The 144,179-nt window shown below is 43.5% G+C and overlaps 1 long non-coding RNA gene across 2 annotated transcripts; it reads right to left on the bottom strand.

Moving 5' to 3' along the window:
* Positions 1-46,323: 46,323 nt before the first annotated feature.
* On the bottom strand, positions 46,324-118,444 carry LOC137373868 (uncharacterized). Of its 2 annotated transcripts, XR_010975724.1 has the most exons (5): positions 118,280-118,444; positions 113,288-113,367; positions 53,131-53,356; positions 50,457-50,593; positions 46,324-46,642 (listed from the first exon to the last, which is right to left on the bottom strand). It is a non-coding gene; the product is annotated as an uncharacterized lncRNA (long non-coding RNA). The 2 variants fall into 2 exon arrangements; XR_010975723.1 differs by having other exon boundaries at positions 46,324-50,593.
* Between the last annotated feature and the right edge of the window lie 25,735 nt (positions 118,445-144,179).

The raw sequence follows: 144,179 nt of genomic DNA on the forward strand, positions 1-144,179 counted from the left end.
TTACATGGCTCTGCATGGGTGGTATTTATCACAGGACAAGACCTGTGTGGTAGCTTCCAGGCCACTCTGCGTTCGCACACTCATGCAGCATAGCAGGAGCACTGGCTGTCACCCTCACTGATATTCAGTTAAGTTTATTTTTACAGACATACATTTCCAATAACAATCTGCTGCAGCTTCTTTGACGATTGCTGGTTAGGCCGGACGTGGATCTGGTTTCCCTGAAGGCAGTCTGCTCGGTACCACAGGGGGCCTCAAACAGGCGTTACACCCCTTATTTGCATATGCAAAGAGACTAATGCCTGTTTCTGGCACAAGCCCAGGTGCCTTTTTTTTTTTACCTACACCAGTATTATAGCCGGTGCACTACCTTTATAGCAAGCACACTTCTTGCCTGCCATTTTGGTGCCTTAGGCACACATTTAGTGCCTGAAAAACAGGTGTGAGCCATCAGATTTCTGAGCCACAATCTCAGTGCTATTTAACAAGCTTCTTAATAATTCTCATACCAAGAGACCATTACAATTGATAATCATCTAAAATCATTGCAGTTTTCAGAACTATTTAAATAATTTTTGCACTTTTTATTAGGAGTACTCGCACAATAGATGATTGGCTTTGATTTCTAAGTTCACTTACTTTAACTTTTGCATTTTAAGTTGGATACAAATAGGAGAATTCTTATGGTAGTATTGGTTTCCTGGTAATCTACTGCTTGGAAATCTAATACCAGTTGGATAAACTGTGCTTACTATGCTGAGTGTGTTATGTCTCTGGGTGGTGTTTATGTGTGTGTTTCTTCTTTGGAGCAAGGGAAGATAACTGACAGAAACAGTCTTTTTCCTTGAAATGACCTGGGTTGTGTTATGTCCTTCCCTCCACCTGCTGAAGTGTTCATGGATGGCCACTGCTGAGAACGTCTAACTCAAAGAAGCAGGAATGCCCATCAATTCTCAGAAACTATAACATCAACATATCATTAATTAACTGACAAAAAGGTGATAATTTGACATGAGACACAAGTTGTCAAGAAACAATCAGGAGAATTCTTCATCATGAAAACCCGACCTCAAAAATTGCTTTAAAGAAGTGCATGTCGTTAAGCTCAATTTCAAGTGGCAATAAAGCTGCTTTCTGTATTAAAACAAAGTGTAGAGATTATGTGAGAATTTTGGTTTACGACAGGTACACATAACGGGTGAGTTTCCACAAGGAAGTTTGTCATGTATTTACTTGGACTTTGGTGGAAGAGCTGCAGGATCCCAGGAAAAACTTCCTTCTGGCTTTCCATGGATGTTCTGCTGAAGTTACAGCAGACAAGATGGAGAATTCCTGTGGAAATTCATCCCCATACTGTTTTTTATTTGATGGTTACTTTTTGATTGTGTACACTTTTAAGGGTAAAAGCCTTGTAAATTAGTTCTCTTGAAGTCCAATTATCTTTTAGAAGGAGAAGTTGGAGTTGATATGAGGTGGAGCCTGTGAGAGTGCTGTGAAAGGCATTTGAGAAATCTAGTTTAGAGGTAACAAAAGAATGGATAAGGTTCAGTGGTGGGGAAGTGAGATGGAGGGAAAGGAAACAGACCATGTTGCAGAAGTGAAATTATGTGGTTTTAACATTTGTTTGGATACAAGGTTTAAAGCTCAGCCCCAACTTGAAAAGAACACTTTGATTGCACACCGTCTGATTCAACCAGATTGAGCAGCCAGGCAGGATAAGGGAGTCAGGAGCAAGGGTACAACATTTTTAGCAACAACTGATTACGACGACTTTGGTTTTCCCAATGTTTAACTGGAGAAAGTTCTAGCTCATTAATGACTTGCTGTCAGACTGGTGGTCTGACAGCACAGGGCTGATTGTTGGATCAAAAGTGGTGGAGCAGAAGTACAGTTGGATGTCAACAGCATGCATAGGATTTTAAAACTATAGCCCAATGTGTCTGTGCCAGCTCTTTGAAACAGCTATCCACTAAGTCCCAATCCTGTGACCATTCCTCATACCCTTTTAAAATTGACTTTGACTGCTGTTAATAGCTCCAGGTTCATAAGATCATAAGATCATAAGAACTAGGAGCAGGAGTAGGCCGTCCGGCCCCTCGAGCCTGCTCCGCCATTCAATAAGATCATGGCTGATCTTTTCGTGGATTCAGATCCACTTACCTGCGCTCCCACCATATCCCTTAATTCCTTTATTGTTCAAAAAGATATCTACCTTAGCTTTAAAGACGTTTACTGAAGAAGCGTCAACTACTTCACTGGGCAAGGAATTTCATAGATTAACAACCCTCTGGGTGAAGAAGTTCCTTCTTAATTCAGTCCTAAATCTGCTCCCTCTAATCTTGAGGCTATGCCCTCTTGTCCTAGCTTCACCTGCCAGTGGAAACATCCTCTCTACTTGTATCTTATCTATTCCCTTCATGATTTTATATGTTTCTATAAGATCCCCCCTCATTCTTCTGAACGCCAATGAATATAATCCCAATCTACTCAGTCTCTCCTCATAAGCCAACCCCCTCAACTCCGGAATCAACCTAGTGACCATCCTCACTACCCTCTCCAGTGCCAGTATATCCTTTCTCAAGCAAGGAGACCAAAACTGCACACAGTACTCCAGGTGCGGCCTCACCAGTACCTTATACAGCTGCAACATAACCTCTCTGCTTTTAAACTCAATTCCTTTAGCAATGAAGGACAAAATTCCATTTGCCTTCCTAATTACTTGCTGTACCTGCAGACCAACCTTCTGTGATTCATGCACAAGGACACCTAGGTCCCTCTGCATAGCAGCATGCTGCAACTTTTTACCATTCAAGTAATAATCCTTTTTACTGTTACTCCTACCGAAATGAATGACTTCACATTTATTAACATTGTATTCCATCTGCCAGACCTTTGCCCACTCACTCAATGTATCTATGTTCCTCTGCAAAGTTTCACAGTCATCTGCACACTTTGCTCTGCCACTCATCTTAGTGTCATCTGTAAACTTTGACACCCTACACGTGGTCCCCAACTCCAAATCATCTATATAAATTGTAAATAATTGCAGTCCCAACACCAATCCCTGAGGCACACCACTATTGACTGATTGCCAACCAGAATAGCACTCATTTATCCCCACTCTCTGCTTCCTGTTAGTCAACCAATCCTCTATCCATGCTAATACTTTACCCCTAACGCCATGCATCCTTATCTTATGCAGCAGCCTCTTGTGCGGCACCTTGTCGAAGACCTTTTGGAAATCTAGGTACATCACATCCACTGAGTCCCCATTGTCCACCTTACTCGTAATGTCATCATAGAATTCCAAAAGATTTGTCAAGCACGACCTGCCCTTCATGAACCCATGCTGCGTCTGCCCAATGGGACAATTTCTATCGAGATGCCCTATTTCTTCCTTGATAATAGACTCAAGCATCTTCCCCACTACAGAGGTTAAGCTAATCGGTCTATAATTCCCCATCTTTTGTCTACCTCCTTTTTTAAACAGTGGCGTCACATCTGCTGTTTTCCAATCAACTGGGACTACCCCAGAGTCCAGTGAATTTTGGAAAATTACCGTCAGTGTATCTGCTATTTCTCCCGCCATCTCTTTTAGTACCCTGGGATGCATTCCATCAGGGCCAGGAGACTTATCAATCCTTAGCTCCATTAGCTTGCCCAACACTACCTCTTCTGTAATAATGATTATTCCCAGGTCCTCACCTACGTTCGTCTCTTTGTCAATTACTGGCATGTTATTAATGTCCTCCACTGAGAAGACCGATACAAAATACCTGTTCAATGCCTTGGCCATTTCATTATATCCCATAACTAAATTCCCCTTCTCATCCTCTAAAGGACCAACGTTTACTTCAGCCACTCTTTTTCGTTTTATATATTTATAGAAACTTTTGCTATCTGTCTTTATATTCTGTGCTACTTTTTTCTCATGTTCTATCTTACTTTTCTTTATAGCTCTTTTTGTAGCTTTTGAAGTTTTCCCAATCTTCTAGTTTCATGCTGCTTTTGGCCACTTTGTATGCCTTCTTTTTCAATTTGATAGCCTCTCTTATTTCCTTAGACACCCATGGCAGATTACCCCTTTTCTTCCAGTCCTTCCTTTTCACTGGAATATACTTTTGCTGAACACTTTGAAAAATTGCTTTGAAAGTCCTCCACTGCTCGTCAACTGTCCCACCGTAAAATCTTTGTTTCCAGTCCACTTTAGCCAAGTCCTCCCTCATTCTATTGTATTTAGAATTAGAACATTACAGCGCAGTACAGGCCCTTCGGCCCTCGATGTTGCGCCGACCTGTGAAACCATCTGACCTACACTATTCCATTTTCATCCATATGTCTATCCAATGACCACTTAAATGCCCTAAGTGGTCATTGTAGTCCCCCTTGTTCAAGCACAGGACCCTGGTATTGGATTTTATCTTCACACTCTCCATCTGTATTCTAAATTCAACCATACTGTGATCACTCCTTCCAAGAGGATCCCTAACCATGAGGTCATTAATTATTCCTGTCTCATTACACAGTACTAGATCTAGGATAGCTTGCTCCCTCGTCGGTTCCATTACATACTGTTCAAGAAAACTATCATGGATACACTCAACGAATTCCTCCTCAAGGCTACCCTGACTGAGCTGGTTCGACCAATCTACATGTAGATTAAAATCCCCCATGATAATTGCCGTACCATTTTTACAGGCATTAAACATTACAGGTTAAACATCAAAACCTGCTTTAGACCCCACATTACCAACATATGTATATCCTTCCTTTACCCACTCCTGTCTACTATCTTCTTGGTTATATTCCAGCACTCCCCAATTATTCACTGTGTAGAATCGATCTACTATATATGTTGAATATCCATCACTAGGGACATATTCTGCTCCCAGGCTTCTGCCAACATCTTTTTAAGCAGTCACTAAGAGGTGTGCAAAATTGACCTGGGGAGCTGAATTTTAAACTCGTCGGACGGGAGGTGTCCACTGACCAAAAAGTCGGTGGCGATCCTGCCTCCACTTGGCCTGGGGATCCAGTCCGGATTTTACGGTCCCCAGTCCTTCAATAGATCTGAGGTGGGACTTCCACCTCATTGAGGCAGGAAGTCCCAACTAATGCAGCTGCTGGCCAATCAGTGGGCCGGCACCTCTTAGTCCCAGAAGAGCCATCTGGAGCGATGGCCATTGCTGGGACTGCAGCCCAGCTTCACGAAGAAGAGGAAGGACGGCCCAAGGAAAAGGTAAGTTTTAGAGGCCTCGTCAGGGGTGATCAGTCAGGCCCCGGCGAGGCAAGGGTGGTCGATTGGGGGGGTGAGGGGCGTGCTGGACGTTGGGGGTGGTTTAGGCATTAGGGGCGGACATCCGTTGGGCACAGGGTGCCTGACCTGGAGGACTTCCCCCACCCCCCCCAGGCTGTCAGAGAGCCACTTGCTTTTATCAGACGGCTTTTCTCAGGCCTGGGCCGCCCGACTGGCCAAGGGTAAAATCCCCGTGGCGGCCGGCAAAGGCCCTCAAGTGGCCATTAACTGGCCACTTAAGGGCCTTGATTGGCCTGGGGCGAGCAGACTGTTTCCCGCTGCTGCCATGCTAAAAATGGCAGCGGAGGCAGGAGCGGAGCGGGTCGGGAAGGGCTCCCAAGCCTCCCACTCCATTTTGCGTCAACCCCCTGCCACCATCCCACACTTTGGGGGTGTAAAATTCCGGCTAGGGTAATCTGTTTGACAATTTTCACTAACACAAACAAAAACAATAAGTGCTGGAAATATTCAGCAGGTCTGGCAGCATCTGTGGAGAGAGAAACGAAGTTAACGTTTCAGGGCAGTGACCCTTCATCAGAACTAGGAAAGGTTAGAAAAGAATTAGGTTTTAAGTAAGTGAAGGGGAGGGGGATGGGGGAGAGAACAAAGGAAAAAGTGTTTGATTGGACAGGAGAGATTAAATAACAAAGCTGTCCTGGGACAAAGGCAAAGCATGTGTTAATGCTTGTGGTGAAAGACAAAGTATTAGTCCAGATAGAGTGTAAATGGCAGAATAATGAGCAGCTCTGACTACATGAAAAGCAGGCACATGGTTAAAAAATAAGATATTAAAAAATGGCCAGTCATGCTCTGAAGTTATTGAACTCAATGTTCAGTCCGCAAGGCTGTAGAGTGCCTAGTCGAAAGATCAGGTGCTGCTCCTCGAGCTTGCATTGATGTTCACTGGAACACTGGATTAGGCCAAAGACAGAAATGTTGGCATGAGAGCAGCGGGGAATGTTGAAATGGCAAGCAACCAGAAGCTTGGGGTCATGCTTTCGGAATGAGCGGAGGTGTTCCGCAAAGCGGTCACCCAATCTGTGTTTGGTTTTCCCAATGTAGAGGAGACTGCATTGTGAGCAGCGAATAGAGTCATAGAGTTATACGGCACAAACAGGCCCTTCAGCCCATTGTGTCTGTGTCGGCCATACAGCACCCAACTATTCTAATCCCATATTCCTGCACTTGGCCCATAGCCCTGTATGCAATGGCTTTTCAAGTGCTCATCTATATACTTCTTAAATGTTGTGAGGGTTCCTGCCTCCACCACCTCTTTTGGCAGTGCATTCCAGATTCCAACCACCCTCTGGGTGAAAAAATGTTTTCTCAAATCCCCCCTAAACCTCCTGCCCCTTTCCCTAAATCTATGCCCCCTGGTTCTCGACCCCTCCGCTAAGGGAAAAAGTTTCCTCCTATCGAACCTGTCAATGCTGCTCATAATTTTGTATACCTCAATCATGTCCCCCCTCAGCCTTCTCTGCTCCAAGGAAAACAACCCTAGCCTTTTCAGTCTCTCTTCATAGCTGAAATGCTCCAGCCCAGGTAACATCCTGGTGAATCTCCTCTGCACCCTCTCCAGTGCAATCACATCCTTCCTATAGTGTGGTGACTAGAACTGTACACAGTACTCCAGCTGTGGCCTAATGAGCAATTTATATCGCTCCATCATAACCTCCCTGCTCTTGTATTCTATGCCTCGGCTAATAAAGGCAAGTATCCCATATGCCTTCCTAACCACCTGTGCTGCTGCCTTCAGCGATCTATGGACAAGTACACCCAGGTCCTTCTGACTTTCTGTACTTCCTAGGGTCCTACCATCCATTGTGTATTCCCTTGCCTTGTTAGTCCTCCCAAAATGCATTACCTCACACTTTTCAGGGTTAAATTCCATTTGCCACTGCTCCGCCCATCTTACCAGCCCATCTATATCTCCCTGTAATCTAAGGATTTCCTCCTCACTATTTACAACACCACCAATTTTCGTGTCACCTGCCAACTTATTGATCATACCTCCTATATTCATGTCTAAATCATTAATGTACACTACAAACAGCAAGAGTCCCAGCACCAATCCCTGCGGTACACCACTGGTCACAGGCTTCCAATCGCAAAAACAACCCTCAACCATCACCCTCTGCCTCCTGCCACTAAGCTAATTTTGGATCCAATTTGCCAAATTGCCCTGGATCCCATGGGCTCTTACCTTCTTGACCAATCTCCCATGCGGGACCTTATCAAAAGCCTTACTGAAATCCATGTATAGTACATCTATTGCTTTACCCTCATCAACACATCTCGTCATCTCATCAAAAAATTCAATCCGCTTAGTTAGACACGATCTCCCCCTGACAAAGCCATGCTGACTATCCCTGATTAATCCCTGCCTCTCCAAGTGGAGATTAATCCTGTCCCTCAGAATTGTTTCCAATATTTTCCCAACCACTGATGTTAGACTCACCGGCCTGTAATTACCTGGTTTATCCCTACTACCCTTCTTGAATAATGGTACCACATTCGCTGTCTTCCAGTCCTCTGATAACTCTCCTGTGGCCAGAGAGGATTTGAAAATTTGTGTCAAAGCCCCTGCTATCTCCTCCCTTGCCTCATATAACAGCCTGGGATACATCGCATCTTGGCCTGGGGATTTATCCACTTTTAAGCCCGCTAAAACATCTAATACTTCCTCCCTTTCAATGCTAATATGTTCGAGGATATCGCAATCCCGCTCCCTGATCTCTACACCTACATCGTCCTTCTCCATAGTGAACACAGATGAAAAGTAATCATTTAAAACCTCACCTATGTCCTCCGGCTCCACACACATTGCCATGTTGTTCCCTAATGGGCCCTACTCTTTCCCTGGTTATCCTCTTACCCTTAATATACATATAAAACGCCTTAGGATTTTCCTTTATCTTGCCCGCCAGTGTTTTTTCATGCCCCCTCTTCGCTCTCCCAATTTAATTTATTAAGTGCCACCCTTCACTTTCTATACTCCTCTAGTGCCTCCACTGTTTTCAGTGCTTGGGATCTGCCGTAAGCCTCTTTTTTTTTCCTGATCCAACCTTCTATATCCCTTAAATCTTACAGAGTCATGGTCACTATCCCCGAAAAGCTCCCCCACTGACACCTCTACCACTTTACCGGCTTCATTCCCTAGGATTAGGTCCAGTACTGCTCCTTCCCTTGTAGGACTTTCTACATACTGGCTCAAAAAGCTCTCCTGTATGCATTTTAAGAATTCCGCCCCTTTTAAGGCTTTTGCACTTACACCTATTACACCTCCTGCGATTGCATGGGAAGGTGCCGTGGGAAGGGGGCGAGGTGTCAGTGTAATGGAGGAGTGGATCAGTGTGTTGCAGAGGGAAGATCCCTTCAGACTGCTGACAGGGGAGGGGAGGGTAAGATACGTTTGGTGGTGGAATCACGCTGGAGGTGGCGGAAATGGCGAAGGATGACCATCTGAATGTGGAGGCTGGTGGAAATGCTTCCTCAACTGAGGATTCCCCCCCACTGTGGCTGACAGGGCCTTCAGCTGTGTCCAGCCCATTTCTCGTACTTCAGCCCTCATGCCTTCCCCTCCCAGAAGTGCAACAGGGTTCCCCTTGTCCTCACTTTCCACCCCACCAGCCTTCACCTCCAGAGGATCATCCTCTACCATTTCTGACACCTCCAGCAGGTGGTGTAATACCTGCCCATTTACCTCCTCTCTCCTCACTATCCAAGGCCCGAAACACCCCTTTTAGGTGAAGCAGCAATTTACTTGTACTTCTTTCAATTTAGTATACTGTATTCACTGCTCACAATGCAGTCTCCTTTACACAGGGGAGACCAAACGCAGATTGGGTGACCACTTTGCTGAACTCCTCCGCTCAGTCTGACAGCATGACCCCGAGCTTCCAGTTGCTTGCCATTTCAACACTCCCCCCTGCTCTCATGCCAACATTTCTGTCTTTAGCCTGCTCCAGTGTTCCAGTGAACATCAATGTAAGTTTGAGGAGCAGCACCTGATCTTTCGACTAGGCACTCTACAGCCTTGCAGACCGAACATTGAGTTCAAGAACTTGAGTATGACTGGCCATTTTTTTATATCCTATTTTTAAACTATGTGCCTGCTTTTCATGTAGTCAGAGCTGCTCGTTATTCTGCTATTGACAGTCTCTCTGGAATAATGCTTTGTCTTTCACCACAAGCATTAATACACGCTTTGCCTTTGTCCCAGGACAGCTTTGTTATTTAATCTCTCCTGTCCTATCAAACACCTTCCCCTTTGTTTTCTCCCCACCCCCCTCCCCTTCACTTGCTTAAAACCTAATTCTTTTCTAAACATTGCCAGTTCTGATGAAAGGTCACAGACCTGAAACGTTAACTCTGTTTCTCTCTCCACAGATGCTGCCTGACCTGCTGAGTATTTCCATCAATTTTTGTTTTTGTTTCAGATTTCCAGCATCTGCAGTATTTTGCTTTTAAATTATTATGGCAATTTTCACTCCCTCTCTTTCTGGGGAACTACCTAGTTCTTGCTCAATGTCTCACCCTGACAACTTCAAGATTAGAAAATCACTATGTGGGTAATAGTGAGTGCCATTCTGTGTCCAGTCACTCGAGTCTTGCAAGAGTACACTAGCATTCTGTTCAACAGTATTACCCTGGTTCAGTATATTTAATTAGTTTTTCCAAAAAAAGACTTATCTTCCCCTTTTACTTAAGAATGCATGAGCTACTTAATTGATACCATACTCCTATCTGATAAAGTGAGGTGACTAAATGTTATGTTAAAAATATAGTTGAAATGAATTTCAAAATATGCTATTATGTGGACATTTAATAGCCATCACTGTTGAGCAAAATCATGGCTAAACAAAGAAGCATTTGTTATAGGTGAAAAACTGCAAGTTGTACCTATATTATGTCACATTAATTACTATGGACAGATTTCACTTGAGCATCGTGCAGTACGTATATTAACACTCATTTTTAAGCCAAACAAAGAAGCAATGTTACAGCTTTCACAAACTGAACACATATCCTTCTAGTTTTGAAGATAAATTAAAAGTTACGTTTTCCAGCAGTTAAACTTCTGGCACCTAAGGTGGTGATCACATGTCCCCCCCAAAGAAGTCAAATTGGTCAGTTTACATTTGAATTGTTCCTTTTGGCGATCTTAACACCATATACCAGTCAGCAATGTGAAAAAGATTGTTATAAAGGTCAGAAAACTTTATTTAATAAAGCTCCGGGGATGATTGACATGATGGTTACGTTCAATGTTTGGACATCATTACAACAGGATGATTGTGTTTGAACCAAACCGAAATTCTGGAGCAAAGCTACAGTCCTGAGCAGTCATGAGGAGCTCATGGTTTGTCATTCATTGACACAGCAGCTGGGGACAAAAATATGAGGTCATAAGGAAAAATACCTTAATTAGATGTTATGTACCTAAAAATAATCACACAGAACCCTTAATTAATGTATTTGAACCACTTTCAAGTTCTGCAGGCAGTTTTATAACTGAATAGGAGCAGAGGTCCTATAAGCATGATATTTGAGAACAGGCTTGAAACACAACCTGTGGATTCACTTTTATTGGCTTCACCATATTTCTTTTCTGTCATTCATTGCTTATTATACACAAGTAATTGAATTGCACTCTTCCTCTAGCAAATAACTACAAAAGATGTTTTGTGTGATGTGACCTAAAAGTATAAATGCATATTTTTGTATTTTGTAATAATTTTACTAAGTCTGAGAAACGTGAGGCAGTATCCATTTTGTTTTGCATTTGTGTAGAATATCCAATTAAACTGAACTGCAGCGTTAGCTTCTGTTGATGAATTGACTTAATTGTTACTAAACACGGGCAGAACAACTGGCAGTTTATAATCATCTTCCCCACACTTCTTGCCAATGTTTTCCTATACAGTAAAGAGTTGTGCTAACAGAGGGTTTAGGTGACACTTGAACTAGACTATGAAAGGTTTCTCAGCTTTTCATCCCAGCATGATAATTAGATTACGATTGATGCTTCAAAGATAGGAAAACCATATTTAGAAAGCTCCACTTTGCCTTTGACATCATAAAATGTCGCTCCCACCGCTAAGTATAATGAAAAAAATAATTAGAAAACTAGACAAGCAAAATGGTCTTAACTTCAAAGCATAGCTACAGCATATATGCAAAGTATCAAACAAATGCTTTGTACTCAGAAGTAGATCAGTTTGCAAAATGAGAGCTTAAAATTAACATTGAACTGTTTTGTCAGAAACCAGCAATGGCGGTTGCCTCGGCCTCTTCAGTTACATCTAGGAAGTAAATAACTAGGTTTTACACAACCATATAACTATAGGGTATGACAGTAGAAAAAAAAAGGCCGATTTATTTAGTCTTTTGCCTTTAGCATTAATGCAAGTCACAGCAATAATCAACAGCATCGGAGAAAACACAAGCTTTACAAAGGAGTTGGATTTCAGGGATCAGGTGGTGAGGACAGGAGTGCTAGATGCACCTCACTGAACTGTTGTTCATCCTCCACACTTTTGAACAATGGGAGAACGTTCAATAATTCGAACCCGACTCACAGATAAAATCTTGAAGTGTCATATCTCAGCTGATAGTGCTGTTTGGGATTTCCAAGGAAGTAAGATTACAGTTGTAGCATTAATTAAACTGGATAAAATGTATGACTGAGATAAGGAAACCCGATAAGAATCTCTTGCCCTTTAGCACGCTTGCCTTCTATCATAACATGTTCAATCTGCTAATAAAAAGGCTGAGCACTGAGAACAGTATTGATTTGATGGTACAAGTACCTCAGATTTTTGATTAACGTTCAGCTTGACTGTGAAGAAGCAATTGGATTCTCTATACAGTAGTTGTGCTCTTGATAATCTGTCCATTATTGACTTGGAACATAAGTCAGGCCTTTGACTAATAAGCTATATAAGCAACTGTAGGACAGGCAGCCCTGTTTCTCTCCCATTAATCAGCAGAAACTTCACACGCTGCGAGAGTCCCGAGAGACACTTCTGGCTTGGAAAAAGATCCTCCCTCCTCACTTCTAATCAGTCCGTCCCATCTGTAATGGCTTTAGCAAATTGTTAATGACATAAAGTGACAGTCGAAGGGCTCTTTGGTCTGTCAGGATTGAGTTTCTTTGAGCTCTAAAACAAACTACTACACATTGGCCTCAAAGCTTCAGGAAAATGATCTGGATTACTGAGGAATGAATTTGATATGTCAGCAATGGCAATCTTAAAGTGAAAAGAAAGGCTTTTCACTGTTTTCTTTCAGATTTTAATGGGGAACATGGAGATAAATGTGAATGACTCACAAACCCACATACTACCACCATTTGCACTCAGAATATCGCCATGATTATAATTCTGTTATAAGATAACACATACAACAACATAGTGTGTTAGTAATATTAATTAATCCTTTATGTTGACCTAATCAAACACGTAGGTTTCACCCACTACAGTGTCTGAAACAAAAAAAAGAGTTGATGTACCTCTTTGTATTTGAATGTGTTTATCCTGTAATCTGAAATTAAGCATTACAGAGATGGAAGTCCTCAGGGTTCTGCTGGCCTCTCGGCTGTGCCAGGCCTCAGCTATTTCACAGAGGTTCCAACTTTACCTGTACATGGTGGTTCTTCCACCCGTCTCTTATATGGTAAGTTATGTTGGGGGGGGGGGGGTGGCGGTGGTGGGGAGGCATTAGAGAGGTCGATGGGGGCTCATCAAGCAGGGGCGGCCCATGCCGCTGGGGAGCCCACTGTGGGGCACAGGGTAACCAATCAAGATGGACTCTCCCTGAGCTCACAGGGAGGCCAACAGATTTTTACTTGACTGTCTCCCCTTAAGGACCTCAATTGGCCTAAGGGCAGGCAGGCCACCCACCACCTCCCCCGCTGTTGGTAAAATACCAGCGGAGGCAGGTCAATGATGGGTGCGCCACCCCTCCCAATTTTGCACAACCCTGCCTCCCATCCCGCTCTGGAGGTGGTGGTGGGGGTGGGGGTTAAATTCTGGCCTTTTTTTCAGCCTGTTCTTGTCCCACAGAACTGATTTCTTTATGTCTTGACTAATTTTTTTCTGTTTATCCAGTCTGTTCCTACGTACATCCATGACTCTTCGGATGCCTTCGCCACTTTAACAATTTCCAGTTTCCTGGCCCTAGCCTTCACCTTTTCACCCAATCTCTCCACACCTCCATCCCCCACCAGGACTTCTTTCTTGAACAAAGGCCCAATCAGTCCCCATCCACCACTCTCCTCCATCTGGCTGAGCTGGTTCTCACATTTTCCTTTGACTCCACTCACTTCTTCCAAATGAAAGGTATTGCTGTCGGTATCCACATGGGTCCTAACTATGCCTGCCTTTTCGTGGGATATGTGGAACATTCATTGTTCCAGTCCTACTCAAGTCCCCTCTAATGTACCAGTGAAACAGTTGATAATGACTATCGGTGCCATATCCTGCACTCACCAGGAACTGGAAAACTTCATCAACTTTGCTTCAAATTTCCACCCTTCCCTCACCTTCACGTGGTCCATCTCAAACTCTTCCCTTCCCTGATTTATGTGAGGATAGGCTGACGACCAATATTCACTATAGGCCCACTGACTCTCAGCTACCTAGACTTTACTTCCTCACACCCCAGTTCCCGCGAGGACTTTTTTATTTATTTATTTATTTGGAGATACAGCACTGAAACAGGCCCTTCGGCCCACCGAGTCTGTGCCGACCAACAACCACCCATTTGTACTAACCCTACAGTAATCCCATATTCCCTACCACCTACCTACACTAGGGGCAATTTACAATAGCCAATTTGCCTATCACCTGCAAGTCTTTGGCTGTGGGAGGAAACCGGAGCACCCGGAGGAAACCCACGCAAACACAGGGAGAACTTACAAACTCTGCACAGGCAGTACCCAGAATTGAACCCAGGTCCCTGGAGCTGTGAGGCTGCAGTGCTAACCACAGACCCACTGTGCCGCCATTTGATTCCATTGATTCCATTCTCCCAGTTTCTCCATCTCCATTGCGCCTGCTCTGATGATGCCACCCTCTATACTAGCGTTTCTGATATATCTTCCTTTTTCCTCAACCAAGGATTGTTTCCCCCCCCCCACCCCCGCCCAAATGTGGTCTACAGGGCCCTTGATCATGTGCATTCCATTTCTTGCATTTCCGCTCTCACTTCTTCCCCTCCCTCCAGAACCAGATAGGGTTCCCCTTCCACTCCACCGGCCTCCACATTCAACTGATCATCCTTTGCCATTTCCAGTCCACCACTCTAGTGTGATGCCACCACCAAACTCATGTTCCCCTGCCGTTCCTTTTAGCATTCCAAATGAAACTGTTTCCAAACAACCACCCCACCCCCAACATGTTGGTCTACTCCTCTATCACCCCAACATCCCATCCCCTTCCACCACACATTCCCAAGCAAGCACAGGAGATGCAACATCTGCCCTTTTACCTCCTCCCTTCCCACCTTCCAGGGCCCCAGACACTCCTTCCAGATGAAGCAGGATTACTTGTACTTCTTTCAATTTAAAATACTGCATTTGCTGCTCATGATGTGATCTCTTCTACATTTGGAAGATCAAATGCAGATTGGTGAATGCTTTGTAGAACACCTCTGTTTACTTCAGAAGCATGACCCAGAGCTTTTGATCTCTTGTCAATTTAATTCTTCACCCCATTCCCGTTCTGACCCCTCTGTCCTCAGCACCTACCCTGTTCCAATGAAGCTCAACGTAAACTCGAGGAACAGCAGCTTATCTTTCAATTAGGCACTTCACAGATTTGCGGACTCAACATTGAGTTCAATCATATCAGATCATAATCGCTGCCCGTTCTTTTGGATGGCAGCTGTTGATAATTCTGTTTTTCCCATTTACATCTCCTCTAGACTCATTTATCGTTCCTTTACTTGTCCCATTACCAACTCTTTTTTCCTTGCACCATCATCCCTTTTGTCATTTAATCTCTCCTGCCTTCCACCCTACCACAGACCTTCCCTTTTGTTCATTCCCCCTCCCCCCACCCCCCACCCGCCCCATTTCTCTGCCTCTGTACTTGCTTAAAATTTGTTACATTTTCAACTTTTGCCAGTTCTGATGAAAGGTCATTGACGTGAAACATTAACTCGGTTTTTCTCTCCAGTATTCTGCCAGTAACTCCATATCTCGCATTACTGCAACATACTCCTCAGTTCCTGCAGCCATACTGGTGCCAAACGTCGTGTCCTGCACTCCTTTGGACCCCACCAGAAAGGCCGAGAGGGGGGTTTTGACGACTGGGCAACTCTCAACCTCCATAAATTTGCCCAGGCATGCGCCATGGAGAGGTCACTCCATAGTTGCCTCACAGCGACTGAAACAACACGGAAGGCAGCAGTTACGGGTTATAAGTCCAGAAGAGACTTAGTAGTTGGCAGGAAAAAAGACAGAGGCGCAAGGGGAGAGCCAACTGTGCAACAGCCCCAACAAACAAATTTCTCTGCAGCACCTGTGGAAGAGCCTGTCACTCCAGAATTGGCCTTTATAGCCACTCCAGGCGCTGCTTCACAAACCACTGACCACCTCCAGGCGCGTATCCATTGTCTCTCGAGATAAGGAGGCCCAAAAGAAAGAACTCCTCTAATGCAGTACAACTGCCTAGGAAAAACCCCAAAATGCCTTCCTCCACTCGAACATTCTTGAACCCACTCCTCTTTCACTTAACCTCTTACAGTTCATGCAGACTCCTTTACTGCAACCCTAACCATAATTTACATATCACATTGAAGGAGACGTTGGCATTTAATGCCCAATAGGGAATCAGCAACAAAAGGGGCAACCCACCTGTAGATTCCTGGCCCCCATGAGCAGACGGCCTTGAGCATTCTGACCATCCACAGTTTATTTTTACAGATGGTGCTGAGGCCAGTAGGAGATTGCCAATGCCAAGCAGTCGCACCCGAGCAGTCTATAGTATTATTGCAGACACTTAACTTTCCACCTACTTTTCCATCTTGCCTTGATCCCAAGGGACACATGTTCATATCTTCTCACCCTTGGCTATCCTTCCCTATGGATGCACTGTGCTATTTGGGGGCCTCCAGTGGCAGAAGAGATCTCGGTGCAAGGGGAAGATGTGAACCGGAGTCAATCCTTAGTAATGGAGCAGAAAATGCTGGTTCTTGAGGATGGGGAGGAGAGCAGACAGCAAGCTATGGCATAGATCCAGTAAACTGATTCCACCCTGTCTACCTCATTCCCAATCTCTCCCAATTTGTCATCTGTGGAAGTTACTTCCTCTCTCCAAGACAGAAGCCCACGGAGTTCCACCCAGGGAAATGTGACACTTCCTGAACCTCACTTGCACTTCCAGCTCTGAGGTGGGAATGGATGTGCTCTCTTCACAGCAGTGGCTGAGGTAAAGCCTATGGCTTCACAATTTTGAGACTGGGTCTTCACACCACTTCTTGCCAGTCATGTGAAATGGTATGGTCAATGTGTTTTCAAAGGATTGGTTCTGTAAATTGTACCCATTCATAATTCTCAATCTGATGTTTTCCTATTGAGCCAGAAGCAAAGGCCAAGAAGTGGACTTCTCTGTTGTTATCGCTGGGATCAATTCCAATTGGATAGATTGATTGCTTTGCAGCTTTGATCTGCATCTGGAATGGATATGGCATTCTAAAAACATGTGTGACAATTGAAAGAAGCTGACAATGCCGTAGGAGCCAGTTCATAGAATCATAATATCATAGAATGGTTATAGCACAGAAGGAGACAATTTGTCCTGTCGTGTTTGTGGCGTCTTTCTGTAACAGTAACTCAGCTAGTCCCATTGCCCTGCCTTTTCCCCCTCGCCCTGCAAATGTTCTCTCTTCAAGTGTTCATCTAAATCCATTTGAAAGCCACCCTCCCAGGCAGTGCATTTCAAATCCAAACCATTCGCTGCATAAAAACATTCTCCTCATGTTGCCTTTGGATCTTTTGCCATTCACCTTAAATCAGTACTCAACCCTTCCACCAATGGGAACAGTCTCTCTATATCTACTCTGTCTAGACTCCTCATGATTTTGAACACCTCTATCAAAACTCCTCACAACCTTCTCTTCTCCAGGGAGAACAACCCCAGCTTCTTTCTCCAATCTATCCACATAACTGAAGTCCCTTATCCCTGCAACCATTCTCGTAAATCTTTTCTGCATCCTCTCTAAAGTCTTCACATCCTTCGTGAAATGTGGTGCCCAGAATTGGGCACAATACTCCAATTGAGGCTGAACCAGTGTTTTATACAGCTTTATCATAACTTCCTTGGATTTGTACTCTATGCCTTTATTTATAAAGCCCAAGATCCCATGTGCATTTTCGCACTCTCAATCTGCGCTGCCACCTTCGACGATTTGTGCACATATACCCTCAGGTCTCTCTGTTCCTGCACCCCCTTTGGAATTGTACCCTTTATTTTATACAGCCTTTTCTCATTCCTCTTACCAAAATGAATTACTTTGCATTTCTCTGCATTAAATTTTATCTGCCACATGACTGTTCATTTCACCAGCCTGTCTATGGCTGCTTGAAATCTGTCACTGTCCTCCTCTTCCAAGTTTTGTGTCATATGCAAATTTTGAAATTGTGCGCTGCACACCCAAGTCTAGATCATCAATATTGATCAAGGGGGGAGTTTTATGCTCTCCCCGTGGTGGGTTTCGACCCGGGCAGAGCATAAAATCAGGTGGGATGGTGGGGAGGGGTTCCCGCCACCATCCCACCTCCGCCAAAATTTAGTTCAGGGTGGGAAGGCCTGTGAACGACCTTCCTGCCCCACCACCAATTGAGGACCTTAACTGGGCAATTAACCAATTAAGGGCCTTTTCCGACCACAACTGCAATTAGCCATGTGGCTGGCAGCCCTGTCACCGCACAGGAAGCATGGCACGAAAAACCGTGCAGGTTGCTTCCTAGTTCTGGGGTAGGGTGTAGAAGAAACAGAGAGAGAGAGAGAGAGAGACAGAGAGAGAGAGACAGAGAGAGAGACAGAGAGAGAGACAGAGAGACAACACTGAAACATGCCCTTCAGCCCACCAAGTCTGTGCCGACCAACAACCACCCATTTATACTGAGCACAGCTGCCGATACTTTAATCTCCGATCCTGCTGTCTTCACAGTCCAGAGTGTCTGCAGCCACGGCATGCGGTAAGTCCATTGAGGTGAAGAAGGAGCTGCGGGACCCTAGGGAAGTCTTGAGAAAAGGTGCCCCGATCACCCAAAAAATCCACGAACGGCCCCTCCGGCCGCAACTTCAAAGCGCCCGCGGGAGATGGCTCGGAGAGCATCTGCAACGCACTGTCGGCAATGCTGCATGCCTTTATTTAAACCACTGCAAAAAAAAACCCCCATAGCGAATGTAATCACCTCGAAGTCTGCCAAAAGATGCTTCACCTCCCAAAGGACGTGGATGAGCTTTCCGGACGTCGATGGTGGGCACTGAGGAAATGGCTTATTACCTGCACCAGATTCCACCCCCCTCCCCCCCACTTTACCCCCCTTCCACCCCCCCCCCACCCCCGTCCCCTTCCCTGCTCCACCCTCTCAGCTCACCCCCTCACAACCCCATCCCAGCCCGCCCCCCACTCGCACCATCTTCACCCCGCACCCCCTTCCCCTGCACCCCCCCCCCACCCCCTCCCTCTACCCCTCCCCCTTGCATCCCCTCCTCCCACCGGCACCATCCTACACCTGTGTAGGGGCCCCAACAACCCCACTGCCTTGTGGGCGTCTCGGGAGAGACCAAGGCTAAGGGAGTAAACCCTAACAGAAAATCCGGAGCGGAACCCCGTAGGCGGTCATGTGTCACCTTTGGCATGTTTCCGGCAGTTCCTGCAGCCATACTGGTGCCAAACGTCGTGTCCTGCACTCCTTTGGACCCCACCAGAAAGGCCGAGAGGGGGGTTTTGACGACTGGGCAACTCTCAACCTCCATAAATTTGCCCAGGCATGCGCCATGGAGAGGTCACTCCATAGTTGCCTCACAGCGACTGAAACAACACGGAAGGCAGCAGTTACGGGTTATAAGTCCAGATAAATTGGCGTAGAAACTGGGCGCCACGGGTTGCCTTTGTCGGTGGGAGAGGTCATTGCACCTCACTGGACAGCTACCGCCCGCCTCAAACCGGGCAGCCCCCGGTCAATAAGGTTCTGTCCCGCCACAGTCTGCCTGCTTCAATGGGTGCTTGGAGCTCAGGGTCATTGCCCGAAAGGTGGACTGATACACCGCACCAAACAACATGAAAAAAGGAAAGAAGGTACCAGCCCTTCGCTTTGCAAGCTGGAACGTCAGAACTATGTGTCCTGGCCTGTCGGAAGACCTTACACAAATCAACGATTCTCGGAAGACCGCCATCATTAACAACGAGCTCAGTAGACTCAATGTGGACATTGCAGCACTTCAGGAGACTCGCCTCCCCGCGAGTGGCTCTCTAGCAGAGCAAGACTACACCTTCTTCTGGCAGGGCAGGGATCCTGAAGAACCAAGACAGCATGGAGTGGGCTTTGCCATCAGAAACTCCTTGCTCAGCATGATAGAGCCTCCCTCAAATGGCTCGGAACGCATACTGTCCATCCGACTGCTCACCACCTCTGGTCCAGTACACCTACTCAGCATCTATGCTCCAACACTCTGTTCCGCACCTGAAGCTAAAGACCAGTTCTATGAACAACTCCATAACATCATTAGCAGCATCCCCAACACCGAACACCTATTCCTGCTGGGGGACTTTAATGCCAGGGTTGGGGCCGACCATGACTCATGGCCCTCCTGCCTTGGGCGCTATGGCGTTGGAAGGATGAATGAGAATGGGCAGAGACTGCTTGAGTTGTGTACCTATCATAACCTCTGCATCACCAACTCGTTCTTTCACACTAAACCCTGTCACCAGGTTTCATGGAGGCACCCAAGATCACGTCGTTGGCACCAGCTAGACCTCATTGTCACAAGGCGAGCCGCCTTAAACAGTGTTCAAATCACACGCAGCTTCCACAGTGCGGACTGCGACACCGACCACTCCCTGGTGTGCAGCAAGGTTAGACTCAGACCAAAGAAGTTGCATCATTCCAAGCAGAAGGGCCACCCGCGCATCAACACGAGCAGAATTTCTCACCCACAGCTGTTACAAAAATTTCTAAATTCACTTGTAACAGCCCTTCAAAACACTCCCACAGGGGATGCTGAGACCAAGTGGGCCCACATCAGAGACACCATCTATGAGTCAGCTTTGACCACCTACGGCAAAAGTGCGAAGAGAAATGCAGACTGGTTTCAATCTCATAATGAAGAGCTGGAACCTGTCATAGCCGCTAAGCGCATTGCACTTTTGAACTACAAGAAAGCCCCCAGCGATTTAACATCCGCAGCACTTAAAGCAGCCAGAAGTACTGCACAAAGAACAGCTAGGCGTTGCGCAAACGACTACTGGCAACACCTATGCAGTCATATTCAGCTGGCCTCAGACACCGGAAACATCAGAGGAATGTATGATGGCATGAAGAGAGCTCTTGGGCCAACCATCAAGAAGATCACCCCCCTCAAATCTAAATCGGGGGACATAATCACTGACCAACGCAAACAGATGGACCGCTGGGTTGAGCACTACCTAGAACTGTACTCCAGGGAGAATGCTGTCACTGAGACTGCCCTCAATGCAGCCCAGCCTCTACCAGTCGTGGATGAGCTGGACATACAGCCAACCAAATCGGAACTCAGTGATGCCATTGATTCCCTAGCCAGCGGTAAAGCCCCTGGGAAGGACAGCATTACCCCTGAAATAATCAAGAGTGCCAAGCCTGCTATACTCTCAGCACTACATGAACTGCTATGCCTGTGCTGGGACGAGGGAGCAGTACCCCAGGACATGCGCGATGCCAATATCATCACCCTCTATAAAAACAAAGGTGACCGCGGTGACTGCAACAACTACCGTGGAATCTCCCTGCTCAGCATAGTGGGGAAAGTCTTTGCTCGAGTCGCTCTGAACAGGCTCCAGAAGCTGGCCGAGCGCGTCTACCCTGAGGCACAGTGTGGCTTTCGTGCAGAGAGATCGACTATTGACATGCTGTTCTCCCTTCGTCAGATACAGGAGAAATGCCGTGAACAACAGATGCCCCTCTACATTGCTTTCATTGATCTCACCAAAGCCTTTGACCTCGTCAGCAGACGTGGTCTCTTCAGACTACTAGAAAAGATCGGATGTCCACCAAAGCTACTAAGTATCATCACCTCATTCCATGACAATATGAAAGGCACAATTCAACATGGTGGCTCCTCATCAGAGCCCTTTCCTATCCTGAGTGGTGTGAAACAGGGCTGTGTTCTCGCACCCACACTTTTTGGGATTTTCTTCTCCCTGCTGCTTTCACATGCGTTCAAATCCTCTGAAGAAGGAATTTTCCTCCACACAAGATCAGGGGGCAGGTTGTTCAACCTTGCCCGTCTAAGAGCGAAGTCCAAAGTACGGAAAGTCCTCATCAGAGAACTCCTCTTTGCTGACGATGCTGCTTTAACATCTCACACTGAAGAATGCCTGCAGAGTCTCATCGACAGGTTTGCGTCTGCCTGCAATGAATTTGGCCTAACCATCAGCCTCAAGAAAACGAACATCATGGGGCAGGATGTCAGAAATGCTCCATCCATCAATATTGGCGACCACGCTCTGGAAGTGGTTCAAGAGTTCACCTACCTAGGCTCAACTATCACCAGTAACCTGTCTCTAGATGCAGAAATCAACAAGCGCATGGGTAAGGCTTCCACTGCTATGTCCAGACTGGCCAAGAGAGTGTGGGAAAATGGCGCACTGACACGGAACACAAAAGTCCGAGTGTATCAGGCCTGTGTCCTCAGTACCTTGCTCTACGGCAGCGAGGCCTGGACAACGTATGCCAGCCAAGAGCGACGTCTCAATTCATTCCATCTTCGCTGCCTTCGGAGAATACTTGGCATCAGGTGGCAGGACTATATCTCCAACACAGAAGTCCTTGAAGCGGCCAACACCCCCAGCTTATACACACTACTGAGTCAGCGGCGCTTGAGATGGCTTGGCCATGTGAGCCGCATGGAAGATGGCAGGATCCCCAAAGACACATTGTACAGCGAGCTCGCCACTGGTATCAGACCCACTGGCCGTCCATGTCTCCGTTATAAAGACGTCTGCAAACGCGACATGAAATCGTGTGACATTGATCACAAGTCGTGGGAGTCAGTTGCCAGCATTCGCCAGAGCTGGCGGGCAGCCATAAAGACAGGGCTAAATTGTGGCGAGTCGAAGAGACTTAGTAGTTGGCGGGAAAAAAGACAGAGGCGCAAGGGGAGAGCCAACTGTGCAACAGCCCCAACAAACAAATTTCTCTGCAGCACCTGTGGAAGAGCCTGTCACTCCAGAATTGGCCTTTATAGCCACTCCAGGCGCTGCTTCACAAACCACTGACCACCTCCAGGCGCGTATCCATTGTCTCTCGAGATAAGGAGGCCCAAAAAAAAGAATATTCCCTACCATTTTCCTACCACCTACCTACACTAGGGGCAACTTACAATGGCCAATTTACCTATCAACCTGCATAGTCTTTGGCTATGGGAGGAAACCGGAGCACCCGGCAGAAACCCACGCAGTCACAGGGAGAACTTGCAAACTCCACGCAGGCAGTACCCAGAACTGAACCCGGGTCACTAGAGCTGTGAGGCTGCGGTACTAACCACTGCACCACTGTGCCGCCCAATTTTATTATTTATAAAAACTTTCCCATCACTGAGGTTAGACTACCTGGCTTCTCGCTGCTGAGTTTATCCTTGCCCCCTTTTTTTGAACAAGGGTGTAACATTTGCAGTTCTCCAGTCCTCTGGCACCACCCTATATCTAAGGAGGATTGGAAGATTATGGCCACTGCTTCTGCAATTTCTTCCCTTACATCCCTCACTATTCTCAGATGCATCTGATCTGGTTCCAGTGACTTATTAACTTTAAGTACAGCCAAGCTTGCTAATACCTCCTCTTTATCAAATTTTAGCCAGTCCGGTGTCTCAATTATCTCTTCATTCACTGTGACTTCAGTAGCATCTTTTTCTGCTTTAGGGTAAAATCCATTGCACTCGGTACCAATTTTAAAGCAAAGTGACCTTGGTAAGGAATTAAATTATAGCAAGTTTCAAAATGAGGCCTGATACACAGTAGAGTTGTGGAAAGTCACCTGACCTCCATGGCATCAATTTCTTAAACGATTAGCACACCAGGTGGTTTGACTTCATGAAATGATGGTAATTCCTCTTTGTACGTGGAGTTTCAGCAGATGAGGCAGAATGCAAATTCAAACCATGATTTGTTAATATGAATCACCAGTCTCAGGGAGAGCATCATTGGACTGCATCAATTGATAGGAAGGAAGCATGGTAGCATACACATTTTAGAGAGGGAATGCACTTGCACCAAGCTCACACATATTATGGGATTCAAAGAAAAGTGCACAAAGTCCAGGGCTGGGGTACCAACTTAACTTCTTGGTCAAAACAATGAATGGAATGAGGATAAATAAAAAAAGGAGAACAATTTTATCAAGGAGTAAAAGGAAACAGATATGTTTGAAAGGCGATAATGCTAGCACTGCCATTGTTGCTGTCGTAATATCAATTGCAGTTGTGATATAAGTTGTGACTAAAAATATATAAGAACTTGTATATATAGGAATCTTTGCTATAAAAGAGTCTTATTAATTTTCGAACAGTTATGTCATCTCAAATAATGCAGCATTATTTGATTCATTATACTTTTGTAAATAATATGTATATGGTAAAGATGTTTGATTTAAAACAGATATGCATCAAGATAGTAAAGTTCCTTTAAAAACTTGCTTGTCCCTCATAGCATAATGCAGTGAGGAAATTGTAGGTGAACTGTATTTCTGACCTGTTATTCCTCAGCATAATGCAGGCAGGTCTTACATTTATTGCCAGTGACAATTCTGTAAATAAATTGAGAAGTGTCACATACTTAGCACCTAATATAACAAATCTCAGTTCTAAGAGACCCATCCATCACTGACGGATTGAGATGGATTTTTCAGAGAAACAATGTGTGTGTGAACCCGTGGGGGAGGAAGATTTTCAATGCACTTGGTGACATTATTTGATATATGTGGGCTCTTTATCAATCAGCTAAACTAATGAACACCAACATAACTACAGTACATAAACTATTGTATGAAAAATGAGATTAAATCTGACTAAAATGGTCAAATATGACTGTTCACTCCTATTATATATACTGTCTATGTCACCCCTGGGTGAATGGGACCACTTTGCAGTTTCCCCAGCATATGTTTAGATGTGTGAGTCATTCCCTCCTTGTGAAGGCAGGTCACTGGCCTAACATTCCCTAGTCTTCTAAATGATTGTCGGTTTCTCAGACAATGACCACTCTATCAACTGGAGACTGGTTGCTGCTTTTGGACCAAGCAATTTTTAATTTGTTTTGATCCACAGCCAGCTATGTTGTATTATCTCCAGGTAATTGCTCAAAGAAAACCCCCTCATGAATTGCTTCTTTGCTTTGAAGTCTCTGTCGAGTGTTTGTTAAAACCTAGCAAATACTTAACAAAAACTGAAAAGGAAAATCCACAATGGGTGTGTAGGCAGATTGATAGCACTGACACCATTATAAAGGAGTAGACATGTTCTGAGATGTAATTCTGCCTTCTGTTATCCCAGAACATCCTCTCCATGTTTTCCTGACATTATACAGGAGACATAAGGCTTGCAGAGGACTTCTGTAAGTACAGGTCAAAACATTTCTTTTTAAATATGAAAGTGACCTAAATTAAAAACTTATAATTTATGTTTTTTACTCTTTGAGCTACCTCATCCTTTAATAACACCAACATTTTGAAAATATTTTAACAGTTATCAATGTTTATAAAATAACTTTTGAAATATATTACAGCCCTGAAATTACACCATGACACACTCTAACCCCTTTATTTTAATCTGGTTTCCATCGCTACTAAAATTGTGGGGATACAAATTTTAAACAACCATGTATCGCACAGGATTTGCATTTGCTACAAACTAATTTATTTCTCGTAATGTAACTAAGGGGCAAACAAGGCCCAATTCTGTTTGAAGGTGATGCAAGTTTAGAGGACACGAGCATAATTGGACCAAGGCAGAGGAAGGTGAGGGGGATTCGTGGGGTGGGGGGAGAGATGAGGAGGAAGGAGTGAAGAAGGGTGATACAGGGAGGAAGGCAGAAGAGGGAAAAGGAGTGTGGCAGGAAGGGGAAGGAGAGAGGAGGGGGAAAAGGGCGAGAAAAAAGGGTTGCAATAAGCATAATATAAGACTTACATTTATACAACGCCTTTCACAACTATTGGACTTTCAAAGCACTTTACTGCCAATGAAGTACTTCTTGAGTGTAGTCACAGATGTAATGTAGGAAATGCAGCAGCCAATTTGCACACTGCTACCTCCAACAAACAGCAATGTGATAATGAGCAGATAATCTCTTTTTGTGATGCTGATTGAAGGATAAGTATTGGCTAGGACACCAGGGATAACTCCCCTGCTCCTCTTCAAAATAGTGCCATGGGATCTTTTACATCCATCTGAGAGGACAGACAGGACCTTGGTTTAAGGTGTCATCCAAAAGCCAGCACCTCCAACAATGCAGCACTCCCTCAGTACTGCACTGAACTGTCAGCCTAGATTTTTTGTGCTCAAGTGGGACTTGAACCCATAACTTCTGATTCAGAGGTAAGAATACTACCAATTGAACCATGGCTGATACATGGAGAAAAGAGAACAGGGAAGCTTGTGAGGGAGAGTGTTGTTTGATTGCCTTTAAGCGTGACGTCCCTTTAAGATATTAGTATGCTAATGAGCTGAGTACCAGGATGCAGTCGTCACTACAAGCCTTAGTCACTCTGCAACTGTAACACCCAGAGTAAGGTTCTGTAAATAGTTAACTCTGTACTGTATATCAGAGTATAGCTGTAAATAAACCTATTTGAGATTTTCAACCAACTGGATTCCATGCATCTCATTTATTTTGCATCAGCCAACATCAAAGAACTCATTACAGAGAGGACAGAAAGGAGCAGGGAGGATGTCGTGTTTTGTGAGGGGAAAGGCTTTTGGGCAGAATCAGAAATCTATCTTGTGGGGGGCATTCCATAGAGTGCCTCGAAAGGGAGGGAGAATACAGCTCCATTTAAAAAATGTTTCTTGTCAATACTCAGGCTTTGATTTGTTTGGAAAAACCAAAGGCCTGCATTTTAACAAAATAACAAGTTCCAAGTTCAATCACCTAATAGGTCCTGACCACAATAGTTTGAGAAGCGTGTATTTTTAAAAAAGAATTATTAAGTTCAATGCAAGGCCTACCAATACTGTTCCCTGATCTTGAAGACATCACAGTATATAACAATTAATCAGTCATCCAACTTGACCTTGGTCTCCTGCAAGCTAAGCTGTCACATGAAGTGAGTTTACAAGACCAGTTACACGCAAAATTCCATTTGAATGCTGTCACTTACTCGATGATTTTACAATATAAGAAAGGAAGACTTGCATTTATATAGTGTCTTTCATGACCACCGTATATCCCAAAGTGCTTTAAAGCCAATGAAGTACTTTTGAAATGTAGTCACTGTTGTAATGTAGGAAACACAGCAGCCAATTGTGCACAGCAAGCTCCCACAAACAGCAATGTGATAATGACCAGGTATTCTGTTTCTGTCATGCAGATTGAGGGATAAATATTGGGAAGGACACTGGGGATAACTCCCCTGCCCTTCTTCAAAGTAGTACAATGGGTTCTTTTGTGTCCATTCAAGAGGCAGATAGGGCCTTGGTTTAACATCACATCTGAAAGTCAGCACCACCAGCAGAGCAGCACTCCCTCATACTGCACTGGAGAGTCAGCCTTAATCTTTGTGCTCAAGTCCTGGAGTAGGACTTGAACCTGAACCTTTTGACTGAGAGGCAAGAGTGTTAGCAACTGACCACAGCTGCCATCCCATTGGGCAATCGTGTCATGTAGCTAAATTTTATGTTGAATTAAAAAAGCATACTTATGACTACATTAACCACTCTTTCTAATCCTGTGGGTGAAGATCCATTGAATCACAAGGGGTAAAGCATTTCAACTGTTGGTGAAATTTCCTTACATACAGAGCTGAACCTGATTATGGTTCACTGCAGTAATTGGGTGGGCGACAGGTGTTGCGATTGCAATGCCTGCCTGATTGGAGCCATCAGAGGCCTGAGCCATCCTGGTTGTTGGGCCTCAGTAACATGCGATGGGAAAGCTCCAAATGCTCCAAATGGGTGCTCCAAGGGAGCCCGCTGGTTGTGGAGGGTGGGCCAGCTGATAGTATAAGACTGGGTTGGGTGATGGTGGGAAGGTTGGTGCGGGGGAAACAGAAAGATAGAAATCCAGGAGCTGAATAGGTGGAACGGATTGCAGGGAACTGGAGTATTTATGTGGGACCAGAGGAACACACTTGTTCAGCCTGGCCCCACAAAAATTAAGTAAAAACATTTGAGCCAAGTTTGCAGCAAACTGCAGCAGTCCCTTGAAGGGTGCCAGTTCGGTTGCGCTCTACTAGGGACCGATGGACAGGGCGTTGGTCCATGAATATCATCCTACAATGGGTTTAGGATGCTAACTTAAATATTTAATGAAGCTTTCCACATGTTTTAGGAGGGACATTGGCCATGCATTTTGAGGTCCACTTGAAAATTTAATTAAGTGGGTAGGTGGCAAGAGGGTGGGACTGTTCTAAACCAAAAAAAAATAGTTAACCACCATCCCATTTTCCAGCATAAACAGGATCGTAGACATATGAAAATCAGTCACCTTTCATGCAAGTGATGTATGCTACCAGTCACACTTTCAATCATTCCAAAACAGGATTAATGCTTCAATAATTTACTATGTGCCAGCTCCAATTGCTGGTACATCATAGACAACAGCAACACAGCTCAATAATACTTGGTAATCTTAGGAAACTAAAATAATACAGTTCTGTGGGGCTATAGTTTAAAGCAATACAATGGGAACAGAGAAATTCCAAAACAGTTGTGCTTCACTCTGCTGGAAGGGTATGTGCAAACTATGTAATGGTTTTTTTGTGATGCAATGACATGGTTTAAAACAAATTACAGCACTTCATGTGTTTGGAAAACAAGAAAAGTTGGCCAAAATTGTTTAATGAATACTGCATCTTCTAAAACCAAGTCATTGAAGTAGGTGTATGATCACTAGACTGAGTCTCAGCATGAAAATAACTCCTTCCAAGTTCCCATGAACATGTTTCCTTAACTGTATAAAGTACTTCTAAATACTTCTTGTTCAGTCTTGATAAAAACAAAGTGCCAAGTGGGCCAAACATCAATGCTTGGCAAATGCTGCAATTCAGATTCTGGCACTATGACAAACAGAGGATAAAGACTCAGTAGGACACAACATGGTGGCAATGGTTCTGAAGAAAAGAAAGAATAGATTTGCTGAATCTTGACCATCTGCTGTTTGTTTAGTTCACAGTGAAGGTCAAATTACTTCTGATCATGCAGCCCTCAGTCCAATGACTACAAGTATGAGCAGAATCAATAAGTACATCAATAAGTCTGGATCCCTTTATCACATGATATGCAATAGTTCAATATCACAGAACAACTTGCTTACTATAAATTAAGTTGAGGCCAGGCAGCATATCAGTGTAAATTTTTGGTTAGTTATTGGTCCCAATCTGTTCAAGTTACAATATTTCAACTGAAATATTCCTCCACAACTAAAGATATTCCATTCATCTTTGACCATAGTTGTAAAAACATTTATATGATGTTATGCATGACGACATGAAGTGTATAACATCAAAATTGTTCAATCCTAAATTAAAAATGTATCATGAATGGTATCTACTTACATGAAAAGTCAGTACCAGATAGTTAACTTATGAAATTGAACTAAAATTGTTGTGTTTAATTTAGTTTTAATTGTACTCCTCATAAAAGCTTACTTTATTGTTCTCAATTTTGTAATCCCAACAAATTCTTAGTGCACCTAAGCAGAAAGGGCAGGTTGTGCTGAATTTCCTGATATAAGGCTCGCCCCACCTCTTTAAATAAGTTGCAGACATCAGGAAATTTTGCCCTGAGGATGTGACATGCAATAAACCCGGCTGCAGAGTGCAATATCCAGCAAGCCAGCAGGTCTTAAATAACTGCAGCTTGCCATAAACGGGGAAGTTGCAGTGGTGACAGAAAAGTGGACTAAATTGTTCATAATGTTACAGTGGAGACATGTGGCCAACACTGCCCCTTTAATGCTGAGGTGTTGGAGGTCCTGCTGGAGGTGTTGTTTCAAAGGAGGTGGTGCTGTTTGTGGCTGGAGGTTACCCCTCAGTTGCCAGACTCACGAAATAGTGTGACTGACTGAATCAGTGCAGTCACCCTCCTCTTTTAGAACTGGCGACAGACGAGAAAGGAATTTGTGGAAGTTGCTATGTGCAAATTGGCTGCCACATTTCCTACATAAAAGCAGTGACTACATTTCACAAATATGTTATAGTCTGGAAAGAGCTTTGGGCATCCTGAGATTGTGAAAGGAGCGATATATATATATATATATATATATATATATATATGCAAGTCTTTTCATTTAACCATTTTGAATAATCCACCAGGTAAAGCAATGAAACCAAAGACTTAGGGGTGTTCAAACTGCTTTTGGATATTTGGCACAATCAGTGTAAGCACTAAAGGGACATTTTAGTTGATAGGCTGAATTCAGCTGGCATCTGACCATAGAATGTTATTCACATTGTGCACCTCTTGGCTTTACCTGCCGTTTGATGTCCTAAATGTTTTTGTCTTATTTGGTAATGGGGGAGATTTCCAAGGTTGCACTGCCGAAGGAAAGCCACACATGTTGGAAAATGAACAGAAAATTATGGGCAATAGACCTGCAATTCCTTGACATGTACTGGCAGCTGATAAGGCTCTCGTCAGTAGTCAAACTTGGAAAATTGACTGTAATAAGTTGACATGGGCAGAATAAGCTTTAATTAGTAAGAATTGTTTGCTCAAATCCTCATTCTGTCTTCATTCCTATTTTTATATTTTTAAGCTTATACTTTTAAGCCAATACCTTTATTTTAAACAAAGACTAACTGGAAAAACCTTTTTTCTTGCATTGCTTCTTTATCCCTTATGGTTCCAACTCTCTATCATGGAATGTGAGAAAGTTCAAAAAACAATTGGCTTCAGTACACATTTTTTCAGACAATTGAAAGCCCCAGCACTAAAGGATTAACATAGCCATATCACCAATGTGATAAGTGAATCTTTGATGTATAAAAAGGTGCAAACAGGAGAGGGCTGCCAATAAATGTTACTCATTGGTGACCTCCAAAAGTTGTGTGCGCTCATGCAAAGAAATTTATTCTTGGTTAACTTACTGCTGGAGGTAAATTAAATCATAGAATCATACAGCAACAAAAGAGACTGCTCAGCCTTTCGAGTTTGTGTCAGCTCTTTGAAAGAGCTATCGAATTAGGCCCACTTTCCTCCTCTTTCCCCATAGCCCTGCAAATTTCTCTTTTTCAAGTACATATCCAATTCCCTTTTGAAAGTCACTACTGAATCTGCTTTCATCACCTTTTCAGGCACTACATTCTGAATTATAACAGCTCACTGTGCAAAAATGTTTCTCCTTATCTCTCTACTAGATTTTTTGCCAATTATCTTAAATCTGTGACCTCTAGTTACGACCCTCCTGCCATTAGAAACAGTTTCACCCTATCAACGCTATCAAAACCCTTTATAATTTTGAACATCTATATTAACTCTCACCTTATGGAGAACAATCCCAGCTATTCCAGTCTCTCCACATAACTGAGGTCCCTGGTACCTTTCTGGTAAATCTCACTGTATCTTCTCCAAGGCCTTGACAGCCTTCCTAACGTGTGGTGTTCAGAATTGGACATGATACTCGAACTGAGGTCTAACCAGCATTTGATAAAGGTTTACTGTAACTTCCTTCCCTTTGTTCTCTATGCCACTATTTATAAAGTCAAGAATCCTATATTCTTTTTTAACATCTTGATTGACTTGTCCTGCTACCATTAATCTACTGATCTCTGGAGCTGCGGCTTTCCCCTGTAAATGCTGAACTGTAAGCAATTACCACTGGACATTGTATTTAAAAGACTAATGCTGTAGGTCGAATCAGCATACTTATGCTGAATGTTCTCATTGAGTTAATTTTCAAAAGGATAAATTGTTTCAATAAAGGATAAAAGAATTGTATGAAATAAAGTTTGCCATAATTACTTACAATATACTTTTTCAAAGGTTCAATTACACACTGGTTGTTGCTTTTGCAAGAATATGATCTCAGCTTCTCAAAATAAAACATTAGGGTAAATGTTCTGGCCCAGACAATTGGGCAATGCCACTGGGCATTCCGCTGATGTGCTTCAAGAACAGCTGGCAGTGCCAGACTTCTGCAGTCAACCTACTTGTACATTCAGTGTGAGTCTCTCATCTGAGTTCAGCCCTTTGCCAGGGGTTAGTTTCGTGGGGTTGTAGGAATGGGAAGTACAGTGCAGTTGCAGCTCTGAAAGGGGGTTGCAGATCCAAGTTAAAGTCAGACTGGTTTCTTTCAGCAGGAAGAAAAGGTGAAGCATGGTGGCCACATCACTGGCTTCAATAATGCTCTGGCCTGTGGGGAAGTCTGTGATCTGGGAAAATAATAGGGCCCTCTCATTCTGCTGTAGGTTTTCCCATGGGGGAAATTAAAAAAGGTTCTTGGTTTAACAGACAACACTTCAGTGGCTTGCTTGATGCATCTGTGCACTGCATATTAATATTGTTAACATCCTCTGTGATAGCATGGATTGAACCTAAGTCATAACAGTTCAGGGCTGTGGTAACCATGATTATTGCTGATAGTGTCAATCCTATGGTGGAGGTTGTCTTCAGATTGGATTCTAAAAAACAGCACAAATTTATCACTAGCTGCCTGATCAAGCATAGCCTGCAAAGATAGTTATCCTTAGACACTTTCGGGCAGTGGTGCCCAGATATGTACAGGTGGCTGCATAGGTAAGGGTGGTAGAAGCTGTCTGCCTCCAGTTCAAGCCTCTAATATGGTGGCAATGGCTTCAAAATGGTTAGAGCGCACACAGTGAACTCTCTGAACAGTTTCACTAGTGACAGAGCTGAAGAGGCTTTGAAAAGGTCAGTTTAAGATTATTTTTGTGGGGTCACGAGTAGCAGGAGTGTTCTTCTGAGTCCCACAGAAATAATCTGGAGCTCTGCAGGCCCAGGCTCTTCACACAAGGATCACGATGCCACAACCGCGCCCCCCGCCCACCACCCCCACCCCCCCTGAATGTAATGTAAGGGTGAGGGCTTGCCTTGGTACCCAAAAACACCTCGAGAGTTGTATGCCTTGTTCAAACGAGCATGCAAGGAGAAGTCCTACTCTCACGAATGATTTTAGGGATTCTACTAGTACAATGTTTGAGCAGTCATTTTATACAGTTTACAGGAGGTTTACTTGACAAGCTGTTTCTTTAATTACATCATCTCCCATCTACTGTCTTCCCTAATCTCATTTTTCCTTGATCATCCTTCCTTGATCATATTATTCACCTTGTCAACCTCTGGATTAGGTTATTCATGTGATTCCCTTTGTCTTCCCCCTGACCTCGTCTACATCTTGATTAGATTATTCATCTGGTTCTCTATGTCTCACAGACAAGCTTTTCTCAAGTTTTAGCATCTTTGGTTTTACGCCAAGTATCCCATGATCCCCAAACGCCAACCTCCCCTTACAGTACCTTGCCACTGGGTTGCTCGATATTGCTCTGGCCTAAAGCCAGCAAGTTGCATTGGCAAGATTGCTTGGTGCTGCAGCTCTCTGGTTTAGTTTAAATGAGGCCGAAGCTCCAGGGCCTTCATTGCAGGAAAGGATACGTGGCCGGTTCATTTCACTGGTTAGTCCACCCAAAAGTTAAAGCTGACCCCAAATAATGGGCAATACCTATAAACATTCATATATTCCAATTTTGAACTAAGGTATTAAAAATCTTGAAACAATCCAGCACAAAAGACCCCCGCAATCAGAAATGCATCAGTAAAAAAATCAAAAGAAAAATGACACCTATCTAAAATCCTACCTTAACAAAAGATACAAAGATTCTGATATTAATGTGAAGGTGGATTCCAAGCCAGGGGTTGGGGACGTTTCAGTGTGGGGGGTTGGGGGGGAGGTGGGGTTGGGTGCGTGGTGGGTGGAATTGCATGGATAAAACCTGGAAATCAGATTTTCCAATCTCAGCTCAATTGAGGTAATAAATTTTGTTTTGCATCTCCAGGCTGTGTAGCGAGTTGTGTGAACCTGCATAATGCGACAATGAGAAAGGGACAATGTAAAAATGGAATTTGCAGGAGCCAGGAGATGTTTAGGATGGATGCACAGGCAGCAAGGGCAACACCCAACTTTAGTGATGCCTTGCTGGAAATACTGCTGTGTGCAGTTGGGAGAAGGAGGGGTATAATTTTCCCCAGTAACAGGAGGAAGAAACCTGCGGCTGTCACCAGGAAAGTGTGGTTGGAGGTAGTTGAGGAGGTGAGCAGCATGAGTATGGGTGCAATGTAGGAAGCAGTTTAGTGACCTCACTAGGTCAGGAAAAGTGAATAAATTTGCTTATTTAACTACATTCTGTGCTTACCCACACCCCAACCAACAGCCTTACCCTCTGTCTTACTAGGTGTTCTCCATCATGTCATTCCTCACACCCACTCAACTTTCAGCAGCACCCAGACTTCACTGTCTATGCATTTCATCACCTCCCCATTCAACCAGCCACCATTGACACTCAACCCAATCCTTATGAAATGTGATTTGCACATCTGCGTCCCTCTCAATCAGAGATGGAAAGATAGGGAGCTCACAGGTAGCTGGTGACTGAATAACAAATATCCCTGCCACATAAATGGTGTCTTCATTTCATCAATGACTGAACTATGAGAAGATTAAGTATCGTGATTGTCAAGATTGTAACTATGTCACGACTGGATCATATTCCTTTCTTTTGTCTTCCAAGGCCTTCACTCATACAGCATGCATTGCAGGATATCTATGAGGACGATTCCTCAGAGGAGCTCATTCTTTCTGAGGGTGAACCATTACAGGACATACAGCTAAGCACCAGTGGAGATACTTGCACTTCAGTGGGTCCGCTTAGACAGTTAGATAGGTTTGTTCTTTGTTATTTACACAGAGGGTGGTGAGTGCCTGGAACTTGCTGCCAGGGGAGGTGGTGGAAGCAGATACGATAGCGATGTTTAAGAGACATCTTGACAAATATATGAATAGGAAGGGAATAGAGGGATATGGGCCCCGGAAGTGCAGAAGGTATTAGTTTCGGCAGGCATCAAGATCGGCGCAGGCTTGGAGGGCCGAATGGCCTGTTCCTGTGCTGTACTGTTCTTTGTTATCCCCTGGTGATTCACAGCTTATATGTGAGTATGAGCAGACTCTGCTGGCGGGGCAGCTATGGAGAGTCTGCATCAGGGGGCGTAATCCTCCCCAAGCTCTGCTCAGCTGGATATACCTGCTGAACCCTGGGGACTATCATTGTGAAGGAAAATGTTAGAGGTGCATCAGCAACTTAGCCAGATGCTGACAGATGTGCCACACACTCCCCATAGAGAGGATAGAGGTGTCCAACTTGATCACTACTGGATTGGTAGCGCAAGAATTGCAAGAATATCTGCCATGGAGACAATGGTCACCTCCATGGAGCTTCAAGCATGGCTCTCAAATGAGTCCACGCAGGCCATGACCGTGGCTTTAAAGACTTTGGATGCTAACATATCTGCCGCCTTAAACAGGGTGACAGATACCTTATCAGTGGCCTTACAACGCGTCACTGATCTTCATCAATTTGGTTTGCAGCAGAGTGATATGAGTGATATGGCTCTGGCTAAGGAGAGGATTGAAAGAGGATATGGAAGTGGGATCTGCACTCAAAATGCTCCCATTTCTCACCCGTTTCCTCCCAGCAGCTACTACCTAACATGTTGACTCATCTCCCAATGGCTGGGTCTACTCCTGCATAGATGCAAGTGGAGCAATCTTTGGCAGGACCCTCATGGGATCCAAAATTCAGAGGACGTTGGCCAAGAGTATCTCAGCAGTCAGGGCAGGGATAATGCTGTTAATCAATAAACTTTATGGGTCATTACTAAAAAAATGGAAACTTAACAACCTAACATTTTGTCAAATGTCCATGTGCATAACTTTAATGAATTACAATAGCTTTCTCCAATGCTTCCTATCACTTCAACATGGTGCATCCTGTGTGGCTTCAGCAGAAGTACAGGCTAAGTTGTTCAGTTTCATTTTTTTATAACAATGCATAAAATTTACTGATTAGCACCATTTCCACGTCCTGCCCATTTTTGCGTCCCATGTGTTAACTCGTCCTTTCACTTGTTTCATGATGAATGCCAGTATATGATGGGAGCCACTAGGCACGTGCATGGTTGAAAGATTGTTTACAGCAAGGGGGTTGTGATGGGGCAAAGGATTTCATATTTTACTTTTTCGTGTCACTATAACTGAACCTTTGAGCTATTAAGGCATCCCTGGTATCCCAGGCAGCAATGTATGTGGTTAGCTGGCATTGCTGCTGTGGATGATCACCCATCTTCCTCTTGTGATGTTTTGTCAAAACCATCCAGGGCACTTGCCATCCTGCTGGTGTCTGTTCGATAGCTCCATACTTCTTCAAAATCTGTATGGTGACAAGAACTCTCTGCAAAACATTATCAGAGAGAACTGACAAAACAGCTGTGAGAATTGAGCCTTTATGGAGTGCAGGCAATCTGATGTTGATGGATCCCCGTGATGTACACCTGGAAGTTGTCTCCTTTTTACTGGTCAGTTTCTCAGGAAATCCATTCTGGAGGTGTTAAATCTGAAGGAAAATTAGAGTCTTGTCAAAAGGGTCTCATATGCATGCAATTATCACCTTAAATGATATCTGAATTGCCCACCTGCCTACACAAATGATCACACCAACTCTGGCAAGCAGGTTACTTACTCGCAGTCAAATGCAATCCAGTGCAACCCGGGTGTTGGCGTGTTGGAGGGATTCTTTTTTCTGCAATATAACTACACACCCTATCTCAACCCATCCATTCTTGCCATTAAAATTACCTCCAAAGTATTCGTTACCCATTTTATATGGTTATATAAATGGAATGGAATGGAATGGAATTTCCCCAGGAGAAATTTGGGAAATCATGATTAGCCTCATTTAAATTCAATTTTCACCTATTTCTATATTAATATTAAACTGGCCCATTTTGGGAATGCATATTAGGAAATGGTGGGCCTCTGACCAAGAGTTTCTCACCATTAAAACTAGTAGACAAAAAGTCATGGGCTCAGGTTTCACAATTTCCTAATATACACTTGGGGTCTGTGCCAGGAGCATTGACATGAATACTCTGCCCTTAAGTGATGCATAATTTGGGCAAAGATCCAGTATATGGAAGTCAGCCCTGGTTCCTTGGCCCTGTCTTGTGCTCGTTGAACGATGCTATTAGTTGGAAAATGTACCCTATTATCTTTGTAATGCTTATATAGTGGAGTGACTATTGAAATTCAAAATTAAGCAGGTACTCTGTCCTGCAGTTTCATATTTGTTGCAAGCAGATTTACAAAGTACTTCACTTTCTAAATATCTATTTGAATGCAGCATCAGAGATATAAAAGGTAATGTTTAACCACGTTATATTGGGAATTCTGAAGAACATTTAATTGATTTCCAGAAGTCAGCATGGCTTAATGTGATTAGTGTGTATACAGATGTTCAAGCCTTATAATTTTCTAATTTTTTATTAGGCTTTGTGAAACCCAGTTTTTGGGACTCAGCTTTTTGTTACTGGTAAATCTCTCATGACATTTCCCAAGGTGTGTATTATAACAATGGGACTGTTTATGCCATGTTGGGATTACATCAGGAACATTGATTGACAGAGACTGATTCAGACTAATTCCATTTCCACAGAATTGTATTCTGTCACTCTTAACGTTGCATAGGGCATCAAATCCCACAATTTTGGTCAAAATATAAAGTCAAGAGAGGTTTTGGGAGCGGTTGAAGCCTGCAAATAAAAACTTTTAAGAAGGTATCAAAAGCACAACAAAATTCAATTGATACATTTAATCATGTCATTGTGAAATATGTATTTTTTGATTTGCTTTCTGAAAGTCTTTTGCATAATATTTCCGAAATTACAACAGTGACTAAACTTCAAACGTACTTCATTGGTTGTAAAGTGCTTTGGATGTCCTGTGGCCATGAAAGCCACTATGTTTCTTTTAATTAATTTAAGTGGTTCATTAACAAATTGTGAGATTGAATAGTTTTTCAATGATGACATGTTGATATATGATTTCCCCATTATAAAACGTTGAGAGGGTTTTTCTATTGTCACATGTTCACTGATTGTTTTTTGCTTCTTGACTGATAGCACAAAAGTGTGATCCAGGAAGTAAGCTTAATGTGTACAGGAAGTAAAGGATTTTTAATAAGGTAAATAGATTCTCTAAAAAAAAATTCTAATTATTAAATGTAACGTCATGTTCCAAACTTGCCACTTTACTTGGATAGTACAAATGTACACTTTAATTAAAATTATTTACAAATAAAAGTAAAATCAGTTCTATTAAATAACGAAAGAAATCTTAAAAATTGTAGCAAGAACAAATGAAAACTCAGTTCAAAGAGTATTGAAGCACTCCCACAAATTAAATTTGGTCTATCCTGCTTCCAGAGTGTTAGCAAGATGGAATCAGGCATAGAGATTATAAAATAGGAGAAGAGCTAGTTGAGATGATGAAAATAGGTCTGTGTGAAAGTTGATCTTATTCTATTATAATCAGGGTGTAAATGAGCTGAAATGCTAGCTCATTTGACCACCCTGAGGGGCTCAACTAAATATCACACTTAACTGGCATGTGAACTCATCTGAGAAATCATCAAAACAAAGCTGAGTACTAAACTTGGTCTCATTATGCTCAGCAACGTGCTTGAAAGGGAGCTGAGATTTGACATATCTAGCCACCCCACAGAGGATAAATGGGAGTGTGTTGACCTAGCAAGTGAACTCAGGTGAGACAGCAGCCAAATAAACCTATATGTGAAAAGAGGTTAGTCCTTTAGAAGAGCACATTTTCTTCACATGCATATAGCATGGCACAACATCTGCCGGAAATAACCCATGAGTTTTACCCCTGGTGTCCTGTGTTGCTGGTGTAACTTATAGAATATTTGAACATTCTGCAGCATCAAATGGGGCCAAACGACATTATCACATAAACTCATCTTAGGAAGCGTCACAGAAAATACAAGTAATTCATTTGGTCTCATTCAAATGAGAGATGTACCTGCCAGAGATTTACTAAATACCTGCTGAAAATTAAATTTGACCAAGAACAGGGAACAGACTGTTTGCTTCAATAAAGCTTGCTATCTTAAACACTCCCTTCTGCATGCTAAGTAAGGTAAGGAAGTATTAGGTAAGTACAAAGTCATGTAACTTCTAAAGCTACATTAATAACTATGGCCTCACTCAGTTTTGACATTTTGACTTATTACTTCCTAAATTAAAACTTTGTTTAAACAGCATCGATTCCACTATTTTTGCTATTCTTATGAGCAATTCTATTACCCGTGTCTTTACTTCAAACTTTCTATCTCAATCCTAACACCTCCTTTATATTTTCCTCTTAATCTATACTTAGGTTAGTCATGCATACTTTAAAAATTTTCTTCAACTGAGTATGTTCCCCTTTCTCTCATGATGTTGTGTTGTTCATCAGTATCCCTATTGTTGAAAATAATCAAATTGAAGAGACATGCAATGCGAGGAAGAGTACCATGAGCACCTGCAGTGTTACAATATCGTATCAACATGAAGGACAAATCACCAAGCGTGCCTGAGCAGACAAGAGACTATTTTCAATAATACAATTAAACAAATAGTTTATTAAACACGAGAAACCTTAAAACAACCAATCTTTTTATTCTGTCACAGTATGTGAGCATTGATGGCAAGCCCAGCATTTGTTGCCCAATCCCTAATTGCTCTAGAGAAGGTGGTGGTGAGCTGCCTTCTTGAACCGCTGCAGTCCATGTGGGGTAGGTACACCCACAATGCTGTTTGGAAGGGAGCTCCAGGATTTTGACCCAGCGATAGTAAAGGAACGGCATATAGTTCCAAGTCAGGATGGTGTGTGACTTGGAGGAGAATTTGCAAATGGTGGTGCTCCCATGAGTCTTCTGCCCTTGTCCTTCGAGGTGGTAGAGATCGTGGGTTTGCTGTTGAAGGAGACTTGGCGAGTTGCTGCAGTGCATCTTGCAGATAGTACATACTGCTGCCACTGTGCACCACTGGTGGAGTGTGTGAATGTTTAAGGTGATGGTCGGGGTGCCGATCAAGCAAGCTGCTTTATCCTCGTGTCGAGCTTCTTGAGTGTTGTTGGAGCTGCATTCCTCCAGGTGAGTGAAGAGTATTCCATCACATTCCTGACTATATTACTAGAAGAGTGTAATGTGGAGATAGCAGACTGCACGTTGCATGTCAGATTAAACTTAGTGACAAAAGAGCCCTACCCTGGCATGCTTGGAAACTACATTCAACATAACTGGAAGAAATACAAATTAACCCTGACCATGTAGAATGGTGTAAATGCCCCATTATAAAATAATTAACTATGGTTGTAAACCTGTATAAAAATTCTAAACTATATTGAATAATGTACAGTATAGTGACCATCCAAGGAGCAAAAAGACTTCCCAAGACCTTTCTTTGTGCCACAACATTTATTCTACATTTTTAGCAATTTGTAGTTTAAAATGAAAGTACCAGCATTTTTGAAGGTGGGATTCTGGAACAAGTTGGCTGAAATTTTATCTGGGCAACACTGGTCTCAATGTCCAGCAAAAGCGACACCGAGAAGCCCGAGTAGCTTCTTCTGTGGGAGGCTCGCCGAATCAAGTGCCAATTAGGCACTTAGCTCGACAGCGGCGGCCCTTCCATGGGATCAAGGTCCCTGGTGACTGAAGTCCTGCCCTCTGAGAGCTGCTGGACAATCGGAGGTCAGCAGCTCTTTAACTGAGCATCGCCACACCGGATGCGATGGCTGCTGCTGGTGCAGCACCCACCCAAGGTCGAGGAGCAGCGTTGGACCCAGACTACAGGTAGGTCAAGGCAGGAGTGGTCTCACAGTGTGGGGAAGGTGGTGTAGTGGGAGTGGGGTTGGCAGCAATGGCAGGGGGTGGCTCTTGATGTCTGGTCCCTCATTCAGGCGCAAAGTACCTTTTAAAGAGGGACCCCCTCCCCGCCCCATGCCCCCCCAAGAGCCAGTAAGCAGCCTGCATGGTTATTCCTGCTGTCCTTCGCGTGCGATGACAGGGCCGCCTACTGGTCGGCTAATTGTGGCGGCGATGCGATGAGGCCCATCACCTCATTCCATGACAATATGAAACGCACAATTCAGCATATCGGTGCCTCATCAGACGCCTTTCCTATCCTGAGTGGTGTGAAACAGGGCTGTGTTCTCGCACCCACACTGTTTGGGATTTTCTTCTCCCTGCTGCTCTCACGTGCGTTCAAGTCTTCAGAAGAAGGAATTTTCCTCCATACAAGATCAGATGGCAGGTTGTTCAACATTGCCCGTCTAAGAGCGAAGACCAAAGTATGGAAAGTCCTCATCAGGGAACTCCTCTTTGCTGACGATGCTGCTTTAACATCTCACACTGAAGACTGTCTGCAGAGACTCAACGACAGGATTGCGGCTGCCTGCAATGAATTTGGCCGAACCCCATCAGCCTCAAGAAAATGAACATCATGGGACAGGATGTCAGAAATGCTCCATCCATCAATATCGGCGACCACGCTGTGGAAATGGTTCAAGAGTTCACCTACCTAGGCTCAACTATCACCAGTAACCTGTCTCTCAATGCAGAAATCAACAAATGCATGGTAAAGGCTTCCACTGCTATGTCCAGACTGGCCAAGAGAGTGTGGGAAAATGGCGCACTGACACGGAACACAAAAGTCCGAGTGTATCAAGCTTGTGTCCTTAGTACCTTGCTCTACGGCAGCGAGGCCTGGACAACGTATGTCAGCCAAGAGCGACGTCTCAATTCATTCCATCTTCACTGCCTCCGAAGAATCCTTGGCATCACCAAGGTGGCAGGACCCTATCTCCAACACAGAAGTCCTCGAGGCGGCCAACATCCCCAGCATATACACCCTACTGAGCCAGCGGCGCTAGAGATGGCTTGGCCATGTGAGCCACATGGAAGATGGCAGGATCCCCAAGGACACATTGTACAGCGAGCTCGTCACTGGTATCAGACCCACCGGCCGTCCATGTCTCTGCTTTAAAGACATCTGCAAATGCAACATGAAGTCCTGTGACATTGATCACAAGTCGTGGGAGTCAGTTGCCAGTGATGGCCAGAGCTGGCAGGCAGCCATAAAGGCGGGGCTAAAGTGTGGCGAGTCGAAGAGACTTAGCAGTTGGCAGGAAAAAAGACAGAAGCGCAAGGGGAGAGCCAACTGTGTAACAGCCCCGACAACCAATTTTATCTGCAGCACCTGTGGAAGAGTCTGTCACTCTAGAATTGGCCTTTATAGCCACTCCAGGCGCCGCTTCACAAACCACTGACCACCTCCAGGCGCTTACCCATTGTCTTTCGAGACAAGGAGGCCAAAGAAGAAGAAGAAGAAATTGCCTGGTTAAGGGCCTCAATTGGCACCGGGACAAGAACGCTGTTCACAGGCCTTCCCTTCCCGGACTTATTTTTGGCAGAGGCGGAAATGTGGCGTGGTCCCCCCACTGCCACCATCCCACCCAATTATCTGCTCTCCCTGCCTCCAAATCTGCTGTTGGGGAGAGCATAAAATTCCCCCCGTTGTGTTTCTGCTGGATTTCCTCCCTGTACAGAAGTGCTGAAGTGTCCATCATAATCTGGGGCTATCTGTGTGTGTGTGCTTGATGTTGCTGCTCATTGCCACTCGTTCAAAAGAAAATGACAGGTGTTGGAGCCTCCAAAAATAATGACTCATGCTCCCATTGCACCAAAGGTAATTACCAATGAGTTAAAAGAGACATACCTGTTGCCTGCATCAGCTGAGATGTCACATGTCAGAACAGCATGTGATGAAACTTCCAGGAAAGTCTCCAACCAGAGTTGGCAACTCAAGGATCCACAGCACTCCTGAACCACCACCCCTGACCACCCCTGACTAACCAATGTCTCCCTGCCTCACAATTGACCTCTGCTTTACCAGTGAGCAGACTGGAGATGCTTGGTAGATTGCCAAACATTAAAATATTAATTGGGCCTTGGACCTACCTGTTTAGGTGCAGAGATTGCTCCCTGTGCCCAGTTTGCGCCAGCCTGTGGTGCTAACAAATTTCTATCCTATGATTCTAAGCTTCATAAACAATTGCTACTTCACAACTTTATTGTCTGACTGCTTCGTTGATAATTGGCAGGTGCGTTATCTCACCTTCCTTGTCAGGTCATTGAATTTTTTCCAGCATTGATCTGTAGTGATGGGAATGAGAGAAGTGGTACTCAGTGCCACTGCTACTACCACATTCCTCCTTGTCATGTGAGAGAAGTGTAATATGGGAATTGCACTCATTCAATGCCACATAACACACAATTGAGCTGACCCCATGGTTTGTGTTGGGGCCATCACTGGAGACCAATGTCAGGTGGAAGTACCGCCCCGGGGGCTTAACACTGTCATAAATGGCCCCATGGAATTTTCTACCCGCTGGAAGACTGTGGTTTCTTTCTTTCCAAAACTTCTATAACTTCCTGATTTATGGGCAAGCTATTCTGTAAATTTCAGGTTAGAGGGAAATGAATAAGCATGGATACAAAACCAACGCTGTAATTCAGCAGTCACGTTAGGGATCAGACTGTACAGGGTCAAACTTGCAACCCCGACAGGACGTGAGATTCTCATGGTGAAAAGCAGCTCTATGGAACTATTCCTAGAACACTGAGGAAAACTCCCTATTTCCCTTATGGCCAGTCCACCCTTGACACTGCATTAAAGACTAGTTGCAAGACTTGAATTTCATACTGCTTAAAGTCCACCAAACTGCCTTCAGAACATTTTAATTTAATTTTGTATCCTTAAAATATCATCATAGAGCATCTTTTCCAGTGTTAAAAATCACAGAAGCATAGAATGGTTACAGCACAGAAGGAGACCATTCGACTCTTTGCGTCTGTGCCAGCTTTCTGCAACAGCAACTCAGCTAGTCCCATCCCCCGCCTTCTCCTTGTAGCCCTGCAAATTTTTTCTGTTCAGATAATTGTCCAATTCCCTTTTGAAAGCCATGATTGAATCTGCCTCTACCACACTCTCAGGCAGTACATTCCAGATCCTAACCACCCACTGCGTAAAAAAGTTTTTCCTCATGTCGTCTTTGGTTCTTTTGCCATTCACCTTAAATTGGTGTCCTATGGTTCTCGACCCTTCCGCCAATGGGAACAGTTTCTCCCTATCTACTCTGTCCAGACCCTTCATGATTTTGAACACCTCTATCAAATCTTCACTCAACTTTCTCTTGAACAGCCCAATCTATCCACATAACTGAAGTCCCTCATCTCTGTAACCATTCTCGTAAATCTTTTCTGCACCCTCTCTAATGCCTTCATCTCCTTCCAAAAGTGTAGTGCCCAGAATTAGACACAATACTTCAGTTGAGGCCAAACCAGTGTTTCATAATAGCTCCCCATAACTTCCTTGCTTTTGTATCTATGTATCCATATATAAAGCCCAGGATCCTGTATGCTTTATTGACCGCTTTCTCAACCTGCGCTGCCATCTTCAATGATTTGTGCACATAGACCCCATGTCCCATTGCTCCTGCACCCCCTGCTATGTAATTGGTATTCAAACCTCAGTGATATCTGAAAAGCTCTTTCCTCACTGGTAAGGCATGATGCAGAAGTTAGCAGTGTGCCAGCTCCTCACGTCACTATTCAGGTACCTGCCGTATGTTTGGCCCTTTAGTTACAAACCACTGAGTTAGTTAGTTGATGAGCACATATTTCAAATAAAGAAGACAACTCTTGATCAGCATGTGCACAGAGTAACTTTGCAGTGCTCTATTGCAGCTAGCAGCATGATTTGCAACTATCTCTATGCCTGACATCAATATAACACATCCACTTCCAATCTAATTCAATTGAATACCACACAGCAGAGTACTTTAGAAGAATTGGGTAGCTGAAATGTTTTTAGAATCAATTTTCTTCTTCCCTCTTATCATGAAGGCTTTATTTGTTGCTGTAATTGTTTCACGAGTGCTGGTTGATGTATCGCCAAAGTGGTCAGTACTTCACTTGTGAGTCCAGACAGCTGAGTATTGATACAGAGTACTTGAGAGAGTGAAACCTGATCCAGTTCTCATCTGGACTAGAAATGAGTCTGGGCTTGAGTGCGGGCCCTTGACTCGCTGCTCTGTGAGAGGGCGTGCCAGGACTGAGTGGCTTGACACTGTCCCGAAATTCTTCGGGGTGACTTGCTGGTGCCTGTCAGGCCTCTAGAGGACGCCTACATGGAGGCCGTGGCTGCTGCTGGTTCAGCACCCACCCGAGGCCCAGGAGCAGTGCTGGACCCAGACCACAGGTCGGTCAAGGCGGGAGGGCTTTTACAGGGTGGGGGCCACAGGGGAGGGGGACATGGGGGGGGGAGGGGTTCAGCAGCAAGGGCAGGGAAGTGGCTCTGAGTCTCTCAGTGGGTCCCCCACTCCCGATGCCTGGCCCCTTGTTCAGGCACCAAGTACCTTTTAACGAGGGTGCCTCCCCCGAACCCCCCCTGGACTTGAAAGCAGCCCGCACAGTTTTTCCTGCCATCCTTCCCGTGCAGTGACAGGCTGCCCTTGACTTGGCTAATTGCAGTGATGATGGGATGAGGCCCTTAAATTGGCATTAATTGCCCAGTTAAGGGCCACAATTGTGGGTGGCACAGTGGCGCAGTGGTTAGCACCGCAGCCTCACAGCTCCAGCGACCCGAGTTCGATTCTGGGTACTGCCTGTGTGGAGTTTGCAAGTTCTCCCTGTGTCTGCGTGGGTTTTCTCCGGGTGCTCCGGTTTCCTCCCACAAGCCAAAAGACTTGCAGGTTGGTAGGTAAATTGGCCATTATAAATTGCCCCTAGTATAGGTAGGTGGTAGGGAAATATAGGGACAGGTGGGGATGTGGTAGGAATATGGGATTAATGTAGGATTAGTATAAAATGGGCGGTTGATGGTCGGCACAGACTCGGTGGGCCGAAGGGCCTGTTTTCAGTGCTGTATCTCTAAACTAAACTAAACTAAACTAAAAAATTGGCGGCGGGGTGGGACGGCTGTACATAGGCCTTCCCACCTGTATTTAATTTTGGTGGAGGTGGGACAGCGGTGGGGTCCCACTCCCCGACCATCCCACCTGATTACGTGCTCTCCCTCCCTCCAAACCTGCCATGGGAGAGAGCCTAAAATTTCATGCTTAGTTTTTGTTGGTTGGTATGTGGCTGCTGAATAATCCAGAGAAGGGCAGATCTAATGCTTGTCCTGCTCATGGATAGCTAATGCTATGAAGTGGTCCTTAAAAAACCTCATTTGCATACATAAGGGTCTAATGGCTGTTTTAGGTGCCCATCTGATCCTTGTAAATTAGGCAGTGTGACTAAAGCCTTTGCAAATTGGACGCAGGTTGTCACACTGCTGAATTGCTATGCTTTGTGCCCATTTAACACCCCAAAAACAAGTGCAGTGTGTACCAATTCCTACCCCTTAACTGTCTACACAGATGCAGTACACAGCAGAAATCACTGGATAGCAATTAGTTTTTTTTAATTCATTCATGGGATTTGGACGTTGCTGGCAAGGTCCGCATTTGTTTCCCAATCCCTAATTGCCCTTGAGAAGGTAGTGGTGAGCTGTGTTCTTGAACTGCTGCAGTCTGTCTGGTGCTAGTACACCCACAATGCTGTTAGGGAGAGAGTTCCAGGATTTTGATCCAGCGACAGTGAAGCAACGGTGATATAGTTCCAAGTCAGAATGGTGTGTGACTTGGAGGGGAACTTGCAGGTGCTGGTGTTCCCACACGTCTGCGCTCCTTGTTCTTCTAGGTGGTAGAGGTCATGAGTTTGAAGGTGCTGATGAATCATAGTTTGATTGAATTCTACATATAGTTTGGGGGAGAGAAGAGTGGGACCAAGATTAGTATTTTAAACTTGAATAAGGGCAATTATGAGGGCATGAAAGCAGAGCTAGCAAAAGTGAACTGTCAAATCAGGTTAAGGGATAGGTCAGTGGAGATGCAGTGGCAGACATTTGAGGGGATATTTCAGAATACACAGAATAGATACATTTCAACGAGAAAGAAAAATTCCAAGGGTGGGACCTGCCATCTGTGGTTAACTGAAACAGTTAAAGATAGTATCAAACTTAAAGAAAAAGCCTATAATTGCGCAAAGAAGGGAGGCAGATCAGAAGATTGGACAGAATATAAAAAACAGCAAAGAAGGACTAAAAGTTTGATAAGGAAGGTAAAATTAGAGTAGGAGAGAAAGCCAGCTAGAAATATAAAGACAGATAGTAAGATATTTAAAAAAGAAGAGTTAACAAAGTGAGCATTGGTCCTATAAAAAGTGAGTCTGGGGAATTAATAATGGATAATAAGGAGATGGCAAATGAATTGAAAGAGATTTTGCATCAGTCTTCACTATTGAGGATACAAGTAACATCCCAGTATTAGCTATAAGTCAGGAAATGGAAGGGAGGAACTCAAGAAAATTACAATCACCAGGGCAGTGGTACTGAACAAATTGTTGGAGCTGCAGGCTGACAAGTCCCCGGGTCCTGATGGACTTCATCCTAGGGTCGTAAAAGAAGTGGCTAGTGAGATAGTTGATGCAGTAGTTTTAATTTTCCAAAATTCCCTAGATTCAGGGAAGGTTCCTTTAGTTTGGAAAATAGTGAATGTAACTCCTTTATTCAAAAAGGGAGGGAGACAGAAAGCAAGAAACTACAGGCTAGTTAGCTTAATATCTGTCTTCGGGAAAATGTTAGAAGCTATTATTAAAGATGTTATAGTAGGGCATTTAGAAAAATTCAAGGTAATCAGGCAGAGCCAACATGGTTTTGTGAAAGGGAAATCATGTTTAACCAATTTATTGGAGTTCTTTGAGGGAGTTACATGTGCTGTGGATAAAGGGGAACCGGTGGATGTATTGTACTTAGATTTCCAGAAGGCATTTGAAAAGGTGCCACATCAAAGGTTATTGCAGAAAATAAAAGCTCATGGTGTAGGGGGTCACATATTGGCATGGATAGAAGATTGGTTAGCTGACAGGAAACAGAGAGTAGGCATAAATGGGTCATTTTCTGGTTGGCAATATATAACGAGAGGTGTACCACAGGGATCTGTGCTGGGGCCTCAACTTTTTACAATTTATATAAATGACTTAGATGAAGGGACCAAAGGTATGGTTGCTAAATTTGCTGATCACACAAAGATAGGTAGGAAAGTACCTTGTGAAGAGGACATAAGGAGGCTACAAAGGGATATAGATAGGTTCAGTGAGTGGGCAATTGGAGTATAATGTGGGAAAATGTGAAATTATCCACTTTGGCAGGAAGAATAAAAAAGAAGCATATTATTTAAATGGTGAGAGACTGCGGAGCTCTGAGATGCAGAGGGATCTCTGTGTCCTAGTGCATGAGTCGCAAAAGGTTAGTATGCAGGTACAGCACATAATTAGGAAAGCTATTAGAATGTTATCATTTATCGTGGGGGGGAATTGAATACAAAAGTAGGGAGGTTATGCTTCACCAATGCATTGGTGAGACCACATCTGGAGTACTGTGTACAGTACTGGTCTCCTTATTTAAGGAAGGATGTAAATGCATTGGAGGCAGTACAGAGAAGGTTTACTAGACTAATACCTGGAATGGGTGGGCTGTCTTATGAGGAAAGATTGGACAGGCTAGACTTGTATCCACTGGAATTTAGAAGAGTAAGAGGCGACTTGATTGAAACATACAAGATCCTGAGGGGTGTTGACAGGATGGATGTGGAAAGGATATTTCCCCTTGTGGGAGAATCTCGAACTAGGGGTCACTGTTTAAAAATAAGGGGTTGCCCATTTAAGAAGGAATTGAGGAGAAATGTTTTCTCTCAGAGGATTGTGAGTCTTTGGAATTCTCTTCCTCAAAAGGCAGTGGAAACAGAGTCTTTGGGCTGAATTTTACGCCACTCCAGCCCAAAGACTCTGATGGTGGCGTGGGGGCAGCATAAAATTGAGCAGGAGGCTCTGGGAGGCCTACCCGCCTCGCTCCCGCCTCTGGTGAAATTTACCCAAGGCCAATCAAGGCACTTAATGGCCACTTAAGGGCCCTCGCCCGCCTCCACGAGTATTTTACCCATGACAAGCAGGTGTGCTAGGGACGTGAAAGGCCGCCCAGCGATAGCTGCCGGCCTTTCCGCACCCTGGGGGGGGGGCTATGCCAGTCAGGCACAGGGTGCCTGATTGAGGGCCGCCCCCGCCACCAAACCCACCCCTGGGACCCTCGACGCCCCCTCCCACCCAAACAACCACATAGCCTCACCAGGGAAGACCAATCCCCCTGGTGAGGCAAGCCCAACTTACCTCATCTCCAGGCTCCATGGCGTCAGCTGGGCTGCAGTCCCAGCAGTGGGCACTGCTCCTTGTGGCACTGCTGGAACTAAGAGCTGCTGGGCTGCCGAGCTCACTGAGGCGGGATGTCCTTCCTCAAGCGGGTGGAAGTCCCGCCTCAGGACAATTAAAGGCCGGGGACCCGTGAAATACAGAACGGATCCCCGGGCTAGGCGGAAGCAGGTTCGCCACCGACTTTTACGTCGCTGGCGAATTCCCGTCCGCCTAAGGTAAAATCCAGCCCTTTGAATATTTTTAAGGCAGAGGTAGATAGATGCTTGATAAGCAAGGGGGTGGAAGTTTATTGGGGGTACATGGAAATGTGAAGTAATCAGTTCAGCCTTGAACATATTGAATGGCAGAGCAGGCTCGAGGGGTCGAGTGGCTTACTCCTGCTCCTAATTCGTATGCTCGTATGTATGAAGGAGACTTGATGAATTGCTGCAGTACATCTTGTAGATGGTACACACAGCTACCACTGTGCATCGGTGTTGGAAGGAGTGACTATTTAAGGTGGTGGATGGGATGCCAATCAAGCAGCCTGCTTTGGCCTGAATGGTGTCAAGTTTCTTGAAAATTGTTGCAGCTGCACCCATCCAGTCAAGTGGAGAGTATTCCATCATACCCCTGAATTATGCCTTGTGGATGGTGGACAGGTTTTTAGGACTCAGTTACTCGCTTCAGAATTCCCAGCCTCTGACCTGCTCTTAAAGCCACAGTATTAATATGGCTGGTCCAGTTCAGTTTTTGGTCAATGAAACCCCCCAGGATGTTGATGGTACAGGTTTCAGTGGCAGTAATGCCATTGACTGTCAAGGGGAGACGGTTGGATTCTCTCTTGTTGGAGGTGGTCATTGCCTGGCATTTGTGTGACACAGAGGCGCAGTGGTTAGCACTGCAGCCTCACAGCTCCAGTGACCTGGGTTCGATTCTGGGAACTGCCTGTGCGGAGTTTGCAAGTTCTCCTGTGACCACGTGGGTTTTCGACGGGTGCTCTGGTTTCCTCCCACAGCCAAAGACTTGCAGGTTGATAGGTAAATTGGCCATTGTATATTGCCCGTAGTGTAGGTAGGTGGTAGGTGAATGGTGGGGACGTGGTAGGGAATATGGGATTAATGTAGGGTTAGTATAAATGGGTGGTTGTTGGTCGGCACAGACTCGGTGGGCCGAAGGGCCTGTTTCAGTGCTGTATCACTATGACTATGAATGTTATTTTACAGTTATCAGCCCAAGACTGAATGTTGTCCAGGTCTTGCTGCATGTGGGCACAGACTGCTTCAATATCTGAGGAGTTGCAAATGATACTGAACATCGTACAATCATCGGCGAGCATCTCCACTTCTGACTTTATGTTGGAGGGAAGGCCATTGATGAAGCAACTGAAGATAGTTCGGCCTCGGACACTACCCTGAGGAACTCCTGCAGCGATGTCCTGGGGTTGAGATGATAGGCCTCTAAATTAAAGAGGAAAGGTTGAGTAGGTTAGAGAGTGCCGGAAGTATGCAGAGCAGGCAGATCATGACATCGGTCAACGTGCAATACTGCTCCACCATTCAATATGATCATGGCTGCTTTTGGGCTTCAATTCCACTTTCCCGCCTACTCCCCATGTCCCTCGATTCCCTGAGAGATCAAATATCTGTCTATCGCAGCCTTAAATATATTCAATGATGGAGCATCCACAACCCTCTGGGGTAGAGAATTCCAAAGATTCACCCTTTGAGTGAAGACATTTCTCCTCATCTTAGTCCTTTATGATCAGCCCCTTATCCTGAGGCTGTGCCCCCTTGTTCTAGATTCCCCAGTCAGGGGAAACAATGTCTCACTATCTACCTTGTCAAGCCCCTTCATAATTTTGAATATTTCAATGAGATCACCTCTCATTCATTGGAACTCCAGAGAATATACACCCAATTGACATAGTGTCTTATCATAGGACAATGTTCTTTATCCCAGGGATCAATCTCGTGAACCTTCGCTGTTCTGTCTCCAACGCTAGTATATCCTTCCTTAAATATGGAGACCAAAATTGCACACAGTATTCCAGGTGTGGTCTCACCAAAGCCCCGTACAATTTTAGCAAGACTTCATTATTCGTGTATTCCAATCACCTTACAACGAGGGCCAACATGCAATTTGCTTTCCTAATTGCTTGCTGTACCCACCTGCTAACTTCTTGTGCTCCTTTTACGAGTACACCCAAGTCTCTCTGAACATCAACATTTACAAGTTTCACACCTTTTAAAAAATATTCTGCTTTTCTATTCTTGCTACCAAAGTGAATAACCTGATACTTCCCCACATTATACTCCATCTGCCACTTTGTTGCTCACTCACTTAACTTGTCTATATCTCTTTGCAGCCTCTTTGAGTCTTCCTCACAGTTTACATTCCCAACTAGCTTTGTATCATCAGCAATCTTAGATGCATTACTCTCAGTCTCTTTGTCCAAGTCAATAGTATAGATTATAAACAGCTGAGGCCCCAGCACTGACCCTTGCAGCACTCCACTAGTCACAGCCTACCAACTTGAAAATGGCCCATTTATCCCTAATCTTCCTATTCATTAAGCAATCCTCTATCCATGCTAATATATCACCCCCCAACTGCATGAGCCCTTAGAGTCAGAGAGACTTATCTAGTGTATTAATCGTTTGTGTGGCACCTTACTGAATGCCTTTTGGAAATCCAAGTATACTGCATCTACAGGTTCCCCTTTAGCTACCCTATTAGTTACATCCTCAAAAAACTCTAATAAATTTGTAAAAGAGGATTTCCCTTTTGTAAAACCATGTTGACTTGTTCTAATAATACTATGCTTTTCTAAGTGCATTGTCAAGACTTACTTCATTATAAATTCTTGCACTTTCCCGACGACTGATGTCAAGCTAACTGACCAGTAGTTCCCTGTTTTCTCTCTCCCTCCTTTCTTGAATAGCAATGCTACATTTGCTAATTTCCAATCTGCTGGGACCATTCTAGAATCTAGGGAATTTTGGAAAATCATAGCCAGTGCATTCACTATCTCTGCAGCTATCTCTTTTAGAACCCTAGAATGTAGGCCATCAGGTCCTGAGATTTGTTGGATTTTCATCCCTAATGTTTCTTCTATACTTTTTCTCTGCTGATATTAATTATCTTAATCTCTTGACTCTTGTAATCCCCTAGGTAACTCTCTATTTCTGGTATGTAACTTGTGTCTTCTACTGTGAAGACAGGCACAAAATATTTGTTCAATGTCTTTGCCATTTCCTCATTCCTCATGATAACCTTTGACTCCCTTGTAGATCAAAAATCTGCCTAACTCAGTCTTGAATATATTCAATGACCTAGCCTCCACTACTGTCCGGGGTAGAGAATTCCAAAGATTAACAATCCTCTGAGAAAAGAAATTTCTCCTCATCACCTTAAATGGGAGATCTCTTATTCTGAAACTATGCCCCTAGTTCTAGATTACTTGCTATACCTGCATGCTAACTTTTTGTGATTCATGTACGAGGACACCCAGATCCCTCTGTACCCCAGCATTCTATAGTCTCTCTCCATGCTCCTTCACATTGATTGCAGGCTTTCTGGCAGTCTTCACAATGCACCAAGTATTTTGTTGTGTGTGCCCATCAGCCTTTTTCTGTAGCCTGCCTCATCAAAAGTCCCCATCTGACTCTTCTAAAGCTGAAATTGTGTGTGATCTCACCCTCCAAAAAAGCTGGCATCTGTGCTATCCTTGCCCCCTGCGCTGGCTGCAGTGCATTTCTGGCTGGTGTCCCACTATATGCAGATCCCATCTCTATGCTAACCTCTAAGATATGTGCAGCATCAGTGTCTGAGCTGGTGGCTATGAGTGTGAAATCAAGTGATGGCATGTCTTCATCAACACTCTTTTCTTGGTCTTCCTGCACTGCCTGGCCAGATTGCACTTCTTGAGTATTTGAAAGCGAAAAGGTTCATTTTGTAGTGAGGGGTGGGGGAAAATTAAAAGGTCCTTGCTTACACCATCTGCAGCTTGTAAGTCAGAAGCAATTGTGGGATGAGGGGGATGTGGAATGTGAGAAGAAGGATTAGGCAGGGTATCATCATCTTCTATTGTTTCAGCCCTGCCCCTGGCCACAGCCTTAGCAATCGCCTTCCGATAATGGCCAGCATTGTCTCCTCTACAGGGGTTAGAGCCTCTTTTGTTCCGGTTATTTCCTGCTGCCTCTGGTTGAGTGCCATATTTCCTGCAAGAGAGAGCAAGAGAGAGGATATGTGTTAGTGAGTGTCATCCAATCTGTTTGACTGATATGACTATCATGGTTCAATAGCTGGCAGTATGTGCAAGCTTCTTCTTGTCTACAGCACATTATGGGTATATCCTGGCAGGACAAAATCACAAATGTGGCAGTCCTCTCAAAGGCAGAGCTACCAAATGTGTTGGCACTAATCAAACAGAGGTGGCTTTAATGGATCGGACACATCTGCAGGATGGAAGGTGGTCACGTATCCAAGGACATTCTGTATGGTGGACAGACGACCAGTGGGGTGCCCAAAACTCCCCTTCAAGGATGCTTGCAAGCATGAAATGAGACCCTAAATGTTGACTATTGCACCTGGGAGACATTAGCTGTTGAAAGAGGGAAGTGGTGACACATCCTGTAGACTGGTGTGCACTATTACGACGACCAGGCACCAATGTCAAAAACAACAACCCACAGCGTCATGTGGCAGCTTCACGTGTGACACTTGTGGCAGATCCTGCCTCTCAAGGATTGACCTTCACAGCCACCAGCAAAGATAAAATTCCCGCCTAAATGGATTGTTTGATGCATGTCCATCATCTTTCGTAGATGGAAGGATGCCAACCATGTGCAAGTTGTGAAATATGGGTGTGAGGCTTACAGTAGTGGGTGAGGGTGAGGGTGAGGTGAAACTACGAATGTTAGGTATGAGTCCTAATTGATAGAGATTGTTGGTAGGTGAGTAATGGGCGTTTGGTGACTTGAGCAGTGACTGACTCTAGACGTGCAGTTGGTTAGGTATGGCATTTGAAGTTCCATTCACTGACCTTGACCTCTCATCTGAGGTCATTAAACTTGCAACACTGCATGTAGGCCCTTGGGGCTGCATTCCTGGCATTGCCCTCCAAGGCTATCTGCTCCCATTGCCTTTTCACCGTGTGTCTGGAGGGCCTCCTCCCCATTTGCAGATACAGGACATCTCTCCACCTTTTGTAGTCTATCCCCACTAACTGGTCCGGAGGTTTATTCTGGGTATCAACGACTCAAGACTACCAAATTATTGTTCACACATAGCACGTTTATTCAGTGTTTCAAAATCTTATCTTCAACAGAGATTATACTCACGCGTCCACCTAATCTAGGTTACTTATGTTCATCCGAGAGTCGGAACGGAGCAGATGATCTGTTCTCTCCTTCCGATTCTCCAAGTAGTTGATCAGACTACTTAGTCCTGAGCTAGCTAGCCAGAACTTTGGAACACGCTTTCTTATACTTTGTTTCGTGCATGCTACCTGTGTGATCAGCTTGGGATGGGCTGGACCTGACTATCCGATGTACAGTGATTGGTCAGTCAGCTGTTGCTAACGCCGCGGGTGTGCTACGTCAACCACAGTTGGTCAACCTTTCACCGGTTTTGACATCTGGTTATTTTTGGTAGCATCATCCCTGAGGTTTCGACCACATTGCATAGCTGGTTCTCTGTTCTCCAGCCCTTGTCTGATAACAAAGCATTACTTCACTCCATGGACCCCCGGTGTCCAAGCAACCAGCCCACATGGCGTGTCTGTTACAAACTTAGCAGTAGGTTAGACATGTTTTCATCAGACCTTGCAGGTTTTAATAAATTTACTTCCCTTTTAGCAATATCGTTACACCACACTGCTGCTCCAACACTTCCTGCTTTCCTGCTGTGGACTTGTTTACCACTGTTAGCTATGCACACTACTTCCCCACGTACCAGGTTACATTCAGTTCACAGGTTGGATGGTGGTCGCCTACAGAGCTCCACCCTTTAAACCTTTCCTGGCCTCTTCAGGGTCCAGTTACGTTTAGATAAAACTTTCCAACTCGTGATCCTCCAACCTCCCCTGAGGAGTCCCTTCTTAGAAAACCTCGTATATGTGCTTGCTTTTTCCATTTCTTAGTTCGTCACTTTAGCTGACAGAGGATGATGAGGAGGCAAAGCACCTTCTCCATCAAGACCTCCAGTGCAGCATCGGAAAATCTGTGTGCCCAATCTCTCCCATGTTCTGCCATTCTTCTTTCTTTACCAGGTCAGATTTATCTCACAGAGTAATTGCAGCACCTGTTCCAGCACTTCCCCTTTAAGTGGTGCAGGCTAGCTTTAAGCAGTGCGAACAAGTATCTACTGATGTGTGCAGCCAATCAACAGCACGGTTAGCACAGACTGCACACAGAAATCATGATAATGAGCAGGCATCTTGAAGGTGCTGTGCTGCCTCTATTACATCAAACGGGTACAGGGTAATTGTGTATCGAGATTCCCAATCCTGTTTTTGGGAGCTATCTGATTTAGCCCCCATTGTGTTTATCCCTTACTTTTACAACTATGGACAGCAAACTGGCTGTGACAGATTTTCCAGGCAGGTCCTTGAATGAATCTCTTTTCGATGATGCATGGTTGGTTGCTTGCCATAATACTGTGGTAATTATCACAGCTACTGAAAGAACTGCCCCATTCTAGATGTTGCCTGCAGGTCTGCCTGGAGCAGATGGCACAGTTCAGTGATAACCTCTTCGTGAAACAGAGCTGACAAAGAGAGGACTCCTGTACTATCCCCAGGTAGGAGTGTTGGGCACTGACTGACATTTGAGGGCCTAATTCCTCAGGTATTATCACACCTCATGATATCGTTTTTGTCATCTAAATTGTGTAGCTCCACAGGAGCACTCAAAGCAATTCTCATTCTCAACACTTTACTGCTGTAAGTTCAATTGCAGTTATAAACAAAAAGTGTTGGCAAAAAATTCTACTGTGTAAAAAAGGCATTTATGGAATAAAATAAGAAGTTTCAATACAACAGTGACGATGCTTCAAAAGTACTTCATTAATTATAGTGCATTTGGGATGTCCTGAGGTTGCAAAAAGTGATATTTAAATGTAAGTCTTGTTTTGTGGCAACATTTCAAAGTCAAATCTAGTATTAAGAATATTTTGGTATTGAAATGAGGTTTGTACTGGCCATTACTGTGGCCACAATTTGCCTGGTCATTTTCTCTGTCACAAAATGGGGTGTGCTACAAATAAGGCCTGACCTCATCCTTAGTGAGACTCTGCACGTCCAACAGAACCTCACAATATCAGTGGTATGGCTTTCAACATTCAATGCAGCACAGATGATTATTAATGACAGTGAAATCCTGTTCAGATTCTAAGCAATCCTGTGCTATGGGCTCATATCTAACAGTTCAGGGTGCACATGTGCGTGAACTCATAGAGTCATAGAGTTATACAGCACAGAAACAGGCCCTTTGGCCCATCGTGTCTGTGCTGGCCATCAAGCACCTACCTATTCTAGTCCCATTTTCCAGCACTTGGCCCGTAGCCTTGTATGTTATGGCGTTTCAAGTGCTCATCTCAATATTCTTAAATGTTGTGAGGGTTCCTGCCTCTACCACCACTTCAGGCAGTGCGTTCCAGATTCCAACCACCCTCTGGGTGAAAATTATTTTCCTCAAATTCCCTCTAAACCTCCTGCCCCTTACATTAAATCTGTGCCCCCTGGTTATTGACCCCTCTGCTAAGGGAAAAAGTCTCTTCCCATCTAACCTATCAATGTCCCTCATAATTTTGTGTACCTCAATCATGTCCCCCCTCATCCTTTTCTGCTCTAAGGAAAACAACCCGAGCCTTTTCAGTTTCTCTTCATAGCTGATATGCTCCAGCCCAGGCAACATCCTGGTGAATCTTCTCTGCACCCTTTCCAGTGCAATCACATCCTTCCTATAATGTGGTGCCCATACTATATTGACACAGGAACGTTTGATTTCATAATGCATAACTCATAGTAAATCACTGCATGAAACAGCTAAAATTGGTCTACGGGTATGAATCTTTGCAATTCATCATCCAGAAGACAGCAATGAAATTCAGTTTACAAGAACGGTAAACACAGATTTTATGAAATCCTGATCCTGATGCAAATCTTCAACAATGGGTGGAAAATCCTGCAAAGTTTGCTTATCTCTGCATCCAAATCCAGATGCATGCTCCTAGTGGGTGAAGCTCTGTGCCAGGAGCACTAATTCATAAAATTTATTCTGTGCTTCAACATGAATCTTGGGACCAAGGTGAGGTTATAAGTTAAGCATAAACTGTAAAACCAAAAGAACAAAATTATTTTGAACGTTTTTCAAGTGCTATCAGTATCAATATTAAAACAAACTGAAGAACCCCATGAAATTCACATGAAATTATTTTGATTAGCATATTTTCTTTATAATAAAATGTTTTCAAGTTTCAGTTTGCACTTGTAGCCTTATGCTCTGCACCATTCAAATGTTGAAATCAATACTACTCAGACAAACACAACTATGGTTTCAGTTAGGTGTGTAGTGCACTTCCAGTTATAAACACATTTAATTGGAATAAAAGGCGTAAACGTTTGCTCACATTTAAGTGGGAGCAATATGATCTGACTCTTTTGTTTTATTTTGGCACAACTTCAAATCTTAGGTTTTGCCCTTTTTACGTTACAAAGCAAACTCATTTTATAAAATTTGAGCTTCATCTGCCAAAAATGGAAAAGAAAATTCAAAAGTCCCACAATTTTCAGGTTAAAGAGAAGTGAATATTCAGATTTGCACTCCTTTTTGGTTATTGGTTTAGTTATGTTAATTTATTAAATGCCAGATTATCTTTGATTTCTACAAGTTTACTATTTCTTCTTCTTACTTTAATTACTTTAATTTCACATTTCATTAAAATGTTTTTTTTCCCCTTCTGCTGTATAATTATCGAAACTGAAGTGAGATATTACCTTTTCTATAGTTCAATGACATACTCAAAATCAGGCAAGGGATACAAATACTAAATGAAGGTACAATACAATCTTTTGGTTTGATTGTAAATTAATTTAAAATGATGGCCGATTGTGCTGACAGTTCTGATGCAGTCTATTCTTTTCACAAGTGCTGTTAAAATCAAAAAATCTTTGCTGAACATGAAGAACTCAAACATATAAAATCAGTGCAACATTCATTAAGACAGTGGTTTACTGGACACCATATGCAACTATTTTTCTGGTAATTCACAGAACTGTAGCTAAAACAGAACATTACCTGATCATCAACATATTAAGCTACACAGTTAAAGCTCAGCCATGATAACCACAGTTTAGCTCAGTAACAATCAAGAATTACAGGATAGGCATGTCATAAATATAAGAGTCACAAATAAATCCAATGAGAAATTCAGCAAAAGTGTATTTACCTAGAGAGTAGTTAGAATATGGAAATTGCTACCACATGGAGTACTTGAGGTGAATTGCATAAATGCATTTAAGGGGAGGTTCAATAAGTATGTGAGGGAGAAAGGAATAGAAGAATGTGCATGTATGGTTAGATGAATAAGGTGGGAGGGGGCATGTGTGGAGCATAAACACTGGCATAGACCAGTTGGGTCAAATGGCCTGTTTCTGTGCTGTAAATTGTCTGTAATTCTATGTAAATAAGCCTCCTGGTCCCATAATGCAGTTAGTAATCCAGACATGCTGCTTAGAAAATTATAAACTGAAAGTGCCAAAAGCATAGAAAATTTGGACATGGTACTTATTTACAAGAAGCCATGTAGAGGAGGGTGGCAGTCTTCGGCACTGGAGCACATCCTCTCCCATCCTGTGACAAGAGAGGCACCCCTATGAGCCAGACCATTCACTTGGCAAGAGGTCTAAATAAGGTTAAATGTTTTCAAGATCTAAAGGATTACCTGTTCTGTGAGCAAATAAAAGCTCAGTGCCACAACAAATAAAAGTGCTTATACAGTCAGAAAAAATGGACTCCACTTGTGAAACATCATAACACTTACCGCTGTATGCAAAATATCAACTTCCAATATTCACCATGAGAAGTACAGGTTTAAGCCATTAAGTAATGTAAAAATAACTGATTAGTTAATAACTACTTTTGCAGATAGTCAGCATTTAATAGATTGCTCATTTTAACAAATTTGAATGAAACTGCAATAAAATTAAGCATACTATTTCACTTGCAAAGTCATTATTAAAATGCCACAGGAGGACTTTGTTAGAAGGGAATTACTGTCAACTCTGTCTGTAATGAATGAATGGTGGAGAGGCAAACGTTTCTTTCTTTTCTCTATTAAAATGCAGTAAATGCAATGATCCATTCTCACACCTGAGAAGCTGTGCTTTAAGGGAATGTGAGTTGTAGTTTGGTCTACAACATTATATTCTCCAATTGTTCAATCTATCCATGGTTTAAACATGGCAACCTGTGGAGAGGATGAGATCACTGAACATATCCTTTTATATGCGGTATTGTTTCTACAGGATGTCATATTCTTCAGCAATGGCCCTGACATTACTGAAGGCAAGTATTTCAAAATAGTGAATAAAATTTGTTTGAAAATGTCATAAATATATTTCATTTGAGGTATAATTGACATACAATACAATACAGAAGTTAGATTTGTGTATAAATCACTTCTCTCTTTTATTTCAGTGAAGAAAACATCTAAAGTTTTGCAGTGGACATAGGCTTTGATGAGGCAGGGACTTCCAACACTGGAGGCAGGATTTTATCCTATCCTTGGAGAGGGGCACAGAGGCAGGGCAAACAAAATGGCTGGGGGTGCCGTTGTTTGGGCCCTCTGGTATTTTGTCTGGGGCAGGGAAGGCTGAGGACGGGCTTCCCACACCAAGCCAATTAAGGCCCTTAAGTGGCCAATGGCCACTTTGTGCATCCTAGCAGGGTTGGGCAGTGGGGGGACAATCCAAGGCCTCGAGAGGGCTTGCCCCAGCAATGCTGACCTCCCGGAAAGACACCCCCACCCTCACCAACAGTACCCCCTCCCCACCCCGTCACCAGGGTCAGCCTGAATGGCCTTGGCAATCCTAACCCCACTCATCTCTCCTGAGGTCTCCTCCATTCTTTGGTGGTGCTGCCAGTACTGCAGATCCGTCGGCCCTCTGATTGGCCAGCAGTTATGGAGGCAGGAACTAGTCCCTTAAAGGGATGCGTCCCTGACAGCGGGCAGTTAATTGGCTTTTATTGCAGTTGCATTCAAATTTGTTAAAATGAGCAAATTGTTAAATAGTAAGGGGGTCTGATGGAGGGCTGAGGTGGAGTGTCCCCTTGCCTTCCGACCTGCCACCAGGTCCCCTGTTGCTAGAATAAAATGTGGCCCTGGGAGTTCTGATGCCTTCAGCCTAAGGGGGACCCAGACATAAATCAGAGGCCAGGTTAGGGGGGGATGGGGTGGGCATGGTGAAAGCCCAAGCTAGAATCAAAGCCTGGATTCTCTCATCTTATCAAAGCTACAAGTTACTATTTTAAGTAGGTGATCCGCCCGCACCTCTCCTTACAAAGAGGACTGTAGGGTGGGTCACTCATTTTGTTTCAGGGAGGCACAGAACCTGCCCAGGCCCCAACACCTCTCCCTCATTGCAAACTCATTTCCAGCTGTCATTAAGGTTCTTCGTTGCAGTACTCAATTTCAAAAGTTTCATACAAATTGTAACTTTAATGCTGAGGTCTCATATTCACTATTCTGGCTTGAATCTCGTATGGTACACTGATAGAAATAGTATGACTCTCACTGACAACCTCGTGCAATAGTAAAAGCATCATCCTTTAAAAGAAAATAAGACAATTAGAGCTTGGGATTTATGAGGCCGTGTGCATATTGATGGACACAATTCAGATCAGCTGAGGCTATTGCAGATCGTAGCGACTGCTGTAGCTGATTGAAAATTGATGGATTTGTGGGAATGAGGACATACGAATATACGAATTAGGAGGAGGAGTAGGCCAGTTGGCTCCTCAAGCCTGCTCCGCTATTCAGTAAGATCATGGCTGATCTGATTGTAACTTTGACTCCACATTCCCACCTACCCCCAATAACCTTTCACCCCCCCTTGCTTATCAAGAATCCATCTACCTCTGCCATAAAAATATTTAAAGCCTCTTCTTCCACCGTCTTTTGAGGAAGAGCGTTCCAAAGACTCATGACCCTCTGAGAGCAGAAATTTCTCCTCATCTCTGTCTTAAATGGGCAAACCTTATTTTTAAACAGTGACCCCTAGTTCTAGATTCTACCACAAGGGGAAACATCCTTTCCACATCCACCCTGTCAAGACCTCTCAGGATCTTATATTTTTAATTCAGTATCATCCCAGAAATAGCTGTAAATCAGGAAATGGAAGGGAGGGAGAAACTCTGGAAAATTACAATCATCAGGGAAGTGGTACTGAACAAATTGCGGGCTGACAATTCCTCGGGTCCTGATGGACTTCATCCTAGGGTCTTAAAAGAAGTGGCTAGTGAGATAGTTGATGCATTGGTTTTAATTTTCCAAAATTCTCTAGATTCTGGGAAGGTTCCATTAGATTGGAAAATAGCAAATGTAACTCCTTTATTCAAAAAGGGAGGGAGACAGAAAGCAGGAAACTACAGGCCAGTTAGCTTAACATCTGCCATTGGGAAAATGTTAGAAGCTATTATTAAAGATGTTATAGCAGGACACAGAAAAATTCAAGGTAATCAGGTAGAGCCAATATAGTTTTGTGAAAGGGAAATCATGTTTAACCAATTTATTGGAGTTCTTTGAAGAAGTAACATGTGCTGTGGATAAATGGGAACTGGTGGATGTACTGTACTTAGATTTCCAGAAGGCACTTGATAAGGTGCCACATCAAAGGTTATTCAAAAAAATAAAAGCTCATGGTGTAAGGGGTAACATATTGGCATGGACAGAAGATTGGCTAGCTAACAGGAAACAGACAGTAGGCATAAATGGGACATTTTCTGGTTGGCAAGATGTAATGAGTGGTGTGCTGGGGCCTCAATTTTTTACAATTTATATAAATGACTTGGATGAAGGGACTAAAGGTATGGTTGTTAAATTTGCTGATGACACAAAGATAGGTAGGAAAGTAAGATAGGTAGGAAAGGAAGTTGTGAAGACGACATAAAAAGGCTACAAAGGAATACAGAGAGGTTAAGCATGTGGGCAAAGATCTGGCAAATGGAGTATAATGTGGGAAAATGTGAAATTGTCCATTTTGGCAGGAAGAATAAAAAAGAAGCATATTATCTAAATGGTGAGAGATTGCAGAATGCTGGATTGCACAGGGATCTGGGTGTCCTAGTGCATGAATCACAAAAGGTTAGCATGCAGGTGCAGCAATTAGGAAAGCTAATAGAATATAATCACTTTTTGCAAGGGGAATTGAATACAAAAGTCGCGAAGGTATGCTTCAGCTAAACAGGGCATTGGTGAGACCATATCTGGAGTACTGTGTACAGTATTGGTCTCTTTAAGAAAGGATGTAAATGCATTGGAAGCAGTTCAGAGAAGCTTTACCAGACAATAATAAAAACAGAAAGTGCTGGAAATATTCAGCAGGTCAGACAGCATCTGTGGAGAGAGAAGCAGAGTTAATGTTTCAGGTCTGTGACCTTTTATCAGAACTGGCAAAGGTTAGAAAAGCATTAGGTTTTAAGCAAGTGAAGGGGGGGGGCGCGGGGTGGTATTTGGTGGGGAAGAGAACAAAAGAGAAGGTGTGTGATAAGGCAGAGGGCACGAGTGATTAAATAACAAAGCTGTCCTGGGTCAAAGGCAATGAGTGTCATAGTGTTAATACTTGTCGTGAAAGACAAAACGTTAGTCCAGAGATAGTGTTAATAACGGAATAATGAGCAGCTCTGTCTACATGAAAAACAGGTCCATGGTTAAAAAATAAAATAAAATAAAAAATATAAAAATATTTTTAAAAAGGCCAGTCATGCTCTGATGTTATTGATCTCAGTGTTCAGTCCGCAAGGCTGCAGAGTGCCTAATCGAAAGATCAGGTGCTGCTCCTCGAGCTTGCATTGATGTTCACTGGAACACTGGATTAGGCCAAAGACAGAAATGTTGGCATGAGAGCGGCGGGGTGCGTTGAAATGGCAAGCGACTGGAATCTCAGGGACATGCTTTCGGACTGATCGGAGGTGTTCCGCAAGGCGGTCACCCAATCTGCGTTTGGTCTCCCTCATATAGAGGCGACCATATTGTGAGCAGTGAATACAGTAAACTAAATTGAAGAAAGTACAAGTAAATCGCTGCTTCACCTGGAAGGAGTGTTTGGGGCCTTGGACGGTGAGGAGAAAGGAGGTAAATGGGCAGGTATTACACCTCCTGCGATTGCATGGGAAGGTGCCATGGGAAGGGGACGAGGTGTCGAGGGTGATGGAGGAGTGGACCAGGGTGTTGCAGAGGGAATGATCCCTTCGGAATGCTGACAGGGATTGGAAGGGAAGATGTGTTTGGTGGTGGCATCACGATGGAGGTGGCAGAATGGCAGAGGATGATCCTTTGGATGTGGAGGCTGGTGGGGTTGAAAGTGAGGACAAGGGGAGCCCTGTTATGGTTCTGGGAGAGAGGGGAAGGGGTGAGGGTAGAGGTGTGGAAATGAGTCGGACACGGTTGAGGGCCCTGCCGACCATAGTGGGGGGGAATCCCCGGTTGAGGAAAAAGGAAGACATATCAGAAGCGCTGTTGTGGAAAGTTACATCATCAGAACAGATGTGTCGGAGACGGAGAAGCTGGGAGAATGGGATGGAGTCCTTGCAGGAAACAAATGTGAGGAAGTGTAGTCAAGGTAGCTGTGGGAGTCAGTGGACTTGTAATGAATATTAGTAGACAGCCTATCCCCAGAGATGGAGACAGAGAAGTCAAGGAAAGGAGGGGAAGTGTCGGAAATGGACCAGGTAAATGTGAGAGAAGGGTGGAAATTGGAAGCAAAGTTGATGAAGTTTTCCAGTTTGGGGCGAGAGCAGGAAACGGCACCGATAGAGTCATCAATGTTCTGGAAAAAGAGATGAGGGAGGGGGCCTGAGCAGGACTGGAACAAGGAATGTTTGATATATTCCACAAAAAGACAGGCATAACTGGGACCCATGCGAGTATCCATAGCAACACCTTTTATTTGAAAAAAGTGAGTTGAGTTGAAGGAGAAGTTGTTCAATGTGAGAACAAGTTCAACCAGGCGGAGGAGGATGGTGGTGGATGGGGACTGGTTGGGCCTCTATTCAAGGAAGAAGCGGAGAGCCCTCAAACCGTCCTGGTGAGGGATGGAGGGGTAGAGAGATTGGACGTCCATAGTGAAGAGGAGGCGGTTGGGGCCAGGAAACCGGAAATTGTCAAAATGCGTAGGGCGTCTGAAGAGTTCCGAATGTGGGTGGGAAGAGACTGGAACAGGGTAGGAAAGTTAGCGTCAAGATAGGAAGAAATAAGTTCAGTGGGGCAGGAACAGGCTGAAATGATGGGTCTACCAGGACAGTCCTGCTTGTGGATTTTGGGAAGGAGGTAGAAGCGGGTTGTCCGGGTTGTGATACTATGAGGTTGGAAGCTGTAGAGGGAAGATCTCCAGAGGAGATGAGGTCAGTGACAGTTCTGGAGACAATGGCTTGATGTTCGGTGGTGGGGTCATGGTCCAGTGGGCGGTAGGAAGAAATGTCTGAGAGTTGGCGCTCAGCCTCTGTAAGATAGAGATCGGTGCGCCAGACAACAACAGCACCACCCTTGTCAGCAGGTTTGATCACAATGTTGGGGTTGGACCTGAGAAAACAGAGTGCAACAAGTTCGGAGGGAGACAGGTTAGAGTGAACGAGGGGAGTGGAGAAATTGAGATGGCTGATGTCACGCCGATAGTTCTCAATGAAAAGATCAAGAGTGGGTAATAGGCCAGAGGGAGGGGTCCAAGTGCATGGAGAATACTGGAGGTGGGTGAAAGGGTCCACTAGTCAGGGAGAGACTCCTTGTCAAAGTAGTGAGCCTGGAGGCATAGATGACGGAAGAAGAGCTCAACGTTATGCCGAGCATGAAATTCATTGAGGTGGGGGCGTAAGGGGATAAAACTGAGTCCTTTGTTAAGTACAGATCGTTCAGCATGAGAGATGGGAAGATCAGAGGGTATTGTGAATACACGGCAAGGGGTCAGATTAGGAGAAGGGTTGGAGTCAGAGGGAGGTGAAGGGGAAGAAGGATCTGGAGGGGCGTGAGCTGCTGCAGCTTGTGTTCCTTAACACCTAAAAGGAAGAGAAAAAGTTTATTTTATTTTATTTTGTTTTATTTTTTTAACCATGTGCCTGTTTTTCATGTAGTCAGAGCTGCTCATTATTCCGCTATTAACACTCTCTCTGGACTAATGCTTCGTCTTACACCACAAGCATTAACACACTCATTGCCTTTGTCCCGGGACAGCTTTGTTATTTAATCTTTCCTGCCCTCTGCCCTATCACACACCTTCCCTCGTTTTATCTTTCTCACCACCCCCCCCACCCCCCCACACCCTCTTCATGTACTTAAAACCTAATTCTTTTCTAACCTTTGCCAGTTCTGATGAAAGGTCACAGTCTTGAAACATTAACTCTGCTTCTCTCTCCACAGATGCTGCCAGACCTGTTGAGTATTTCCAGCACTTTCTGTTTTTATTTCAGATTTCCAGCATCTGCAGTATTTTGTTTTTACTAGACTAATAGCTGGAATGGGTGGGTTGTCTTATGAGGAATGGTTGGACAGGTAGGCTTGTATCTGCTGGAGTTTGCAGGATGAGCTGAGCTCCATGGGACTTGGTGGGCACCCGATGCCAGTTTAACTGAAGGTCACTGTGGCACTGACTTTCTACGCCACGTGATCATTCCAGGGATCCACTGAAGGTATGTGTGGAATCTCTCAGTCTGCAGCACATCGCTGCATCAAGGAGGCCACCAATGCCCTGTTCAGCAGGGCCGTCGCCTATGTACACTACTGCATCGATCCAAACAGTCAAGCTGAGAGGTTTAGTTTAGTTTAGTTTAGTTTAGAGATACAGCACTGAAACAGGCCCTTCGGCCCACCGAGTCTGTGCCGACCATCAACCGCCCATTTATACTAATCCTACATTAATCCCATATTCCTACCACATCCCCACCTGTCCCTATATTCCCTACCACTTACCTAAACTAGGGGCAATTTATAATGGCCAATTTACCTACCAACCTGCAAGTCTTTTGGCTTGTGGGAGGAAACCGGAGCACCCGGAGAAAACCCACGCAGACACAGGGAGAACTTGCAAACTCCACACAAGCAGTACCCAGAATTGAACCCGGGTCGCTGGAGCTGTGAGGCTGCGGTGCTAACCACTGCGCCACTATAGGATTCGGAGGTATCGCTGGATTCTCCCAGGTGCAGGGTGTCATTGACTGCATACATGTGGCCATCAAGGCTCTGGAAGACCAGCCAGTAACCTTCGTCAATAGGAACGGCTTCCACTTGCTCAATGTACAACTGGTCTGCTACCACTACACACAGATCCTGCAGGACCGTGCATGATTCCCGGGAAGCAGTCGTGCCGTTACATACATTGGCAGTCACAGGTTCCAGAACTTTTCCATGCCCCTGCACACCTTCAAGGATGGATCCTTGGAGACAAGGGCTACCCATTGAGGACATGGCTATTAACGCCTATGCGGAACCCTTGCACGGATGCAGAGGAGAGATACAACACCTGCCATGGGTCAACCCATGCAACCATGAAACAGGCCATTGGGCTTCTGAAGATGTGATTCAGGTGCCTAGGTCGATCCGGTGGGGCCCTTCATGTGCCCGGGTGAGGGTCTTGTGGTGGTCTGCTGTACACTGCATAACCTGATGCTACAGAGGGGGGAAGCATTAACCAGTAAGGATATCATGGAGCGTGATGCCAAGTCTGATGATAAGGATGCTGAGGAGGATGCTGCCCAGTTAGTGCCAGATGAAGGGCCCCAAGCATAGCAGGAAAGCTGGTATGAGATAAGTGCCAAGGGAGAGACGAGACATGCTTATACATCACGTTTCCTTTGAGCCTTACTACCTTCTGCAACCACAACAATCAGCCTTCCCTTGATTGACATTCCACCACACATCAATTTAGTGGATTGAGTCTGACTCCACTGATCCTGTCACTGCTGCATGGAGTTCATGGGCAATCAGATAGAATGCTGGTCTGCACGCATCTCCGCCAGCCACTGATTGGTCTGCTGGATCTGGCTCTCCATGTGAGTCACCAACCTCTCAATGGAGGAAGCCAAACATGCAGCCGTCAGAGACAGTGCAGCACTCAAGGCCTAGATGGACTCATCCATCATCCACGCTTGGATTCGCAGAGCCTCTGGCATCTCTGCCAGCTGTTACCTGGCTTCTCGCTGCAGCTGCAGCATTTCCCATGTTGTCAACACCTCGAGAAGCACATCATCAGCCTGGGGCTCAGCATGGGTCTAACCTCCCACTGTTCTCCAACTGGCAGTGGCCTCGGCTGTGCAGCCTCTGTCAGCTGCCCAGGTGGGTCTGTAATGTGCTCACCAGCTTGTGTGCCCGAATCTAACCGTGGCCTGATTCCCACCGACGGGAGAGTATCTGCACTGATGGAGGGTGCAGGGGAATGATGTGACGGTGCACCCTCTCAGGCTCCCTGCTCCTCCTCAGAGGTGGCCAACTGTCCCTCAGTCTCTCCAGCTCTTCACTCTTGTCATTCATTTTGACCTGCTTGAGAGAACAGAAACATTGAAGGGTTAAGGGCTGCTCATCCTGACATTCTAACTACCCTTACTATGCAGTTCCATTTATGCAGTGGTGAACACATAAGCACACCCTTGTGCCCCAGGAGATGCTCACTCACTCTCTTGGGTAGGAGTCCCATCTCATCATCAGCTATGGAGTGGCCACCTTGCTGTCCAGACTCTTCCATGGCCTCCTCCTGTATCGGTCTTAAGACATGGAGATAAGGCAATCCACTGCTGGTCCTGCCATGTTCTTTCCGATTGTGGTCTGTCTTCTCCAGCAGACACAATGATGAACAAAGTTAGTCTCCCAGCAGAGAGAAGCCCAAGACCTCTGATGGTGATAGTCCACCGATCCATGATGGGGGCACACATATACCTCCTGCATGCGGCCCCTCTCGAGGGACTGTGAGGAGTTATACAATGACTGACATATGCCTCTCACCAGCCAAGTCTCAGGCAGCATGACCTGCTGTCCTTCCACAATGCACATGACTGGGTGGTCACTCCCTTTCCACCAAACACTTTCTCTCGCTTTGCCACATGTAATGCCCAAAGGTCCAAAGTGTTTGGAGTTCTCACCTTAACCTCAGATGAAGGTGCCATCAGAGCCTCATTCCCACCTCTGGCCCTTGAGTAAAGCCTGGCTCGGGTATAAAATTAAAACCCGACCCAGGCCCAACCCGATCACAGCCAACCCGAACCCGACCCGGGCCCTTTGATTTTTTTCCGCACCCGACCCGACCCGACCTGACATGAATCTCCTTCATCTTTTCCGGCAGCAGGTGATTCCTGTGACTTCCCGGAAGCATTGTTTAGCCCGACCTGACCAGAGTCCGAATGCTGGACTCGGAATTTCAACCCGACCCGACCCGAACCTGACATATGTAGTCGGGTCTAGTCGGGTTCAGGTTGGGTAGCCAGGCTTTACCCTTGAATGCACAGGCCTCCACTTCCTTAATTGGCCAGTCGCCGCATGATCGCAGTCGGCCGGCCGCATTTTGCACAGGTGGCGATGGCACCCATTTCCAGTGCTGCCACTGAAAGCTGCACTGTCAGTTAAAATACAGCCCTATATGTCATAAACGTTGAGCAATTTAAATTGTTATCTTAGGCCTAGATAGATAAGTAATGCTGGCTTTGAAGTATGTTCACATAAATAGGTGAGGCATGTATCTTGAGTTAATGGACGCACATGCTAACATCTACCTACTCAAGACATTTTCCTTTCCATTTTCTGAACAGCAGTTTTGTTTTACAACACCAGGTTCTTGAGATTTCAGTCATATCCCGGTCCTCAGCTGTGTAATCAGTACATTTCCTAAAATTATCTTTCATTTACTCTCATCCACCTTTTAATAGGATGGTGCATACAGATGTTAGATGTGTTGTTAATGACCTATCTGATGTTGTAGCAGAGTTAGCATCTCCGGAGGAAATCACTTACATCAGGCACAAAGAATTACTGATGTTAATGCGATCTGCAGCTTAGTAACAGAATATCAGAATTAGAATATTTGCTTTTCAATGACTGGTCAGGACAAAAAAAAACTCAAAAAAATTCCATTTCATCAAAAGTAAATACAATACAAGGCAAATGTAAAACAGAAAATGCTGGAAAAAGACAGGAGATCTTTTAGCATCATTAAAGGAAAAAAAGATAGACTAACGTTTCAGCTGAAGAGCTTCCATTGGAACTGAAACTTGAAAATAGCAAGCACCTTAATGAGACGTATAAAACATTGGTATGGAGAACAGAAGAACAGGTAGAAGTCAAGAGTCAGTGATGCTTACAGCTTTCTGTCGAATGGCCTAAAAAAACAGGCTTTTTGTAAAACTGGAAATAATTAAAAACCAGTAGATGATAAGCAAAGATCATCCTGGTGAGGTGATGAAAAGACATTAAAAGAAGAAAGGGTATGAAAATTGTTAACTAAGGTGGTTCAAAGGCACTGGAAAGAAACACAGCAAAAAGCATGAAAATGGGAGAAATTCTAAAAATTGATCTGAAATAAAAATGGAAAATTTTGGAAATACTCAGCAAAATCTCCAGCATTTAAAAAGGAGAAAGAACAGACAAGGGCAGAAAATGGTGGAATTTGTTAAAGTCTAAAATTGCTCAAGAAGTTTGCATACTGACCAGGGAAAGATTGTCCTCTTCTGATGAAAGGACTATATCTGAATGTTAATCTGTCATTTTGTTTACAGATTATTTTAATGGTGTAAGGCTGTCTGATTTTCAAGGTGCTTAGCCATTCAAAAGGTCAAAGGTCTGTTGAATTCCGTGTAAATGCTATCAGAGCATTGGAATAGTACAACATAAATTGTAGAACTCACTGCCATCTGAACTAATGCAGCCTAGATCAAGTATTAGATTTGGGACTTTCCTGATTTATATGGCACAGTACTACATTACACTGGGTCCTTACTCACAGAGCAGCACATTAATATTTCAAAGGAAAACATTCATTAACTAGCCCTGAATTCAGAAATCACCTTATCAAGAATCCTCTACCCACTGATTTACTGAAGCACCCAAAGTAAAGACTCTCTTAATTAAAGTATTATTATGAGGTAGGGGAGATCCTGGGGGTTTGGGTGGTGAGGGGAAGTGAAAACTGTTAGTAAACATATAAATGAGGAAATAATAATTAATAGACATCTTTAAGCTAATATAAATCTCATTGAACCAATCCAGGTGCATTTTGATGGTTTACGGTAGATGGTGGATGTTTGTTCTGCAGGAGTTCCTAGCTGAATACCCCTCTGTCAGCAGGGGATGAACAATGCATTGTGGGAACAGTATGTAAAACAAAGCTGGGATTTGGGTTTTAAAGTCAGGAAGTAAACTGATGACTGCTCCTGAAAAGTCACAAGGAAAGATGGGAGCTCACACAAATCTACTTAATGGCCAGTTATAAATTCCTGACTCCATGGGGCATGGTTACACCCTCTTTTATCCCACTTCCCATTCCATCACACACTCTGCCACAAGGTTTGAATGCATTGAATGTTAATTTGTTAGGACAATGCTTTTAATTACAAGAGACCATGAATCACAAATGCAAGAAAAGCACTTAAAATAACCTGCATTAACAGATACTAAATAGCAAGAAGCAACTTAAGTATTTTAATATTATTAAAATATTTTTTTAAAGTTTAATCCTAATATTTGTAAATTTCCATTACATATTTGTTACCTTGAAAAAAATTGCAGAGTTAAAAATACATGATTATCCATGATTAATGTGAAATATGTAATACGAAAAAGGATTAATAATAGCATAATTAACACAAAAAAGTAGAAAACATGTGGCAGTGTGATGATTTAATGTGCTTGTTGTAATGTGATTATCTCCTGACATCACCGCAAAAGCTCAGTAGGAAAATCATAACACAGAGCAGTCAAGCCTCACTTTGATTTAGCTGAGCCAATCCCACCATCACTGACTGATGTGTTGAATCTTTCCCACATCAATTTAGTGGATTGAGTCAGACTCCACTGATCCTACCATAAGGTAAACTCAAGTTAGTCATTATATTAGGGCAGAGTGTGTCGTTGGGTGCAGTGGGTCACCCAAATTGGGTCATCTGAAACTTAGAACATTACTACCCATGCACAAACTTGTATCTGTAATGCTGATAGAGCCATACATGACTGTGCTGACTGAATAACGCCAGTAGGTTGACTTGTGTTCATTTTTGGATTTTATTGGAATAAAATAGAGGGCAGGATTTTGCCCTTTGGCTCGGATCTTGATGTTGGGGTTAAATGTATGTCAGAACCCCGCACTGTATGAGGAACAGTCACCTGGAAGTGATTTTCCCTGAATTGGCCAATTAGTAGCCAGAGGGCCGTCTGGCCGTCCAATTTTGGACAGCAGGTGAACCCTCAAAGCTGACGGAGCAGCAGACTACCTTTTGAGTTAAGGGAGAGAGAGGGCACCTCAAGATGGAGAAGGCATCTTTCCAACTTAATAAACTTTTAACTAAGAAATGTCCTCAGCAGCCAGGCCAGCATTATGGAGGGGGAATATCCAGCCCAGACTATCCACTGATGTTGCGCTTTGTTATTCATGGAGGTTAAAGTTATGTAGGAATGTGTGCATGTATTTGCCACTGACTTATTCAGCCAGATGATGATTTTTGGCATGCTTATGAAAGGACAAAGAAGGCATATGTGTTCTTCTGTTGTCTGATGGGCAGTTAATTGAGGAAATGTCCCTTTGTTTGAGAAAGTGGAGAAGGAGGAGGTACAGTTCTTGTGTCAGTGAAAGGCTATACCCAGCAGAGGAGACTTCAGTGATGAGACAATATTCTGATGCAGTGGGTGGTGTCCTGTGGGAGCTAGCAAAGCAATGTAGGTGCCACTGATTGCCACCAGACCTTGGGAAAACCAGTAATCCCATGAACTGGATGGTTCTGTCTTTCGGCCTTACTGTAATGTCAAAAGTGATGAATTCTGCAGATCTGCTGTAAAATGCGTCAGTCACCTGACAAATGCCTGAGCGTGGTTGTGACATTGATAGCCACAGACACAGCAATGCAGGTAGATGACTGTGGCTGCAGGTCAACATGCAGTAGGTGACACAGAGATGCCCTATTGCCTCTTTGGTGAAGTGCACTCTCCCTACACAGTGGGTGGCAGGAACAAATATCTGTCATAGTCTGACTCAATCAAAAGCAGTGAGAAGCAAGTTCTGGCATTTATAGTCAGAATGGAAAAATATTGTGGTAAAAAGTGCTTTGCAGAAACCACTAATGAGACTCTTTAAAATTTTTGGGCTCAGAAACTATTCACTACCACCTAGGGTTGCCAATTCAGGTTGGATGTATTCCTGGAAATTTCATCTCAAGACCTCCCACCTCCAGAGGCCTATAACTATAACTAACAAACAAAAGTGTTCAAATTCAGTGAAAAGAAAGCTTTTTATAAAAAATATCCTGATAGTTTATCTCCTGGGTTGCTCGCAGCAGTGACCATGAGATCAATCTTCAATTCCTGGCAGCTCCAGGGCAATTCTGAAGCACTGGCAATGCTATTTTCACCTGTCTCAGCTAACACTGGCAGCAGTTGCACTTTATAATTCTGAGTCTAAGTTACCCGAAGTGCATTGCGAGTGTGAAAGAGGGTGCTGCTGACCCTCATTATAATATATATAAATGACAGACGCAAGTGTGCAAGGCTGACTAAACTGCTGGTCGCTCTTTCTGTCAGTTTAGCATGTGTTGATGGAGGGCAACTTAGTGGGGCTGGTACAGCAGAAAGTGGCTGTGTCCTCAGGTATCCTATGTGGCTACATGTGGCATAAAAGTTAACTGTAATAGTATCTTTCAATGCCATTGCAGTGTATTTTTGATGGCTGACAAGAGATTTTCATAGGCCAGGTAACACATTCTCAGTCTTTGCTTAACCCGAGCCTTCTGATGACTTGATCCTTCACAATAGTCGAATAGCTGAATCTGTTCAGGTACCTTTTTTTAACCATTTATGGGATGTGGGTGTTGTGTCAAGGCCAGTATTTACTGCCCATCCCAAATTGCTCTTGAGAAGGTGGTGATGAGTCTGGATTACTATTGCCTGGAGTAGCATCTCCTTGCAGCTATCAATAGCCGTGATTGGACCCCATCTTGCTACCTGGCACCCTGCTTGGTACTTAACTCAGGTCACTGCCAGCGAGGCAGGCAGCCTAAAATTAGTAGCTGCAAAAGGGACAGCTACTTGTGCAGACATGACAAGTGGTGGCAGATCCACATTATTTTCCTGAGCCCTGATTCCCAATTTTGGGCTGGCCTCAGACTTCCTGGCTGCGTGCTGCCTATGCATTACCAATTCCATGCCTGAAAAGGGGCCAGATGAGTTTTTAACCCAGCACTGCTTAAGACGCATGGAGGTCAAAAATGACTTCAAAGTGAGTAGTTATTTCTATGTCTGTCACTGACATTCTCATTATTTTCAATCATATAATAAACTGGATCCACTGAAGGTTCGGTCAGAGCATTTGACTTTTCATTGCCATCACCAACTTCCCAAAAAGCTAATTGCTAAGATGGTTCCAAAAGATAAAGATACGTTTACATTCTTAGAAATACATGCATGTGCACATTCACAATAGGCCCCTTAGAGCCAGTTATCTGTCTTAATTGCATTTGCCTTAAATCAGTCATTAGTGACCGTTGACTGAAAGAACTGAGAGTGTCCAGGGGTTGTGCTTAAGCCTCTTGAAGATTCGCCATGAAAACAAGGAAAGACAAATCAGTTTTTTTTCTACTCTTTTGTTTACGAAGAGAATGGGTCAAACAATTTAATGAGAGGATTACTCATGCTTCAGTTCTATTGAAGAAGATTAATTGATATTTTCCTGTAAGGGGTTTAACCAGGTGGGCCCACTCTACCAGTCTTTATATTTGCTGAAACTGTGATCAGTGGAGCAAGCTTGGCCATGTATTCCCGAGAAGTCATTCAATTTATATAGTATAACATGCATCTTGTCTCCACACATTCTTGTGATTTCTGTAAATTTACAGAAAGGAACTTAGCTGAATTTTAGTTGCCTACACCTCAGAACACTTGTGCTTTTCATACAGATTGTGCAAAATTCTATACAAAAAATAAAAAAGTTGCTTTTCAAAGGCCATGTAGAGAGATTAAGAGGCAGGATGATTATAAAACAGCTGAAACAGCCTAAACTGGTGTAGTAAACCAGGGGTGTCCAATCTGTAAACGTGGGGTCGCACACAGCCCACAGGGCCCAACAATCCTGAGTTCAAAGGCCAAGCAATTCACTCCTATTTTCACTTAGATTTCTCATTCACTGGTTTCCCTGCTCTCCCTCTGCCCAACTCCCTCTCCTCCTTTAAAATGCTCCTTAAAACCTACATCTTTGACCAAGCTTCTGCTCACCTGTCCTAATGTATCTTTCTTTCGATTGGTGTAAATTTCAGTCAGATTCCTGCCTATTGTGAAGCATCTCGGGATAATTTACTACATCAAAGACACAATATCAATGGAAGCTGTTGTTTAAAATTTTGGGCCCGGAAACCACAAACGCCTCCTGCATGAATAAATCCTGAATCAGAACACAAACATCTTCTAGTATCAGCAACTTGAGATGTAAGTAAGTTAATGGAATATAGATTTCAACATTATAGCTCCAAAGCTTCATGGCCTATAAAGTCTAAGTTTGTTCCCCACTATACTAAGCTTTTGCACTGCACAGTGGTAGAAATCAAATTTTTATCCACTTCAAATTTCAAGTCCTAATCTTTTCATAGTGTGTAACTTCTGCCAAGCTAGAGATGCTCATAATGCAACACAAGTAAGCCACGCTGAGCATTAACAGTCTGAGGCTGGTGTTACGACCCGGTGAGAGAGGTGTCGAGGGGTCTTTTACTGTCTTCACCTGGTCTTATTGTAACAGGGTTTAATTTTTAAACATACTGTGTTTTGAGCTCCCCACTTTGTGAGTCCTTGTTCACAGCTTTATAATTATAAGGCAAAGAAACCAACACACCAGGTTTTCTCAGGTTTAAAGGAGAAAAGTGAAGTTTATTAAAACTTAAACTTAGACTCTAATACAGTTCATGCCTATGGATGTATGACGTGCCCGTGCTAGCATACACATGCGATATACACATGCAGATAGGGACAGGAAAAAAAGAGGAAAATATAATAGAGAGGGGTTTGAGGCAATATCAGAAGAGTTTCTTGTTTACTGTGTTTCAAGCTCACTTGATTTTAGGTAGTCTTGCTGTTCATCGAAGCCCAGTGTTCTTCTTAAACCTTGTTCACCTAGAATACTTTTCTCTCTTTGAGGTTCACGTATTTTCACAAGATTCAGTTCCGTGGGAAAGAGATGGAAGCAGGCAGTCAGGAGAGGGTTCTGCTTCAGTTCCAGGAGCACATGGTGTTCTCAGTTCAAATTCTGTTGGAAGTTCAAATTCCAACAGCCAGCTAGACATGTGGCTAAAACTGGTCTGACCACTTCTTCTGCGTTTGTGGATTCTGCTATCTTAGCAGTCAACCTGGAATGCTAGCTCCCTTGACTTCACTGTCTGCTAATCAAAAGTCCATTGTTGGTTGAATGAGTCAGGGCATGGCCCTTTGTCCTTTGTTCCAACACTGTCTGTTACCATGCAAATGTTTTTCCAGTTAGGGGCTTGCAATTTTAAGTTTTGATGTTCATGTGGAAAAATAATGTGTGCCTCAGTCTTGACAGGTGGGGGGCTTGCCTGATACTAGCCACTGCTAGTAGTGCAAACTGGGCTGACTGCCCTCGAAAATGGCTATGGGGATCATGATACAGGATTAATCCATACCCATTGCTTCCGATGTAGGCAGCATGCCAACTTCACGCTGCCTGCTAACTTATACGATTGCAGCATGTAGTCAGCACTGAACTTGCTGTTGATTGGCTGCACATCTTAGCAGGGGGCCCAAAATCGGGCTAGCACCAGTTAAAGCTAGACTGCACTACTTAAAGCCAGCTTGCACCTTTTAAAGGAGGAGGTGCACTGTGGCTGCAGCAGGTAATAGAAGTCATTTTACAACTGATTCTGATCTGGGAAAGTCAAAGCATGGAAAAAAGAATGCTCCAAGAGTTTCTGATGCTGTGGTGGAATCCTTGGTTGAGTAGGTGCAAAGGAGGAGGGATGTGCTCTATATACAGAGGGCCAGGAGACTCTCCAGACAAACTCTCAGAAGGCAGTGGCATCAGATAGGCATGGCAGTCAATGCCACCATTCTAATCCCAAGGACCTGGATGCAGTGTCACAAAAAGTACAATGAGTTCACATGAGTGGTCAAGGTCTGTAAATGCATCTTCAAATGCCATAATCCCACCAACTGCACCACGAGCATCACACAGTGCTCAATGTACCACACCCCCATCACTCACCTGCCAACAATTTATATCACTCAGGACTCATACCTAGCATTCATAGTTGCATTTCATTCACACACACGTAGCACTGCTGAAAACCTCACACCCACATCTCACAGCTTAAACACAGGGCCAGCTATTAAGCCATGACAGTCACATTACTCAAACACATTGCACCACACGCACTGACGCACTGCCCTCGCTCCATCAAGACAAGGTGATGCACAACTGGAGACAGGAGCATGTAATCGGCAGGGGCCAGATATGGTTGCATGTCCTTACCCCAATGGGGAGAAGGGGACCACCATTATTGGAGTGGCCATTGCTAAAGTCTTGGACAGCAGTGGGGCTGAAACCTTCTGTCCCCAGAGCTGCTCAAGGTCATCCTCCATGGCCATCTGCAGTCTCCCCCACTGAAAGTCTGCAGTTTCCACCAGCCATGCTACAGCCACTGGGGTAACACTACATAGGAGCATTAGCACACAGAAGACAGGCACGAAGGGAATGCACAAGGGTGATTAGTTGAAGTTTGTATGCAATATGACATGCTTTGCTTTATAAATTTTGTTTACAATGTTTATTTTGTGTTGGCTTTGTAGTATACGGGTCTGAAAGGGTTAATCTTGAGAGAGTGTAAAGAATACCTCCTACTATGACGATGTAAGAGATCACATGTGACAGATACTCGAAGAGGACTCCTTTGGAGCAGTCACACAGACTGGTGTGGAATGTAAATAGTTATAATGTAATAAATATTAATGTTTAACTACTACAGACTAAGAGTCTCTCTGGCTAGACTAACTAAGGTGGCAGCGTCCGAACAAACATATCATAGGCTTTTATTTTTGTATTGTGGCCAAACACTGTTATGGTCAGTAACAGACAGAAGGTAAGGTGTTGGTGAATGTGGAATTTGGGTTGCGTTTACTGGTATTGCAACCTGATGAGTTGTTCAGGCCAGCCTAGCCAGAAAGGGGCATCTCGGTTTCCTCCCGCTCCTCCTGCTGAAGGTGCTTTACAAGAGTGTTAGAAAACAAAATTTAACAATGAGCCACGGTTCCCTACATTACAACAGTGACTACACTTCAAAAGTACTTCATAGGCTGTAAAGTACTTCGGAATGTCCTGTGGTTGTGAAAGAAAATCTTTCTTTTGAGGCGATATTAGAGACTATGACCAAAATTTTGATCAAAGAGGTAGGTTTTAAGGAGCATTTGAAAGGAGGAAAGAGAGGTAGAGAGGCGGAGAGGTTTAGGGAGGGAATTCCAGAGTGTAGGGCCTTGGCAGCTGAAGGCACAGCCACCAATGGTGGAGTAATTAAAATTGGGGATGTTCAAGAGGCCAGAATTAGATGAATGCAGATATGCCAGACGTTTGTAGGGCTGGAGAAGATTATAAAGATAGGGAGGGGTGAGGCCATGAGGTCAAATATTGATACCGAGGTTGTGAACAGTTTGGACATTGAGGGAGTGGAATCTCTTTCAGTTGTGGTACATCTCAGAGTTGAGATGCTGCACTCGCAAATCTCTGGAAAGAAACCATGAAATGTAGTCATCTCTCTTGGAATACAGAGCGTTAGTATGTTGCAAATATCTCTTGCTCCAACCTGGAAGAAGCCAGACACATAAAAGTTCATGGATATGGTCATGTTCACAACCACTGGCATTGCAGTTCTCGCCCTGTTCTGAGGTTACAGTTATAGCTGCAGCAGGTGGCAGATTTCAGTGAGGTTCACTGAGGTTCAGGTAGGAGAATTGCTCTGTGCACACCCTGGGCAGATATGGCTTCTTGCTGAGAGCCCTTCACCCCTCCTCCTCTTCTCTCTTCTAGCAGCTTGCCCAGCTCTGCGTTGCCTCTGCTCATTCTCCCAGCTGTGCTGTAGTCCATAGGAATGCCTACTATTGCACCCATCTCTAAGAGCAACTGGCTTTTTGCAGAAGCTAAGAATCCTGGTCACAGTCCTTCAGCACCTGCCACCAGTGTGGACTTTAGCAACTTTAAAGAAGTTTGGAAAGCACCAGAGCCTTGTACAATTAAAATAACCCTTTAGTAGAAATCAATCAGCAACTAACCTGATCCCTTTAACTAGCATGAATGGAGGTCCTTCCTGCTGCCATGCGTGATTAAGAGATGATGCTAGCTGGAGCATTGAGCTCCAAAATGGCAGTGCCGGTATCAAGTAAATTATGATCTGCCTAATCTGCATACTTCAACTCAATACACTGGCCCTAACACCCTCATAAATATGTTGCAAAGTGCACCAGAAGTGTGTGCGAGTGTGCTGCGGGCAACATTTTGGACCTCAGGCACTTGGTAGCACACAAAAAACAGATGCCACGTATCTGAATTTTGCAGCGCCTATTTCATGACCAAACAGCAGTATGGGTAGAGTCAAAGCTTTATATAATCTTAGTATTGTTCATAAGGAAACATGATTTACTTTCCAGATCATCAATTTCCAGCAAGTAATAGCTGCTGGTACAGCTCTTACTTTGAATTCATTAGTTCAGTTCCCATCTTCTGAAATTGTTCTGCCAATACAAATGTCTTTATTTCTTTACTCTTTATTTATTCCTTTTGAGGCGTTCCCTCAACAGATCACTTAAAATCATTCTAAAGATCTTTCCAACAGTTAGGTTTTTTTCAAATCGTGGAGTTTTGCTTCCCAATTTCTGATCCTCAAAATTCAGGCCCAAATCTAGTGTGCTTTTAAAATGTCAGTTAAAGCACTACTGACTGGTGTTGGTGGTGGTTGGAAATGACTGTACATGTCTGAGCCAGGCATTGTTGCAGCCGTGGAATATTTACAGCCAGCACAGAGCATCATTCCTCTGTTCATTCTGGCTTGTATTCAAACATGGGCCCAAAAGGTGGAAGGTCAGTATGCAAACCCACTGTGGCCTCTGGAGGTGACATCCTTGAAATTCACTGATGATGCACCCATTTTCCTAATCATCCAATATGCCGAAAAGTGTGCACATGCACATTCCGTACCGGTAGAGTACATCCAACATATTGTTAAAGGCCCTTCTCAAAATTGGACCTGAATGCAGCAGGCTTTGGGTCCATTGTGCTTAGGATAACCAGAGCTACAGGCGGCCTAACTGGCATTCATTAAAGGGACCACTGGAGCTGTCATCAGAAAGGTAGCCCTTTTGGTGGAGCATAAGAGTTAAAAGTGAAACTAAAAGACGCAGCTAGGATCTTCTACAGAAAACACACTGATTGCTCTGTGAAGACTTTGTACTAAGATCTTGTAAGTACTGATATATTTTAAAGTACTGTTAATAAACCAGTTGGTGATTTAATACAAGTGTGATGTTTGCATTGCTCTGAGATAAATCAGATATACATAATATATCCAGCAACCTGGCGTAAGCATAACAAATACTTACCTGAATGTACCTCACTGAGAGTACAGCAGATCAGGCTGTAGCTTTTTTGGCAGCTGTAAGGCCAAGTGCAAAAACCACAGGTAGTGCAGAGATTGTGAATAAGATACCTGAGAGTTATAGGGAACTCTTGTCGAAAGAAAAAATAACTCCTTTATCCCTCAAGTGAGGCAGGTAAACCTATAGTTATATTTAGGGATAAAGGAGCCAACCAAACTCTTTTGCTGGGGACATGCCTATATGTCATGCTAGGCCCCCACCTGCCAAGAATGAGGCACATTATGTTTGTCATGAAAATTGATATTACTGGAGTGAAAAAAGGAATTGTTAAATAGATCAGCTGCGGCTGGAAAAGACAATTGCATTGATCACTGATTGGATTGCATTGATCGGTGATTGGAAGGAAAAAGGACCATTCCCTGACACATTCAACCCACAATGGACCTTGATCACCAGGTATTGTGTGTAAGAGCAGCATTCCAGAAACTACTAAGGTGATACAATCCAAGATGTAGTCAGACCAGTTAGTCACATGAGTAACCTCCTTGGCAACCTGGGTTTTCTGAATTGTACAAACAGTATTAACTTAGTATTTTGCTCCTGGACTGAGAAGCTCTCTCCTGTCTGCTCCCATCTCTTTCTCACAAGCCTCTGAATCCACTGAAACCACATGAACCTCAAGAGAGATAAGTCTCCTACAGTGAACAAGGTTTAAGAAGAATACTGGGCCCCAATGAAAAGCAAGATTTACCTACAATCAAGGACTCTACACTAAGCTCGAAGAACCATAACAAAAATTCTTCAGATATTGCCTCAAACCTTTCCACTTTATTTTTCTTCTGCTCTTTTCTTTCTCTATTTGCATGTGTGTATCGCATAATCATGCTAGCGTGGGCATGTCATGTATCTGTAGGTGTGTAGGTGTCAATCGAATTTGAATTTAAGTTTAATAAATTTAAATTTTCCTTCTTTAAACCTAAAAAAGCCTGTTTGTTCTGGTTTCTTTGCCCTATGATTGGAACGCGGTATACAAGGATTCACCAAGGGGGGGCTATAAAACATGGTGTGTTTAAAATTAAACCCTGTTACGGTAAGACCCCCCAGGTACAGGCTGAGAGGGATCCCTAGACAACTTTCTCACCTGCTCATAACACAAGCCACAAGGATGAGCAGCCTTTGGAAGCATATGCTGATTGCAGCCACAACATAAGCTTACTCTAATTTGGACTTGGTGTACCTTCATTTCCAGTTTGCACCCAAGAATCATCTCACCCTCATAATTTTATTTTGCTTGTGACCATTCCCTCTGCTAGCCAGTACCCTGACTTTGCCCCAGAGGATCCTGATGTAGACAGCACTCATCCCTCCCTTTAGGCCCCTCATGTTCATCTGTTTATTGTCATGCACACATCAACCCACCACTCCCTGAAACCATCCACAGCCAGCTTCAGCATCAATAACCACTACATACCGTGAACACTGCTGTCCTCCCTTGTCTGCTCCTCCACACACCTGAGCCCCCATGCTGACCTCCCCAAGTACCCTCCCCTGTTCCTCCATGCACCTAATAACTCCATTCTGTGTCCTTACCAGCTACCCTTCCCTGTGCCTCTGTGCACCTCCCCCATGCCTTCCCCACCATCACCTGAGAAGAATCACCCTTGCTGATGCCAAGCCTGGAGCCAAACATCCATTCCAATGTTGCCTTCCTTGCACTGATGAATGCAAGACATGAAAACCCTGACACAGACACAACTGCACAAAGCTGACTGGTGTACACCAGCTTTAAACAAACATGAACTGGGTGGCACGGGAATGCCGTTTGCCACTAACTTAATCTGGCTGGTAGGATTTAATATGAACTAAGTGTCGGGTAGTAAGTGTTCATGGTATGGAAATGCATGCAAAGCTGCAATTTGCCACTGTGTGGGGGGAGCCCCAGACCGCCACAAACATGCCGCTGACTTAATTGTGATACAAAAACCCGCCGTCAGAAATCCGTAAAAACAAATCACGCCCGATTAAGTCACCCCGCCCCCAAAGCAATTCTTACACGGCCCATAAAATTCCTCCTTTTATTTTGCTTTCTGCACATGATCTTACAATGAATTAAATATTTTAATTTATACTTGTTGGTTCAGAGGGGAGCATTTCAGCCCCAAAAAGTGGTGAGGGGAGGTTAAAGAGCCAAAAATTAGAATTTTGCCACCAACTTGCTTCCAACCTACCCAGTTCCAGCTTTAACAGAAGTGGAACGGGGGCAGGCAGCTAACCCATTCCCAGGAGGCGGGTTGGCAATTTAAAAATTATAATCAGACTGCACACCTCATTGTTATTCAACATTTTTAACTTAACTGTGGACAGTCATATTTCCTGAGCCTCCCAGGCCTCCAATCAACCTCCAGGCTGGCGATAAGAAAATTGACAAAGGAAAACCAGGGAATTATAGATCTGTTAGCCTAACATCTGTTGTTGGGAAATTTCTAGAGTCTATAATTAAGTATTGAGTGACTGAATACCTAGAAAATTTTCAGCTTATCAGAGAGAGCCATCTTGGATTTGTGAAGGGTAGCTCATACCTGACGAATCTGATCGGACTTTTTGAAAGTAATGGACAGGGGAATGTCTATAGATGTTATTTATGTAGACTTCCAGAAGTCCCTTGATAAAGTCCCTCGAAAAGAGACTCTTAGCTAAAGTGAAGTTCATGGAATTGAAGGAAAATTATTAGTCTGGTTAGCAAATTGGCTGATCAGGAGGAGACAGATAGTAGGAATAATAGGCAGGTACTTTAATTGGCTGGAGTTTCTAGAGCTGTCCTGCAAGGACCTATGCTGGGGTACTGACTATTCACTGTATTCATTAACAACTTAGATGATAGGATAAAAAGCCACATATCCAAATTTGCCAATGACACAATGAAGGGTGTTATCAAAAGCAGTGTAGATGGAAGCGGAAAGTTACTAAGAGATATTGATAGATTAAGTAAATGGGCAAAACTATGGCAAATGGATTTCAATGTAGGCAAATGTGAGGTGATTCACTTTGTACCTAAAAAGGATAGCTCAGGGTACTTTCTAAATGGCGAAAAGCTAGAAACGGTGGAGGTCCAAAGAGACTTGGGGATCCAGGTACACTGATTATTAAAACAGAAAATAATTGAAAAGGCTAATGAAATGCTGACCTTTATATCTAAAGGAATAGAATACAAGGGGTAGGAGTCATGTTTCAGCTATCCAAAGCCCTGGTTAAACCACACCTGGAAGTCTATCAGCAGTTCTGGGTACCACTCCTATGGAAGGATATATCAGCCTTGGAGCGAGTGCAGCACAAATCTACTGGAATGATACCTGGACTCCAAGGGCTAAACTAATGAGGTGAGATTAACAAACTAGGGCTGTATTTCCAAGAATTTAGAAGGTTAAGGGTTTATTTGATCGAAGTTTTCAAGATAATAAGGGGAAAAGATAGGGTAGATCGAGAGAAATTATTTCTGCCAGTTGGGAGTCTAGGACTAGGGGGCATAGTCAAAAAATTAGAGCCAGACCTTTCAGGAATGAAATTAGGAAACACTTCTTCATGCAAAGGGTGGTAGAAGTTTGAAACTTTCTTCCAAAAACAGCAATTGACATTAAATCAATTATTAATTTTAAAACTGAAATTGATAGATTTGTGTTAGCCAAAGGAATGAGGGATATGGGGTAAAGGAGGGTATATGGAGTTAATTTGCAGATCAGCCATGAGCTTATTGACTGGTGGAATAAAAGCAAGAAATACTGGAAATACTCAGCAGGTCTGGCAGCATCTGTGGAGAGAGAAGCAGAGTTAACATTTCAGGTCAGTGACCCTTCTTCAGAACCTACTTGCTTCCTGCTTACTGTTCTGAAGAAGGGTCACTGACCTGAAACATTAACTCTGCTTCTCTCTCCACAGATGCTGCCAGACCTGCTGAGTATTTCCAGCATTTCTTGTTTTTATTTCCGATTTCCAGCATCCGCAGTATTTTGCTTTCATTGAATGGTGGAATAGGTTCAAGGGACTAAATGGCCTACTCCTGTTCCTATTTTCCTATCCCCTCTGAGGTTTCCAATTCTACCCCCAGGCCTTCAACCTCCTCCCTCAGGACTACAATCCAACCCAGGCCTTTAAGCCCCTGACCCCCAGATCTCCAATACCCCCACCCCCAGGCCTCTGACATACCCACTGAGGCCTCTGATATGCCCCAGGATTCTAATCCCCCCACAGGCCTCCGAACTTCCTTGAGGCCTCTGACACCCATCCTGTGGCTTCTGACCACACCCACACCCAAAGGCCTCCGATCCCCCGCCCCCACACTGAGGCTTTCAATGTTACCCCCCCCCCCCCACAATGCCTTCGATCACCCCACCCACTACCCTAGAACCGCAAGATCAACCCCCCACCCCCACCCCGAGTTCTCCAACTGCCCCCATCACTCACTCCAGAACACTGAGATGGATGCTCTCGCCACCCCAGATCAACACCCCCAACCCCGCAATCGACCTCACCTCTCTTAGATCAACCGCTGCCTCCCCACCACTCCTTCTGGGGTTGTGAACCTATCTGTCCTGTGGCCTCCTCTGGACTCTTCCCTGCCCAACTAAAAGCCAAGCCTGTCAATCAGGCTGAAACCTGCCAGTGATGTCACACGCACATGTGGAATTAAAGCTCCACAGCATGAGGAGATCCCGACCCACGGGTTCCCAGCACTCCATCAACACCCCTCATTCCCAGGTGGTCGTCAGTCAAAATCCAGCCTTCTGTCTCAGTGAGAATTCTTCAGTCTGATTGGTTGGAGAGCCACACTGTTGCTTGCCCTACTCACACACTTCAGAGATCCACTGCAGAAGGCACCACACTGGATCAGGCACCTGATGACAGCAAGTTGCTGCTCCAAACGTGTGAAAAGCCTACGGGCATCTGTAAGAGTCGTGAATGGTGAGTGCCATTCCTTCGATGCTGACCGCAAAGTCCCGACCTCAATGTTGTTTCAATAAGTAGTGCTCACATAATTTTTTGAAAGAGAAATATAATTCCCATTGTAAATAGCCCAATACCTTAAATTTAATTGTTCGACTATTTAAGTTGAATGCTTATTTGTGCATTGAAATGAATAGTATTACAGCAGGGTTAGGGTTATTCTAATAGGGTTATTTTTCACTTTCAATGAACTTTACATTACATATAAATCCCTGCACATCCACTACAGTTAAATCATATTTTCACAAGCCCAAACTGTTAAAAAGTTATGTGTAATGGGTACAAATTATATGCAAAACAGAAGAAGTAAACTGCAGATACAAATAAGTTTTGTTCAAATTAAAGCCAAATGAACTACTTTCATGTACGAATTCATATCACTATATTAAATAACTTTGACCATTCACCATCAATACTCATTGACTAATTAATGTTCAAGTAGACCTCTGTGACATGATTGGAATATAAAATTCACATTCCAAAGCTACAGTATTAGACTGCACCTGACTCCATACATTTGTTCTTATATTAAACATAAAAATGCAATTTAGCTAACATCTTTTATGTACAATGACATTATCTATGATAACATGATGGAAACATTCAGTTGGAAGTACAAACTAACATTGAAGTGAGCTCTGGTATTGAACAAGTACAAATTTTATTGACCCTAATGCTGGCAAATGCAGTTAACCTTATTGATTTAGATAAGCACATTAAAATAGCTTAGTGAGGAATGTTTTACCACAAGCCACTATAGTATGACCACTGTGTCAGCTATTCCGGGCTTCAAAACCTGAATACCCAGACTAAGACTGAAAGTATTGATCCACTTAAAAAGCCCATCTTTGATAAATACTACATTATCACTGCAAGTCTCTGCAGTCATGTTAGGTGAGCTGGGAGGGCAAGTGTAATCAGAGCAAGTAGTATGAAAGCTGATCTCAGTTCATTCACCTCCTGTGAGACTCATAGATGTAGAAAAATAAGTGTGACACAGCAATCACTGTTGTTACTCTGAGCAGATGCACAATAGAATATCCAGGCAAAAAGCAAGTGAATTCTTTTTAAAGAAAACGAAGTCATAAGAAAAGGCAGGAGCCTAGAAATTATTATTTGCAATATTAGCATCCAAAATAAATATTTTAATGTCGCCACTAGAATAGTGGATAAGAGAATTAAATACAAACATGTTAGGTATTAAGATGCTAAAGGCAAACAGTAATTCTTAGGCTGTAGTGACCTATATTTTTCCCCTTCAACAAATATAAATTAAAAACCAAAAATGTTTACCAGATTTTTGAACTAAAAGCCTACATGATTGGCAATGACCACTTACCAAAAAATAAATTGGTCTGTACCTAAATATTTACACTAAGTGGGTAATTCTGTGTGCCCATGATCCCTATAGTTAGCCTTGCCTGTCAGGAGCACATGTTGGAAATTCAGGTGCACACTGTCCATGGTTTTATGAGTATTGAAATGAATGATCTGAAAATTATGGGCACTGCACACTTAAGGACTGAATTTTATCAGCCCTCTAAGGATGGGCAGGGAGGCGGGGAGGCCCAGTAGATAGTGAGGGAAGGTGGGAAGTGCCCATCGCCTTCTTGACTCCATTCAATTTTGTCAGGGGTGGAGAAGGCCAAGGATAGCCTTCCAGGCCCGAGACCAATTGAGGCCCTTAAGTGGCCACTTAAGGGCCATACCCACTGCCACTGGCATTTTACCAGCTGTGGGGGGGGGGGAGTCCTCCGCCACATGGGGAGGCTGCCCAGTAACATCAGGTGGCCTCCCTGTGGGCTGGTGGGGTGGGGGGGAGCGGGGAAATGGGGTGTGCCCTCCTACTTGGGCAACCTGTGGCCCACGGAGGGCCCTGGCAGCAAAGGCCATCCCTGTGGTAAAGCCAACCTTCAACAAATACACCCCACCCCTCACCTGCCTGACTGGCCCTGGAGAGCCCACCCCACTTACCTGCACTCAGGGGCTCCATGGCTGCTCCTGGTCCCAGGCCTCCTGTAGTACCAGTGGCCACCGCTCCTGGTGGCACTGCTGGGACTGCTGAGCTGCTAGCCCTCTGAATGGACAGCAGCTCTTGGAGAGAAATCTTGTCCCTCAAAGGAGACGGCATCTTAGACAGTGGGCAGTTAATCACCTGCCTGCTGTTGAATTCAGCCGGGGGTCTAATAAAGTGCCAAGGCGGGGTTGCCCCCCACGCCCCTCCCCACCCCTCCCCCACTCGCCTTCTGGCCCATCACCGACCCCTGTTGCCAAAATAAAATCCAGCCCTTGAATTTTGGTACCATTCACAGTATTTTTGAATTTAATTGAACTGAAAGTAGCTGTTGGGAATTTACTCCAGATGAATTCACATTCACCTTATTTTAGATCATTGCCATTTTCTTTAAAAACATCCTGAAGAAAAGTTAGTTCGGGAATTTTGAAGATTGGTCTTTTAATTGGATATTTTGTTTTGACCAAGAATTGGCATAGCAGCAAAACGCAATGGAGTGGGTTTTTGTCTTTACCAGCTCCACATTACACTGTAAGGGAAATCTAGCAGGAGGATCACACAACACTTACAGAATCAGCCAGATTTTCCTACCATTCATTTCAATGGGAAAAATATCCATCAGTTTCTGTTACCAGCATTCAACTGGGCAAGAATTCCATCCACATTGACAGACAATTACACGAGTGTGGGATTATTCTCTTTTGCTGAGTTTAAGTTGGGCACAGCAATTAAAGTAACGTTTCCCCTTCCTAAGTTCATCTGTCTCCCACTTGTGCAGCTGTTGTGGGTTTGATGGAGGCTGAATTGAGAGCTTAGATGATGTAGAACTCCAGACTCACTCCAGACTCCACAAAACGACTTGGTGCTTCACCAGATCAGGTTGTATATTAGCTTTGACATACATACCATAATATATTTTGATTCTTGTTCTTAAGTGAAATTTCTATCTGTAAATCAAATCAGAAAAATCAAGATATGATTTACTGAGATTTGAATTAGGAAATGTTGGAAAAATTCTACTGTAACCTTTTGTATAGGAGTAGCAATAAAAAGGAATCAGGTTGTTAACAGGAATTAATATAATGAGGAAGAAATGTTCTTGTATGTTGTTTCAAGAATTTATTTGTTGTTTACTTGTCACTCTCAAAGATCCGGGAGTAGAAATTCATCAGCACCTGGTTTTAGATGCAAAGAAGACAATTCGGCTGCAATGGCCACACAAATCAGGTATGAGTTTGGTCCAAAATTGGATCTTGGTGTCATCCAAATAATCAGCATGAGCCTCCACAGATAGTTACCCGAGTGGTGAATCAAATGCCAGCAGCATTTCTCAGGATGTTAAAAGAGATAGAGATGAAGATGAAGAAGAAAAAGTGTGCTTATGACAGTTGTCAGGTAGAAGGTTTAGAGGAAAAGTGAAAAAGCAAGTAAGAGAAGCAAAGACAGAGTATGAAAAGAGATTGGCAGCTAACATAAAAGATAGTCCCAAAGTCTTCGAAAGGCATATAAATAATAAAACGGTGGTCAAAAGTGGAGTAGGGTTGATTGGGGACCAAATGGGGAATTTACACATGGAGGCAAGGGGAATAGCTGAGGTATTAAATGAATACTTTGCATCAGTCTTTACCGAGGAAGAATATGCTACCCCGGCTACAGTGAAAGAGGAGATAATTAATACACAATAAGGATTTAAAATTGATAAGAGTTATTCGATAGGCTGTCTATACTTAAATTTGATAAGGCAACAGGGCTGGATGAGATGCATCCAAGGATACTGAGGGAAGTGAGAGTGGAAATTGCAGAGGCACTGGCCATAATTTTCCAGTTTTCCTTAGACTCAAGAGTGGCGCCGGAGGACTGCAGAATTGCAAATGTTACACCTTTGTTCAAAAAAGGATTTAAAGATAATCCCAGCAACTACAGGCCAGTCAGTTCAACTTCGATAGTGGGGAAACAATAATTCGGGATCAAATTAATAGTTACATGGACATATGCGGGTTAATTAAGGAAAACCAGCATGAATTCGTTAAGAGAGAATCATGTTTAACTAACCTGCTGGAGTTTTTTGAAGGAGTAACAGAGAGGGTTGATAAGGGAAATGCTGTTGATGTGGTGTTCATGGACTTCTAAAAGGTATTTGATATAGTGCAGCGCAACAGACTTGTGAGCAAAATTATAGCTCATGGAATAAAAGGGACAGTAGCAACATGGATACGAAATTAGCTGTGTGATAGGAAACAGAGAGTAGTGGCTAATGATGTTTTTCAGGGTGGCGGAAGGTTTCTAGTGGAGTTCACCAAGGGTCAGCGTTGGGATCCTTGCTGTTCTTATATATTTTAATGACCTAGATCTTGCTGTAAAGAGCACTATTTCAAAATTTGCAAATGATACAAAACTGGAACAATTGTGAACTGTGAGGACGATAGTGTAGAACTTCAAAAGGACATAGACAAGTTGGTGGAATGGACAGACAAGTGGCAGATGAAGTTCAATGTGGGGAAATGTGAAGTGATTAATTTTAGCAGGAAGAACATGGAAAGACAATATAACATAAAGGATACAACTCTAAAGGGGGTGCAGGAACAGGTGGATCTGGGGGTATATGTGTATAAGTCATTGAAGGTGGCAGGTCTGGTTGAGAGAGCATACAGTATCTTAGGCTTTATTAATAGGGGCATAGAGTACAAGAGAAAGGAGGTTATGTTGAACTTGTATAAGACACTAGTTCAGTCTCAGCTGGAGTATTGCATCCAGTTCTGGGCGCCACACTTTCAGAAAGATTAGAATTAGAATTAGAACATTACAGCGCAGTACAGGCCCTTCGGCCCTCGATGTTGCGTCGACCTGTGAAACCATCTGACCTACACTATTCCATTTTCATCCATATGTCTATCCAATGACCACTTAAATGCCCTTAAAGTTGGTGAGTCGATGTGAGGGCATTGGAGAGAGTACAGAAAAGATTCACGAGAATGGTTCCAGGGATGAGGAACTTCAGTTATGAAGATAGATTGGAGAAGTTAGGACTGTTTTCCTTGGAGAAGAGAAGGCTGAGAGGAGATTTGATAGAGGGAATCAAAATCATGAGGGGTCTGGACAGAGTGGTTAGGGAAAAACTGTTCCCACTCGTGAATGAATCGCAGATGAGAGGGTACAGATTTAAAGTGATTGGTAAAAGAAGCAAAAGCGACATGAGGAAAAACTTCTTTAAGCAGCAAGTGGTTAGGATCTGGAATGCACTTCCTGAGAGTGTGGTGGAGGCAGGTTCAATCGAGGCATTCAAAAGGAAATTAGACTGTTACCTGAAAAGGAAGAATGTTCAGTGTTATGGAGTGAAGGCGGGGGAATGGCATTAGGTGAATTGCTCATTTGGAGAGCCGGTGCGGACACAATGGCCTCCTTCTGCGCTGTAACAATTCTGTGAAGTCCAGAGGGAATTGGAGCACAGTGGGAGTGGGGCCAATAGCGGGCTGGCAATAACCTTCAGGAATGCTGTGATGTGAGGAAGAACAGTCTTCCCCTTGACACCACTGGAAATTTTTTGTTGTTAACTTACTTTTCAACCTTTTGTTGGAGATTGCTGCTCAGGCCACAGCAACCACTGAAGAATCCTGAGCCAGATAGATCCAGCGGCTGCCCTGTTCACTGCAGGCCAATTTTTAAATATTCTTTCATGGGATATGGGTGTCACTTGCAAGGCCAGCATTTGTTGCCCATCCCTAATTGCCCTTGACAACTGAGTGACTTGCTAGGCCATTTCAGAGGGTGGTTAAGAGTCAACCACATTGCTGTGGGTCTGGAGTCATGTGTAGGCCAGACCAGGTAAGGACATGAGTGAACCAGATGGGCTTTTATGACAATCAATGATAGTTTCATGGCACCATGGCTGAAACTAGCTTTCAATTCCAGATCTTTTTTTTTATTAATTTAATTTAAATTCCACCAGCTGTCATGGTGAGATTTGAACCCAAGTCCCCAGGACAAAAGCCTGGGCCTCTGTATTACTAGCCCAGTGACATTACTGCTACACCACCATCTCCCTTTTGATGACGAACATATATGTAAGAGGTCTAACGTTCATTTTAGGGGGCTGCCAAGGTCATCTGTAAAATGGCCCAACCCAATTTCAGATGGGATGTTTTTTAGAAGTCTTGGAGGCAGGATGTTGGTCCCCAAAATTAGGCCTCATAGAAACAAGAATAAAGAGTTCCAATTTCTACACCCTATTCTGAAGCATCCATGTCAAATCACGAACTAGTATAGCTGTCATCAAAAGTTTTGGTTTAATTTTAACTTTCACATCAAAAACCTTTCATTTTAAAGGTTACGGTATGTCCTTATGAAACTGAAAATTAAATCATCATAGTTATAAACTATATCATTATAGTTATTTGTAAATCAATACTATTAAAGCTCATATATATTAAATTGACTGCAACAGCAAAATTATTCAATACATGTACAGAAGCTGTTTTAAGCAGTGGAAAGTTTACGGATTCAGAAGACTTGCAGACTTATTTCCAGTGGACTGCCTTTATTTCACTTGAAAATAACACAGACAAAAAGCATAGAATAAACTGAATGCTGCACCATTAATGGTGTGAAACATCTCAAATTGTGTCTGTGCTATTTATGAGTTATGGGTCATGATTTTTTTTCCACTTATAAAAGAAAACCTGGAACAAATTGTCACTTGTATGACACCTAATATGTAGCTATTATTGTTTTGCTTAATTCTGCAAAAACTTTGTGTCTCACTCCATGAATTGACATTTTGTCTCTTTTGAGTAGGATCTAGTCCAGTGGGACAAAATGTCCTTAAAATGAGCCATTAAAAGATGACACTCAAATGGTTAGAAGCACTAAGCTAAAACACAGCAGAGAACAGCTGTCCAGAAATGATCAATTGCCAAACCACATGGCTGGCTATTAAATTTTAATGTGCCTTTTAAGCGAAGATTTTGCTTATCGGGGAGAAAGATTCTCAGGGAAAATATTGATATTGATTCCATCATTTTAGATGTAACTGATCTTTTAAGTAATTTTTCTTGGTTTCAGTGTCAGTTTTTAAGTGTCTGCGTAGACTGAGTAAATCATTAAAGGGCATGTTCATTTAAAATTCTGAGCCTAATGCATGAAGGATTCTTTAGTGCACACATTGCAACATCTGTTGCAAGCAAACTCATTCATTCCACTGAAGTAAAAGCAAAACAGAATCTACACAGGGAACTAAATTATGAAAATTAAACCTTCCTTGAAGTGCTTTTAGAAGGTGCCTTAATTGATCATTTTGTGGTGGAGTTTAATTCAAATATTGATTACTTTTAACTTGTTAAGCCAATATTGGACAGAGATCAGGAATGATAGATATCAAGAGACAAACTGACAGTTTAATCTTGCTATATTCCTTCAAATCAATCTAAAACTTACTTTGAAAATTATCAATATTTTATCACATTAGGATCCTCTTAAGATATGTCAATATTTGCACAATGTCCTGTCAGTTACCTGTGAATGTCATCTGCATTAAATAGCAATAGGCCTTAATAGCCTTTAAGTGCCTCACTTGGCTACCAGCCACTTGCGGGCGGGTAGCCCTGGCGCCCCTCCACCCATCCGCCCTATCCCAACTACGGGAAAATGGCTTAGGGGTAGAATGCAGCCGGGAAACTAGCACACTAGTGCCCACCCACCTCCATGCCTGCCCCCTACAGGACTAAAAGTTCAGCCCTTAAAGACTGTAATTTATGCACCTTTCTCCTGAATAGAATATATTCAGTAATGCACCATGGTAATAAAGCACAAAAATACAATGGCCATGAATATTGGCTCTGTAGTACCCTGGTGACAGAGCTCTAAAATGTCTGCCAGAATACTTCTAACCACTTCCATGCAGCCTGCACAGCATGCCCTGACTGTAAAGGCACGAGCACTGGCGTACCAGAAATATGCAGAGTGGGTGGATCATGACATCAAATTGTGTCTAACACTGATTTGATGTCCAATCTCCATTTTGGAGCTCACAGGTCCTGTTAGTGCCCTCTCTTAATCATTCCCACCTGAACATATGTTCAGCCTCACAAGGGACCCCCATTCGTGCTATTTAAAAGGATCACGATTCAACTTTCAGAGGAGGTGTTTTTGCCTTTCTTTTGCTGCTGCATATTGGAAGTACTGTGTTAAATGATTTGAGTATTATTGGAGGAGTTGACAGAAGCTTTTGGATTCGCAAGGGAGTGATGCTGGACTCTGACAAGGAACTCAGAAGAGTTGGAAGGTCTGCCAGGAGAAACCTGTTTTCAGTGATGGGTCTATAGTATACCTCTTGGGCTGCAGAATGATTTGGAGATGGAGCACAAGCAGCAGAGAGGGGAAGCTATGCGCAGAGAGAGTAGGAGGTGGAGGAGCAAGGAAGGAGGCATCCAGCACCCCTTCCCATTCTGTGACTGGCTACTCAGATTCCAGTTCCCCTGAGATATAATCCACACATTACAGTTGCTCCACAATTCCCCACCTGTCAATCCATCTATTATGGACCATCACAGCCTCCTCTTGACCAAAATCATGAAATATAAACCACCACAAAAACCATTCCATAATAATTTTATCCAACAACACTTCCAATAAAAATATCAAACTGAAATATTCACCCTTGTGCATTCCCTTAAATGCCCGTGTTGCAGGTCCCTTTGCCTGTCCTATGCAATGCTACCCCAGTGACTGGTGGAAGGCTGTTGACTTTTAGCTGGGGGAGACTGCACATGGCTTTTCAGGATGACTCAAGCAGTAAATTCAGGCCTTGAGGGTCCGGCTTCAAACTGCATCACCTCGGCATGGGTGGCAATAATCTGGGCTGGCTGGCTGGAAGGCATCAGCAGGGGCGCTGGCAGTGTGGCAGTGGTGGAAGCATGAATGCTGTTATTCTGAGAGAGGACAGCAGATTCATGATCCATGAAGCCACTACTGCTCTCCCCTGGCGCCGCCTTGACAATCCTAATAATTTGCTGGAGCACAGATTGCTGGACAGCTGTGAGAATCTGCATACTCCCTTGAGTACTGGTATCCACAGCTATGATAGCAGCAGTGTGAGCCTACATGTGGCGCAGTGGTTAGCACCGCAGCCTCACAGCTCCAGGGACCCGGGTTCGATTCTGGGTACTGCCTGTGCGGAGTTTGCAAGTTCTCCCTGTGTCTGCGTGGGTTTTCGCCGGGTGCTCCCGTTTCCTCCCACATCCAAACGACTTGCAGGTGATAGGTAAATTGGCCGTTGTAAATTGCCCCTAGTGTAGGGAGGTGATAGGGAATATGGGATTACTGTAGGGTTAGTATAAATGGGTGGTTGTTGGTCGGCACAGACTCAGTGGGCTGAAGGGCATGTTTCAGTGCTGTATCTCTAAATAAATAAAAAACGACAGCAAGCTGGGCTTGCATGGCAACAAGCAGAGATTGCATGACCTTGGTCTGAGCTTCCACTGCAGCACTCAGACATTGGGTTGCTTTTTCCTGTGCTGCAATGGAACCTGAGACATCAGCCACCAGATCCTTCATCACGGGTGGGTCCACAGTGTCCTTATGGAGTTGTCTGCCACTTCCAAGCTGAAAAAATGGCCTCCAAGCTCTGCATAAAGTCCTGTGCCAAATTGGTACTGGACTCTCCATGCTCCTTGAGGCTGTCTGGCAGGCCTGTCAATGCACCGAGCATCTCGGTGTGCATGCCCGTCAGCGTTCTATTGTATGAAGGCCTTTCGACATCCTCATCTGAATCCTCCGCAACAGAACTCATCTGTAACCTTGCCCTCTGGTGAGTGCTAGTGTCAGAACAAGTGACAGTGCTGCTTTATCAGACGCATGGTGTTGCTCTCTCTCTCTTCATGGTGAGGCTGAACTACCTGGCTAGGCTACCCAAATCTTGGGTATATGAAAGCAGAAATGCAGAAGGGGAGTGTTGGGTTGAGGAAAGCAGGGTGGGGTGAAAAGCAAGAGGTCCATGGTCACACCATCTGCAGTTTGCACTTCATGCAGATAGTGGGATGAGGGTGAGGTGGGATTTGAGGAGAGGCAGGAACACACCATTATCCTGACTGTTCTCAGTGAATGCAATGGTCTCAGCCACAGTCGGCCCCATGGTACAGAGCTGGCTCAAAGGGCTCAGGAGATGCAAGAATGCCTGTCCCCCACTGGTTCTCTGCTGCTCCCTACAGTTATGAGCCACCTTGTCCTGCGAGAGAGAAAGAAGAATGTCAGTGAGCATGTGGCAATGTGTTTGGGTGATGTGCCTGTCATAGCTGAGTAACTGGAGGTATATGGAAGTTGTGAGTTATGAGTGGGAGCCTGGCAGCAATAAAATGTGTGAGGATGCGGTGGAGTATCTAAACGTCAGGCTTGAGTCCTGATGCTGATAGGTAAGTGATGGCGCTGTGCTGCATTAAGCAGCGTGAGAGGCTGATGGTGCAGTGCCTTGGATAAGATTTGAAAATGCATTCACTGACCTTGACCACATGTGTGAGGTTATTGAATCTTTTGAGGCATTGCATCCAGGTCCTCAGGGCCAGAATCTGGGAATTGACCTCCTTGACCATCTGCTCCCACTCTCTTCACAGGGTGTGCTTTGAGAACCACCTGGCCACTGTGGAAACATGGTCTCTTTCTTCCATCACTAAGGACTCCAGCACCACATCCAAGAACATAGGTGCCCCTCTCTGCTCTACTGCTGCATTACCTTCCTTCCACCAAAGTCTTCCTATCACTGTTCCAGCAGCTGTTATAGGCTGAATGAACTTCCCCTTTAAGAGAAGCAGGCTGCTTTGAAAGAATTCAGGCTCATTGTATGTTGTGCTAGTCATGCATGCTGATAGGCCCCCTGCTGAATGTGCAGCCAGTCAACAGTCCATTTTGCGCTGAGTTACGCACTACAACTGTTATGATCCTGTAGTTTTTTGGGGAAAAGAATGTGATGTGCCTTTAAGGCTAGAAAAGGAGCAGTACTGCTTTAAGGCAGCATGCTCCAAAAATTGAGTCAAAGAATGTATTCTCATTGCCCAGGATACAGCCATTCAGGACCAGAGATCGAACGATACATTGTTACAATTTAATTTTGAACTGGCTTATAGTGAAACAGTCTGTTCTAACTCAGAAGCACAGACAGACTGCTATGTGTTAGCACCTGAAAGGAGGACTCTCAGACCATTTTAACTGAAGGAAGAGAATTTAGTCTAATTATTTAGTATTCTCTCTCAAAATTCTAAAAAGTCAAGCCAAAACAGAGATCTCTGATAATTTAAACTGAAGGAAAGGAAGTTAGATGGTGACAATCTTAGATCCCTCAAAAAAATTCTAAAGCCAAATTGATTCATTAAAAAGTGTTTGCAAGTTGTTAATTGTTGAAATTCATCGCTGGAGAAGGAAAGCATCACTTACTGTTAAATTAGACTACGGTAAAGGTCTGCAAAGGAAACCCGACCCCAGTCTGAATGCTGGAGACGGAAGCCCGACATGACCCGGCCAGAACCCGACACGTGTCATCGGATCCCGTTGGGGTTGGGTCAGGTAGCAGGCCTTTATATCAGTACATGGGTAAAGGCCTGCTACCCGTCCCAACCCCGATGGGTCCCGACGACATGTGTCGGGTTCAGGCCAGGTCGGGTCGGACTTCTGGGTTCGGCATTTGGGCTCGGTCTGGTTTCCTTTGCATACCTTTAGACTACAGACTGTTCCACTGATGAAGAACTTTTTCTTTTTTCCCCATCGGATGGCTGTGAGGACTTCAAGTAACCTTGGACTGTTCTGTATTCGGCAGGAGTGTAAATGCAAGGACTCTAATTTTTTTCTATTTTAGATGTTGTTCATATCTTAGTAGCATTTAAGAATTAAATTTTTCTAATTAAACAGTTAATTTGTTGATTTAAGGACACCTGGTTTGGTTACCTTCATTTGGGGTTAATAGAAGGTACAATTTGGCTGGGTCTTTCTTTAATTTGGAAAGTTTAAAATGATATGTTAGGTGATCGGTGGAGGAACTGGATTGAATTAACAGTGCGTTTCTCCCACCACAATCGGAATCGTATATTTTGATTGGGGGCTTTGACTGGAGCAGTCGGTCGTAACACTACCCTGTTGATGAGAAAGAAGCATGAAGTTTGTGTGCTGCCTGCCTCAACAGGCAGGGGGTGGGGTAATCATGTGCAACCAATATTGGGCCTAATTCAGTTTTTCTCCCAATATGCCATACATTTATCGATTCACTGTGGAAAAGGATACCATAAAAGTATTGCATGCATATTGGAATAACATGATTTTCATAGGGCTGCAGGATTTGCACTGCTACTGATGTTTCTCTGTTTTTGTGATCTCAGTTCATATACTGAGCTTTGTAAGAAGTGTAACGTATGGAAAGTCTGGTTCATGATTGGGATGTATCAGTGGTATTCTTATTCATGTCGAACCTCCCTTTCTTTTACCCCAGCATTGGTGATTAGTCTTTAGCTGTCCAATGCACTGCATTTCCCTTCCTGAAAATCTTTGCCTGTCTACTAACATTCTCTCTAAGCTGTACAACCAACCTGAAAGTTTTCATGCTGGCTGTGTACAAGTTTAATGTTTAAAGGTACCGTGTATGCACTGCCATACAAAAAGAATTTAAAGGGTCTGCACACTTAAACAAATCACCCAGACACTGCAAAAAAAAAGAGGGTACGTTGCTCTCCATCTTCATCTCCTCCTTTAAGACCCTCCTTAAAATTAACCACTCGACCAAACTCTTGGTCACCCCTCCTAATATCTCTTTTGCTTATTATGCTTTTGTGAGGCATTTTTCATGGGACATTTTGCTATGTTAAAGGAACAACATAAATACAAGTTCTTGTTGCAGATTGTTGTAATGTCATTAATAGATTTCAATAATAATAACTGATATATATCAAAGAGGCCAACATATATTTTGCTGTAGTTGTCAATAAAAAATAATTGACACTTGTCGTCCTCCAGTATTATGTCTTTCACATTCAAGAATAAAGGTAATGACATTTTCTATTTTTCACAGTTTAATCAGCACCTTCATTAAATAAAAGCATGTAAATAGATTTAACATACCCTTATATTTCAATACATAAAAAATAAAAATATCTTCACAGTTTAAAATTTGCTGGAGTAGGCATTGCTTCATTGCCTACATTATACTACAGATCAAGAAAACAGATTATAATATGCTATTGAGTGCCACTTTTGTTGTAAATTAGAAGTATAATCATCTTAGATCCATGACTACAACAGTTGTCCTTGGCCCTACATAGCACATATGCCAATTCATGAAAGCATTTTGTGTTTTGTTAGGCCGATTACACGAGTTTATGTCATAAGATAAGAACGTAAGTATTAGTAACAGGAGTAGACCATACAGCCCATCGAGCCTGGTTCACCATTCAAAATGATCATAGCTGATCTTGGGCTTCAACTCCACTTTCTCACCCAGATCCCTTGATTCCAAGAGAGACCAAAAATCTGTCTGTCACTAGATTGCATGAAGTGTGAAAAGAATGAAATTGCTGGTGCATTTCATCTCTTTTAATTATGTGTAATGATAAATTTTAAACTAAATATAAAATGTTTAATAATGAGTAGTGAATGTGGAATATATATTCAATGTAAATGTAGCACACTTAGTGAAAATTATTTGATTTTATATTTTAAATTTTGAGTGTTTGAAGTTCAACATGATTGATGTACACTGAAAGTTAAATTACAGTGAAAATCAAGCCTATAAGAGAAATAAGCTTTTGTGCTTTGAAACATATATTTGTACTCACAAAGCAGCAATGAGATTCAATAAATCTGTCAATTAAATATACTCAGTGATTAGGCAGAGTACATTGCTATGATAAATTGAAAAAAGAAGTTTAAAATCTGCAGATTCCTAATAATATAAATAACATTAGATACTAAAACTTTGGACTGTTTAAAGAATCAGTAAGATTTTGTTACATTTACTTGAAGGTCAGTTACGATTTTATATCAATGGTTTTAGTGCGCATTTGTCGATCACAATTAAATCACAACTTTTTAGACACTAAATTACAAACCTACAACAGTTATTTGATATAAATGCATTACATATTGAGCACATTAAAGAAACACATTAACGAATTTTATGGTAAGGAAGCCAAAGTCAGGAAAGAATACAGGCTCATATTTCAGCACAGCAATAAGTGTGAATAAATTTATAATGCAACTTTCTTTGTCTTAAATTTCTTCCAACTGCACTTTGAATGCGTACTTGTTTTCCCATTACTAGCCACTTTAATCCATTTATGTTCTAGTTGTCTCATTTAAAGATCACTTTATAGTATTGGATGTTCAGCATCTAAGGTATTTGTTCCACTCCTGCATGATGAAATAACACAACAGTTTACATATTTCTGAACTTGATCTGAAAACTGATTTAAAAATCCATACAGACAATCAAATTTCCCTGAAAATATATACACACAAGTCTGCTTTGAGGTGGCTAAAATGAAGTAAATTTAGTTTCAGGAGACAGGAAGAAAGCCAAGATAGGGGAGCAAAGATCCTGCAGTAAATGGGCCCTGGTAGTGACCGGGACCGAAAAACATCCCTCCCTTGAGAGATTTAGAGCAGGGCAAGTAAGGAAAGGCAATAGAAAAGTGGACTGTGCTTTTCTTCCTTGCAGACTGCATTAAATATTCAGCTAAAGGGAGGGATCAATTTACATTTCTCTTCTTGTTTCTTGTGTCTCGGCTGACAGGTGCTGTAAACATACATAGACAAACATAGTCTTACGTTTGCATTGCCACAATAAATGGTAGCAGAAATGTTTCACTTAATGTGTTGTACTAATCTCAGGACCAGACAGTATTTTTAATTTCAATTATTACATTTAATGCCTATTTGTCACAACTAGACCACTGTCTTACATATAATACTGCACACAAAAGTCTACGTACAATTTTCATAGTTAGTACACAACATAGTATTCTCAGAGCAAACAAAATACCTGTAAAACAGCATTTATTATTGAGTTTATCATTTTTAATGCTAGTTGAACCTTTAACCTTTTCAAAGTGTAAGACTACCAAAAATCACTGACGTTGGCTAAGAGCACAAACCTTGTATTTAAAATATTCCCTCAATCATGTTTGAGAGCTGTCATGATAAATAAATTATGACTGTTTACACTAGATCTAAGTGTCCTCTTTTTCACACAAAGGCACATGTTCTATTAGGAATGGAATCCTTATTAATAATGTGTTCATAATTTTAATCCTATCTTTCCTGCATTTTTAACTGTCATTTGGTACAATGCGTGAGCTTGTTATTAGATGTGACAATTTCAGATTCTTCTAATAATAGCTAGCATAATAACTAATGATAAAGTCTAATTCCTTGATGCTGTTTCTGTGGTGATGCAACATTACTCCATTACTACAAACAATTTTTTTTTGGAAAACTGACTAGCCTCTTTGTTTCATATTATGCTTACTAGTAAAGTAAATCTTATTACAATGACTGAATAATCACTGTTTTAAGGATTAGAATTTTAACACACATTAATGTCCAGGATCTCAAAGAAAGAAAGACTTTCATTTAAATAGCGCCTTTCATGACCTCAGGATCTCCTAAAGCATTTTACAGTCAAAGAAGTACTTTTTGAAGTGTAGCCACTGTTGTAAAGTAGGAAACAGAACAGCCAATTTATTCACAGCAAGCTCCCACAAATGTCAAGGTGATAATGACCATATAATCTGTTTTAATGATATTGATTGAGGGATAGATATTGGCCAAGACACAAGTGATAACTCCCCTGCTCTTCTTCAAAATACTGCCATGGGCTCTTTGATGTCCATCTGAGAGAGCAGACAGAGCCTTGTCTTAACGTTTCATTTGCAAGACGGCACCACCGACACTGCAACAGACCCACAGTACTGTACTGGAGTGTCAGCCTAGATTTTTGTGCTCAAGGCTCTGGAGTGGGGCTTGAAACCTCAACTTCAACCTCAAGGGTCATCGACCTGAAATGCTAACTCTGTTTCTCTCTCCACAGTTGCTGCCAGACCCGCTGACGATTTCCAGTATTTTCTGTTTTTATTTCAGATTTTCAGCATTTGCAGTATTTTGCATTTGTATTTCTTTCTCTCTCTCTTTATTTCTCTTTCTGTACCTGATTTAATACTGATTTCACTAACTTTAATTCACCATTCATCTCAGTCCTTTCATTGTTAATTTCTCAACCCTATAATCTCATTGATTAAGCAGCTACACTATTTGTCCCATTGTTCAGCTAGTTGGTAGAGCTTACACCTGTGAAAAGACCATGGGCTGGATTGAGTGGAGCTGGCAGGGCTCCCGGCGCCAGGCCAAAAAGGTGGTGAAAACCCTGCCTCAGCTATTTGGAACCCGCCGCACTGACCCCTGGCTCTATTTAATGGCTCCCGGGCAACTAGGTACTCAGCGTCAGGATCCCCGTCCCTTTGAAGAAGGAGATACCACCTCCTAGAGCTGCCAGCCAATCAGAAGGCCAGCAGCTCAGTAGCATTGGCAGTGCTGCTGGGAGTGGTGGTCATTGACGGTACTACAGGAGGCCATGGAACCAGGCCCAGCGCTGGAGACCCAGACCAAAGGTGAGTGAGGCGGATTTGTTGGGGCCAGTTCAGCAGGCCCCGGCGATGTTGGGGGGGGGGGGGGCGGGGGCGGGGGTGGTGGTGGTGGGAAAGGGTGGGTGATGAGTGCTCGGGGTTGGGTGTTCAGGGAGGTGGGCCACAGATTTCCCACGGAGGAGGGCCCTCCCAAGCCTGCAGGGAGGTCGCCTGATTTTACAGGGCGACCACCCTGTGTGGCGGAGACCCCCCTGCCACTGATTTAATACCAGCGGTGATGGGAAAAGGCCCTTAAATGGCTGATAATAGGCCTCTTCAGGGCCTCAATTGGTTTCTGGGCAAGAAGGCAGTCATCGGCCTTTCCCGTTCCCGACTTAATTGCGGTGCGACAGGAAGGTGACAGGCCCTCTACCCGACCCCTGCCTCCTGCTGCAATTCTATGGCTCCCCCCGCCCTGACATCCTAGGCTGTCTCTGGGGAGCCCATTAAATCTAGCCCAACATGCGTAAAACTGACAGCTGTGGGAGTGTGGGGAGGAGAAAGGAAATTGGGAGAGATGCATACTTGTGTTTTGATTTTCACTTCCGTTGATTGTGTAACATCCCTGATTGATTCATTTTATTGCAGATGCCCAGTTACTTGTGGCACTGTTATCAGCTCATACTTCCAGCAACATTATGGGCAAAAAACGTAGAACGTAAACATGCACGAATAAGTCAAAAGTACAGGGGACGCTGCAAAATGCCCTGCTCCAGCAAAATGTGGACCACAAAGATTAGAAAAATCAGAAGTGAAAAGGTCACATGGCCACATGCTCGCAAATGTTATAGATTATTTAAAAGTAGGCAATTGTATATATATATATAGACCATTGAGACTTGAGATTTAAATCTAGTTATGAGTAACTGCAGGACCTCTTCAAAAATTGATTTTGATCCTAATTAACTTCCATCAACCAAGGTCTAATTATCGCACTGTTGATGCCAAATGAATTACTGAAATATTCTAAAACACACTTCATGTTTTTGAATTTCAAGAAAGGACATTTAAAATTACACGGTTTAATTAATTGTTATTTTTTGTAAAAATAGTGAAAGTGCTTTACATTCACCCCTCGCATAGTGGCTTTTTTAAAAAAAAGGATTAAGTTAGTCCAGTTTTGGTTATTGCTTGCTTACAGTGTGTTCAGCTGCCTAAGGATTGGTTTTATTGCCATTTTAGCATTTATACAAAGACCGGAATTTTATGCCACCCCAACGAGCCGGATGGTGGCAGGGGATGGCGTAAAATAGAGCAGGAGTCTTCGGGAGGCTTTCCCGACCTGCTCCCGCTTCCGCCCCCCACTTTACGTAGGGCGGTTGGGGCTGAAAAACGGCCCACCCGCCCCAGGCCAATTGTGGCCCTTACCCCCAAACGACCACTCTTGCCTTGCCAGGGCTGGACCGATAACCCCCGGCGAGACAACCAAAACTTACCTGCCTTCCTGGTTCCCAAGCATCTTCTGTGCACGCTGGGCTACAGTCCCAGCAGTGGCCACTGCTCCCAGTGGCACTGCTGGGACTAAGAGCTGCTGGCTCGCTGATTGGCTGGCAGCTCAATGAGGCGGGACTTCCTCCCTCAAGCAGGTGGAAGTCCCGCCTCGGAACAATTAAAGCCTGGGGACCCGTAAAATATTGAATGGATCCCCAGGTGAGACAGAAGCAGGTTCGCCACCAACCTTTATGTCAGAGCCCAGCTCCCATCCGCCCACTGCAAAATTCAAAATTCCGGCCAATATGTTTTTCGGTATGCATAATTTCAAGAATAACATTATATACCGGAAGACTGCATAGTACACTAACACAACAGGGCTTGACTCACATCAGTTTGAGTACAACTCTAGCCTTATTTTTGTAATATTATTTACATTTCTATTTTTGAAGTACAGCTTATCCATAGATTAGTTTCTGACTTTGCTGATTTTAGTGATAAAGTAAAAGATAAGTAAAAAAAGTGGTATTTAGCCCCTGTGGACTACTGATCCCAAATCTGACTTAGCAACCATACTTAGATGGTTGATTAATTTTTATATATGGTCTTATGCCTTTGTTATAATACCATGGAAGAAATTTCAGAGAAATGTTTTAAGGATTTCTGCACAATTATTTCACAGGGCAATTTGAAGACCTTAATAGTTAAAAGTATCTTTGCTCTCATCTTTTATGAAGTCTTGTAGACAAACATTTACTTATCGGCAAGTAGAGCATATGTGTTGATGCAAGACAATAAATAGTATCCTCGTGCAGTGAATCCACTGCGAAGCAACAGTTTTGCTTTTCTACAGTCTCTTTGGTGTGAGTTCACAGGCCAGTAACTGTTTTTCTTTGAAGTTTGCAGTGAACATTAGCTTAAAGGGTCATAAAGATTGACTTCTGCTTCTGAGTGGATTGCCCTCAGCACATCAGTGTATCTGCTCCACTTGCAGCGAAAGCAAATGATGTGCACAAAGCTCTATAAAACTCCTTGGGTAGGATTTTCCCCATGGGCTTCAGGACCTGTAATTCTGTGATTCTGTGAGGGTCAAATGGGGATCAGCAGCCTGCATTGTGTGGGGAACAGTCACCTAGCTGTGATTTTCCCCGTATTGGCCACTTAATGGCCAGAGGGCAGGTTCGCGTCCAATTAAGGACGATGGGCGGGCTCTCAAAGGTGGAGGGCCAATAGGAGGGCCTCCAGCTCTGAAGAAGGAGAAGAATGCTCTTTCAGGTAAATGAGACAGAGGGTACCCAAAGATTAAAATCAAAAAAGCCTTTAGCAGCTGGGCAATCATTGTAGAGGAAAGTCCTCCACAAGGCGGCCTGCAGTTGCAGCTGAAGCCAGGCAAGCGGATAGGGCCTTTAAGCCTGCCTGGAGCCCTGCCCAACCCGGGCTGCTGCCAGGAGACCACCTCCAAGCAGTTACACTATTCCCCGCCAACTCTGGGCACCTGGAGGCTGAATGGAAAATTACGGGTTGGTATGTAAATTCACGCCACTGGCCACCCCCTTCCCATCCCACCTCCAGGATAATGGTCCGGGGGTGGGTTAGTGTTGGCACGCTTGCCAGCAGCGCACACTTACATGCCCGCCCCCATCGGGGCCTAAAAATTCAGCCCCCTGTAAGTGAAAATTTCAAAACTGAAGAGGAAAGAAAATAGTGGGATTAACCATCACTTGCTGAATCAAAGTTTCTTTCTTTAAGCTATGAAAAATTTGTTACTTGCCATTTTACAATGAAATATTAACTCTCAAAATCTTGCTGTGGTTCCAACAACCACAAGGATCAAATTTGATATTTAGCCCATTTAATCATTTGTACTGCAACCTATTGTTATATCATCGAACTGGCAAAACAAAGGTACTGATCAGTGATGTTGCTTCCCTGTGGAGTTCCTTTCTCCTTCACTTTCTTCTCCTATTCAGTGAGGTAATGTCTGTCTAACCAAACTTTTTCCTATCTGGCAAGGACATCCTGCTAAGTGTCAAGAGGCCAATGCCATCTAAAGACCAGTTTTCTCTACAAGCTTGGAGCCATATTTGTTCATTGTGTATAGATTAAAGTATAGCGACACCAAATACTCTCCACAAACTTGATTCACATATGGGAAATAAGTACCTATTCGTGGTTCCTTTCATTTGTATAGGCTCTCAAGTGACTAAATGTTAGATATGATTTTTATTAAACACATGTTGATGGAAGTAAAACTCCCACAACATAAGGTTGTTTTTAGACAAGGAGTGGTATTATATTTAAAATTGATAGTTGTTGTTTGTTACAATTCTGAACCTGCTTTAGAATCATAGAGAGATACAGCACTGAAACAGGCCCTTCAGCCCATTGAGTCTGTGCTGACCATCAACCACCCATTTATACTAATCCTACATTAATCCCATATTCCCTACCACATCCCTACAATTCTCCTACCACCTACCTACACTAGGGGCAATTTACAATGGCCAATTTACCTATCAACCTGCAAGCCTTTGGCTGTGGGAGGAAACCAGAGCACCCGATGGAAACCCACACGGTCACAGGGAGAACTTGCAAACTCCGCACAGGCAGTACCCAGAACCAAACCCGGGTCGCTGGAGCTGTGAGGCTGCGGTGCTAACCACTGCGCCACTGTGCCACCCTAAATTTGAGAAATAAATTTATTTAGCATGAAGATGGATTGAGTTATATGCAAAGCAAAATGAGATATGGAGCATAATTCCCTCTTTATTGGAAAATAGTTTAATAACCTGTTCTTTGCAGATTTTAATGAGTTCCTTCCAAAATGAGAGCAATGGGTGAGAGCGATTTTGATGTAGGCAATTTCATACATAGGGTTTTGTTAGCAGAAACAGCTGAATATCAGCCAATCATAGTGGACCCATAATAATGTGGCTTTAACACATCTGGAGCAGCTAAATTGCCACTTAACTAGTATAAATGATGATAAGCTCAATAAGTCCGCTGTGGAATGTGCAATACTTGGGTAGAGTGGTTTAATAAAAATAGAAAAAATCCAGTTGACCCACAAGACCCTGTAAATGTGTATCAGAGGAACTGGAGCACAAACACAAAGACTGAACTACTTATTTAAATTCTGGACAAATAAACTCAATATGAAATTACGCAGGTAGTTAAGAAAAGGAATTATATATCTTCAAGTTCAGTACTTAGCAACAAAAATAAAGTTCTTCTTTTCATCGAGCCATTTACGGCACAGAAGGAGGCCATTTGGCCCATTGAGCCCATGCTGGCTCTCCCCAGAGCTATCCAGTCAGTCCCACTCCCCTGCTCGATCCCCGTAGCCCTGCAAGTTTATTTCCCTCAACTGGCCATCCAATTTCCTTTTGAAGTCATTGATTATCTTCGCTTCCACTACACTTGTGGGCAGTGACTTCGAGGTCATTACCACCTGCTGCATCAAAAAGGTTCTTCCTCATATTCCCCCTGCATCTCTTGCTCAAAACCTTCAATCTGTGTCCCCTAGTCCTTGTACCATTAGTTAATGTGGACAGTTTTTCTTTTTCTAACTTATCTAAGCCTGTCATAATCTTGTACACTTCTATTAAATCTCCCCTCAATCTCCTTTGTTCTAAGGAGAACAAACCCAGTTTTTCCAACCTAACCTTGTAATTAAAATCCCTCATCCCTGGAATCATTCTGATAAATTTTCTCTGCACCTTCTCAAGGACCCTCACATCCTTCCTGAAATGTGGGGAACCGAATTGGACACAATACTCCAGCTGGGGCCTAACCAGAGCTTTATTAAGGTTCAGCATATCTTTCCTGCTTTTGTACTCTATGCCTCTATTTATGAATCCCAAGATCCCATATGCTTTACTAACCACTCTCTCAATATGTCCTGGCAACTTCAAAGATCGATGCACATGCATCCCAAGGTCCCTCTGTTCCTGCACACTCTTTAGAACTGTGCCATTAAGTATATGTTGCCTCTCCCTATTCCATTTGTCAAAATACATCACCTCACATTTGTTTGTATTAAATTCTATCTGCCACCAGTCTGCCCATTCTGCTGGCCTATATATGTTCTGTTGCAGGGGGTTCATATCATCCACACTATCAGCCACACCTCCAAGTCTGGTGTCATTGGCAAATTTTGAGATTCTGCCCTGTATTCCAAGATCCAAGTCATTTATGTATAGCAAAAAAAAGCAGTGGTGCTAGGACTGAGCCTTGGGGAACATCACTGTTTACTGTCCTCCAGTCTGAAGAACAACCATTTACTACAACTTTCTGTTTTCTGTCCATAAGCCAATTTTTTAAATCCAATTTGACATGACCCTCCTATTCCATGAGCTTCAATTTTGTTAACCAACCTTTTATGTGGTGTCTTATCAAATGCTTTCTTAAAATCCATACAAACAACATCCACCGCATTCCCTTCATCAATCTTCTCTGTTACTTCGTCAAAAAATTCAATTAGATTAGTCACGCATGATCTACCTTTTACAAATCCATGCTGGCTATCCTTAATTAACTCAAATCTCTCCAAGTGTAGGTTGATTTCTTCCCTAATTATTGTTTCTAAAACCATATCTACCATTGATGTTAAACTAACTGGCCTGTAGTTGCTAGGACTGTCCTTACACCCTTTCTTGAATAAGGGTGTCACATTTGCCACTCTCCAATCCTCTGGCAGCTCCTCAGTATCCAGGGAATATTGGAAGATTATGGCAAGCCCTTCCACTATCTCCGTCCCCACTTCCTTTAGCAACCTGGGATGCAAGCCTTCCGGACCAGGTGACTTATCTACCCTAAGCATAGCCAGCCTTTTTAGTATTTGACCCCTCTCAATTTGTATCTTATCCATTGCCTCTACCCTCTCCACTTCTACTGATATTTTGTCAGATTCCACTTTAATCTTGCCCTGTGCCTCTAAGCATATATTTGTCCCTAATAGGTCCCACTCCATCTGTTATTACCCGCTTACTATTTGCTTGCTGCTAGGGGTTCCCTTTTATGTTGACTGCTATTCTATTCTCATCTTCTCTCTTTGCCAGTCTTATTTTCCTCTTTACCTCCCCTCTCAACTTATTGTATATGGTTTGGTTCTCATTTGAAGAATTCACCTGACATGCATCGTACACCCTCTTTTTTTTGTTTCATCATAATCTCTATTTCCCTTTTCATCCAAGGAGACCTGTTTTTGGTTACCTTACCTTTTGCTCTTGTTGGAATGTACCTAGCCTGTACTTGAAGCATCTCTTCCTTAAAGATAACCTATTGTTTCGATATAGCTCTTCCTGTCAGTCTTCGGTTCCATTTTACCCAGGTTAGATCCCTTCCCAACATGTTGAAATTAGCCCTCTTCCAATCTAGACGTTCTACCTTATTTCATTCCTTGATTTTCTGCATTACTAGTCTAAACCTTATGATACGATGATCACTCTTACCCAAGTGCTCCCCGACAGACGCTTGGCCCATTGGCCCACCGCATTTCCCATCAGCAGATCAAACAATGTCTCCTTTCTAGTTGGGCTGAGAACATACTGATCGAGGAAGTTCTCCTAAACAAATTTCAGAAATTCCTCCCCCTCCTTACCCTTTACTCTAGAATTGTTCTAATTGATATTTGAGTAATTAAGGCCCCCAATATCACCACTCTATAATTCTTGCACATCTCTATGATTTTGCTGAGATTTGCTCCTCTCTCTCTCTCACTATTTGGAGACCTATAGAATACCCCTAGTAGCGTGATCATACCCTTTTTGCTTCTCAACTCTAACCAAATTGATTCTGTTCTTGCCCCCTCAAGGACACCCTCTCTTTCCAACTACAATGTCTTCCCTAATCAGTACTACCACCCCACCTCCCTTTTTTTCCTCATCTGTCTTTTCTGAACACTTTATATCCTTGTATATTAAGCACCCAGTCCTTGCTACTTTTAAGCCACATTTCTGTTATTGACACTATATCATATTCCTATACTATTATTTATGCTTGTATCTCATCAACCTCATTCACCACACTTTGTGTGTTTACACACATGCAGTTTAATCCTGTCTTTGCATTCCTTGTAGTCCTTCTCAGTCTGCTCCTATCTAATATGGAACTACTCCCTTCTCTAAGACTGTCAAACACTCTCACACTATGCACCTTATTCCTCTTTTCCACTTCTATATGCTGGTGCCCATCCCCCCTGCCAATTTAGTTTAAACCCACTCCAACCACACTAGTGAATCTCCACGTGAGGATATTGGCCCCAGTCCTGTTGAGGTGCAACCCGTCTCTTTTGAATAGGTGCCTTCTGCTCCAGAACTGGTCCCAATGCCCCAAGAATCTGAAGCACTCCCTCCTGCACCAGGCTTAAAGCTATGCATTGATCCTCCCTATCTTCCTATTTTTACTCTCACTAGTGCGTGGCACTGGAAGTAATCTAGAGATTATTACCCTCAAGTCCTACTCTTTAACTTCCATCCTAGCTCCTGAACATCTGACCGTATGACCCCAATACCTGCCCTTGCTATGTCGTTGGTACTAATGTGCACCACAACTTCTGGCTCACTGCCTTCCCCCTGCAAAATATCCTGCACCCTCTTCACGATATCCTTTGCAGACCATACTACAAAAAATGCATCAGTACTGCAGGTTGTATTAAGTATAGAGTAGAACCACAACAACTAAATCAATAAAACATGGAAAAGTACAACTTTTCAACCTTGTTAATTTAACTGTTATGCTATTTTACAAAGGCTTTGGTGATTCTTCGAACTCTTGCTGTTGTTTTGGCTAACACATCTCTCACCCTCCACCAGATAATACTGAAATAAAAGCAAAAAATGCTAGAAATACTCAGCAAGTCAGGCAGCATCTGGGGAGAGAGAAACAGGTTTGCATTGGCTGCCGATTAATAAGCAAGACTTTTCTTGCTAATTTTCATTAATTCAATTTAGGATGGGAGCAGCTGTAACAAGAAGAAGTTGCATTTATCTAACACCTTTAACATTGAAAAATATTCCTAGGTACTTCACAAAGGAGAAAGGGAAAAATGGACACTGAGTCAAAGGAGGAGTGACTAAAAGTTTGGTAAAGAAGTGGGTTTTAAGAATGCTTGCAAAGAAGGAAAATGAGGTAGAGAGGTGGAGAGACTTAAAAAGGGTGGGACCTATGTGGCTAGAGACATGGCTGTTTATTGTTGGTGTGAAAGGAAAGGAGGGACGGATAAGAGGCTTGAGTCCGAGTATCAGACAGTTCTGTGGGGAGATCAGTGAGTGGGGCTGAAGTGCTGGAAGATGTTACAAAGATAAGGAGAGCCAAAGGCCATGGAGGTATTAAACAAAATGAGATGGTGGAGTATTGGAAGCTAATGTAGGCCTGTGTAGGATGGGGTGATGGGCAAACAGCAAGCAGGATTTGGGGCAAAATAAGATCCAGAGAGCAGACTTTTAGATGAGTTGAAGTTTGTAGAGGATAGACAATGGGAGGCCATCAGGAGAACAGTGAAGCAATTGACTCTATAGGTGACAAAGGCCTAAGGGATTCAGTGGCAGGTGGGGCGGAGCCAAATGATGTTATGGAGATGGAATAGGTGGTCTTTGTGATGGAGATGACATGGGGCCAGAAGCTCAGCTCAGCTTAACTTCAAACAAGGTGCAGAAGTTGCAATAGAGTAATAGTATTAGCAGAGGACAAGCCATTTTTCACTGATTGTGTTTATCTGATTGTTCACATCAACTTTATGCTAAAATTACAAAATGCAGGAAAATATTATGAGATTGAAAAACAGTTCACAGAAAGAAATCATCACTAACTGTGCATATAAGTTGTCCAAAACATGAATTAGACATTTAAAATTAAAAAAAAAACTTTAATTGGATTAAGCAAGATATCATAACATGGACTTTCTAAACAGATAACCTTAGATTGATTTTGCATCCAAATATCAAATTAAATATATTTCAAAAAGGATAGAAAATACTAAACGGTTGTCTTTCCTACAATAAGTTAGTCTACATAGCTAATTAATTAAATGAAATGAAGAAAGAATTGTTAGTTGCCAAGACTGGATGTATATTATATTTGTATTGAAGTGTTGATGAAACATCATGAAATTAACATTTTTTGTTTTGACTGTTATAGATGCTAAAGCCACCAGATGGAGCACTTGTTAATGTAGTAGCAACGTAGCATAGCTTCATCAATCTGGGGCCAAGAAAAGGAAAATAGAGGGATTTTTTTACTAATTTACATGGGCCGCAAAGTCATCTGGCCACTTGCAGCTTTTCGTTCAGATTTTAGTGTCTTTCAGTCCAATACAAGTCTATCAAGGTATTTCCAGGTCTGTATTACAGCACCACTGGACATTGCTTCTCGGACACTATCAGATGAACTGTAATCAGTCAAGGTGCAAGGTGCTTTTCACTAGCAATCTTTCTCAAATTTTCCTCAACAGCTGTCATCTGCCTAAGTGCAAATTACACACTAGCTCTTCCCTCAGCTACAAGAATCACATTAACGCACTTGACGAATACTGATCCAGTCCTTTTATACAGCAACAAGAGCAAATCCATTGAAATAAGGTCATTGAGCAGAACTTTTTAAAGAAATCTTGGTGCACATTTATTTATAAATTACAAAGTTGTTATAAGTTATTTTGTTGAATGTTATTGTTTGGTTAAAAATAAAGGTAAAATACTTGGTATTATAAAATTAGGATTTAGCAAATTGCAATTTTATATTATGATTATGATTGGTATGTTATGCTTGAGATGTAATAATAAAAGCATGATCAGTAATATTTTACATTGTTTTTCAATTTCTTTCATGATAAAAGAAATAATTTACTTGAGTTTAAAAAGTTCTAATGTAAAGGTATCTAATTATTTTTAATTATTTGTAGCCCAAAATTTGAAACCTGGTATCTATATTTAATGAACAGCGAGATATTCTATTACATCTACACATCTAAAAAATATTTTTATTTTTAAATGACAGTGCTTTATTATATTATTTTTCTTGACAAATTGACTGTTGCTGACTGGAATAACTGATCACTTTGAAATGTACATATTGTTAGTTACTTGCCTTTTTGGGTGTTTACCGAAATTTGTTTTATCAGATTCCTCACATTTTATGTCTGTCCACAGCATGTTGTTTTACCCTCGTAACAGCGAGCCAGTTCTCTGCCAGAATACATTGGAAACATATCTGCAGTATTCTTCACTGACACTTAGAATGGAGGAGTGTGATGCACTGACATCTTTGAGATTATATCCTCTATGACTACTAGTTGTTGATAGATAGAACAAGCCTACATACTAGGAGTGTTGATTTGTAGAATGAAATGCTCCATATACAAGCAGAGCAAAATATTTTGGTGGAAAGTAATTATCAGAAAGACTGACACTGGTAAATTAGTTAACATTTCAGCATGATGCTAGGGTTACCTCTGCCTGTTCTTGTTCCAGGCCAATCCTTGAGCTTGTGAAATCAGCAATTCTACTTGCTTATGTCACAACATTTGCCAAACTGTGGGCACTGGAGAGGACAAACAAAAAAACTCTCCCGCTGAACAAGACAACCATTCTGACTCCACACGACTGAACACTCCATCTGTCTTACTAACACTGAGACCAATTTTAAGCATTCAGATGTTTAATCTAATTACTGAACTTCAATTTATCATATTTTTCTTTGTAAGGGAGTGCAATGGAGCATTAATTAACTATTTAAATATGATTAGATCTCAGTAACAATACTTATGGATAATTTACAAATTGTATCCATCAATGTATATGTGTTTTAGTTTTAGCTGTTAAAAACTACTGCAGTAATTTTAGATACAATGTGGTTCTTAAATATGTCATTCATGCTCACCATCCTTCCACCCTGAGGTTAATCTTTTGTATGATGGTGGAGTCCCTCCATTTTTGTACAACAAAGAATCCAACCCCTCCCAATTTCTAATATTTTTCAAAGTGTGAATTGAAGAGAACTGAGAGACAGATGGGTCTAGATGATCAGGTTACCTGTTATAGCAGCACATCTGCCAGGGCAGTCAATCATAGTGATGTCTCTGACAGGTCGATGGAGCCTGAGCAGGGAAGGGCTAATGCAAAGAAAAGAGAGATTGAAATAGGTTTTCCCTCCTGCTTGTCTTTTGGGCTTGACTAGTCTAAAAGCTGTACTTGAGTTTGCGTGGTACAAATTCTGTTGGTCTGCTGGGAAAACAGCATTCAAAAAGAACATTTTATTCATGAACTCCTTAATAGAAAAAGTGGTGAAAAAGTTTAATTTAGCAGAAGTATTTATATCTATTTGAACTATATGTTAAGAAGCATCTATTTTTACGATATGCTTACAAACATCTTACAAAGAGAAAGTCATATACAGATTATTTTTTTCCAGCTAAACATTGCAGCTGGCAAACATTCACATAAGCTTTGGGAAAAACACCAGAATATTACATTTTTACCAATAAATATAAATAATGTTTTTTGGACACTGTGTCTGCAAAGGCTACATGTAATACTTTGAATAAAAAGTACACACCAGTTGATGTGTTCTATCATTATCTAGAACAGAAAGCTCTTTGACACTGTCCAATTACAGAGTACACCTAGCTAAATGCAACCTATGAATACTTTCTTATAATATAGATTGTCCTTTAAAAATTAATTCAAACTTTCACTTAGGTTTAAAAATTGATCGGTATATCAAGGGTTTAAAATGATCATACACTTTTTGGCAACTGGCAATTATGATTTCTATTAGAAACTGGACAGAGAAGTATTCAATATTCAGAAATGTTTAAAAACAAGTTGATTGAACAAACCCGAAAGGATTTGCATTCTTTTCAAACTTGACAATGGGTGAAATTATATTTTTAATGACATTTCACCCATCTGTGCAAGACCCCTTTTTCTGTGCTTAGTAAAAAGAAAATCAGAGATGTGTTCTGCTGCTTATTTATCCAATGGTTAATTTTATCATCCTGCATCTGTATGGGCTAATATGCTACTGGCTATGCTGGGATTGTTACTGGTGGTAGAGTCCAGTATCGACCCTGCTAGCAGGCACCTAATCTGCATGGAACTGACGGGCACGTCTGCGGTTCCTACTTGTCCCTTGCAGCAGAAAAATACTTCACTGTCTCTGGAAACTCTAGCCCCTCTCCTCACCTGGACCCTATTGGCGGGTAACACTTTCAACCATCTGGAGGCTGGTCTACCTTATCTCTCTCGGTAGGCTGACCTCCAGTAATACACTTGGTCCCAACTGAGCTGGGGAAGTTAGAACTCCCAGAGTAAAGAACCCCTGCTCCTGAGGTCACCTCCTGACCTCAGTGGCCTTCTAAGGGAAGATAGGAACAGGGGTAGGCCATTCAGTCCCTCAGGCCTGTTCCTCTATTTAGATAGATCATGGCTGGTCTGTATCTTAACTGTATTTACCTGGCTTTATTCTATAACCCCTTGTCTAACAAAAATCTTTCAATGTCAGTTTTGAAATTTTCAATTAACTTAGCCTCAACAGCTTTTTGGGGAGATTTCCTTTGTGTAAAGAAGTGCTTCCTGAAATTATGTTCTAAGTGGCGGTGGAGGTTCTGACCTCTTAAAAGGCTGACAAGAATAACCTGGAATTGATGGGGACCCAGTGCAACCTGGTCCTTGCCATTTTCCAGGGGCACTCTGACAGAACCTTAAAGAAATATGTGGCCTTGTCTTCAGTATCGGTTTTGGCATGAAAATAACAATAAGCTTTTGAAGAATGCAGTGCCCAGTGTTTGAAAATTTTCCTAAACTGCTAACAACTTGTATATTTTCTACAGCTTTATATCTGGAAAACAACCCTGTATCCTGTCACAGAGTGTACAAAATGTTTTTGCACATATAATTAGTTTGTTCAGATCAGAAAACTTCATGACAGCTGCAAAAATATACAGCATTTTGCTGTCTTTCTTAAAATATGCTGTCTATAATCTATTTTTCTTAAAATTCACTTTTAGCAAAATTGCTCTTCTAGTCAAATCCTGTGCTGTTGTCAGTTAATCAAACACCTAGCAGAAAGTGACATAAATCAAAAAAACAAATTACAGACCAAAACCTTAAGCAACGACTCTTATAGTATGTCTGATCGAAGTGGCACAAACACAAATTTAAATATATAGAGAGATGATTCTAACAGTGAAACAGACTTTGAATCAGCGGAATTGCAAACAGTGACAGACGTGTGGGGCAAGGCCTGAGACATTCAAAAGCTTGGTGTCAAGCATACATGTCAAAGCGCTGATAGACCAACAGCTCAATGCTGCAATATGTCTGCTGTGCAGGACAAGGTTATGGGAGATCTGTTGCCCTCAGACCACAGAACAAGTATGCAGCCGAATGAAAAAGCTATTAATTTACTACTGCCCTTGACCTTTGACTAAAAACACTATAAAAGTACAGCTAGCATATACTATCAGACTACCATAACCAATACAAAATGAAATTCAACAAATGTAATATATTAAAATTGCCTGATTTAAAAACTATATAGAACTCATGTTATTTTAAAAGCTTCCCTGTGACAAAAGACAACAAAGATCTGTCTTTTGGTTTCCAAAACCTCACTTACATCACACTATTTTAAATAAAAATATTTTAGAGACAGAATTATTTGGAATAGAATGAACTTTATGTTGCATGTAACTAAAACGTTAAAAGTGTTAAAATTTACAGCATTTGATAACTTTTTGAAAATAAAGTTTAATCATAAACTATTAAAACGTTGTATAGATGCAGATTAAGTCAGCATACACTGAACTGATTTTAACTGTTCAGTACAATTTTTGTGACTACCACTATAGTGTCGAGGAAGAGATCGTCTTGTTTTCTTGTTGTCACTCCTATGAAGCAAAAAAGCCCCAAACTGATACCATGGTGGTATGCTGTAACTGAGCTATTTTTAATATTCACTTACTTGTAAGTGATTTGTAAGTGAATTGTGCCCAGACAGTGTCAGAACTTTCCTGTCAGCTACTTTAGCAGCATAGAGATATCTTGATGAATAATTCATAAAAAGCAATTTTCTCCTAGTCACTGAGTCATCAATCATAGTTGCCTAAAGAGCCTTGAATTGGCCAGTGCATCTCTATTTGCAGGTAGTGTGATTCAAGAATGGCAGCCATAATCAGGCTGCCAGCTCAGGTAGCAATAAGTAACAGAAGGTGTCTCATTTTCTGATTGCTAATGAGCCACTGAAACCTTTCACTGTTTCCAATCCTCCTTTTGTTTTTTACTCTGCAAAATCACACTCAAAATCGTAGCCATGGGGAAGTTTTTTGCCAAACAAAGGTGCAGTTTGATGAAAGACCAGTGTAAATATTTGCACATTTTTTTTTCTGGCAGGAATCCTGCGTTGAAAAGAACCTCTTCAAAAGGGAGCTGTGATTTGATACATGATTGCATGCATTTACCCATGTAATTGAAATAATGAGAGATGATTGCTTTGAGCTAATAGTCATAAGTTACTGGTCTTTTTGTTTAATCCAGGCATCAGCTGTCAAGAGCCTCACAGGAGCATCGGGAAGATGCACCAAGGATATCATTTGCATCACCTCAGACTGTAATTTGGTTGTTTTTTTCAGAGCTGATACAGGCGTCAGATTCTATACAAATCTCCCTGGAGCATCAGTGCTCTTGTGTTGTTTTGATAGGAACAAGGAGAAAAAAAAAAGCACGTTATGTGCCTACTCCCAATAACTTCAATGCATTTACAGTCACAAGGAAAATGAAAGCCAATATTTTTGGCAGGCTGCTTGACAATGATGGAGAAAACCAACAACTAATTTCTTATCAAAGTAAATGTGAGTCTATATAGTACTAAAGTCACATTCAAGCACAGTTTTCCAAAAACACACATCATATATCACTGCACTTATTGTTCAAGATGACAGATATCTTTGTATAACATATCACATCCATTAATTTCCCTAGACACTACCTATTGTATTAATACTAGCTGTCTATGGCTATACAAGCAGTACTAAGGAGCATGCAGAAGACAATGGTGCAGTGATGAGTCATAATTTTTATCATCTTGCTTAATAATGAGGTGTGAAACATGTTTTCCAAATATTGTAGCTCTGCTGTTGTCTGTATGTGATTATAATATTTATGCTACCAGTGCAAAATAATATGAAAACAACCAACATCTAGGGATACAAGCCCTGAAATTCATTGTGGTTTATGAATTTCTTAGGCCGAATATTGGGGCAACTCGATATGCTGGCTTATAAATTAGGACAGAAGCAATTTCTTCTAGAATTCTACCTCCAAGTCAATGCAACCTTTGCTTTTTGGTTTCCCGCTATTCTGCCCACAAAGTCCCTATGCAGCTTAATTAAATATATTAATTTAGCTCCAGTGGCATTGGCACATTAGAACTCCAGACCTTACACTTGCAATGCCGTTCAACTGATAGAATTGTGCAACGTTTGATCCTGGCAATCTAAGGTATTACCTTTACTCATTGTTTACTCTTGTACCTGTTACCCTGGGAAACTACCCTCTTCTGATTACCAGTACTCTTCTCCAATCACTACAATACTCTTCACTCCACCTCCTTCTGCTCCCACTGCACGACTTTGCACCTGCTACTCTCCTCACTATTACTTCCTTCACCTCCTCGCTTCTCTGTTATCTTTCACACTATTCTACCCTGACATGCAAATCCTCAAACTTTGCACTACGCTAACATTGATACACTCCCTTCTTTCTTGCAGGATAAGCTTGTACACAACAACAGAGCAGGCATCCAAAGGAGCCACAATTCATGCATGTACAGTCCCCACATGAAGAACATTTTATGAACATTGTGGGCAGGAGCCACATCAGGAGTCTCACATCTGGTGAGGCTGGGGAACAAATCCTGCAGGGTTTTAAACCATTCCCCCTTGTTCCCTTCTCACTTAAATCTCATTCTTACATATTATACATGATAAATTGCTGCTGCTTTTAGAAGCCACTCAACATGCTTACCCATGCCGTAAAACGTTATCACTTTTTCTTTTTCTCTATTTCAGGTCCAAAAGCTTTACACAACACACATTGAGCAGGAGAAGAAGACAGCAACACTACAGTACAGGAAGTGTTACTTGACCTTACACTCGCAGACACCAGCACAAAGACTGGCACCCTGCGATAGGCTAGAAGCATTTGTACGTGGATATGTTCCAAGCATTAGTGCACAGGAGCAAGTGCAGAGAGATAAGATTGCCCAGGAAGAAGTTCACTGGAGGGACAGCTCACATCCCAGCCCTGCAGCAGAAGGTAAAGATAAAGTCATTGAGTGTACGCCATAGATAAGAAAACTGATGGTTAGCGACGTGGACCTTCTAAGTGCACCAGGCTGCCTGTCAGTGAGCTTGTGCACAATGTCAGAGAACATGTAGGACTCCAGCTCCAACTTGGGTACTGTCTTCTGCTACTGACCATGAGGTCAACCACAAATAAGTGGCAGCTCTATGAGCACTGCAGTGGGCCCCATGGTGCTGGAGCCTCTCGTGACAGCTCTCAAAGCTTTGATGAGAACTCAAATTGGGCCACTTGGCTCTGGGCTCCAGCATCTCTGACTTGCAAAGTGTGAAGGAAAGCATGGATAGTAGGTTTGAGAGCTTTCCAGCATGCCTCCATGCACTCTGTTCTCATACAAAGCAGTGGGAGTGCTGAGGCTCTTTCCCATGATGACGGCATATGCTCTGTGGCAGATGAAAGCATTCCAGCTCCTCTGCCTGTCTCTTAATCTTTTTGTGTGCTTTTTGATGCCAGACAGTCAGCAGCTAGACTGCCCTGACTGAACCTAAGACCCACCAGTCCGCTACCGGATCCTCAATGGCCAGAGCTCCTTGAGGTCACCCAAAATGGCCAAGTATCCTCAGTGGACATTCTGCAGCTTTCTACCTCCCAAGCTGTAGCCAATGAAGAATCATCTCATAAAATAGAAAACCGAGCAAACAATACAGGAACATGGGATTTGCACAACTCAAGACTGAAGCCTTTTGGAGTAATGGAGTAAAATGTTTTGTTTACGTTTAGTTGTTGGTCTTCATAATCTTAGCATTGCAATAAGAAAACTCATGATGTTATACTATTTGAGGACATTGATATGGTGGGTGTCAGAACTGGACTAAATTGAAGGAGGGAGTGTTGGTAGCTCTGGGCAGGGGAAGGATCATTCAAAGAACAAAGAACAGTACAGCACAGGAACAGCCCATTCGGCCCTCCAAGCCTGCGCCGATCTTGATGCCTGCCTAAACTAAAACCTTCTGCACTTCCGGGGACCATATCCCTCTATTCCCATCCTATTCATGTATTTGTCAAGATGCCTCTTAAACGCCACTATCATACCTGCTTCCACAACCTCCCCCGGCAGCAAGTTCCAGGTACTCACCACCCTCTGTGTAAAGAACTTGCCTCGCACATCCCCTCTAAACTTTGCCCCTCGCACCTTAAACCTATGTCCCCTAGTAACTGACTCTTCCACTCTGGGAAAAAGCTTCTGACTATCCATTCTGTCCATGCCGCTCATAACTTTGTAAGCCTCTATCATGTCGCCCCTCCACCTCCGTCGTTCCAGTGAAAACAATCCAAGTTTATCCAACCTCTCCTCATAGCTAATGCCCTCCAGACCAGGCAACATCCTGGTAAACCTATTCTGTAACCTCTCCAAAGCATCCACGTCCTTCTGGTAGTGTGGCGACCAGAATTGCACGCAATATTCTAAGTGTGGCCTAACTAAAGTTCTGTACAGCTGCAGCATGACTTGCCAATTTTTATACTCTATGCCCCGACCGATGAAGGCAAGCATGCCGTATGCCTTCTTGACTACCTTATCCACTTGCGTTGCCACTTTCAGTGACCTGTGGACCTGTACGCCCAGATCTCTCTGCCTGTCAATACTCCTAAGGGTTCTGCCATTTAATGTATACTTCCCACCTGCATTAGACCTTCCAAAATGCATTACCTCACATTTGTCCGGATTAAATTCCATCTGCCATTTCTCCGCCCAAGTCTCCAACCGATCTATATCCTGCTGTATCCTCTAACAATCCTCATCACTATCCGCAACTCCACCAACCTTCGTGGAGCTGTGACAACTGTTGTACCTCTCCTCCACTAGATTGCGAGAGTTCCTCTCCGTAAGAAGCCATGTCTTCACTATGTATCCCTTGTCCCTGAAAATCCATCCGTGTAAGTAGGTGAGCAGGGGGCCTGAAAAGCTGTGGCACCTGGGACTGTCAAAGTATGCAGGCATTGTGGTTGCTTCCAAGGAAGTGGGCAAACACCTGCAGGAAATGCTTTTGGTTGTCGCAGACCAGTTGAACGTTGGTTGAATGGAAGCCCTTCCTGTTGATGAAGATGGCTGGCTGGCCTGTTGGAGCCTTGATGGCCATATGTGTGCAATCTATCACATCTTGCACCTGGGGGAATCCAGCAATGGCCCCGAACCCAATGGCCATCTCTGCCTGACTTTCAGGATCAGTTTGGTAGTGCACATAGTCACCGGCCCTCATGAGCAGGGCATTGGTCACTTTTTTGATGCAGCGGTGAGCTGCTGCCTGGGAGACCCCGCACATGTCCCCGGTGGATCCCTGGAAATATCCAGACGGATGCGTAGAAGTTTAATGCCACAGTGATCTTCAGAGCCATTGGCATAGGGTGACTCCCAAATCCTAAAGGTCACAACTGGTCCTGCAGCAGGGTGCGTAGGTCAGTGACAGCCTCCCTGCAGAGCTGTAGTCTTCACTGACAATGACGCTTGGACAGCTAGAGGTAGCTGATCTGAGTTAACTACACTCTCTGGTGTATGTGAGCTCTTCTTGGCTTGGCCAACTGCTATTGCTCTCGTCGTGGAGCTTCTTGGACAGGCGCAGCAGCCTCTTGGCCCTCCCTCCATCATTGGCACCGCATCATTCCATGGGGGTCCAAAAATACAGGGTGTATAAGACCCATGTCAGGTGACCTGTGGGCCTGCTGCAGAGACAATGCTTTTGACGATTCTCTCAGTGGAGTCCCTGATGGACCTCAGAGCCCAACCTTGCTGATGGCCGATGCTTTCTTCCAGTACAGTGAGTCACCAAACATATCACACAGCAGTTTGGTAACCTAACGCAGCCTCCCTAAACCCATTATAAACCCTTGCATAGCCAGCTAGACCCAGAACCCCCTTGCAGAGCCCCCTAAACACCAAACCCCTTGCACAGCCCCTGAAACCCCAAACACCCTTGCACACAGCAACAAAGTCTGACAATTGCTTCCAAAACCCCCTCTCCGCCTATGCAGCAATGCTCAGGACTGCCTCCTTGTCATGATAATGAGGCCTCTCGCCTTGGTGCTACCAGGTTTTAACTCTTGTGAACCCGAAAGCATGTGAGTGCCACCTGCCATCCACTGAATTGAAGGTTAATCATTAAATCAAAAATAATTAAATTTAAATGCATTTTAAAAAGCTGTTCATCTTAGGGCCATCAATGCCACCATGCTGCTTTCCCGCCGCTGACAACTGGAACCGACATCACGATGCCAGATTTCCAGGAGGACGGTTCCATAGCAATTCTCCATCCCCCCACGCCTCCATTCTCACCTTAAACAGCGGCATTAAATTCTGCCCTTGAATGCTTTACATGCAGGGAGACAGGCTTTCATCAAGGCTGAGATCGCTGAGAAAATTCGGGGAGCATGGAGGCCTTGTATAAGACCATCTGAGGTAGACCAAGTCAGGAGATTTAGTTTACTGTGAAAGACTGGGCCATAGGGAATGGAAAGGTAAGGTAATAGGTCATGATGGTAAGACAGTACTTATCAAATATGGCAATCAAACTGTTAAGGTTCACTCATCACTATTATTTGAAATTAATTACAAAAAATCTTGGACTCTGAGCAGCTGATAGATGTAAATGAGGCATCTTTTACCTCAAATGCTCCTGTGTTCTGTGATGAGGGTTCTGAAGAACAGAATGCAGTTGATCAAGGGCTGGATAGTGGGAAAGTGAGTGATCATGACAGAGCTATCACATTCACAGGTCAATTTCCCAGAGTAGGAACTTGGGTAACATATATTCCAGTGGGGTGTAATGGTCGGAGGGTATGAAAATTGTGGGGACATGCATGAAAAACTGCTTGCAAGTTCAAATATTTGTTGAATATTCAGGATGATGGGCAAGACGTGAGGTCCATGGATTGGCAAAATGTGCTGAAAGAGCGGAAAATAAGAAAGCGCAGTGCAAGTAGTGATAGTAAGTCCAGAAGTGACTCTTGCGTCATAAAACAATCACGAACTGGGGAAAGAGCCTCCAATAGTGCAAAACGGAGATCTTGTAGTAGTCATCCTGACAAACATAAAAGTGGAAGTAGAGGCTGTAGCTTGAAGGGATTAGTCAATGAAATAAAGGCCACAGAACAGTCTTGCAAAAGAACAGGAAGCAGAAGTCCTCATGTCCGTGAGGTTTTGGTGGCTGCCAATAAACTGAAGGATAAGCTAATAAGAGAGGCAAACAAAGGGAGCTAGATAGTTTGGGGTTTATTCTGAGGTACCAGATAAGGATCAAGCAGCTTTGTCACATGAGTGGATTTGTACTGAAAGGTCCTTGCAGATGGGACTTTTAAGGCTTAAGTGACGCCATTAGCTAGGGTTTTGAAGAACAACTGGGTGATACAGAAAAAGTAATCTTAAAAATCTTTTTAGCTTTTTTGACCACATATTCATGGGAATGTAGGTCAATGAACATAAAGGCTTCATCTCTGCAGGGCAATACTTTTCAGACGGAAGTGTTTCTGAAATCTACCAGAGGTAGCAGATGTAGAAGGAAAACTATGGAAAATAAATAAATATGTTTATGGCCTGAATGATGTCAGGATATAATATTTTTCAATGAGATCTGTTTTGCTGAAAACAGGTTGTGTTCAACCAAAAGCAAATCGCACAATATTTTATTGGTATCATAGAGGAAAACGTTCAGGCATCTTCATGATGCATGTTGATGATTTCTTATGGGGTGGTACTGCAGAATTTGAGAAATGTGTTATTAATGACATTAGAGTAGAATTTAAAACTGGGAGTCAGGCTTGTGGGGCTTTTAGATATATTGGTTTAGATATTAAGCAAGGTAGGTCTGGAATAACTATAAATCAACAATCCCGTTTAAAGACTGTTACTACTATCCCAGTTAATCGTGCTAGGTCATCACAGGAAAATGGCATTATATCTAAAGAAAAGACAGAGTAGTTGAGATACTTGATCCGTCAGTTGAACTGGTTGTGCACTCAGACTAAACCAGATACTAGTTTTAATGTGTTGGGAGTTAAGTGCTATGATGAAACACCCTAAAGCAGTTTTAAGGCCAAATAAAACATTAAGAAAGTTAAAATTGGCTAAATGCATACTTAAGTTCCCATCCTTAGGTGATCCAAAGAACATGAAGCTAGTCATTTTTAGCAATGCTTCACATGCTAATCTTCCTGATAGGTATTCTAGTGCATCTGGTTTCATAATATTTCTGATGGGTGAGAATGGGAAATGTTGTCCATTAGCTTTGGAAACTAAGACAATAAAAAGGGTTGTTAAAAGTACTCTGGCTGCTGAAACACTAGCTCTTGTGAAGGCAGTAGCTATGGGATTCTATTTGTCAAATATTTCAAATGAAAGTCTGTACAATGGGAATACTGAAGATAGTATACCCATTGAATGTTATGTAGTTAATTCTTCCTTATGGGATAATGTACACTCTCAGAAAGTGAGAGTGAAAGAAGGTTATAGATTGACATTGAAACAAATGCTGGAAAGAAAGAAAATCTCTATAATTAAAAGGGTAGATGCAAGTCATCAACTGTTGGATTGTGTTACAAGAAGAAATGCATCTACGAAGAAATTGTTACAGGTCCTAGAGGAGGGTTGCTTCACAATGTAACGCTTTGCACAGAATATGGAGGCCTTTGATTTAATTTGTTCTGAAATTCCTGTTGTACATTTAACTTTAATTTTTATTTAAAGAGAGAAGGGAATTTGTTAATTGTGTATTAATTGTGTTTAATTGTATGCAGCTGGTGGGCATTAACTGGGGATTCACTTGTGCTCCTATAAATAGTAACAGATTGAAACTGTGGTTGTTGGGTAATTTTGTACTGTGCATCTCTGTAAATAAATCCTTCTGAAAGTGTGTAAAGATGAGCTCCAGTTCTATCCTTCACCACATGGCTTTCTGGTGTATAACACTCAATGTTACATAGATGTAACTATTAGCTCCACAACCCCAGGAAATTTTATGCCTCTCTCAGCCATCTTTCTGTGAGCAGTGTTCAGTTGTTTAAATTCCGATGCCCTGGTCCAGAGGGCGTTGGTGAATGGCCTGAGAGAGGAGTGCATAGCAGATTGCGACTTCTTAGAATGAGCCTGTGGCAAAAAGTTGATAGGAATCATCATTTTATCTACCACTGTCAGAGTTGTAGTTGCTGTGGACCTTGGTTGCAGATCTGCCTGCTGCAACAAATAGAGATCTTCCAAAGCCTCATGACTGGTGGGAAGCCTCCTGAGATGGAGCATCTGCGAAAGATCTTGGAAAGTGAGCCATGAGAAATGTCAGGCTGGTTCTATCTGATAAATTTAGCTCCCCTTCACAGTCTCATGCTGCTCCCTTTTGTCCCGCATACATCCCATGTAAAGTGGGATCCCCATTTGGAAGCCGATAGCGCACACCTCAGATTCTAGCTTTCTTGAAATACAATACTTACCAAGGGTGCTGCAGAATGGAGGGAATATCTTCCTGCGTATAACAGCGAAATTTATTTTCCAAGACCTGATGTCAATCCCAACATATGCCCTCTGGACCAGGGCGTCGGAATTTAAACAACTGAGCACTGCTCACAGACAAATGGCTGGGAGGGCCATCACATTTCCTGGGGTTGTGGAGCTAATTGTTACATCTATGTAACATTGAGTGTTATACACCAGAAAGCCATGTGGCGAAGGATAGAACTGGAGCTAATCTTTACACACTTTCAGAAACATTTATTTACAGAGATGCACAGTACAAAATTACCCAACAATCACAGTTTCAATCTGTTACTATTTATAGGAGCACAAGTAAATTCCCAGTTAATGCCCACCAGCTGCAAATAATCTCAGTTCCATGGGCGGCACAGTGGCACAGTTGGGCGGCACAGTGGCGCAGTGGTTAGCACCGCAGCCTTACAGTTCCAGCGACCTGGGTTTGGTTCTGGGTACTGCCTGTGCAGAGTTTGCAAGTTCTCCCTGTGACCGTGTGGGTTTCCGCCGGGTGCTCTGGTTTCCTCCCACAGCCAAAGACTTGCAGGATGATAGGTAAATTGGCCATTGTAAATTGCCCCTAGTGTAGGTAGGTGGTAGGAGAATGGTGGGGATGTGGTAGGGAATATGGGATTAATGTAGGATTGATATAAATGAGTGATTGTTGGTCGGCACAGACTCGGTGGGCTGAAGGGCCTGTTTCAGTGCTGTATCTCTCTATGCTTCTAAGTGTCCTTTTAACCAAGTACTTCTGCCTTGGTGAGTAGTTTTTGGAAAATTATGCCTTTTAAGTAATTGTGAATATTCATGGGAAGATGGAAATAATGGAATTTAGAACAGTGAGTGCTTCATCAGCATGTCCTAAAACTCCACACAGAGTTTATGTCAGGGTACATCTGCAGCTGAAACCCGGCAGTGTATATTGACCTCATCAGAAATTCCTGGCTCTGCAAAGGCAACATTGCAGATTTATGCCTTCCTCTCACCCAAGATTTTTCAGAGCATTGATGTCAAATTTTCAAAAACTTGCCTGGTGCTAAAACCGTTTATGCTGACTTTTTTAGACATGCGACATGACATAGATAGGCTAGCAGAATGGGCAGACAAGTGGAAGATAGAATTTAATACAAAAAGTGTGAGGTGGTGCATTTTGGCAGAAGGAGTAAGGAAAGGCAATATAGCCTAAACAGCACAGCTCTAAAAAGTGTGCAAGGACAGAGGGACCTGGGGGTTTATGTGCTTTGAAGGCAGCAGGACATATTGAGAGAATAGTTAGCAAAGCAAATGGAATCTTGGGCTTCGTAAATAGGGGTATTGAGTAACAAAGCGAGAAGTTATGCAGAACCTTTATAAAGCTCTGGTTAGTTCTGGTCACCACACTTTAGGAAGGATGTGAGGGTCATTGAGAGGGTGCAGAAAAGATTCATGAGAATGGTTCCAGGGATGAGGAATTTCAGTTACATTGATAGATTGGAGAACTTGGGGCTGTTTTCCTGAGAGAAGACTAAGAGGAGATTTGATAGAGATGTTCAAAATCATGAGAGGTCTGGATGGAATAGATAGGGAGAAATTGTTCCCATTGGTGGAAGGATCGAGACCTGAGTGCATTGATTTAAGGTGATTTGAAAAAAAAGCATCACGACATGAGAAAAAACCTTTCTACACAGCGAGTGGTAAGGACCTGGAATGCACTGCCTGAGAGTGTGATAGAGGCAGATTCAACTGAAGTCTTCAAAAGAGAATTGGATAATTATATGAAGAGAAAAAAAACTGCAGGGCTACGGGAAAAAAGCTGGAGAGTAGAACTAGATGAGTTGCTCTTGCAGAGAGCCAGCACAGACATGATGGGCTGAACGGCCTCCTTCTGTGCTGTAACCATTCTATGATTCTATGAGGGATTTTGATTACTAGGTTAGGATGGAAAAGCTGAGATTGTTCTCCTTGGAGCAAAGGAGATTGAGGGGAGATTTGATAGAGGTGTACAAGAATATGACAGGTTTAGGTAAGGTAGACAAAGAAAAGCTGTTCCCTTTAGCTGATTTACAAAGACTGGGGACACAGATTTAAGATTTTGGGAAAGAGATGCAAGGGGGGTGGGGGGGGGGGGGGGGGTGCGAGGGGGTGCGAGGAAGAACTTTTTATGCAGCAAGTGGCAATGACCTGGAACTCACTGCCTATGAGACTGGTGGAAGCGAAGACGATCTATGATTTCAAAAGGGAATTGGTTGGGCGGTTGAGGGAAATAAATTTACAGGGCTTCAGGGATAGAGCCGGGGAATGGGACTGATTAGATTGCTTTACAGAGAGCTGTCATGAACTTGATGGGCTGAATGGCCTCCTTCTGTGCCATAATGACGTTATGATTCTATGACTTTCTGTGCTGTATGTAACCTGTTTTAACTATTCCTTTTGCAGCAGTACAACTGATCTATGCCAGCTTTTGGATGCTGAAAGCTACTGGAAATACTATGGGCAGACTGGAACAAATGACCCTCACAAATATATTTTCAGAGTGTTGTATTGCTCGAACTTTCCTTTTTCCAGAACTTTCAAATTAGGTGCATAAAATGACAAGAAGGAAAATAATGCTAAAATTGGAAAGGAAAAGGAACTTGCGAAGATTACTAAGCAAAACATTATTCAAATGGAATATTAACAGATTCAGAATAGTTGTAGATTATGTTTTTTCAGCATCTTGTCAAAATAGTCAGATCTTTAATGTGCTTTATTTTGTTAAAACATCTGCAAGATTTTTTTAATGTTTGTGCAGTTCTTTTTTTCAACTTTGTACAGGAATCCATGTTAGCATATTTGCAATTTGTTCAAGTGCATCTGCATTTTTGGCTGTGAAATGCCTGTAATTTAGCTATATGTGTACAATCATAGAATCATAGAATGGTTACATCACAGAAGGAAGCCATCAGCCTGTCGGGCCCATGCCAGCTCTCTGCAAGAGCAATGTAGCTGGTCCCGCTCCCATGCCCTGTCCCCACAGCCCTGCAAATATTTTCCCTTCAGGTGCTTATCCATTCCCTTTTGCAAACCACGATTGAATCTGCCTCCACAACCCTTTCAGGCAGAGCATTACAGATTGGAACCACACACTGCATGTAAAAGCTTTTCCTCATGTCACCTTTGATTCTTTTGTCAATCACTTTAAACCTATCTCCTCTGGTTCTTGACCCTTCCACCAATGGAAACAGTTCCTATCTACTCTGTCTAGACCCCCTTGATTTTGAACATCTCTATCCAATTTCTTCTCAAACTTCTCTTATAAAGGAGAACAACCCCAGCTTCTTCAATCTTTACATGCATCTGAAGTCCCTGGTACCATTCTTGTAAATCTTTTCTGCACCCTCTCTGTTTTCCATTTGGAATTATTCGACACTGTATTTTTAAACATTTCAATGAAGTACATGCTGAAAAATCACCAATCGGTTCCTAATGTAATATCTCCAGACATAGTAGTCTAGAAATGATTCAGGTACAACCTAAAGAAAAATCAGGCTACGCACTGAGCGAGCCGGAAATCAATAGCTTTCTTGTTGATAATCGAAGCAAGAAGACACACACACAAAATTGACAAACCATTAGTGTGAACCATTAGGACAAAAGCACCAAACAGCAACAGAGATAAAAAAAAATCTGCTGTAGAGTTGAACAAAATCATATTATCTTTTCCATTACTAAAGGATATCATGGTGAAAATACACTGCACTCCATATTGCAATTAATAGCAATAGTTTTAAAACAAAAAGTTGCTCTTTCTTATTTGTTAACTGAATTTTGTGCAAAATTACAGTCTCAAAATTATGCAAAAATTGTTTAAATGAGGGAAAAGTGGAAGGAACAAGGTTGATAATTAGTAGACAAAGTAATATGGTAAATCTACAAACAGCTGAGCTAGAAATAGATTCTCTCCAATTATCAACTCTCTGTGGAAAATAAATGTGTTTCATTTTGGTGTATGTGATACTATCAAGAACCACAATTTAAAAGTCGGGAGAAACATTGGATGCCCAAGATGCAAAGCCACACTTATGAATTTCAAAGGGAAGACAAACAACAATTAGAACATGAGTAAACACCAGAGACATCAAGGAAATTGAAAAGGAGTTTCATCACACCCAAAGACTGATTCAGTATGGTATCAGAAATACATGACAGCATGCCATATCAGGCTACCATTTTGTTCTTGGAAATCAATGTTCCAAATATTAAAATTATTACAGCATAGGTTTAAGTCAAAACCCATGGGTACAAATGATATTGTAATATTAAAAAAATTGTTGGTCTGAAAATTTGTTCAGGTCCATTTATGGGTTCATAACCAGTGGGGCACTAATAGAATATGCTTCAACAGTGTGGTCCAAGGCTGGCCTAAAATTGGTCCTCAAGCTTCATTAACAGTTTTGCTGAGGCCCCAAGATGTGTCATAAAGACCCCAAAGATATAAAGGAGAAAGGCAGCCTCTCAATGCCATCTTCTGATTCCTTGCTGGGGACTAATTTTTTCTCTTACATCAATAGCCCTTTAATGGTTTTGGGTCCCTCATCAGGGAGACAAGCTGCTGCTCCAACTTTCCACCAGTAACTTGGGCTGGCACCTATGTATCCCTCTCCAGGTGCAGGCCACCTTCTTAAAATATCTCAATGTTACTGTTCCAGGGACCTAGGATATGGCCAACAGCATAGAGCATCGACAGACTAGGTCCTGCCCCACCACACGTCTGTCAGTGGAATGGAAACCCAGCAATTTTGTGTCCAAGATAATTATGGACTCTTTGATTGTCTCATTGTGGAAGCAGTAGTCAAATTTCAACATACGACTGCAGACAAAACAGTGGGTCAGCAAGTTCTTTACCTAAGAGCGATCTTAGGTAAAAGCTCTAGATGAGTCCAAAGGATCAACCTGTCAGAATTGCAATATGAGGTTACAATTCAATGACTCTGGGAGCTGAGGTTAACGCAAAAAATTATGTAATTTCCTATGTGAGAAACTCATCCATTCAAAGAGGCAAGAACAGTGAGTATAACAATTTGTGAAGATTTAAATTAATGTTCCAATTAGGAACCTGGCATGGCTTAAATGGGCACAATTTTCAAACATATTGCATAAAATAGGGCACTAATAAGCGTTCACCTAATTGAAGCAGAATTGGATCATGAAAGACTGAAATAGCACCGGAGAAATGTATAGAACCTCACAAGATGAATGTAGCTGCTTTTACAAAAAAACCTAGGCCCTGAAAATCTACAGGCTAATTTATATTGGTGCTATGCCCCAGAGGCAGCAATTTCTCTTGATGTTCCTCCTCAACACTGACTCCATCGTAAGTCATGATCTCAGCTCATTTGCGCAACTGCCATGTAACAAAGAAGTGTAATGGTATAGGGAATGCAACTTGCAGGTGCAGGCCTTTAAAGAGTCTAGAATGGCTGTAGATTTCAGCAGTAGGCTGGAAATCGCTCAAGGGAATGATGTCCTGGAGACCCCTGAGTGAGTCTTACTCTCCAAATGGTATTCAGTTCTGAATACTGAGGAAAGTGATGGTTCATCTGGGGCATGCAGCCAGAGCCAAGGCCATGGCACCATGGGGGGCTCAGCTGTACAGGGAGGCACAAAGAATACTGGAAGAGTGATAGTGATAGGAGATTCGATAGGGGAAGAGATAAATGTTTCTGTGGTCACAGAAGTGAATCCAGGATGGTGTATTGCCTCCCTGGTGCCAGGGACAAGGATGTCACTGAACAGTTGCAACGTACCCTGAGGGGGGAGGGTGCACAGCCAGCAGTTGTGGTCTACATTGGTACCAATGACATCGGTAGGAAGAGGGATGTGGTCCTGCAGAAAGATTTGGTGAGCTTGGTAATAAATTAGCAAGCAGAACCTCAAAAGTAGTAATCTCCGGATTACTCCCAGTACCACGCACAAGTGAGCATAGAAATAGGAGGATAGTGTAGATGAATGCATGGCTGGAAAGATGGTGCAGGAGGGAGGGATTTAGATTCCTAGGACACTCTGACCAGTTCTGCAGAAGGTGGGACCTGTACAGGCCAGAAGGATTGCACCTGAAGAGAGCTGGGACAAATTTCCTTGGGGGGCAATTTGCTAGTGTTTTTGGGGAGGGTTTAAACTAACTTGGCAGGGGTGTGGGAACCAGGAAGAAACATCCCTTCCTAACAGTACTGTTGGTGTACCTATACCCCAAGGACTGCAGCGATTCAAGAAGGCAGCTTACCACCACCTTCTCAAGGGCAATTAGGGATGGGCAATAAAACCAAGATGCACAGAATACTGGGAGCGATAGCTGGAACTAAAGTCTAAATCAAGATTAATGTGCATGTATGTGAATGCAAGGAGTGTTGTTAATAAGATTGGTGAGCTGCAGGTGTAGACTGACATATGGAAATATGATGATATGGCTATAACAGAGATCTGGCACAAAGAAGGGAAGGACTGGGTGTTAAATATTCCTGGATACAAGATGTTCAGGAGAGAAAGAAGTGGTAGAAAAGGGAGAGGATTGGCAGTATTGATTAAGAAGAGCACTGCAGTGCTGGAGACAGGATATCCCTCAGGGGTCAAGGACGGAATCTATTTTGCGAGAACTAAGGAACAGAAAATGTGCAATTCTGTTTCTTGGCATAGCCTATAGGCCACCATCTAGTGGAAAGGATGAAGAGGAACAAATTTGCAAGGAAATTACAGATTTATAGAGCGATTATAATGGGTGACTTCAATTATCCAAATATAGACTGGGATAATAGTAGTGTAAAGGGCAGAGAGGGGCAAGAGTTCCTCAAGTGTGTTCAGGAAAATTTTCTGCAGCAGTATGTTTTCAGTCCAACGAAAGGGGAGGCACTGCTGGACCTGGTTCCTGGGAATGAGGTGGGCCAAGTGGATCAAATATCATTCAAACATTTAGGGGACAGTGATCATTGTATCATAAAATTTAGGTTGGTTAGGGAAAAGGACAAAGAACAATCTAGAGTAAGAATAATTAACTGGGGAAAAGCCAACTTCAATGGGGTAAGAATGGATCTCGGCGGAATAAACTGGAATCAGAAGTTGGCAGGAGAAACAGTAGCTGATCAATGGTCTACCTTCAAAGAAGAGATATTTCAGGCACAATCAAGGTATGTTCCCTTCAACAGCAAAGTAGGGCAAATAAATCCAGAGCTCCCTAGATGACAAAAGAGATAGAGATGAAGATGAGGAAGAAAAGATGTGCTTATGACAAATGTCAGGTAGATAATACAATGGAGAGCCAGGCTGAATATAGAAGGTTCAAAGGGGAAGTGTAAAAGCAAGCAAGTTAAGCAAAGAGAGAGTATGAAAAGAGATTGGCAGCTAATGTAAAAGGGAATCCCAAAGCATATAAATAGTAAAAGGGTGGTAAAAGGTGGAGTGGGGCCGATTAGGGACCAAAGGGAGATTTATGCATGGAGGCAGGGGGAATAGCTGAGGTATTAAATTAATATTTTTCATCTGTCTTTACTAAGGAATAAGATGCTACCAGGCCACAGTGAAAGAGGAGTTAATTAATACACTAGAAGGATTTAAAATTGATAAGGAGGAGGTATTAGATAGGCTGTCTATGCTTAAACTTGATAAAGTAACAGGGCTGGATGAGATGCATCCAAGGATACTGAGGGATGTAAGAGTGGAAATTGCAGAGGCACTGGCCATAATTTTCCAGTCTTCCTTAGACTGGTGCCAGATAACTAGAGAATTGCAAATGTTACACCCTTGTTCAAAAGAGGATGTATAGATAAGCCGAGCAACTACAAGCCTGTCAGTTTAACTTCGCTGGTGGGGAAACTTCTAGAAACAATGATTTGGGACCAAATTAATAGTCACATGGACAAATGCAGGTTAACTAAGGAAAGCCAGCATGGATTTGTTAAGGGGCAATCATGTTTAACTAACTTTCTGCAGTTTTTTGAAGAGATAATAGAGAGGGTTGATGAAGGCAATGCTGTTGATGTGGTTTATTTTTTATTTATTTATTTTATTTTTTTATTTAGAGATACAGCACTGAAACAGGCCCTTCGGCCCACCGAGTCTGTGCCGACCATCAACCACCCATTTATACTAATCCTACACTAATTCCATATTCCTACCACATCCCCACCTGTCCCTATATTTCCCTACCACTTACCTAAACTAGGGGCAATTTATAATGGCCAATTTACCTATCAACCTGCAAGTCTTTGGCATGTGGGAGGAAACCGGAGCACCCGGAGGAAACCCACGCAGACACAGGCAAACTCCACACAGGCAGTACCCAGAATTGAACCCGGGTCGCTGGAGCTGTGAGGCTGCGGTGCTAACCACTGCGCCACTGTGCCGCTCTTACATGGACTTCCAAAAGGCATTTGATACAGTGCCACACAACAGCCTTGTGAGCAAAATTATAGCTCTTGGAATAAAAGGGATGGTAGCAACATGGATATGAGATTGGCTGTGTGACAGGAAACGGAGAGTAGAGGTTAAAGGATGTTCTTCGGGCTGGAGGAGGGTTTGTACGGGAGTTCCCCAGGGGTCAGTGTTGGGACCCTTGCACTTCCTGATATATATTAACAACTTAGACTTTGGTGTACAGTGCTCTATTTCAAAATTTGCAGATGATACAAAAATTGGAAACATTGTAAACTGTGAGGAGGATGGTGTAGAACTTCAAAAGGACATAGACAAGTTGGTGGAATGGGCGGACAAGTGGCATATGAAGTTCAATGCGGAGAAATATAAAGTGATTCATTTTGGTAGGAAGAACATGGAGAGACAATATAAAATAAAGCGTACAATTCTAAAGGGGGTGCAGGAGCAGAGAGACCTGGGGGTATATGTGTATAAGTCATTGAAGGTGGCAGAACTGGTTGAGAGAGCAGTTAATAAAGCATACAGTGTCCTGGACTTTATTAATAGAGGCATAGTGTACAAGAGCAAGGAAGTTATGTTGAACTTGTATAAGACATTGGTTAGGTCTCAGCTGGAGTATTGTATCAAGTTCTGGACGCTGCACTTTAGGAAAGATGTGAAGCCATTGGAGAGAGTACAGAAAGGATTCACGTGAATGGTTCCAGGGATGAGGTACTTCAGTTATGAAGATGGATTGGAGAAGCTGGGTCTGATTTCCTTGGAGAATAGAAGATTAAGAGATTTGATAGAGGTGATCAAAATCATGTGGAGTCTGAACAGAGTAGATAAGAAGAAACCTGGCAGAAGGATCCAGAACCAGAGGACACTGATTTAAGGTGATTGGTAAAAGAAGCAACAGCGACATGAGGAAAAACTTTTTACACAGCGAATGGCTGGGATCTGGAATGCACTGCCTGAGAGTATGGTGGAGGCAAGTTCAATCGAGGCATTCAAAAGGAAATGAGACTGTAACCTGAAAAGGAAGAAAGTGCGGGATTACGGGCAGAAGGCAAGGGAATGGGTGAATTGCTCATTCTGAGAGCTGGTGCAGACATGATGGGCCGAATGGCCTCCTTCTGTACTGTAACAATTCTGTGATTCCATGAAATCTTTGCCAGACTAAGATACCTGTCAAGTATTTGCGGTAGACAGCTAATTTAAAATTTCATAGCACTTTTAAAGAATGTATTCAATTGGAGGACCTGACAGAGGCACCCAAAGAAGAGAGCAGGGCATTGTAATGAGGCAGAAAAGAAGAGCGCAACATTTAAGCAGGCCAACAGATGAAATGCAGCAAAGGAAAGATTGCTGGGTGTCCATGTGAAGATGTATTCTATGGGGAGGGAAGTAGTAGTGGTATTGACTGCTATCACTTTCATCGCTAGACTGCAAAGCAGTACAGGTAAAACAGCTGGCAGAGGCTCTTTCCCAGCAGCAAACTTTCCTGAGAGAAGGTCACCTCAGTTCTGTTAGCCCTTTGTACTATAGGTGCAGCCAGCCATTTCCAGTTGCACTTAAGAGAAGCTGTAGGATAGTAGAAAGGAGAGGCACTTAGACACCAAGGGAAAGCATGTCGTGAGTATAGAGTAGAATTGTTTATGTTTTCTTTTGCATTGTTTGTAATAAAGGAGAATATAGGCTTATTTTGTGTTCAGCCATTTGTGTAGATTATAGCCATGCAGGAAAGGGTGCCCTTAAGTATTGCTCGGTAATTCAGTTGTATTCTGTACACCTGCATAGTCATGCAGGGCCAAGGAGGACTGATAAGATATGATGATCCAGGATGAGTACTGAATTAAAATAATTGTAATTTATGTGATGGTCAGGAATAAGGATTAAAGTCAGCGGTGACAGAGCGAGATTGTTAAACCGATGAGAACACTTCTTTGATAGGTTAAGTTCTGATATCCCTTTCCGCCATCACTGAGGAGATCTGCAAATGATGGGCTGAATTTAGTGCGGCTCTTTGGAGCAGGAATGGTGGTGTGGGGGGGCCGGAGAATTGCGTCAGAAGCATCTGCCTGGAAATCCAACATCGTATCGTTGTTTCCAGATTTAGTCAGCGGCGGGAATGCCCGCGTGATGGGAATGCAAGTTAAATTGCTGAACACTTAGGCCGGAAATTTTCCCTTGGTGGAGAGGAGCCGTCCACCGACCGAAAAGTTGTTGGTGATCCTGCCCCCGCTGGGCCTGGGGATCCAGTCCGGATTTTAGAGTCCCCAGGCCCTTAAATACATGTCGGTGGGACTTCCACCTCATTGAGACAGGAGGTCCTGCCTAATGGAGCTGCTGGCCAATCAGTGGGCCAGCAGCTCTTAGTCCCAGCAGCACCACTGAGAGCGGTGGCCACTGCTGGGAATGGAACTCAGCTTCCACAAGAAGAGGAAGGATGGCCCCGATTCGAAGGTGAGTTTTTGGGGTCTCACTGGAGGTAATCGGGGCAAGGTAAGGGAGGATCAATTGGGAGGACAAGACCATGCTGGGTGTTGGGGGTGGCTGGGGCATCGGGGGCAGCCCTCCGTCGGGCATAGGGTGCCTGACCAGGTGGGCCCCCCCACCCCCAGGCCGTCAGAAAGCTGCCTGCTTTTGTCAGGCAGCTTTTCTCAGGCCTGGGTTGCCCGACTGGCCAAGGGTAAAATCCTCATGGCAGAGGGCAGAGACCCTTAAGTGGCTGTTACCTGGCCACTTAAGGGCCTTGATTGGTCTGGGGCGGGTGGGCCAGTTTTCGCTGCTGCCGCCCCATGCAAAATGGCAGCGGCGGCAGGAGCGGGTTGGGAAAGGACTCCCACTCCATTTTATGCATCTCCTCCCCACCACCATCCTGCTCTTTGGAGGGGGCGTAAAATTCCGGCCTTAGTTTTAATATATTATCAGCTAATTCATCGTGATTCAATGGGGGGGTTTGGAAATAAGTGGACAACCGGTGGTCCTCACGTGCCTTCAGATCCCTCGGCGGGACCTCAATGCTGTGATGGGTAGGCAGCCATGACCAGCACTGCATAGGGAGTAGAGGGGCAGGCAGAGGCCATTGTTGGCCTACAATGCTGTGCGCTCTGCAATGGAAGCTTGGTCTTTGGTGCTCTGTAAGGAGGGTCGTGGTCTCGGATGAGTACCGGGTGAGCAGGGTCTCTGGTAGGAGTACGGCTGAGCAGCATCTCGGATGGGAGTGCCGTATGAGCAGGGTCTGGAGTGGGACCGCTGGCTGAGTAGGGTCTCGGATGGGAATACTGGCTGAGCAGGATCTTGGATGGGAGTGTCTTGTGAGCAGGGTGTCAGGTGGGAGAACTGGCTGAGGAGGTTCTTGGGTGGTCTGCAAGGGGGGGGCTTCATTTTGGATAGCTGTATTGGATGTCCAACCTGTTGGGTGAGAGGGTTGGGTGCAAATACTGCTGGATGAGAGGGTCGGCTATCAGCAAGGGTGAGCACTGATGGCCCAGGGAGTCTGTGGGAGAAGTAGCTCTGCATCCGTAGTGCTCTGGAGGCCCACTGGTCACTTGGCTTGGGTCCTATACACCCTCTATTTTTGGACTCCGTGGCATGATGCAGTTCCTCTGATGGAGGGAGGGCCAGAAGGCAGCTATGCCTGCCCGTGAAGCTCTACAAGGAGAGTAGCAGCAGCGACCATACCAAGAACGGCCCACCTTTGCCAGAGAGTGTAGCGGACTTAAATCAGCTACCTCCAAACGTCCAAGCAGCATTGTCAACAAAGACTACGGCTGTCCAGGGAGGCCATCATTGACTTATGTGCCCTGCTGCAGGATGAGCTGTGACCAACAGGATTTGGAGGTCACCCTATGCCAGTGGCCCTGAAGCTCACAGTGGCACTAAACTTTAACACATCTGGATCATTCCAAGGATCCACCTGGGACATGTGTGGGGTCTCCCAGGCAGCAGCCCACCGCTGTATCAAGGAGGTGACCAACACCATGTCCAAGAGGGCCGGCGATTGTGTGCACTACCATCCTGACCGTTGGTTTGAGAGGGCCATTGGATTCGGTGCCATCTCTGGATTCCCCCATGTGCAAGGTGTAATAGATTGCAAACATGTGGCCATCAAGGCTCCAACAGACCAACCAGTGGCCTTCATCAACAGGAAGGCCTTCCATTCAATCAACGTGCAACTGGTCTGCGACCACTGAAAGCATTTCCTGCAGGTGTGTGCCCGCTTCCTGGGAAGCAACCAGGATGCCTACATACTTCGACAGTCCCAGGTGTCACAGCTTTTCAGGCTCCCCGCTCACCTTCGGGGATGGATTCTCGGGGACAAGGGCATTGAAGACATGGCTACTGACGACTGTGAAGAACCCTTGCAATGCAGTGGAGGAGAGGTACAACACTTGCCATGGCTCCACCTGCGCAACCATCAAGCAGGCCATTGGGCTGCTGAAGAAGACATTCTGTTACCCAGATTGATGTGCTGGAACCCCTGCAGTATGCCCCAGTGAGGGTTTCACATAGCGTTGTGGTCTGCTGTTCTCTGTGTAATCTAGCATTGCAGAGAGGAGAGGCCTTGCATGATGAGGTCTCTTGCGGATGCCGACCTGTACGAGGGAACACAGGCTTTGCAGATCTTGTCATGCCAACCGTGCGTGATGTGGGTCTCCAAGCGAACTGTGTGACGTTGGAAAACGATCCTTACTCTCTCGTGCAAAGACTCCAGTCTCTCCATCTGATATGGAGCAACCATCCTGGGTCCCCACCAATTCTAATGCTTCCTCCTCTGCTGTGGAGAGAGGTTGAAGATCTGGGATGCTACTGCCAGTTCGGGCTGTCTCCCTCCTGTTATGGACCCTCTTGTCCTGCAAGTGGAAAGAGGGATATAGTCATACTTTGCAGAGGGATCAACATGACAGTTCTGCTCATGGCAGCCCCTCATACTCGGGCAACACATATAGCTCATGCTCCTGTCCAATCAAAGAGGAGCTAATGAGGATGAGCTGTGAAAGAAGATGGCCTGTGACCAAGATACAGCCATGCATCTGTCAGGATGAGGTGAGGCCTAACCTGTCTGCCGGGGCAGTTGTAGTGCCTCCTTCCCCATGTCCCTCCCGCATAGCCACTTGCAATCACTAAAAAGGATAGAGTTATTGAATACTCACTGTGGCAGATGAAGGAGGACATTGACCTTCTTCCGGCACTGTACCCACATGTCCAGGGGTGACCCCATGGCTGCTGACCTCCTCAGCTGTCTCCATCCAAACTTGCTTGGTCAGGTGGGAGAACCTCTTCTTACCATTGCTGGGGAAGAGGACCTCTCGCATTTCCCTTGCAGTGTGGTGGAAAATCTCGAGGGAGGCACCGCTAAACTGTGGGTTGACCCTGCGTCTTGCTTCTGCCATCCTGTGGGGTCCATCTGCGGGGCGGGGCTGGGGTGTCCAGGAGTCATTCCAACACCGGTCTCAGTCATGAACAGCAAGCAACAAATCAGTCCAAGGCAGCAATGCAAGCAGGGCTGGCAGGGCTTTAAATATGGCACTGGAACCTGCTCTGGAGTCATTCCACACTATATTCAGAGTCTCAGATCCCTTCCCCCACCAAGCCTCCATTATGTAAAGTGGTCGTCAGCCATGTGATCGCAGTGGACCAGCAGCCCACATGACTAGAGGGAACGGTGCACATTTCAGGTCCTCGGCCTGGACCCGCAACGGGCTCATTAATTCAGCCCGACGTACTTTCTGATGCTTCATTTCACAGGGCAGCTCGGACTACCTTTCCAATAATCTCCATGTCCGGGCCTTTTTAGATGGCAAAGTTTTGCAGGGAACAGCAGGCTACTACTATGTGGGATGCACACCCTGCAGCATATTACCGACCCCTTTCTAAACTATCTACGCAATGAAAATGCCCCTTTAGGATTGCTGTAGTTTTCTGAAAGCCAATGGCTGAGGCATGTGCCTTGTTGTACTGCTTCTCAGCTGCTGTTCATGAAACTCTTTCCATGGCTGCAAGGGTTCTGTCTTAATATCGCTTACCTATCCGTTCACTTGATTACCTTCCTGTAAGAGCTCTGAGAGGACAGAATTCTTGAGGCTGAATGCATCATGACAAATTTCAGAAAATCTGAATTTCTCATGAAAGATTCTTTACATCTCATCCTGTGGTTTGGCTTCATTGTTTCCATCTCCTTTGCCCCTTTCCTGACCTTTGCTTGTCCATTCTGCATGGTGAGTGTTTTCCTGATAATTGTGCAGCATAACAGCACACAGCTATAATTTTAGGTACCTTTATGGACCTGTAGAGAAATAAATCTCTGCACTAATCCAGACAGCGTAAAGTTTGTTTCAGCAAACCTATTTTATGTTCAATTTGAATCCTTGTAAAAGCATGTTCCACATTAAAATGTCTTTCTGTTTCAGTTCCTGGATAGTGCAATGACATGGAATGAGGGTATTCCTGAATACTCAGAATCTACCCTTCTAGGTGTAACAGCCTAGAAATAATAGTGGGTGTCATGCCAATGTGTTTTGTTGAATGATAATTTTCTTTAATCCATTGACTGGAGATCTGAATTTGTATTTTTTTTAAAGACATTTTTAAAAGGCAAGCTGCAGCAAAGTCATCCTTTCAGCTTAAGATGATCACCTAGTTTGCTACACAGTATCCTACATTGCAAAGGACTGTGAGGAGAGAGACAAAATATCTGCTTAGTCCCCAGCAAGAACCAGGACCTAGGAATTTAAAGGAACTACCTGTTCTCTCAGCCAGCAGAGAAATACTGCTAACTGCTATGTTTGAATGACTGAGTGACTGTCATGTGACAAGCCATTCCGCTTCTGTGGTTTTAAGCTGGTGTTTTTTTCTGCAGCAGAGGAGAAGCAACTGGACTATAACCTGAGCAGATCCTAAATGGGGGTTCTCCAACTCTCTCTCTCTCCATTCCAACTCGAAAGCTTTCAAATCCTGCTTGCTGACTGACCACCTTTGCATACTGCAGCTACAATCAGAAACCCTGTTGGAGGATAACATCCACATCGCTATGTCCAAGAGAATAACCAAATCAGTCATCTACCTCTTCACACTAAAAGCCTCAGGACCACTGAATTCAGCTAGAAGCCAGCCGAATCACCAAATTTCACAGACTGTATACCTTTTTTATGGACTCTAACTCAGCCAATCTACATTTCGCCACTCTGTAACCTATTTGTATGTGTGTAAACATCTTGTGTGTGTGTGAGGATGAAAGTTGGCACTTTGCTTATTATTTTATAAGTTCAGTTTAGGTACAATAGGGGGTAGGCAGTGGCGTAGTGGTATTATCACTGGACCAGAGACCCAGGGTATATCTCTGGGGACATGGGTTCGAATCCCACCACAGCAGAAGGTGCAATTTGAATTTAGGGCGGCACAGTGGCGCAGTGGTTAGCACCGCAGCCTCACAGCTCCAGCAACCCGGGTTCAATTTTGGGTACTGCCTGTGCGGACTTTGCAAGTTCTCTCTGTGACCGCCTGGGTTTTCGCCGGGTGCTCTGGTTTCCTCCCACCCCCAAAGACTTGCAGGTGATAGGTAAATTGCCCCGAGTGTAGTTAGGTGGTAGGGAATATGGGATTACTGTAGGGTTAATATAAATGGGTGGTTCTTGGTCGTCACAGACTCGGTGGGCCGAAGGGCCTGTTTCAGTGTTGAATCTCTAAAAATAAAACAATAAAGTTAACCTCTTCCTTTGTTAACTCAAGAAAACTTGTCCGATTGGTTCCTGTTATGATCATAATATGTAAGTAATCAAACACCTACTGAATTAGCCAGTCCATTCACTTTAAGAAAGAATGAAATCTGTTGTGGTCAAACAAGGAGAGAGAAAAGAGGGAAGCCCTTTGACCTCTCCTCACTTGACCGTAACAGTGGGACTGTAGAGTGACATGGATTAACTATTTTATAGCAGCATCCAGGGTATCTGATATCTACCTGCATGATATAGTTCTTGTGGTTGTACATAACCTGCATATTAACAGAATGAAATCCCTTCCTGTTCATAAATGTCATTGTACTGGCAAAAGGATCCCACATTGGTTTGATCAATGAGGTTCTGCACATCTGGAAAGCAATCTGTTCTGAAATAGTGAAAAGCTCTTTTGTGCTACCATTCTTAGGAAAAGTGATAAAAGACCTTGGCTCTTGCAAATGATGGATCATTGACCTTCTGTATGTGATGATACATTGCATTCTGGTTGGTCAAATAGATGTCACCAGTGGCAGCCTCAAATGAGTCGTTTAAGGCAATCATAATTTTCCGCACCATGGGCCTTTGGTGATTGCAAGGTTTTGTGAATCCCTCTCTAGTGAAGTAGAAGGGGTGAAGGCTCAGTTCCTTAATTGTGACAAAATATTTGTGATATGGTCAACACCTGTGGGTCTTTGGGCCAGCAGAGATCCACTAATCACTCCTTTGATGCAGGCACATTTGACTCTGCTCATGATTCCTCCTAATCTGCCAGTTCCCCAAGGGAAAGAGGAATTCGTAACGTCATGACATGTAGCAATCTCAGTATAACTCCCTTGAATGATAGCTGGTAAAAAAGAGGCAAATTAGCAAAGATAAAATAACTTACAATGGAATTCCACAAAAAACACAATGGCTGCAAAATACGGCACTGTAACGCCACTGGTGCTGGCGCTATGGAACTCTGGACATCAGAAAATAACAGCCAAACTGCTTCCGGCCACTTCTGGATTGGTGTGCCAAGCTTGTAAGGGCACCATTGCGGGCCTGCTGTGCATAGACTGGAAGCATGCAGACTGGGCAGACCATAAATGGTCTATGTTTCTGTGTGTCGTCAAAGAGCGTCGACCACTGTTTCGCATCCAACCTGTCATGTTGGATCTTGGTTAACGCCCTCTCTTAAATAATCCCAGCTGAACATGCAGGCACTAGGGACCCCCACTAGTGCTAATTCAAGCATCAGCATGGGACTTTCAGAAGAAGTGCTGTTGACTTTTCTTTGCTGCTGGCAGGGAGGGTTTAAACTTGAACGCAGGCCGAATTTAACATTGCAGCAGTGGTCCCGCCCACCAGCTGAAAAATCGGGGTGAGCCACCTCCGCTGGCCCTGGAAGCCATTGCTGCAATTTTGCATGGCCCAGGTCCTTAATTGGCCTCGATCAGGACTTCTGCCCCTCAGAGGCAGGAAGTCCTGCCTCCAAGAGCTGCAGGCCAATCAGAGGGCTGGCAGCTCTTCAGCCAGTGGGAGCACTGCCCTTCAAAAACCTAAGTGGGGTTCGGGCCTCACCTGGGACAATCGGCTAGGCTCTGGTGAGGCGGGGTGGTGGGGAGTTGGAGAGCAGGGAAGGGGGGGTAGTTTTAGCAGGGGAAGTCTGAGCTGCTGGAGGGGGCCTTCCGTGGGGCACAGGGTGCCCCTTCACCTGGGAGCCCCCCCCCCCCCCCCCCCACAGCCCGCATGGAGGCCGCCAGGTTTTACTGGGCAGCCTCCTCAGTTGCTGAAGTACCTGTCTGCCGCTGGTAAAATAGCAGCAGGGGCAGGAAGAGGCCCTTAAGCGGCAATTAATTGACAACTTAAGGGCCTCAATTGGCCTGAGGTGGGTCGGCCGTTTGCCACCTCCCTCGCTGCTGTTAAAATAGCAATGGGGGCAGGTAGGCAACAGACATAGCAACCCCATGCCCCCACACCCACTCCCTGCCTCCCACAAAATTTTACAAATCCCCCACCACCTAGGCCACTTCTGGTGGGGGTGGGGGGGGGGGGGGGTGGGGCCTTAAATTCTGGCTGTAGATTCAGAAGGGAGAGAAACAAAGTTAGAAATAGAAGGCAGAAAATAGAAGGCCGAGAAGACAAAGGGTAGAAAATAGACAACAAAGGAGTTATTCAGTGATTAGTGGTATATATTTAAATACAAAGAGTCTAGTTTATACGGCAATTGAGCTGAGGGCACAGATAGACATTTGGAAGTATGATATTACTGAAATGTGGCTTAAAGAAGGGCAGAAACGGCAAGTCAACATTCCTGGTTACAGGGTTGTCAGGCGGGATAGAGGGAGATACAATCTGTTTGATTGCTCAGTGATTGATTGTTCTGTGCTGCTCACTTTACTATCAGTCAACCCTGAGGGGGTGTGGTTCCCAAAGTGAAACTAGGACAGATCCAAGAGGCCATCGAAATAACGTCTATACACAGAGAAATCGCGAGTCTAGTTTCTTCATGCTTGGGGTAGAAACATAACATCTGGTGACAAAGATGGCGAGTAATTTAAATTTACCAGCCCCAGCATCTTTCCTGTCATCAAGGGGAGATCCTCCCCTTCCATGGGACAGATGGATTTCTGGATTTGAAACCTACTTGTTTGCTACAGGTATGGATGTTACGGATGTAGCAGTGACCCACAAGAAGGTGATACTTGTGCATTGCCTCAAAGCAGAGGGCTGGCATATATTCGAGCAGCTAACGGATGATACATCTACATTCGATAAGGCAGTAAGTGCTCTCGAAAAATACTTTGGCCCGAAGAAAAGAGTGATGGCTAAGCAATATACGTTCCGCCAGAGATGCCAGGGAAATGGTGAGCCCATAAAACAATATGTGGCAGCTTTGTGTCAGTTGGCTTTGGCATGCAAATTTGGCAAATTAATGAACTAATGACCAACTAATTGAAAAAACTTCAATGCCACGAATTAGGAAACGCCAATTCATGGAGGATGATAGTTTGACTTTGGGAAAAGCCACAACCTTAGCCATCTAAATCAA

This window comes from Heterodontus francisci, chromosome 9 (assembly GCF_036365525.1).
Source record: "Heterodontus francisci isolate sHetFra1 chromosome 9, sHetFra1.hap1, whole genome shotgun sequence".
NCBI lineage: Eukaryota > Metazoa > Chordata > Chondrichthyes > Heterodontiformes > Heterodontidae > Heterodontus > Heterodontus francisci.